The sequence below is a fragment of the Calypte anna genome, chromosome 6, assembly GCF_003957555.1.
Source record: "Calypte anna isolate BGI_N300 chromosome 6, bCalAnn1_v1.p, whole genome shotgun sequence".
Lineage (NCBI taxonomy): Eukaryota > Metazoa > Chordata > Aves > Apodiformes > Trochilidae > Calypte > Calypte anna.
Window position 1 is genome coordinate 5,714,950 of NC_044252.1, and position 144,179 is coordinate 5,859,128.

Here is a 144,179-nt window from a genome sequence, read left to right on the forward strand (position 1 = left end):
AATTTTGTTGCTGCCTAAAAAAAAAAAAGGCATTGTTCCATAGCATTTCAGTATCTACCACTATAGGATTTTGAATTTGATTTTCTAGGTCCTGGATAATGCTGTGACTTGGCAACCTGCTCACAACTGCTTCAGAAGTTCCCATAAGAACAAGCTGTGCAATAGATCCTGTTCTTATTTTCTTTTTTTTTTAAATCATGTGACCATTTTCAAAAGGAAAAGTTCCTGTAGAAGTGTTCAGACACATTTGTTTTACTACAGTTTTTAGTTATGTAGTTAAACCCAGGTTCTTTTACTTGTGATAATGAAATGAAATGCCATCTGCTTCCAAATACTCACACGTGCCCACTTGTAATTTCTAACTAGCTTTATTTTGTATTGTGTCTAAGCACAGTATAGATATTGACTTCATTTTCCTGTAAACTTTGTTTCTACTGAATCTCAGTTCAGGTTACAAGAGCTGCAGCTGAAATTAGGACAAGATTGTGACCTCAGATACTTGGGACTATAACTTGTGATGCTAGCAGGTAAAAACTCAGAGATGAGCCTTAAAATTGGAAATAAAAGAGGGGGAGTGACTTAAAGGTACAGTTTTGTGGTGGTTTTGATGTTTTTTATTAGCAGCTGGGCTCAGATAACGTGCAGAAGTTGAAAGAGCCCTTTGCATTGTTTAAGCTAAAGCTTTCATCTAATGGAAACCCCCATTTTTTCAGGTGGGATGATACAACCTTGAGACTTTTTTCATGATGACTTCCATGAGTATAATAAAGTTGCAAGTGATGTCCTGATCTGACAAAACCAAGTAACTTAAAAATGTATTACAGAATGCCTCATGCTGCTTATGTGATGCTTTCCAAGACCACTTGCTGGCCAGGGCTCATTGGTACTGCTGTGTGTTAGGAGCAGCAGTGATGGAAATCATTGAGCACATGAGTTTGGTTTTGCATGTACAGCTTTAAAAGTGCAGGAGCTGTGCCTGGGCTGTAGTGATGTTGGTTATGCAGCAACATGACAAATGCAGTTTAGGGTTGGCAAAGCTGGTGTTTTATTGCCTTTGCCTCAGCAGTGGTGCAGGGTTGGTGTGAGGAAGAGGGGGGGTTAGTGGGGTCTCTCTCCTCTCAAAAGCTGTAAAGTCATGGCAGCCTCCTTGACCACGTTTGCATTGCTGTGGCTGCAGAGTTGTTCAAGGGTTTCCTTAATCTTGTCCTCTTCTATTTCTTGTCTCAGGTCACCTAAACAGGAGATGAAATGCTGACTTTTAGTGACATGCTGTGGCATAATGGCTCCCAATAGCTGTTGAAAGATAGAAGTTTGGAGTACTTGCTGTTTCAAGTGAGCTGCTTTAAATACATTTCTCAATAGATACCCTTTCAGCTGCTGGAAGTACTGAACATGTTAAGAACTTTCTCTTCCATTTGATTTCCAAGAACTGATTGAATAGAAGCACTTTGAAAATATAATACAGGGCAGTCCCAGCATTTTTTGGCCTATATGGTTTTTTTTTTAACCTTTTATATTGCTAAGACTCTTAAGTGTTACAGTTAGTTTATGAAGTGCTTAGTTTACACAAAAGTCTTACAGAACATATCTGTGTCAATACTCTGTAGTGGCACTGAAAGATGAAACTTCTTATCCCTGTTCCTATATCTGTGTGGCTACAGGAAAAAAAAATACTGTAGTATCTAGCTTCTCTGTCTATATGGGGAGGCTCCAGGATTTGGGAGTCAGCTCTTCTTATGGTGGATCCTTGCCTGAGTGCAAAAGTTATTTTCTGTTTGTGATTCATGTATTAAGAGATGAGAAACCAGCACGAGATCTTTGGACTCTTGTTTTCAGGGTGGTTGTTCTCAGTGTCACACATCCAGTAAGAGTCAGATCTTGCTCAAAACATTTAAAGCCTTCCCTAACTATGAAATGAGAGAAATGGAAATCATCTCCTTCATCTGTTCTACTAAAAGTTACTGTGCAAAGGCAGTATTGCAAAAATTGCTGTTTTCTCAGCTTCTGCTTTACTTAGGGCATAGGCAGAATGAGTGTGTGCCTGTGCAAGATGATACTGTTTCTTTGAACAGAAAAAGGCTGTGACTTATACAGCACCTGAGACTGCCAGATATCTGTATATATATCTAAAGATATCTGTATATATATCTAAAGATACAAGGCTCTAATTTGGTGTTTTAGGACTTGATTATGCCACTGACCCACTGGAATAAAGCCATCGTTTTTTTTTTATTCAACTGATGGATTAATCAACTTCTTTTAAAGGAGCTTCTTGGCTGGGATGTTTAGTCATCCCTAAAAAATGAACCTCTTTAATATCCTTTACTTCTCACTGACTGCAACGTCATTAGTAGCACATTTCAGTAATGCTTGAATTTTCATCAAATGTCCATCCTTTCATCACAGACAAGTGAAAATGAAGTTACCTGAATTAAGAAGACTGCACAAAAGACCCAATGAATTACATTTCACCTCAGGACTTGTATTATCATCTTGTAGAAGTTTGTGTAAGCTTTGAACTAGCTGTGATTCCTTAAAAGATTCTTCAAGGGTATCTGAAAAAAAATAAAATATTTGAACTGTTAACTGAAAAGAATCTAGAAAGTGAACGTGCTTGCTTTTTGAAAATAAACTTCCTGACTGGCTTCATTTGAAGTTTGCTACCCAGGGATTTCTTGGGCACCTTTATTTTGTACTGGAGAATTTCTGTATTATTTTCTGTATAGTGTTTTTTCACTGGCCTCATTCTGGAAGACAAAACTTGTATACTGTAGATGTCTGTGGTGGTTGTCTTTAAATGGAGAGCTGTTTACAAATGTTATCAGTCATACAGGAAAAATCAGAAAAAAAAACCCCAACATTGAATCTCTTTGAACATCACCTCAGGAAAAGTATTTCATCGTTGTGCTTCTCACACTTCATTTGCAGCTTCTGCAAGACCCTTCTATCAATGCTTCTGCTTTATTCTCTCCTGCATTGAAATACATCTGTATTTCATCCATTATTAGTCTTCATTGACCATTCAAGTTTATAATATGTCTCTAATGTCTTAATTTAAACTTTCTCATATTTTCCAATAATCTTCATCACCTTTACTTCACTTGTAGTTTTTTATTTGTGTAGGTTTCCAGCATCATACTGTGCTGGTCAACAGATGATGCCTGTCAAGGCAGCTTGATCACTTGACTCTACCCTGAATGAAAAAATCCTTGGGCAATTCCTGGTGCCTTTTGCTTTTTTGGTCTGGATGACTGACCTCTTATTTCATGCTGAAGAATTAAATCTACACAAGAAAAATTTTTTTTTCTTTTTCTTACATGTTATGTAGAAGTAATAGCATGGCAACATTTCCTAATAATTGAGGATGGTGCACACACAACTGCTTTTAGGAGAAAAATACCTAAATCAATTGCAGATGCTGTTGTCAGGGCATTCAGAGCCTCATTCTGTGTGGCAGCGTGGTTGCTTGTTGTCATGGAAACCAGATGCTTCACTCCTTGTGCCTCCTGGATGGCTTTGACCACTTCCTGTTAAAGTAAAGGCAAAATATCTCTGATGGAAAGCTGACTTCAGAATGAAGTTGAAAGAAGAAAGAAATGAGGCTGTACTTTTCAGTCTTTGAATAGATGGAAATAATTTGCCTGCTGCAGTGCAAACTGATGATATTTGGAGGCTAGAGATAACATTTCTTTTGGCACTGATCACACATGTCTGCCTAGTGCTGGTCAAATTGATTATGGAGTGTCAGTACTTAAAATTATGGATATCCATACCTATAAGATAAAAATAGATGCATTTTTGTCTTAAGAGTTGGATTTTGACCTTATTCCAGCCTTTCATTTCAAGCCTTCAAACTAGCAAAGATAAACTTTAATTATAGAAGCCTGTGCAGGTAGTATCTACTTCTAATCACTGCCTCAAAGCAAAGCATGGTTGGGATGCATGCTTTTAATAACATGATTCCAAGAAACAGAAACCTGCCCTAATATGCCAGCAGATAGAACACCAGGTTCATCCACCACTACGAAGATAACTGGGCTTTAATCTGAGAACTGGCAGGTGGGAGTTATCTTTGCCATTTTAATTTGTCACGTGTAAATAGTATTTATGGATATAGAAGAGCTTTATCTTCTTACCATCTGCTAAGCTTTATTCAAGCAGGGTAAAAGTTGGTGAGTGACAGGAGCCCTGTTGCTTGTTTCTATGCAATATCTGTGGCTGCTTTTCTGGTCCTTGTTGGTACTGAGACTAGAGGGGTTTTCACTGTGAACTTCCATGTATTAATGATAAACCTCTATGTGCTGTTTAACATTAACCCTATAGCTATATGGTCAAACTTCCAAAATACTTGAAGGCCAATGCAGGAACATACCAGACCAGCAGCTCTCCTACCTGGGATCTGTTGTGACTCAGGATGGATGCCAGCAGCCTGTTTGCTTCCCCATGGACACCCGTGTGGTCTGCACCACTGCACCACTGGACCAGTCTGTGGAGCAGCACAGGGTCCTGACCCAAAATTTCAGCTGTGTCAGCTGGAGAGAAAAACAGCATCAAGAGACATTCAAAATCAGGCTTTTCACTCTTTCTGCCACACAAATGAATGTAGAAGTAGTCATGATTGAGCTCAGTATCCTTTCAGAGCTGTAACTAAAGCACAGGGCTTCTGAGGGGTCTTGGAAATCTTTACCTGAGCAATGCAGTCGTGTTAGGGCAACTCTTGGAGGTAAAGAACAAAGTAAGCTGTTCTGCTAGACACTTCCTTTTTAAGAGGCTGCTGAAGCAGGGCTTAAAATGAACAGCTTCATGTCTTTGGAAGCAAATACTCTGCTGCATTTGCTATTTGAGCCTTGCGCAAATGTGGTTGTGAACTCTTTGGAAGCTATTCTGGTTTCAGTGTTCCCAGCAATGGTGATAATTACTCTTGGCAGCATGTGGGACACCAGGACATTGTACAGAATTGCAGCACGTCTGTAATTGCACTTCTTGTCTTTTGAACATGAATTGAAGTCTTGGGCATCAAGAAAACTTTGCACACAGCTTGAAAGAGCCTCTAATTTGTCATCTCTGTTTCAGGAGCACTGTCTCAAGACTTGCTGGAATTACTGATCTCTCTGGTTGGGAGGTGGGACCATCAATGCCAAGTGTACATTCCTTACAGTCTAGGAGCTGTTCCTAGTCATTCAAAACAGTTCCAAGTCTGGAAAAAAGGTAACTTGGGAGGTCCTTCCTCTGTTGGAAGTAAATTCAGAAAGGGAAAAATGCGGGGAGAAGTTTTTGTGCTTTTAAAATAGGGGGAAGTTTGTCTCTTGAAGCTTTGCCAAAGTAAAAACTTGTGGAAGAATCTGTGTTGACACCTGGAACAGAAGGTACAGGTTTGGCTGATGGGGCCTCACTCTGCTTCTGTTTCTTTACCTGTCCCTTGTGTTGATTTGTTTTGAGATAATCTGCAAAGGGTCAAAGAATATCCACCAGAGGGTCAGTGTCAATAAACACCATGGTTGCTCAGGATACTTTGCAGACAGCATAAATCAACCTAAGCACTATTTTTGAGAGGGAGGTGAGGAAGGACAGACACTTCCTTCTTTTTTTATTTGTCCAGTACACTAAGGAACAATCTGTAGGTCAAAATACCACAAGGAATCTGGGTGCTTTAAGCCTGGTTGAACATGTTTGCTTTGAGATGTGTGCCCAGTGAGTATCAAAGTAATGAATTAATAGTAGATAATGCAATTAACTAATGTAGTGTGGGCTTCTTAGTAGGTGTGGATTTGTGAGAGTTTCAGGCTGAGTTAATTAAAGGCAATGTTAGCTCAGGGGTAGACAGAATAGAAAGCAATCAAAGCTGGAAAAATTGTGCTCCTAGATAGGAATGAGTAAACCCTGAATAATCTATGTCTCCTTTTCTTCTCTACACTTTGATAACTATTGTTTCAAATTCAGAAGTTGTGCCAAATTATGTCTTCATAGTAGGGCTAGCAAATAACATTGTTAAACAAAAAGGCAAATTCAATGTTTGATAGTTTAAATCTGTATTATTCTGATTGTCTCAATTCTAAAAGGTAACTGGTGTCTCCCCTGTCACAATTCAGATACAACCAGAGGGGTGACCTTCTTGGGTCTTCCCTCAAAGATTGAGAAGAGGAGGATAGGTTCCTCTACGTCTTGCCATGTCCATTCCCTACTGTGGTGAATATGAGTTAAAGCAGCTTTTTTCCTGGACTGGAGTCAGTACAAGTTGATGAGTACTAGAAGTAATTTTTATATCACACATTCATTTGAAAAAGGATGCAAGTAGCTGCATATCAAAGTGGTGTCTGCAGTGGTGCAAATGAGTGGAGCATAGAACTGTAGGACAATGAGGGTCTTTTTTCCATTTTAACTAATGAATTTGTAACTGGAATTGTTTTGTACCAGCTGTAAGTACCCATTGCAGAATACCTTGATTCTGCTTTTGGCCTATTTCTTGTTAATTCCTGCACCTCACAGTGGTCTGAACTGATCAGTGTTCTGGAGCAGGTGCTCTGGTGTTCCGAAAGAACTGGACCACTTTTATCATAAAAAAAAACAAATCTAAAACCCCAAACTATTTCAACATGAAAAGTAAATTTACTGTTTGAGCCATCTCAGCACAATCGAGATGGGAATATGCATAGTTTGTGTGAGTGGTAGAAGCTAATTTATCCTTCCTCTCTCCACCTCAGCTCCCTTTGATCCTTTTTGTTCTCAAATTTGTCAGCTATATTTTGGCACTGTAAATCCTTAGGCTCACTCTTTTCCTGACTGTTTTCATGCCTTGTTGATTTATCTCTGGTGGAAAACGCCTTCCTTTTAAGCCCTTGCTTTCTCACCAACTACTTGCAGATTCTTCCATGTGGTTTGTTTCTCATCTGCCTCTGAGGCTGACAGGGTCAGTATGGAAGGCTGGCAGCCTCTGGCAGTCATCTCTGTTGGAAGCTTTCCAGATTGAGTGGAATTAGGTTAGCAGGACACTGTGTCTGTGTTCTCCTTGCACATCCTGTGTCTTGCCAGGGCTAAGGGAGGAGGGGAGGTATAGTTACATCAGTAAACATCAGCAATCACCTACCTTGACCATCTGCTAACATCCGTAGTGTTTCAAGAAGTTTAAACTGCACAGGAGGCATCTCTGACCTTACAAGTGTATGGATTCGTTCTGCCACTCCTTCCTCCAGATTTTGAACCTTGATAACAACTAGGAAAACAAAAAACAAACAAAAAAACCAACTAGCCAACCAAAAAAAGACCCCCTAAAACCGGTCAATGTGAAGCTCAGTAACTACACAAGCATATGAAAATACAGATATGACATAGCTGTTGTTCTGAATTTTATGCTCCGTTACACTCAGCAAAAGGTCCAACTTGTTAAGAGTGCTCAGAAATCAAAGGCAAGGTTCTCTGGCCCATTAGGCTCCTTTTAATTTGAGCTAAAACCTTTTTAGGAGTTTCTGTTAATGATATTTTGTTTACTTTTGATCTCAGCCCTGCCTGGAGTGAAGCACATAAGGTAGTAAAACATAGCATTCTTGTTTCTTTTCTTTTTTTATAGTTGTACTAGATTATCCATCCACTTGCCCACAGACAGGAGCAAGCATTTCCTGTGCTTGCTCATCTTAACTGTGTGGCAGAAGTGATTTACATAGCCATATTTCCTGAGAATTAATTTTCTTTCTGTATTTGGGCTCACTGATCCTCTATTCGTGCTTTTCTCTCCTAATTCTTGTGTCTGCTCCAGTTGTTGGCTCAGTAATCCCTGGTGATAATCAGAAGCTTGTCTAGGAGTCTTAAATGCTGCTTAACTGTGCTACCAAAAGCTGCTTCCTCCAGAGGAATTTTCCTCCTCTCTTCTGAATGGCTTTTTCTGAGGGGAAGGAATGACAGGACAGTGAAACTGGGAAGATAACTCTTACACTGCACCCCTCTGTTGGGCAGATAGAGAGCAGACACTGTTAACTAATTTGCTCTTAATGTCTTTGTTTCAGTGGCAGAGAGTGATTCCAGTCACTGAAGCATAATGACTTTTTCCCAATTTTTTAATATAAACCTGTTCTCTTTTCAGGCCATTACTTGAATTAACTGAAGACAACTGCTGTGCCCGTTTGCGAGTGTTGAACCATATTTAATTTCTGTTTTATGATTTATTTGGATTTTCACTCAGTTTTGTTTTGGTTTGTTGTCTTTTCCCAGGTAGCAGACTGTGTAAATTGTTGAAAGTGATAGACTTGGTGTATTTCTGGAAGTGATGTATTAGTGGGATGGAATGTCTTAAAGCTTTCATATCCTGATATATTTTTAAGTTGATGAGGAAAGCACAGTCCATGAATAACATTTGAAGTACTATACATTGCCAACACACTTGGGAAGATCAGTAATAGTTTGCAATAGGAGTTGAACAGAATACATAACCAGAGCAGACTCAATATATTAGGTTGTATTGAGACATTGATGCTTTATAATTCGTAGGTGAGCTTTTAAAAGTACAACTTCAAAGAACTGAAATGATCTTCTGTTGCTATGTATTGCAGGAAGTGACAGAGGGATGAAGTTGTAGGTTGCAACCATGTTTTTCTGGAGTTTTGGATCTGATATTTGCAAGGTCATCTTTATTCTTTGCGTTGTTAAGGAACTCCCAAGGAGTGCATGGGCTTGGCATTGACAAAAGTGGTGTTTGGTGAGGAATAGGTTCTGTTGTATTCTAGATTGTGATCATCTCTGCTTGTTGTCAAGGGAAACAACATCAAAATTGCTATCTTAACAATGAGATTAATTTGTATTCTTGCTGCTTGTAAAAATTAAATCCTATTGTACATACTGCAGGAGTGAAGTCAATAAGAACTAGGCACTGGACACCCCTACATGTACAGGAAAAATTCACCTTGCCATTATAAAAAAGAGTTATATTTTGCCTATGAAATTACTCTCCTAATTTCAGCTGCACAGCTTTCCATGATTTTTTATGATTATCTTTCAATAGCTTTGTGCTGGGTTGTAACTTGATTGAAATACTGCATACTCTTAGCACCAAAAAGCAATTTGCATTGGCCTCTATCTGCTGATGTCAGTGGTGGCAGAAAATCTCTTTACAGAGAAATAAAACATACAGAGAAGCAGCAAGGAACTTAAGGTGTGAAATGTGTCTATTAAAATACTGAATAGACAGACATGTCTGGCTATTATCATCCAGATAGTGTGATAATACTGTGAGCCAAACCAAATAAATTACTTGAGAACTTAACAAAAATAAGTTGAGAGAAACAGGTGATCTTCTGAAGAGTGCTCTCTGCAAGAATGAATGTGTATCAGGCTTTAAAAAGTGGAGGCAGAGTAGCAACTAGTATATTATCCAACCTAACATTCTGTATTCTAGGCCTGTAAAAGCAATGATAATGCAGAAAACTGTTAAACCAAGCATGCTGTCTGGCTTGCACAATAAAGTCACCAGACAACTTCAGTTCTTTTATTTCTAGAAAATCGTGTTGGTGTCGCGTTGCTCTTCCCCAGAGTACCAGACAGCAGTGTAAGGACTCTGTTGCAAGGTGCTGTACTGTGAAGTCTCTAGAAAAACATTTTTGGCCTGAATTGCACTTTAGTATGAAAGCAATGAGGTTGAGATGAGAAGCAGTACAAACTTCTGAAAGAAAGATCACAGTCATAGAATCTTGTGGGTTGGAAGGGACCTTTAAAGGTCATCCAGTCCACCCCCTCCAGTGAGGAGGGACATCTTCAACAAGCTCAGGTTGCTCAGAACCCCATCTAACCTGAAATGTTGGCAGGGATGGGCCATCTACCACCTCTCTGAGCAACCTGTTCCCAGTGTTTCACCACTGTAAAAAATGTCTTCCTTATATCTACCCTCTAAATCTACCCTCTCCTAGTTTAAAACCATTACTCCTATCACAACAGGCCCTGCTAAAAAGTCTGTCCCAATCTTTCTTACACTCCCCCTTTAATTTTTGTAATTTTTAAGTGTGTTACAAAGGCAAAATTTGCAGTGTGTGTTGGCTCTATAGAAGAGGAGCAGATTGATGAAACCCCTACCAGCTGTGATGTGGTGGCTCCACCCAATATACACTCTGTATATTAAACTATAAACCCTGTGCTGCATTTTTATCTTAACTGCTGCAAGCTGTTAATATAACACATTATTATATTTAGATATATAGATGAGAAGATTATATAGATGAGAAGTCCTGATGAATTATTTAAAAATATGTCTCTGCAGGGGGGAAAAAGTTCAATTGCCCCTCAAGGTACACGGGACTGGAATTGATGACTTGAACAGAGCTGAACAGATCTCCATTCATGTGACCTATCTTTGCAAAGACTCAGAGTAAGTTTTCTTCAAACTCTGTACCTGGAATAGCAAGGTTTTGAAGTGCACTGAGTGCAGCTTGTTGAACAGAGACATCTTCACTCTCTGCATGTTTCTGCAAAAGATCCACAAGCTGATGTATGACTCCCAGCTGCACCATTCGTACACAGTTGCCATCTGAAGAAAGAGGGAAAAGCAAGCAGGTGAGAGAGATAAGAAACAACAACAGGTATTAGTTGTGTGAAGTGATAATTCTGGGGGTCATCACCTTCACTTTTTTCATGTTGATAAGATTGAAAGTTTAGTTTTTGCATTGTTTTTTAGTCTCCAACTCCCCAGAGGTAGGTGGACATCAGCCACCTCTGAACTAATGCAAAGACACCATCTAGAAAAGCTTAGCTTGAGAGCCTTCTAGGGTCAGTCTCTGTGAAATTCAAGATCATATATTCTCCAGTTATTTTCTTCCTTGGTAATGCTTTATTTTTGTGGTAGAAAACTGGTGGAAAATTTCCATTCCTCCACAGAATAGCTTTATTCAGTGTTGCTGTTCTGCTGGTTTAAGAAACGATTGTGAGACCGAGGATCTTATCCAGCAGTGGTGAGTCTGATTGCTAGTTTTGTACTGCTGTTACTCCTCGTAGTCAGTCAAACAATTTGTCACTAAAATAACCAGCCCTAGCTTTTTCTTAACTATTTTGAGAAACCCAATTTATGAAATGAGAAGTCAAATTGTGTTCCACTCAGATGAAGCCAGGAAAATGTAAGTCGACCTAGAGATTCCTGGTCCATTTAATGCTGGTGAAAGAGCAGATTTGTACCTTCCAAAGAGGTACCATTTTGCCCAGCATGTGCTCTGCAATATTTTGTCAGTGCATGCTTATATCTCTCACTGAGAATTTGCTCTGCAGAGGTGACAATTATCAATTATCAGAAGGTCCTTAGCTCACCTTTACTGGAAATAAAGAAGTCTTCCTCTGAACAACAAAAGGAAACCCTTTGTAATATGTCCTGCATTCTTGAAGGGAGTGTTTTGAAGATGCCATCTGGCAAGTAGTTGTATTTTATGTTATGCAGTGTATTATACTGCTAGGTAAGCATATCAGTCAACACTGCTTTAATCCTGTGGTGTTCCCAGGGGAATTCTGATTGTTGAGATGTGGCAAAACAAAGCAAAAACCATATAGGAAGACCACATCTTTTGTCTGTTAGACAATTACTTGTGGAAGTATATAGACTTCATACAACTACAGGTTTTTGCCAGAATTAGCTTTATGTGCTGCTTGTGGTACTAACTTCATGCCTCATATGGGCAGACTTCTAATTTTTTTGTGTATGACACTTCAAAATGGCTCTAGTAATTTTAACCCCTTTTGCTGATTTTAATGTCTTTTAATGCCTACTGTTACTTTAATCTTAGCATTTTAGTAAGTAGCATATTTTCCCCCATGTCACTATGTGTTAAATAAGAATTTGTCAAATGTGTTTAAAATGGAAGTAGATATTTTCATGAGAGAATTGTCAGTCTGTTGAAATTCTTCTCATGCAAAAATCTTTCAATACCAAGTCATGCATACATTCTTTAAAGCTGATCTTTTTCCTTGTGGTTCCTCAAATGTTCTCTTGCCCGATCCTAATCTTTGGTGATCAAAGTATGTGGAAAATTTCCCAGTCCTCTTTAGGAGTAGATTCTCTAGGAATAGACCATCTCCTTTGGTCTGAGAAAATTCTACAGGCAAAACCCTTTGATCTTCATATAGACTACCCTTAATTGAACTTCATTTTCCTCCTGCCCCCACCTTTCACACTAAAGAACAGAAGAATATTTTTTTTTTTTCTCTCTTGTAGTAAAGTGCAAATAGGCAGAACCCATTAGTGGTTGTCTTGCTTTGATTGTTGCAGAGCTTCAAATTGGTTCTCTCTCCTATGGATTTTTGCTTGGATAGCAGCAAAACCTTCAATTTAATGGCTCATAGTTAAAGTTTGATAGGAACAGCCACTTTGATAGCTGCAAAAGCTGTCTGTCATCTTTTCAGTGCCTCAGAAATCATTTGATGCTGAAATCAGATGTCCATAGGGGTTTTTTTTTCTCTTAGATTAAAGGCTGTCCATACATCAGTGGTACATACTGGGGCCTGAAAGGGATTATTCACTTTTTAGACAAGAAAAATCTAATGGGGTTCTGGGGGAGATGGAGGGAGAAGAGCAAGTGACAAAGCAAGCCATTCAACTGAATAAATTGAAGACGGCCAGTTTAAAGGCACCAAGGGCATTTCTGTGGCCTCTGTGGAGCTCTGGTTCACAATGGCTGATTCAGGGCAAGGTATAAGACAAGGAAGAAAGGGAGTCGAGAAAGGAAGTGGGGGTGGGGGTGTGGTGATGTGTGTGTGATAGTTTACGTAAAGAAAAAACCCCAAAACAAAGTCTCATCTTCTTTTATGATAGTTAAGCTTATATTAATGCAGGAAGTTGAGCAATGTTTAAAAAGCTCCTTTTTGTTAATTGAGTTTGAACCCAGTACAGCAGCTGTCAGTGAGAAAGGAGAGAACATGGAGGGTATCTTCTTCAGTCTGATTCAGCACAGCATGTCTTCCAGGAGTCTGAGAGTCCCTCTGTTTCTCTCTGCATAGTGTTAAGGCATGTTGGTTTCTATAACAGGAATGTGTGATAGATAAAATGGCTTATCTGTAGAGTTCATCCCTCCTCCCCTCCCCTCTCATGTGTCTGAGTAACCTTCTGTTCCTAAAAGTGACTTAAAACCTAAACCAACATAAAAATAATGCAATTTTAAAGTATATAACAAGTATTTACCATGAAGCATTTCCAGAGTCTCCACTCTAATAGTGTTTGACTTGGGGGGGGAAAAAAATAAAGGTGTGAAAGCTTGCATACCTGATGACCCCATTTTTCACAGTTCTGTCTATCAAACGACTTCAATATCATTAGCACCTGTAACTTAGAGGCATGCAATTCTCCAGTCTGCAGAAAAGCAAGAGATGTTACTGTTTCAGAGAAATGGGGTGTGAGCTGACAGCCACAGGCAGAGCTACTGTGGCTTGGAGTGCTTTGTGTTGGTGTTCTGTGCAGGAGCAGCCACGGTGGTGGATGACTTGAGGCAAGGTATGCAAATGCTTGAAAGGATAATGGCAACATAAGCACTAGGTTCCTGGAAAAAGTGAAAAAGTGTGGTGTCTGAGGATAATCCCCTTAGGATAATGAAACAGGTTGGGAACGTGTCCCTGTGAAGGAAATTAAGGCAGTGATGAAAGCAACAGCAGGTAGGAACTCTCCTCTGCTAAGGGGACTTTCTGACATTATTTCTCAATATATCTGGACTGTCAGTATGCCCTGTTTTACCTCCAAGAAGCAGGGAGACAATGAGATCTGATGCAGCCTTCACAATGCACGTGTCCTCAGCTTGTGAACTGCACTGGAGCCTCAGCAGGATCTCGGACAGTGCTTCTTGCACGCCTGCCTCCACCAGCTGCACTTTCAGAGCATCTGTGGGGATCACAGTAAAAGCACACTAAAGCTCCTTGGGTCTTTGAAGTGCTTCAAACTAGGAAGTTAAATCCTTGAACTTCAGCCAGTCTTTTTCTTTTCAGGTGAAGTAACTGTTTTGGATTTTTTTTGAAATGGTTATTCTGGTAGCAGGATAACACCAAGGCAGATTGAGCAAAGGCACAAAGATCTGCACTGATCTTTGACATTTCTTTTATTATCAGTCTTGAGTTTTCATTTCTTTATAGTCCGTACCAGGCACCTAGATATTTTAGTGGACTCTTCTCAGTGCTTATTACAACACTGCTTAGATAACATGTGTGATATTTAGTTGTAATTTTTAAATAAAAAATAATCTTTCCAATCTGCTTTCCTGTTCCACACTAATTCTCTATGGTGTTTTCCTGCCATTTCAGGAATCCACCAGAATAGAGAGGAATGCTACTCTCCTCCCTCCTTTTCTTTGTTGCTCACCTGTGAAGCTTCAAAGTCTTGCTCAGGCCAGGATTTCATATAGTTTTATGGCAAACTCAAGCTAAGTACCAGTACACTGTCTCCCCTGATTCTCCCAAGCTGAAAAGGAGCCTTACCATTTTCTGCAAGTGCTTGCAGGATCTCAAAGACCATTTCTAACCTCTCATGGTTCCTTGCTCTTCTCAGTTGTTTCACCAGCTGTTCAGCAACTTTGGTCTTGCTGAGAGCTTCCTTGGCTGTATCTGTGTATATGATGAAGTCAGGTTTTTCAATGTTTGATTAAATGTTAAAAAGCATATCTCTGTGTAATCTGAAGGGGTTAGACACTACTTGGTTTCTGAGGGCTTTTTCTGGTTTTTTAGAAGCTTCTGTCCCTCTGGACAGCACTGAAGCAGTAAATCTCTACTCCACACCTTCTTCCCCCTGCCTCTTTCTTTAAAACTGTTTTAATGTAATCTCTGTAGCAGTGATATTAGCTGCCAAAGTAATCCTGGCTTAATTCCACTGACTCTTCTAAATCCATCTGTAGTATGATTTATTTAATTTATCAAATTGGCACAGGCCAGTTTGCTGTGGTAGCATATTTTCTGCTTTGATTGGAATGTTCCAGTCTTTCTGGGATCCTAAATAGCTACAAGGTGTATGTTAACAGAGATCAGATTTTTTTTTTAATTTTTTCTTTTTTTTAAAACTTGCCTTCTCTCTTGCATAGAACACATTTGGATGAAATGTGGTATTAAGTAATATGAGAGATCTAGCAAGGACAGACCTTAGAGGATGATGTGACAGTGTGATACCATACCCCCTTCCCTGCCTGTCCCCCTGCATGCAGGAAGCAGTAGATAAAATTGTAGCCAGACTGTATATAAAGCATTTTAATATATCTTTACTTGGTCTTTTTCCCATCACCACTTACACCTTGTGTAAACCAAGGCAGATGTATTTTTAATCAGTGGAGATGCCTTTGGTTTGGAAATTGTGTAAATGAAAAGGGAAGCTGCTTCACTAAGGTATGTAAACTTAGTTATTACATAGAAATAAATATTAAATAAATAAGTTTTTAATGTGCTGTATCTGAAGTAGGTGACACTGTCAATTTACCACATAAAGTTATGCCCTCTCTCTTTTTTCTGGATCAAAAGCTGCTTATTAATTCTTTTAGCATAGTTCCAGCAACTGGTGGTACCCTAGGAAAGAGTAGTTACTTCTCCAATACAGATACTGTGGCCAGTCCCTGATTAGATAGCAGCATAGTGTTTACAAAGAAAAATCTGAAATAAACATAAGACAAAAAAAAACCCCACCTTCTTCAAATAACCTAATGAAAAACAAACCCCCACAAAAAAAACCCCAAAAATGAAACAAAGAAAAGCCCACAAGCCTGTGAGTGTTCTGCAGGGAAAGATAATTACAGGGTGAAGATATTTTGCTCCAAGACACAAAACCAGTTACTTACCAAGGTCTGCAAGATTGCATAAGGCCAACAGATCAACGTGGATAAGGGGCTCACTCTCTGCATAATCAGTGAGTATTCTGACCAGTGATGTGATGACTCCTACCTTCACCAGCTCTTCCTGAAGATCCCCTGGTAACAGGGAGCATAAAAGTTCAAGGTTATTAAAGAAGGACCCATTAAGCTAGTGAAAAGGGTCCAGCTGAGGTGTTTTGCAGCAAGATAACCTGGGTCTTTCTCACACTGTTGGAATTCCTGCAGCTTTTGTGCTGTGGGTTGAGGCTGCTGTGTGTGAGGGGATGAAATGCAGGTTCAGGACAGACTTTTGCTGAACCTCCTGGTTCTACTTTGACTTGAGGAACGAAGCCATTGTAAAAATATATAAGGGCAGTTGTCTGAGCATCTCTACTGCTAGCACAGCTTCTAAAGTCAGTTCTGAGGGACTGTATGTCTTGCTGTATATCTGAAAATTGAGTGAGGAGCTGACAGCTGGTTTATTTCTCTCAGAAGAATGAGAATTTCAGCCTTATTATTATATGGCTTCTTTTGTTCTGAAGGGTTTGGAGATGGAGGGGGCAGGAAACCCAAGAGAAAGCACAGTCTAATGACAGCTTTGCTTTCAGGGATCAACAGTGCTGAAATATTCTGCATATGGCCTACCCATGCTTTTTGCATGTTAGAATAATGGTTCTTTTTTTGCTTCTTACAAAATAATTCCTTGTAAAACAAGACACTGTACCAATACCTGGGCTGTTATATCACTGAGAGGCAGATTGCTTTAAAATCAATATAGAGGAATCTTCCTCTTCCGTTTTTTTTTTTTTTAGTTGATCAGCACATAGGGATTCTTGGGTGACTTCAAGGTACTTTGGAATTTTTATAGGCCTAGCAAAGTCCTCAGGCAGGTGTAAATTAATGTGACTTAAGGGAAGTGAGCAAAATACAATAAATAAATACAAAAATTATTTTGGTCCTGGCCCTAGTCTACTAACTACAGTTGTCTCCACCCACATGCAGAATTGCTGAGGAAAACACTGAAAATATTCTTTTTTGTAGTTTGCTTTGTAATGAATAAAAGTTTAATATCTAAAATGATCTTAAAAACAGCCCTGTGTTGAGCTAGACTGCAACTTGGATGACACCACGTATGACAGACACCAGAAAGTGTCTAGGTACTAATGTGGCATATGTGTTTGTAATCTAACCAGGGAATCCCCAAAGTTCATTTTTCTACAATGTATTTATTGCTGGTTTAGTATTAGAAATTCTTAAAGCTTGTATCTCATATTCACAAGTCCTACTGTCAAACCTATGCTGAGCCTGTCTTCTGGCAGGAGCAAAGCAGATTTGCAGTAGTGCTGGTGTACCAGCAGGCATGCTGGTGTCCTGACTTTGTGGAAAAATCTGGAGCACAAAGATCTATATGCAAACAGCAGCCCTCAGAGAAGGCTGTTCCTTGCATAGATAAACATCTGGGTATTTTTTAGAGTCTGTTTTTTTTCTGACACACTTTTTAAACAAGTGCTTTGCTTCATGGATGCTGTAATTACTTTGAAAGGAGACAAAACCATTTAGGATTTGAGCCTAAGGCAATGTTGCAAAACTGAGTAAGATAAATATGAGGCTCTGCTAGTGGCAGAGCAGTTCTGACAAATAGGTGTCACCTTGAAGTCAACAATACAGTGAAAAACACAGAGTTTAGGAGGTGTTTGATGTACATTCAGACTGGTGTCTGTGAGCTGTCTCAGCTGCATCTCTGGAGGATGTGTTTGGGTCTCATAAGAAAATGGCCCTACAGCTAGAGAAAAGAGCTGCATCTCTAGAGGATGTGCTTGGGTCTCATAAGAAAATGGCCCCACAGCCAGAGGAAATAGGAATTTCCTAGGAAATAGGATTCTCTCAGGCTGGTACTTACGGTTGTCGTAACAGATGCGGCCAATTGCTCTCCCAGCATGAAGCAACATGTCTTGGTCTGTGCTCTCCAGCAAAGGTACCAAAGTTAAAACCAAGTCTGCTTCAATACATGGTTTCTTCATTTCCTCTGTGTAGGTAAAGGAGAGGGACTATGTGGCTTTTTTGCCATTTTGAAATAAAACAATTGCAAAATGGATTGCCTATAGCTACGAAACAGAACTCAGGAGCTGAGCTCCTGTGCCATAATATGTCCTGTAGTAACACTGGAGTGCAACATACCATTCTTGACTATCTCTGAAAGCACTTGGGCTGCTTTCACTGCACATCGTGGATTGCCCTTCAGGATTTTTGCCAAATTTAGGAAGATCCCACTTTCTCTGAGTAGGCTGAAGGATTTCTGCTCTGTAATGATAAGTGTTAACAATAGGAGTTGCAGCAGTTCTGCAGGGGGTTTGTTCACATCTGCTTTGTTTCCTGGAGATCTGAGTGGGTATCTGTGGAATCCAAGCTTCTGATTTAACAAGGCTCACTCAAAGGCTGCCTAAATCCAAATATATGGGAACTATCATCTGCTTGACTGACAGCAAATGTAGTTCCAGCTGATTATTCTGCTTCATGCTGAATTGAAACACAGGTGCTAAAGCAGAGAGCAAAGCAGTTTTATTTTCTCTGACACTAAGAGGATGCTTGGATAAAGCATCGGAAGTCAGGGATTAAGATTCTGTTCCTGAGGTATGGCTCAGCAATTTGCTTCCTAGGAAGGCACAGTATCTTTTTATTGGACTTGCAATTAGAACAGCCAATTTTTTTAGCTGTTTTTCATCAAAAGTGTCCAGTGTCTTTAAGGCTGTAAATCAGCATCTGCCAGGAGATTCAAATAAATGCAGGTTTATGTCATTTCAGGAGATTGTGCAGAGACTTTAAAGACTTCCTTATAAAGAGACCAGGAACTACTTTTTAAATTCCTGACCTGATAGTGTCACCTCAGTTTAATCCTAGGAATTTGCAGTAAATAAAATACTAAATTTGGAATTTCTCTGCAGCTTCAGGTGTTTTAGCTTTATCTGGTCACAGGCAGATTTGCAAGTCTGCAGACAGAAAGGGAAACAACAAAGCAGGCTGAGGATAATTACAGGTCCAGCAGCAATCATTTCTTGTAATGCAGATTATCACCAAATAGGCCAAAACCTCCAGTGAATGCTTTCAGATTGTGCAAATGGTTAAATAGTGATCAGGAGTGATACTTAGCTGTCTTCAGTAAGAGCCAGGAGAATCCCATTCAGACTTTCAAGGATCTGATCTTCAGCTTCTGTGTCATCTCTGTAGAGCCCAAGGTATTCCAGGTGCTGGCTCAGGGTTTCTAAATGGAATGGCATGGAAATCTGTGGTGAGCCAGTATGGGAAATACTGACTTGCTAATATTTCTTTTCAGTGACAATGTCTGGCCATGAGATCATCATCTGAAGGTTCCAGATCTAAATATGCTCATGAAAGAACTCATTTAATCCAAGAGCACGAGAGGGCAGAGAATCTCAGAGAGCGTACAGCTCTTGTGCAGGTATAAATATGCAGAGATTAATTCTATCTAAAAAAAAATATAGATTAACATTACAACTCTGGAAGAGTTTGAGGTAGGGAGGAGAGAGGAATAATTAGAAAATGAAAATTAAACCTGTCACTTTATCATAAATACCTCTTTATCATAAAGATAATACTTGCAGTTCAGACAGTTTAGCATCTAATCTGATAGTGTGTAGTAGCAGGCACTGAATGAATGCAAGAAAGAAACAGATATGGTAACATGCTTCTCCCTTAGCTTCTGCCAGCCTTGGCCTTTAGGGTCATAACTGGTATTTATACAATGTATTTAATTCATATTGATGGACTTTTGTTCCATAAATTTGTTTAATTACCTATTTAATATAATTCATACTGTTTATCTCCACAGCACACTGACGTTGTTCCACAGTTTCATTGGTGTAAGAGGAAGGTACTTCCCTTTGGTTTGAAATATCTACCAAAAAGCTCAAAGCTAATGGCTTTTGGGTTTCTGTAGTGAGAGAAATGAATGATCCTTCACTATTTACCTTTTCCATGCTTGTCATGATTAGATGGATTTTTATTATATCCCTCCTTTGTAATCCTTCTGCCAATTCATTTAGTATTTACTCTACAGAAGCTTTGATAACTTGCTTTAATCTTTTTCAAGTTAGCTTTTATTCTTTATTTTTTTTTAGGTCAATATCTAGAATTTGAAAATGTTTTCAAGATCTAGGTAGACTGGGATTAAGACAGAGATTGCAATGTTTTGTTGTATATTTGAGAATATGTTTTGTGCAGCTATTCAGAATGATTTGATCTCTTCTGGATGAAGGGAGTTGATTTACACCCCACCATTATTCATAATGAGGACAGCTTTTCCCCACCTATTTCTGCATTTTTCTTCTGCAGACACTGAACCTGATGTGCTTCCTTATTTTAAGTCATACAAACTTATAATTTTTTTTTTTTCAACTTTCTTGTCATTTTTAGTTGTGAGAACTCCAAATAATCTGAAGCCTCTTTATCATTCTGTTGTTTTTAAACTGTTGATGAACATCTTGATGTTGAACCTGTTGAAAGACACAGTCTCCATCAAAAGTAATCTCTAATAATTAGGGCTCTCTTTTGTAAAAGCAGTCTTTATTCTGCCCTTCAGACTTCTGTATTTTTTTTTTTTTTTACTTTTTCTGTATTTTAACTGTATTCACCTTCTTGCCAGCTGCTTAAAAATATCTTTTTAAAAGAGAGAGGTTGAGCATTACTTGTGTCCACAGAAGTCATATAGATTCTCCTTTTTGATCATATCTGTGTTTAGTAATTCTGTGCTTCACTATGCAGAGCTGAGATTTCTGTGCTTTAATTTCCTGTGTTCCTTGCAGCTGGTTTTGTAAATTCATGCTGCTCTTGCTGCTTTCCACTCTCTTAATCCTCTGGTTTATTTAAATGGCATTCTGCATGGCATAGCTAATGCTTTGATGATTCATTTTTATATTCCTTATAAACTCTGGGGAATAACATCCAGTGCTAACAATAGGTTACCATTTATTTTATTGATTTGTTCAAAATTAATCTTCTACTTTTTCAATCTACTTCCTGAAAACAAAAAAGACATAACTGAGGTTCTTCAAATGAATATAAGGAATAATGCTGGAAAGAAATAAAGCCTGATGGTTGAAGTAGTTAACTTAGAGCAGAATATAATGTAAGGTGTTACAAAACTGTAGTAAAATAGTATTCCTACTTTACAAACAAACCTTGAAAAAAGTGAGTCTGAGTTGTGGGTTAGAAATTCTTTAGCCAGGGATTATTAATGTGTCCATTAGTTAATATGAGGTTTTAAAACAAATTACAGTGTATTAACTTAATGCATACAGGAATTTACCTCAGAGGAACCAGAAGTGTATTGAGCTGTTTTGAAGGGAGGGGAAGTAGAACATAACTAAAGGCTGTTATTGACCTTTGAGGAGAAAAATTCTTCAGCTTAAAAAATTAAAAGCAGTTATTTCAGAACAACAGTAATTTTGATTCTGTGCTTTAAGCAAGATGCCTCCTTTAGGAAAATGGCTGGATTCATCAGGTTAATGAGCTGTAATGGGTATTTTTCAGTATTTTTTGTATTTTAAGAGACTGAGGCTGTATGTGTTGATGTCCTTTGGAAAGGAATTTTAATTGAAAGTAGCTGTGTGTCTTGTTGTGACCTCTTCAAGATCATGTGCCTGGCAACAAAAGGCATAAAATTGATAGAAGATCAATGCTTTTAAGAAAAATAGATAGCTTTGGATTTTTATTAATAGGAACAAGCTGAAAACTCTTGAAATGGATACATTACAAGGATTATTGCCTTTGACCTATTTTTAAAAATAAATATTAATCACGGGTTTCCAGTTCTTCTGCCACATTCTGCTGAATATATGATTTTGTATGAGTGAAGTACATGGAGAACTCAGGGTTTTTACCAAAAAAAATTTTAAAATCACCTGAGCTACCTGTCAGTTGATTCAGTTTTGATCTTAATAGGAATGGGCAGAAGTCTATGAGTGCTTATAGAGCAATATAAAATACATTAGAAGCCTGTGAGAATGAATTATCTGCTGAACTCTGACTTCATCCTTACCAAGACATGTGTTGGCATGAAGTAACACATTTAACTTCTACTACTCTGTCCTCTAATTAGAGCAGTAATGATATTTACAACTATATTTCTAATACAGTTGGGAGTATCAAGAAAGATGAAAAGGAGACCAGAGCTCTTAAGTTGGAGGAGGTTGTTTTACAAGTTACAGGGAACAATCTACATTGCTGGTCACTCTTTAGGTTGGTATAGTAATAATTAAAAAGTCCAGATGCTTTATTATTTCTCCAGGGAACAGATCAGTAGAATAACATCCTATGCATGATGACAAAGTCCTTGTAAAATAGCTCTCTGGTTACAGTCTGTAGTGTTGGGAGATTACTACTATAAGCAGCAAAATCGACCAAGTAGCTGACTAATGAGCTATTTTTATGTCTTGCAGAAGGCAGAATTTAACTGTAACAGTATTAAAATACTGAGCCCTTTTTGCAGGGTTTTTACTTATAAAAACTTGATCAATTTAATCAACATGGGACTGATTAATCAATGCACATCGTTTTTCAGCTCTGTGCTTCTGAAGTGCAATTGAAGCAGACACTGTAAGACACCCTGACTTTAGTGGAAAGGCAATAATTATAGCAGCACACACACACAGACTGTGACTAAAATAGGTCAGAAAAAGGTATTTCTGTTGTACAGAAAATTGGGGGTTGTTGACATTTTGTTTCATACCATGCCCAAACAGAACATTGACAGGGTGGAACAAAACAGAACAATTTGTTTCAGGTTTCTTTTTCTGGGAGTTTTTTGTTTGTTTGGGGTTTTTTTGTCGGTGGTTTTTTTTTAGGTTTTTTTAGGTTTTTTTTAGGTTTTTTTAGGTTTTTTTAGGTTTTTTTAGGTGTTTTTAGGTGTTTTTAGGTGTTTTTAGGTGTTTTTAGGTGTTTTTAGGTGTTTTTAGGTGTTTTTAGGTTTTTTTCTCGGCAAACTTGCTGCTTCCCCAGCTGGTGGCTGCCTGGTGGGCTGGCCCATTGCCCAGCTGGCTGGTAGGGAAGCTGGAAAGAAGCCAGCCAGGCAAGGCAGCTGGTCAGGCAGTGGGAAGTGCCCGCCTGCCTGGCTCCTGAGGAGGGTTTTAGCAGAGTAAACATATTCTCAAAGAGTATTTTTTCTTGTTGTTGTTCTCTCGAATCAGCGTTTTTAGCAGAATATTGGTGATCAGCTGTAGTGATTCACTGGAGAAGCAGGGGAAGTGGACTGGGGCTCTGATCTGGAAAGCTCTGATTTTACTTTCTCACTGCAGGGTCTGAATTTAGGAATCTCTGGAGAGTGAAGTACAAAAGGCTTTTTTCCTGAGCTGAAGGGTAGATTATTAATTCAAGCATAAATCTGTGCATAAACTAGTTAATAGAGGCATAGGAACCAGACTCTTGCTGTGGGAGTTTGTTTTTGATCTTCTTAATGAGAGCAGAAATAATAATGCAGAAAACATGCTGTACCATGGAGATTTTGCCTGGTCTCAGCAGTGAGGAAAGAACCATGAGGGGTGAGTTCTTTGGACACCCTTGGACCATTGCTGTGTCAATTCTCAGCACAAGTTTTGACCTACAAGTTCTTCAGGGAGTGAGAAAAAAGAAATCCCCCACAGCTCTGTTTTTCAGTGACTCCATCTTATCTCCATCTTAAAAAGGCAATGCCTTTTCTGATTTCCCTAATTTTATACCCTTACACTTGTGCAGGAGCTGTTTTCTGTATTTCTTCTAGAATAAATATAGCCCTTATCTTGCAACACCAAATGGTAAATTTGGTATATTTTATTACTTTTTGGATCCTGAGCAGTATCAAGTCAGTGTGATCCAATTTGTTTGAGATCTTGAAGCTAATTCTAGTCAAATGCCTCTCCTTGTGTGTATACTTATTACTGCCTCTTTGTTAGTTTCACATACTAAAATTACTCTTCTGCCAGTTTTCTTTAGTATACTTGAGAAGATTCTTCCATCAACTTCTATTCTTGGTGTTGTTATTATTGTTCAGAGATGGAAAGCAAGTTAATTGTGGTAACTGCTTATGAAAAAGATCCCTTTAGCTCTGTGTAATGTCTCCTGTTATAGATGATTAAAGAACAGTAAAACACCCAATCTATCCTTTCTCTGGTATACTTTCTCAATTTGAAGTAATTAACTCCTTGAGGAAAAGGGCTTTGCTTTACTGGATGCTTCATCTTGTTTAGTTGTACTGACATTCATGAAAGTATTTATTTTGAACTTGCTTCCAGAACAGAGACTCCTGTGATGAGTTCCACAAAGTGATTTCTATATTCACTTGACCCCAAACTGTCAATCTCTCAAAGTTTGACATAAACTGTGAGGATTTTACTTTTTTTAATAAATGCAGAATAGCATGCTGTACCTGGTAGTCTGCAGAGTCACAATTTGTCATACAGCACAGACCCTGCTTAAAAATAACATTCCCTTTCTCTTATTTTTCCTTTTTTTGTTCATTTTGCATAAGCATTTGCATGACTGTTTGTGCTTTGAAGTCCATTTAAAGTGTGTGAGCTATATGGAAATAGGGAAACCTATTAAATAATAACAAGGTCCTGGAAAGCTAATCTTTACATTAAGGGTGGAGATTTTAGTTTAAAGTTGGGGAAAAAAAAATCTAGATAAATCTCTTCGGATTGAGAGAGAAAATAGCTCCTGTTTTCTCTCACTGAAATCATCATCTGGCCTTCTCTTGGCTCTGATTTTTCTGAAAATGTACTATGTCACCAGGAAAGGGAACACAAGTCTGTATTTAATGCATACTGTGCAGCCATTGAGAGATAAGAGTCCATGTTTATAAACTGCTGGAGTTCTGTGGGTCAAGAGTAGCTGGAAGGTGTAAAAAGAGTCCTGAAAAACCTAAAATTTCAAGCCATAATCACTGCTGAGTCTGTCTAGCAATATAATAATCAAAAAAACAAGTTGACCTATATTGCATTTCTGTGTCTGCCTGCAAAACCAAGTAGCTGTAGGCCTCTGGTTTCTAACAGTATTTTTTTAATGGTCTTCCACAAAATAACAAAAATAATGCCTGGTCCATGGCAACTCCCATTTAACTCTGTGGTGACAAATGTGCCAACACACTGAGTAGAAGAATTCCTGGTGGTAGCAGCAGAAGTAGTAAGGCTCGAGGTCTCCTTGTCTAGGAATCTGCTGTTTTATTTACTTCATAATGAAACACAAAACTGTTGTAAATTTTAAATGAAATCTAGAAAGTGTGTGTTAAGAGCAAATAAAGCCTGTCAGGTAAAATACAAAAAGCTGCTTCTTTTTACTCTGGTAGCCCTACTAGGGAAGGTAGGAGAAGGGTTCATTTCAATTTGAGAAAAGTTGTTTTAATTTCTCCAGACTGAATTTTTGTGTTCAGTCTCTAGGAAGGCATGCAGCTGCCTTGGGACTGGGCTGACTTATATCCTATCCAATAGAACAGTCTTGTTTTGGTGCATGAAGTAAAGATTTTCCATCTCTTCATAACCCATGGCAAGAAAATTGTCCTATAGATCAGATAAGCTTATCTTCATCTCTATGAAAAGTCACAGCCATGTGAAAAGATGTTTTGTGTCTTTGTCACTACTCTCAAGGATGATGAGGTATAGGAGAAAATCATTACATTAAAAAGAATCTGGGGATAGAGCTTAAAATCAATATCCTAAGGATAACAAAGAATTATAAACATTTCCTCATCTGACTGGTTTTGTTCTTGTCTATCTCAAAAGTGGTTTAGGTTACTCAAGTCTGTTCTGTATATGTGGAGAATTCACAAGAAAAGCAAATTTTAAGGATTCCTTTGAGGTTTTTAATTTTTTCTGCACAAAAGCTATGTGACAGAAAACATCTGTGGACAAAAAATGAGTTCTGCTTTGTGAACACATTTGCCTTATTAAAATTGGAAAAGAGGCAGGAAATACTTCACAACATTTCAGAAAGCTCAAGACAGCATTTTAATTTGCAGTTCCCTTGGTGGATGTTCACTGGAATGTCCTTGTTTTAATTAAGCTGAAGTGAGCTTAAGGCTTGGTACAGTGTGTATGGCAGTGTGGGGCTGAAAGCTCAGATGCTGTTTGGAATGGTACCTGACATTATTCTAAATTAATTAAGCCTGAGCAGTCCTGTAGTTGACAATCCTGTGGACACAGGTAGCCTTTGTATCTTTCTTGCCTGCATCCATCAGCAGTGCTCTTCAAGGAGGAAAGGAGTAGGAATGAATGGCTTGTATAGCTTGTCCTAGAAGTCTGGGCTCGTGCCATTATATGGGAATTGGAATCTTTCCTTCTGCCCACTCTCAGAATCTGAAAATGGTCATATTTTCACTAATATTCTTTTCTACTGGGTCTAGACAACTGCTAAATACTCTCAATGTGTGTGGCTAAATGCATGCATTTTCTAAGAATGCTTTAAAAATAGCTGCTGCCAAGAACTGGAAAATAGAAGAAAGCCCCCTGTGTTGTCCACAAAAGGTAACCTTTGCCTGGTGCTTTTACAGCCTTTCTGGATTGCATTGACCCATCCTGAACTCTTTAGAGCACTGTTCAGTGCCTGTGATCCTATGGGATGCACCTTTGAACATTTGACAATTCAAAAAACCATGAGAATACAGTGGCTTTTTAAGGAGATTTTTACTTTTTAGCCTGAACTGCAGGTTGAGAGGATGATGAAAACAGGAATTTAAGCCCAACTGGCTAGTACTTACATTAATGTTCTCTTTTAATCACAAGGATTCAAGAAAATTTTCTATAATCCATGTCTAATGTTCTCATAGTTGTCATAAATCTGCTAAGATAGCCACAAACACTTTTCTTTGATGTGGTGTGGCTTGCTTTTTTTTTTTCTTTCTTTCTTTCAGTACCTTGGTCAAAAAATGAGGCAAAGTAAAGTTAGAACCACTTAGCAGTAAAGTAGAGAAAGAAAATAGATCCAGACCACCACTGGGTCAGCAGCTGCTTGCCATGGAAGGTTACTGACTCTTGAATTATTAATGCTGGGACACCAACCATTAGACAAAAGAGCACTGCAAGGGGATGGGGAGCAGAAAGCATTAGAGGGAGCTGAGGATGGTGTTGGTAATGTCTACAATATGTGTATCAGCTGGCCATGGACTATTCCTTAATCTCTGAGCCTGCTGGTCACCACCACTCAGCCTTTACTGCAGGGTTTTCTGCCATTTCCTGCTGCTTGGCCTGCAGTCTGTCCAGAGCTCAGCTTTGATGCCAGGCTTTTTTCCTGCCATATTCAAAGGGGAAGAGAAGGGGGGTATCAGGGAACAGATGGGTGGACAGAGTGGTTTGCTTCTGAGCAAATGTTTTACTAACAATATGACTGCCCTGAGTGGTAAAGGGACAGCTTCATTATCTGGCTGACAGATTTAAAAAGAAGAGAGTGCACTGGTGCAGGAAGGGTTGGTTTTCTTTTTTAATTGGTAACATTCATCCTTTGAGAGCCTGTGCATAGTTTTAATTGGGCAAAACAGAAATGAGTTAAGAACTTGAAAATGTAAGCAGTTAAAAGAGATGTGGTAATGTTGCATTATGGGTGGGAATTACATGGTTGAAGCTTAGAGTTTCACAGTGCAGTGACTGAAGTACAAAGCTGCAAGTGCATGAACAAAAGCTTTTTTCTTTGTCAACAGTAAGAGACTCAGCAATGCTACACATGATCAGAAGATACTTGCAGACAACCAGCAGAGAAATTCAGGCTCAGGGGTTGCCCTGTGTTGCTGGTGAGAAAAACATTAATTGATTGTGAAATGGAGATTGATGAAGGGTGAACTCTTTTTTGTTTTACAAATTTATTCTTGGAGAGTTACACCAAAGAGGGAATGCAGGAAAGGATATGTGTATGGGGATAGCAAGAGGCAGGAAGCAGTTCCTACTGCCTGTGGCTGATGCCCTGTGGGGTCAACAGGAAAAATGGCTGCAAAACTCTGACTGAAAATGGATAAGAGAAAAAATACAATTATCCTAGGATGACCTAAAACAGACCAGTGAGATAAGCTGGAAGAAAGCCAATTGTGAGTGCATTCAGGGAGAACATATGTGCTGAAGAGATGACCCATAGCATGAAAAGCTGCTTAATGGCATTCTGCTAAACTTCCTCCTTTTCTGAGGGTAGGAGTAAAACTGACTAGTGTAAAGGAACCAAAATTTTGTTGTAAAGTTGTATGTGCCTTTTTTACATGTGCCTGATAATTTAAACATGATGCTTGGTGCTTAGGGAACAGGAATAAGCTTGACATATGCCAGCAACCTAGAGTAATGTTGAGCCTGAGCTCCCAGACACTCTAATTCCTTACATGAGTGGAATTAGAGGAATAACATGTTTCAGATATTCAGGTGAAGAGGAATACTAGCTTTCAGGTGAAGTCTGACTTCATTTAGAAGTCTGTTGCAGGAATAGCAACAGATGTACTGCTCTCAAAAACAATGAGTAATGCACCTAAAAATTACTTTGTTTCTGCACTAACAACAGCTTGTGTCACATCTTCATTTTTTTCTTTGTAAATGAGGTCGGGAAAGCTGCTGGTTTAAATCAAAGTTCTGCTTAGTTTCAGGAGGTGTTGACTTCACCAAGTGTTGTGAAATGGTAAATTGTCAGAGCTGGCAAAGCTGCCTGCTGACTACAACAATGTGAGCAGATAAGTAATCAGACAAATTGTGGCAGCTGGGTATAATCTGACTGACTTTATTTATGGAAATGAATGAAATCTCTCTGTCTTGCTTCCTCACTGGAGAGCTAGTTTGCTCCATTTGTTATGGGTGATGCTGGTCTCTAAAGGTACCTTTTATCACTGAGCTAATATGGATCTTAAGTAGGTTAACTTTATGTGATGGGATTGCTGTTTCTCACATTCTGTAGTTGCACAGCACAAAATGAATCAAAGGAATCTCTTCCCTTTGGTCATTACATGTGTGTGGTAAGTAGGCCACAGTCTCCGACAAAGAGTGTTCAGCCCAAATTCCCTGACTCCCTAAATTTAGCTGGAGAGCTGTCAGTGGAGGAAAAACCAATTAGACTGCACAGCAGAGAAAACACTAATTTCCTTTGGCTGCCAACTCCTACAAAGAGGTTTTCAGCCAAGTACAAGAACAGCTGTGAAAAAATGAGCCTTTGCTTAGTAAAGCATCAGCCCAGCCCTCGACTCTCCCTGCTAAGCAATCTGCTAGGAGTGTGGGTGGATGTTAGAGACTGTGACAGTGACAATAAAACTAGCAATGTCCACGCCCCAGCATGCATTGTTTTAAGAAAAGATGTTGACAGATATTGGGAGGCAGACTATAGAATGGTGGGCTGGATAGCTAGGAAGATGAGGCATCCCTAACCTCCAACTGCAGAGAGGCAGGAAAGTCTCATCCCTGCCCTGGCAGTGAATTTAAGCTGCTTTTCCAGAGGGATTTGTTGCAAAGCCATCTGGCTGGCTGTGGATGTTTTGGTTGGTGTGTAGGTATTGCTGGAGGATGGCAATGCACAGCTGAAGCCAGAGTGTGTGTCTGCAGTGAAAAGAGCATCACTACCTAGAGTCTTGGGAATAGGAGTGGGATGCACTGGGAAACCCAGACATCTGGCAGGGCTGGCAGAGGAAGGAAGCCCCACCAGGGTCTGCTGGTGTGGGAGCTACATGGCTAGATGGCAAGTAATGAAATTAATGCAGTTGTTGGCTGTTCATGCCTGTACTCCTCCTAAAGAGGCCCAGCAGGAAGGTTCCACAGTCAGGACTAAGACTCCTGAGTTTCTAGGGTTTAATTAATGATTATTGTCTGTGCATGGAAACTCATAGGCCTGAGCATTTGCCATTTCACTTGTGTGTGATAAATGCTGTTTGAGGTGTCCAGTAGATGTAGGAGGCTCTAGTACAAAGCTTTATCAGACTTGAAAGACATTCCTTCCTCCTCTGCTTTTCTAGTACAAAAAACCCCAAAAAACCCAACCCAAACCAAACAAACAAAAAAACCCCCAAAAACCCCCCCCCCAAAACCCCCCAAAACCAAAAAAAAAGTATATTTCTGTAACTGTCCCAGGGACAGAGCTTTTGTCTGCAACTCATCCTCCACCTGCACCTGTCTTGTCCTTGCTAATTACTTGTATGACCCCACTGAAGATCTGGACAAAGCCATTGAGGGAGAAGGATCTTATCTCTGCACTGTTGAGGAAGACAAGGGTGCAGTTTGTGAGGTTCCTAATTAATTTCAGAGGTTTTCAGAGTAAAACAGATGGTAGTGGGGACTTGCATAGTCTGGCAATTTTTTGAGGGCACTGTCTGAAGCTTCTGAAGTGCTCAGTGCTATAGTGTCACTCCTGACATGCATCTGACCTGTTGTATAATGTTATAGGGATGTGAAGATGATTCTTGGAAGATAGTTGTCTGCATAATGCATGTGCTAGGATTATTTTTTTCCTAGTTATGTTTTGCTTTTTTTAATGCAATACTGAAAAAAGGAACATTCTGATGTCTGACACACTTTTAAAATTATAGCCTTACAAGATCTGTCACTGCTTAATGCAAATAATACGTTGTTATATTTTGTTATCTATAGTTTAGAGCTCTGCTCCAAAGCCTGAGTTGCTCAGCAGAATCTGCTTATTGGTACCTTACTTTATCAGTACCTATGAAGTGTTGCTTTTGTGCTTATTCCCAGAGGATCACATTATAAAGCTGTATAGGATGGGCACAGGTGAATTAACACTTCTGAAAATTCCATTTGAGTATTGTTTTGTTTCTTTTGACTTAAATAAGGCACATCTACAAGACCATGTACAGTTGTGCAGTCTAATACATCTGTTCTACTAAAGCCAGCTTACAGATACAATGTTGAGAAATCTTCAGAACAAAATGAGAACAGTTGAAAGCATCCCACACTTTTGTTTAAAGAAGACCCATTCTAAAGAAAAGAATTTTTCAGGCACATAGCTTGAGAAAAAAGGTATAAACAAATTAGTTGGTATTATTTTGAAGTGGTAGGTATTGTACCATTGCAATAATAAATCCTTTCTTATTTTCATTGCTTGCAAATTCACCACAGTTACCTTGAATCAGCAGCTCAGCTGTTGAAGTAGCACATCCCACATTATTTGTGGCATTTACTGAATATGTACCAGAGTCTTCAGGGTATGCTTCTGCAATTAGTAAGCTGTAAAGGTCTCCTTCTTGTAAACTTAAATACCTTGGCCTTGTGCTACCTGTGCTGTATGAATAGGCTTGAGATCTTCTGAGCAAGTGGGTTGGCATTGACTGGATACTGAAGGGGGAAAATGCACCCTGAGTTCTGCAGAGGACCTGCTTGCTTCCAGGACCTCCCAGTAGCTGCTCCCTGCTGCCAGTGTTTAGTAAGAGAGTGATGATAGCAAACAGAACAGTTTGAAAGGGAGCAGGCTTATGCAGGCTGACATCTTGAGAAAGCCCTGGTTGTATTAATGAAATGAATTCAATAAAGCAGTCAGCATCCCTTCAGTCATGTGTTCAGAAATGTAATCATTAGAAATTATCTAGGTCAGTTCTGATTATCAAAACTTTCATCAAACTGGGAGGGGATTTGGAGAAAAGGGAAAAAAGGAAAGATTTAATAAAAGAGAGGAAGAAAGTGGCTGTGAACAAGTGGTAACATTCCTTAGCTTTTGTAAGCTTGTGCATTTTGGTCTCAGTCCTGTGTGACTAGATTTCTTCCTACTGCCTACTTTTTGTGCACATCTAAGTTAAGGAATAATAAAATCCCTTTGGTGGGTTTTTGGGTACTAGATGTTTGATATTAGAATAGTGAAAAGATAGCTTAGCTCATTCCAAGTGTCACTGTGTTTTATTCACTTAGTTTAGCTTTTTAAATGAAGGTGAGGGGAATCCCAAAGCACAGGAACGATGGTTTTAGGTGAATCAAAATAAAAGTTACTTGGATTGTCACAGGGGAAAAAAGTGCTTTTTTTTTTCAGATTGTTAGTGAACTTGTGATGCCTACAAGTGTTCAGAAACAAAGGAAAGATGGAGCCACAGTAATGCTACTGGGTGTGAGCCTTCAATAACTGTTGTTCCTCAAGTGCAAGACCTTTGCTTCAGAAGGAACATCTAGCTGAAATGAGGCTGAAAGAATCATAGAATAGTTAGGGTTAGAAAGGACTTTCAAGGTGTGTGCTCAGTAAGTCTGGTTTAGCCAGAAGCAATACCAAGCTACCTGTCCATCTACATTTTGTGTCCAGCTCTCTGACTGTTAAAAGTGTTAAATTTTGACCTGCAAGCTTACTAGTGTCCCAAAACTACTGAGATGTTTAACTTCACTTGAATAATCATTTAAGTGACTAGGATGGTAATTACTCTAAATGGCTGCTCAGTTGTCACACTCCACTTAGAGACAGATTATTTCACCTTCAAACATGGTGAGTAATACTCAGATTAGCTCCACTGATGTCATGAGGTCTAATTGTGGAGTAAGTTACTGTCATGTGAGGGAAGAGCAGAAGGCTGAACCCTTTGATCCAGTTACCTGCTACCTTTGATCTGGAGAGTGATGGAAATAAAAATCTCAAAGGTGTATTTAAATCCAGTTTGAATGCCCTTCCTTTCACGTGGAAGGGCTTATGATCCAGAGTTACCTGGGCTGAGAGATGGGTGGTAAAGAAGCATATTCAAAGTCTGGACCACTTAAATGCAGCTCCAATCTTTTTGGTAGCACTTGATAAAGTGGAATAAGTATGCAGAGACATGTGTGAGCAGCTGTACTCTCATGTACATTGTACTGTCAGTTGAAAAGGATGAATTCTGGATCCTTTCAAAGTACTGAAATTCATAAGAACTCATAGTTTTCCAGTGCTTTAAATTCATATTTCATTGCCATTCTCATAACTTGCTGGTGTTCTTCAAGAAAACCTTAATTTCTGTGTGACTAAATGTTAAATATGGTTTGAAACAGGACACACAAGAATTTCAGGTTACCTATAGCACTGCAGTTACCATAAACCTAGACTTCTACATTAAATGATCCTAGATTAGATTTTAATTTGTATCACATACGTTTGCAGTTCCTATATGAGACAAAATTAATCACACTAGAGATCATATCTATCTATAGTTAACAAGAGCTTTACTTACCCATAAAAGCTGGAGCTCTCCAGAATGGGGACAATAAAGAATAGCTGATCTGTTCTGTGAGCCTTTGTCCTTTACAGCCAGCAAGCTGTGAATAAAGGAGGATGTTTTATGGTTTCAAACTGATGAGCAGCTGCACAGCACGCTGGTTCTTTTCTCCTTCTGTCTTTTTTCTCTGACCCTGCTCTTCAAATGCATCTAATACTCCATAATTACTTAATCCTCCACGGCTGCTTGTGTTTCCAGTTCTTAGATGTCATTAACAGAAATGGAAACACAGTAATTATCACACTAGGAGAGAACCTTTCAGATATTCAAAATAATTTATATTGAACATTCCTCTGCTGCCATTCAGAAGAGTGATTATTGAATCTAGGAAGGACAGATTTAGAAGACAGACCAGATCCCTCACTGGCATCTAGATACACCAACCAGGCAAAGAAGTTACATCTAAAAGGCAGCCAAACACAGTCAATACCTGAACCTTACCTGGTGGCTGCTTGAGAAAGCCTGACTCAAACTCATTCTGCTTCACACTCAGCTTTCAAGTTTGTGTGGCTGAAACATATGGGAGTGTTGTTTTCTCCTCCATAAAGATAACATCAGAGCTGTCATCTCTGAGTTACTATTTTTAATCTAGATTTTTTTTTTAAATTTTCTCTCTTTTAATTGCTGTTTAAAAAACATGCTGTCTTTCATGCAATAGCTTCAAAAAGGTTTGGGTTTTTTTTGTTTGTTTTTTTTTCCTGTTGCCCTTTCCAACCCACTGTATTGGAGAGCTGGACCTCTAACAAGTAAGAGCCAGTTATAGGATTGCTTATGAAGCAGGTGCTGTGTGTTCTTTGGGATGTATTGCAGCCCTTTAGTGTTGCTGCAGCATGAGTTAAGGAAACCCTGCCTGCCAGTTCATACTATTTAAAGATTGAGCTTTCCAGAGTGTTGCTGTGTGGCACAGTGTTGGTGGGAGTAGCAGTGGGCTCCAACTCTGGAGCCTTCTAAAACTTCTCTGCACTGTGGAGCTATAATTGCTGTGGTGATTATAATGCTGGAGGGAGCTTAAATTTCTGACTCGTAGAGATAAAACGTGATCTGATAATGAGTTTGGAGCCTGAGGATCCTATTAAGGAGGTTGGGATATTTTACTGACTCTTGCTAGATAATTAAAAAGCTGGTCCCTCTGGCTGAGCTTATAGAGAGGGAGGGCAAGCTGAATGCTTTCTGGAATTTTTTTTTTTTTTTTTCAGTTCTAATGGCATGTTCTGCCAAGTTGCAAATGAATTAGAAAATAGAAGTCCTAAAAGATTGCTCCATTGTATCTTATAATGGGGAAAATTGCTTATGCCTCCATCAATTGCTCTCATTGTCACATTCAGAAAAAAAATGTGTTCTACAGATACTGCAGAATTATAGCATGCATGTTTGAGTGTTCAAAAGGGGCTCAGACCAGCCACAGATTAAGCTGCATGTCACAAAATGGTGAGAGAATCCTGCCAGCTCAGGGCTTGCCAAAATGAATTGGTTCTTGACTTCTTTTGGGTGTCAAAGATGCTGCTGAATGAGATGAGAGTGCAGCCCAAGTCTCACGCAGGAATTCCCCTGTGCTGTCAGCATGGGCAGAGCTTGTGACACTTAGGAAATGCAATAGCATTTTGTGGGCAGATATGGCAAACTCAGAGGCCCCAAAAGAGGCTTAGTACAAAATACAGAGGGGATGAGTAGATGTTATTCCTGCACTATTAGGTGTGCCAGAAGCATTTGATCTCCACAGGGGCCAGTTCCACATATTTTTTTTTTAAATCCATGGGAATTTTTTCCCCAGGGTCACTGGAGCAGGCACATGGGCATGTAGAAAATTGTAATAATGAAAACAAAATTAACAGCTTTCCTTTGTAAGAGATTGAAGGAACAAAGCAAACAAAATGAGGTATACAGTAAATGGGTGAAGGCAAGTAAGGAATCACATCAGATGAATTCATCTTCACTTTCATTCATCATCTTGCTTCAGTGAATACTAATGGAAAAGCAGAGGTGGATAATGCTGCACAAAGCACTGACAAGAAGCCAGATACTGAAGTCCTGTGCCAAATGAGCTGTGGTTTTTATATGCAAACGAATCACTTAAAAGGATTATGGCAAAATAAGACAGTATGGGAATCCAAACTTGGAGAACAACACTGTCAATGCTAAATTCTCTTTCTGCTTGGATATAATTCTCTTTCTCTACAAACCTGCTGTAAGAGGTACTGCAGGCAGTTCTTACCAACATCAGCTGCTGATGGTGCCAAGTGCTGTGCAAATGCAGAGTCAGAAATTTCTGCTCTGGGAAAATTTACAACCAAGCTGAAAAACCAGAAGGTACCAGTAACCTGGTGGGGGGTCAGTGGGAAGTGGTGGTGAGAGGACCCAGAGAAGTTCCTTGGGTGCGGAAGGCCCAAGCTCTGCTCTGGTGAAGCATTAGCTTGGTCCTGCTGAAAGGGACAATGTGCTCAGGTCTGAGACTGACCTTGTGCCTGCACAACTTCTGAAATGAAGGTTTGTCACTTGGCACTCTGCCAAGGGGAACTGGGGTGTTTATGCCTCCTTCTAGGCACATTCCAAAGCTGGCAGACATGGAGAAACTATTTTCTGTGCAGATGCCAACGAGAGAGCTTTCAGCAAAAGAAATTATCTAGAAAATGGAGGAGAGTTTCTTTCTTAGCTGCTGGATTGCTTTAATCTAATATTTTGCTTTGTGATGTATCTCTCATCTGAAGGTTTAATCTACTGCTTTATTTTTTTACAAGTTGGAAATGTGATTTTTTATTTTTTTTTTTAAATCACATCTCCAAATAAACTGGCCTCTTTTCAGAAAAAAATAGGACAGTGGATATCTCTGTTGATCTGAGCAATTAAGTACCACAAAAATACTTTAGGGGAAAGGACTTCACACTAGGAAACATTCAGTACTTTCTTCTAGGGTGTCATTTTAATTCTCTGTCTTTAAATGCTGGTTGAAAGGATATTCTAGTTTGGTTCGTGGCTCTGGTGGATGCTGTTATTTTAGGAAAATCAGATGATTTTTTAGAAAAGGAACTATCATCAGCTTCCTTGCTCAGCATGAAATTTTTGTAACTTTGATGAAAATAAACCTAACAGAACAGAAGGGAAAGCAGAGGAGCTGGAGGAGTGGGTGAGAATGTCAGAGGGTAGTGCTAGGCCCTGTGGTCGTGCTTCAGCAAACTTTTTTGGAGAAAGAATTGGACACAAGCTGATATACAACATCTCATCAAGATCCCCAGTGTGTCCTGTTCTTCTCAGAGGGACATCCACACAGGCAAGGAGTGGTGCACAACATCCCTGTGGGCCTGTAGGTCTTGTAGGTGATGTGGAAGATTTATTACTCTGCAATTAAGATTACTCTGATGGGGGAGTCTATATGAGCAAATACCATTGCTGGTCTTAGAGGTGCACTTTGTGTCATGAAAATTAATATTCTTAATAATAAGATTAAATAATAATAACAAAAAACCACAGTTACCACACATCTGTCCAAGATTTCCTGGAAAGCAGTTCACATCTCTGCTGTGTCCTGGAGTTCCTGCATGTTCTCCTGGGCACTTTGGAAGTGAACTGAGTGTGTTTGTCTTGCATTTCTTGATGTTTTACAGGTCTAACTCCAGTATCTGGAGCCCTCTGGTTGTAAAGTACCTGCTGGAGACCAAACACTGCTCCTTAAATACACTCAAATTGGGAGTTCTGGTTATTTGGTCAGGGTTCTATTGACATGTGCCTAAGGGTCATGTTCTCAAATTAAATACAGTATTTCTTATGGCTAAAAGGACTTCTCAGTGAGAGTATGGATTGCTGCAGTCACCCCTACTTCTTTTTATGCAGTCATTACCAATATGACCTGAATGAATTGAAATCTGTGATATGGGAGACCAGAATGAAACTCCCCCTTTTCTTAAAGGCAGTTGAAAAATACCAGTCATATCCATCCTGATTTGTAGAAGATACTTCTGGATGGCAGGACATGGCTAACAGGAATAGATGTGAGAGTTTGTGATCCAGGCTGCATTTAAGTGAAGATTGAGGTTGGTGGTAAAGATGTAATGCTCTAGTTTCTTTTTGAGTCACTTTTTTAAGGCTCACATACTCATGTTTCTCAGAATTGTCAAAACATGATTTGTAGCTATGTTTGGTGCTGCAGCAGTGTCAGTGAAGAAATTCAGATTAGCTCCAACTCACAAGCACTCTGTGCTAGAGAGTAGCTCTAGCCCACCCATACTGGATTTGGATCTATTTTCCTTCCCTACCATAACATTTTAAGGAGTGGGGTTGGAACAGAATGGTTGCTGGGGTTTCAATCCAGGAGGTTGTTCACACTTCTGAGTTTTACTTCTGAAAAAAAACCCCAAACCTGAGTTTTGTCCTTCTGTTATAGTGGACCAGCACAAGCCCTTCCTGTGATTATTTTTTTTATTGTATATGTTTGTTTTATTATTGTATATGTTTATTTTATTATTGTATTTGTTTATTTGGAAACCTGGTGTGTTGTTTATGGGCCAGCAGTGGAAGTCCTCAGGCTGCTTTGAAGGCTCTTGTGTAGACTTGCAGACATGGGGCTGGTTCAGACCTGCTGGGTGAAAAGATGAATTTCTTTGCAGTTTCTAGCTAAAGGGGTTAGCAGGGTTAATACTTTTTCTTCTCCCTGGAATACTGAGGTCTTACTAATTAGGCAGCAAATAAACTGACTTCTAGTGAATTAGAGATCTGTGAATTAAGGTAGTAAAACCCATTCAATCTTAATGTGCATGCTCCTGAACTCTGCTCCGTGGGGCAAGAACCCCCTGGATCTGTGTAACCACAGAACAAGTATAATTACCAACTACAACTCCTAAGTACAACTTTCTTTACCTAGGAATCCTTTGTTATCATGAACACAGGTCTGATTTCCATTCCTTGATTATCTGACTGTAATGTACATCATAGATGAAATCCTAGTTGTCACTGGTTGACTGTGAGAGTTTCTTCATATAAAAAAGGAAAGAAGAAATAAAAAAGAAGAAAAAAGATAAAAGAAAAAAAAAAAAGAGAGAGAGAGAGAGAAAAGGGATAATAACTTTTCTATAGGTTCTCAGGCTTTGTTAAGGCTGGGAGACATCATGTCCTTCCATATAACTAACTCCCTTTTAAATCTTGTCCCTCAGGACTTTGGTCAAGAAACTTAATTTAATGAACTTTCTAATTCCATTTCACGGATGAGGGAATGGTTAAAAGAATCTAAGTGATGATCTGGAGGGCAACTGAGCAAACCCCTTGTTTAGGAGAACTGCTGTGCCACTCGGCATTTGCAAAATATTCTATGTTTTGTGTGTACCAGACAGATTTTAAATTACCTATAGATTTTTCATTCTTCCCATCTGGTTCAGTAAAAAGATCATTTACCTTGTAACATGTTACAGTAGCAGCTGGCTATACATTGCCAGCTTACTTTCAGAAAAGCTTTTTAAGGTTCTGACATTTCATTTTTTTCTACATTGAGAACATTTTGGCTTCATTTTGATGTTTCCACGACCAGAGCTGTACTGGGGTATCATCTCTGGAACCAAAACCTTGAGATTTCAACTAGAAGACAGTGCATGCACATCCATCTAGGCTGGTAAAGCTGTTTTGGGGAGTGGGCAAATGTACCCCTCTGTTCTGCCTGCTGTCTGCTGAGAGTAGGTTTTAAATGAGAATTGGTCCCAGTACCTCAAATACCTCAATACTGGGGCCAGTGCAATGGGAATGTCTCACTTTCTTTTTTAAACATAATCCCCAACCACCCTTTCTTAATGACATATTTACTGATAAGTCTCTCAAAAGTTTAGGCTTTCACTAGCTCCTTTTTGTCAAAACCGTTCTGATAATCTCTAATTATTTCCATCCATGTGTAACAGCATATACTGCACAAAAGGAAAACCAGATCCTGCTTTCTACACTTTTTGTTTGCTCAAGGAAAAGTTTTAAAAACAGGAATTAGAGTAATTTGCTTGTACTTATCTCTGTCAGGCTCATAGAACTCCTATATTTGACTCCAGAATTCAACACTCTTACAACTAATACTTGTGAAATATTAAATATCTTCTATGCCACTTTTTAATTACCCATTTTTATGTAATTCCTGCTGCTCTTTCTTTTCAGTTTAGAATGGATGTCAGAGGAAACTCTTCATCACTGAGATTAATTTTTTTTTGTGTCAATTATTTTCTTACATCCTCTGATTATTTGATGGTTTGCTTCCTATAATTTTCATTAATAGCTGGGTTGGCTTTTAAAATCAGTTCTCCATCACTTGCACAAGCTGAGGCTCAGGAGAAAAATTTAAAGCCCAGTGGATAAATTCTGCCTTGAGGTGCTCTATTCCCAGCTGTTTGCCTCATGAGATCAAGGGAATGAAGCAGGTGGGTCCTACAGCTCAGCTAAATGCAAACTGACCAGAGGCCTTGCTTAGGGATGTTGGAGGATCATTCCAGTTGACCCTGGGAGGTATTATAAAATTACTTGGAAACTAAAATTTTGCATTGTCGATCACATATTATTTTAAAAAAAGAAAAGATGTGAAATGATTGAGGCTACCTGAACCTCTAACTTTGTCAGGCATAGAAGAAACTATAAGATGTATTGTAAATCCACAAATAAGATAAGCTACTGATACACGTGGTGAACTTAGAAGTCAGAGGGAGGATGTGTGGCCCCATTTATGATGCTCAGAACTGTTGTATTCTTTTGAGGTTGTTGTGTATTTTCTTGGTCTCATTCTACTTCAGTGATAACATATCCTTAGACATAAAAAATCTTAGTGTTATGGTTTTTTTGTTAAGAGCAGAGTTGCATGTGTAATCAGCAGTAGAAACCTAAAATGCAGAACCTTAAAAGAAAGTAGAAAATGAACAAAAAGCCTGAAGAACTGCACTGCATGGCACTGTTGGAAATGAATGAGGGGGTGACACTCATGACTGAGGTTATGACAAGAGAAGAGAGAATGAGCAACAGAGCTTTTCTTGCTTCATAAGCCCACCAGAAGGCATTGATGGGGGCACATCCCTATTGTGAAACTTGGACCTGTCCTGATTTTGCAGCTGGCTTTGAAGAGTGCATTTTCTGTCAGGTGAATTGAATGCAGACATGAATGCTCAAGCTGCTAAGGCTTGTATTGTGAAATGTGAAAATGAGTCAGCAGGCTTAATCCAGGTTTTGTGATTTGAAATTGTGAAGATGATTAGAGTGAGAAAAACCCAAACCAAGTAAGTCTCAACAGTGTCCTTTGCTGTTCTTTGTCCCATAGTATGTGACAGGAGTGGGGAAGGTCTTAAAAACGCTATGTAATAAAAGGAAAGGATTTTCAGAATACTTAGCTTCTGCTTTTTAAACCTTATGAGCAGCACCTCAGTCTCAAGACAGAGAAAATGCTGAATATGATCTCCAGCAGGAAGTCTTGTGGCAAAGGTTTTGCTGCAAGTGAAGCTGAGAATTACAGGGTTTTAAAGAACAATGTGATTCCAAAAGTGTTTGTGGATTTTACTACCTGACCCTTGAAAACAAGGACAAGTCTTGCTTCTAATGTTGAGTGAAATATTAAACCAAAACAAACCCACAAAGAAACCCCCGAACAACACAAAAAAACAACAACAAAATATCAAAACAAAGAAACCCCACAAAACAAACAAACAAAACCACTAGACAGAAAACTCAAAGCAGAAATACTCAGATGTTTGTTGATGCAGTTCAGAGTCCCACAGTCAAGAGAAATCTTACATAGTGTGTGTGCAGAATATGCTCTGCTTTTTGTAAATCTGTAGGAATTTATGGCAGACAAAGATGACAAGAAGTGGCTTACATGGGCAAAGTGCTATGCCCTGAAAGAAAATCACTTGCATGATGCCACTAAAACAAGATATTTTGTATATGAAGCTGATGAGTCGTTTAAATGATAAGAATTTTTCCTATCGATGGCTTTCAATTACACAGGTAATCAATTTAGCTGCCATAATGCATTGGCTAATATAATGTGAAGCTAATATGATGTGACTGCATTATGTATAATGCAGCTAAATTGTACCAGGGAGTATATTAAAGAAAATTAGCTCTCACATGATTTATTTTGATACACTTATGGTTAGATGGAAAAAGGTGAACTTACTGAGCATCACCATGAGTTAATATGTATCTGAGAGAAGAACTCGCATAATTTAGAGCATGATATCTCTTGGGTAACTGATTGTAATGAATTTTATTGAAAATGTACCAAATGCTGGAATAATTTTGTGTAGCAATTAGGTCATGGAATCCAAAGGTCTCTCAGGCTTTGCAGGTACACCAAGCGGATAATTCATGTAGAGGAGGCTGTTGAATTCCTGCTTGAAGATAAGGATCCTGTCATTTTGGGGACAGTTGGGCGATGGAAAGGTGTGTGCTGAGGGGCAGGGGAAGAAGATCAGACTATACCAGTATTTTTTAGGTAGCTGGCTGTACTGGGAGCTTTGTCCCAGGTTAACGATTGTAAAGGTCAGATAGAGGTAAATCAATTAAAAGAAAAAGTGTGTAGAGTCTTAAAAAAAAGTTAGCACTAGAGCTGAGAGGCAGCCAGTTCTGCTTTGAGGAGTCATGTATGGCCTCCCTCAGCTATAGAGACTTCTGCTGAGAAGCAGATGGACTGAGGTATTTTGTACTTAAACAGCACAAAGCTGAACTGCAGCGTGAGCACCTGCTGCTCTTAGAACAGTGAGGTACAACATCAGGATCTGGCATGGGCAAGGAAGTGTAAATAGGAGAGCTGGGGCAGTTCAGGAAGCTGAACATGAGCCAGCAGTGTGCCCAGGTAGCCAAGAAGGCCAATGGCATCCTGGCCTGGACCAGGAACAGGGTGGCCAGCAGGTCCAGGGAAGGGATTCTGCCCCTGTACTCAGCTCTGGTGAGGCCACAGCTTGAGTCCTGTGTCCAGTTCTGGGCCCCTCAGCTCAGGAAGGAGATTGAGGTGCTGGAGCAGGTCCAGAGAAGAGCAAGGAGGCTGTGAAGGGATCCAGCACAAGTCCTGTGAGGAAGGGCTGAGGGAGCTGGGGGTGTTCAGTCTGGAGAAGAGGAGGCTCAGGGGAGACCTCATCACTCTCTACAACTCCCTGAAAGGAGGTTGGAGCCAGGGGGAAGTTGGGCTCTTCTCCCAGGTTAGACAAGAGGGCACTGTCTCAAGTTGTGCCAGGGGAGGTTTAGGTTGGATATTAGGAAAAAATTCTTTAGAGAGGGTGATCAGACATTGGAATGGGCTGCCCAGGGAGGTGGTGGATTCTCCATCCCTGGAGGTTTTTAAGAAGAGACTGGATGTGGCACTCAGTGCCATGGGCTGGTAACCACAGTGGTAGTGGATCAAGGGTTGGACTTGATGATCTCAGATGTCCTTTCCAACCCCAATGATTCTGTATGTCCTTTTGAACCAAGACATTCCTTGGAGACTGTTGTCAGTGGGTCCTTTATTTATATGTTTATTTTTTGTTAGGGCCGGACACCTAGTGAGCTGTAATTGCTTCCTAAGTAGGGTCTGCTTCTTGCCAGCCAGGTACACCCCATTGCAGCTGAGGGGCTGACCTGAAGAGCTTGATTACTGATTTGTAAACATGATACACACCAGCTGAATTAGACATTGCACTCTGAGTACCAAGACCTCCACGAGTTAACTGCAGTGTGTGTTTTGCCTTCTTTTTCTGGCTCTTGTCTGTCAACTGTTCCTCTACACTTACACTTACTATTCCTCAGCTTACAGGGCAGTAGTTGCTGCTTGCAAGCCCATGTACCATGTCTTCTCAGGTGAACTCTTTCAAGGAAGCTTGACTTTATTTTTTGGGTCGCTCTACTGGCTTTCACTCTGGATTATTTTAATGGTGGATGCTTCCTTCTGCAATAAAAAATTGCAATGGCACTTGCCAGCTGGTTGTATCTTGCTATTGGGAGTGTATTATTAGCAATAAACATCAAGTATGTAATGTTCTAGCTTGGGTTGCATCCATGTCTGTTACTATACAGGTATTAAAATAACTCTAAACTTAAAGTTGACAAACTTGTATTAACCTCAGACCTTTGTAATGTAGGTCAGAATTGCAAATGTCTACTATTAACTTGAAAAATTGGAGTGCTGCCCTTTCCACCCAGCTTCAGGTCTCTGATAAGTTGTGCTGAACTCTGAAGACATTACAGGCTCCAGTGAAATTATGTGTACAGCAGCAGCAGCACAGGACATGAAGGGACAGACCTGCAGTAGTCTGGCCGGGGAGCATTGCCATGCCACCAGGCACAAAGAATCACTGATGCAACTGCTTTTGAAGGGCAGGGAGTGCTACAAAGTGCAGAATTAACCTTGGAAAAGGGGAATAATGACAGATTGCTCTATTGTCTGTAGCCCTGGACTTCAAATGCTACCTTTGTCTGGGCTAGTGCCTTTTTTTTTTTCTTTCCCTCTGGTCACTGCTGTCTATTTTCTGTAGGGGGCTGAGAAGTAATGGATTTGAACTTTGAAAAAACAAAACAAAAAGCAACTGAACTATCTGATGAGATTCTTGCTGCTGTAAATCATCATTGCACCATTAAGTTCCCAAATTAGCATAACTTCACTTACAGCTATGTGACTGGTAGTAGACAGCTTTTCTGATTAATTGGTTTGTATTTCTGCTGCTTTTAATTTCTTAAATATGAGGTTTTTAATACATTTCATCCCTATTTTGCTGTGCAGACCCCAAGTTTTTTCTTAATTTTTAAAGTTCTGGCAGCTCTTTGTCAAAATACCTGCCTTGAACCAAACAAAGACAACAAACAGGGAAAGACAATCCATGCTCCAGAACACTTCTTCACAGTCTGATTTACTGATACAAGCTCCAGATGGAAAAGGAACATCCAGAAAAAACATACCCTAATTCTTGCCCTGTGTGATATTTAGTAATGGAATAGCAGCTTCAGGGAAATGATCATTCTGATCCAACTGCAGGCTGTAGGGTTGAGGAGCTCGTTTTAGCCCTTAGAGGGAGCCACAGACTTGGCTATGGAAACAGAGGAAGAACGGGAAGGTTTTGTTACAGCTGTGAAAGAGGAGGTGGGGAATGGAGGGGATGGTTCTCAATTGTTTCTGGGTTTTTTCTTGGATTTAATTGTCAGCAACGTGCTAATCAGACACTGGGCTGGTTTGTTGTGATGAGTGCCCTAATGTATTTGTTTTTCTAGTGACAGATTTGTAGGGTTTAGGCGGCCTTCAAACAAATGCTAATTTTACCTTTTCCCTTTCAAGTTGTCAGCTCCCTCCTGTACCATTCAGTTACATATTCCACTGTTCTCCTTTTGATGCTGACACAGCAGGACTTGAAAAATTCAAATACTCAACACTGCTCCCTCTTAGAAAGTGAAAAATATTTTTAAAAGTGCAAACCACAACAAATTGATTAGTGCTGTGGAGTTCACAGTCTGGAAAACATGATTGACATATTTTCTGTTTATTGGGGGTTTTTTTCTTGGCTATATCCCTTACTGTAAGGAGAGAGATGCCTTATCCTCCTCTCTTTCCCTGTAATATGTAGGTTATAGCAGAGAATTTTTATGTAAATGATATGGCTAAAGTAGGTTATATGGCTGAGCTGTAAAATCCAAATGAAAATGCTGCTCTGCTGGCTCAGCATTCATCTGCCAGTAGCTGCTCAGTTCAGGGAATGGAGGATACACATCCTCAGTGGAAAATAGATGAGGAGATTTACAAGCATTGGCCAATTAACCACTTATCCTTTTCTTAAAAATGGAATTAAAATGTTTTGCTCTGCCTTTTCCTCTCCCTACCACCCCTTTCCCCAGCAGATGAATTCTAGTGGCAGTGACTGAGGACAGCTTAGCCAGAAGTATGCTATACCACAGACAGGACAGAGTATGTCTACTCCTAGAAGATATCATTAAAAATTAAAGAAAACTCCAGACTTAAATTTTAAACAGCTCTGAGCTCCTTGCAGAGACTGATACTAAATAGAGCATCAAGCTGTGAGAGTTATTGTAAGGTAATGACTGTCAACAAAGACCAGCATTAATAGTAATCTTTTATTTTGTGTTTAGGCTGTTGAGCTGTAATGTATTTCTATAATGATTTTATAGTTTGGATTATTGAACTAGGGATAACCAAGAAGAAAGAGTAATGGAGAGGTCATTGTCCTACTGAACTATTCAAAATGCTTCCCAGAAGGCTGGGAAGATGATGAGTGGCCACAACCAGGAAGCAACCACCCCTGCTTCATATTTCTGTGCCCTTCTGAGTCAATAGTTCATTTGTATCTTTATCAGGTTTGGGAAAGAAAAGGAAGGGAGAATTTTTATTTTGTAATAGGAAGTTTTACTTTGTGTTTTGTCTGAGTTATCTCTGGTTCCTCAGCTTCTGTCTTTGGGCTGGATGGAACTGGAAAGCTCATCCATCAAAAATATGAGCTAATGAGATGCAGATTTTTAAAGTAGTTTTGGTGTTTCATCAAGGGTGCTTTTGGACTTTGGATCTTATAGATTTTCCAATTTTTTTTTAAAATCAGAAAAGTGCATGATAATTTCTTTGTAAAAACAGTCTACTTTTAAAGACTGCTAAAGGTCAGATGTGAGGAGGACTTAAGCATCTAAAATGATGCTTTCCACAGGAAGGCAAGCAGTGTAGAAAGATTTTTTTACACAAATATTGTTTTTAAAAACAAAGATTGCTTCATTCTGGATAAACAATCATAGCTTGTCAGGAAGGCTCTCACTTGTGGACCAACAGCTGAGGAAACTGGCTTCTGAAGAAGCCTCAGGAAGGAAGAAAAGGCAAGAAAACAAGTGGAGATGCTTGGAAATAAACTGGACTGGAAAAAAAAGAATGAGGGGGAGAATTTTCTGACAGTCCATCATTCCCATGGTGGTTATTTAAGGTTGGATTTGATCTTACAGATCTTTTCCAACCCGAATAATTCTGTTATTCTGTAAGAAGGGAGCAGATGACTACATGTTGTATAGTCAGTTTTTTTATTCCTTGCACTGTGTGTTTGAGCTCATTCTGCTTGTATCAGAAGGGTTATCTAATTCTTTTCTAGTAGGTTCTAAAGAGTATTTTTGCAGAGGTGAGAAATAAGATTCTGAAAGGATTTATATCAGAATATCAGATGCAGAAGAGATTGGAGGTACTGGCATAGTTGTTACTGGTTGCACTTCATTATCTGAGCTATTTATTGCTCCTTAACACTTCTAGTCTGGTGATGGTGGAAGATGGACCTGGTGTCAAACTCTTTCAATCCTACAAGGTGCAGAGCATAGATGGGTTGGGTGCTGCCAGCACCCGATGAAGGAGGTTTAGCTCCTGGTGAAGGCAAGAGGATAAGCCTAGGTTGGTCCTAATACCTCATTTGCCCCAATGTATTCAAAGCTTACTTCTGAGAACACCATCATCCCTCATTAGTCTTCTCAGAAGTGGAACAGCAGAGGGTTTCTCAGGCATGTCTAATATTTACTTATAATAATATTTTGCTTATATTTTACTTATAATAATATTTACTAATATTTACTAATATTTGCTGAGGTTTTCTATAACATTGGGATTTGCATCTAGGTAACCCTCTCTCTCCTTCCATTCAGTCCATTCATAAATTATCAAATCAGATGTTAATTAGCAAGGGAAAGGAGACACTTGATGAAAACACTTGATTCTTCCAATTGGTCCTCTTGGATTTTCTACTTTGATAAAATCCTCTTGGATTTTATAAGAAATAAGTCTTAAAGCAAACTGAGCTACCAGTGAGAGCAAAGGGAAAGAGCTGATGAAAAACTGCCACCCATGTGAGAGTTTGATGCTCTGAGGCAGTGTATTTTTATCTTGGACAAGAAATTAATGGCAGTCTTTATAATGCATTTTTCTACTTCTGTTGGATGTTGGCTTCTGTCAGAGAGACTATTTCTTTATCTTCCTTATTTCCCTTTTGCAATTTTTTTATTTTGGGGTTGCTACTATCCAAAGAAAAGCTATGACAGATAAAGTTAATCAGATCCCATTGCTGTGATTAGATGGTCACACATCCACTTGTGATTTTTTTTTTAAAGTTTTCCACACAGATTAAGTTCCCATCATCACTTGGTTACCATTCTCAAATCTTTTTAGTCAATAATCTTCAATAGGTTGTGAGTGAAGTATTTGTTTCTTCTCCTTGCTCTTACTAATTTGTTGTGTAATTGCTCTTAGAACATCACCAGTAGTTACCTAAAAATTTGTTTGTGTGCTGTCTGGTGTTTTGTATCTCCATCCAGAGCTACTTCTGCAGCTAAATGCAGTTCAGAAATGGTTGTTCTTATTGTGCTTAAATGCACATAATCCTTGATGTAGAGTTTGTTCTTTGCACTGTGGTAGTGTTTGTTCAGGATTTGATTTCTGTTCTGTGAAGTCAAGTAAAATAAAATAAGAAAGATGATAAATGGGTACAACAGCAAAACTGCTTGTCCTGAAGCCTTTGCAAAGGCAAATCTTTTTCATTTAGTGCCAAAATGTTGAGCCACATCTCTCATGTAATTGAATAAAAGAAGAGAAACAAAGGCCAACCCCTCCAGGCTCTCCCCTTCTATACCTGACCAAGTAAAATAGAAGAAAGAAGCAGTTACAAAGTCCCTCTTACCTTAGGTTTTTTCCCTGCCTAACTGTATTTTTAATAAAATGAAGGCATTTAATTTTAGGATGCAATATGTGTGCATAGGGGAGTTCTGAACTGCAGAGTAGCATCTATATAAACCACACTCTGTAAAGCCCAAACATGATGAGTTTGAAATTCTGTTTCAGGTGAAGGCATTATTCAAGAATAATCTTTGAAGTCATGCTTCTAGGTGATAGTCTTCTCTTGAAGTCTAGTTCAGATCAGATGTGTTGTCTGCCTAAATTAAGATGATAGTATTTTGCTTACCCCAAAAAATGTTACCTGAATGGATGCAGTAAGAGTGTATGTTTTTGAATTTGAGGATCATGGAAATCTTAAGAGCTTGACAGATACCTATCTATAAAGCAGGTTTCTTTAGAGGAAATGGACATCTGCTTTTGCTCTCCTGAAAATCTGTGTAAATATCATGCAGTGGGATGGGGCTCAGCCTAAAAATGTGCTCTGTGTTTTGTTATGACTCCAGGTGGGCCTCATCTTCTTTCTCTTCAGATGTCCCCACAAACATCTACCACCTCCCAGAAGAGCTGTGCCTCTGCCCCATGAAAGGTGGCTCCAGAATCTGGAGAGTTTGTTTTTTGGTGCATTGTGGTTTGGATTTGTTTCGTTTTGTTTTGGTGGTTTTTTTGTTTTGGTTTTGTTTTGGGTTTTTGTTTGGTTTGGTTTTGGGTTTAAACATAATTGAGTTGCTTCTTGTCCTGGTATTAAAATGAGTACTTTACTGATTTTGGTAAATAGTGAAAAGCCAGAATTTGCTGGAACATTGTAACTTTCTCCAGTCACAAGGCAGAAAGTGAATTAACAGCAGGTCTTGCATAGTCTGCAGTGAGCTGCTGAGAACTTATTCTGGTTTAATTAATATTAATTTACTATTTGTAAAGTGATAACAAGGTTCTTGTGGCTTTTGTTACATCTGCTTTTAATTTTAAAGGCATTTTAATCAGTTTGCTGTATGATGCTATTTGTCAACACCAGGTAAATAGGACCTCTACTATGACCTACCCTGTTGAGACTGGTTGCCAGGCTGGACTGGGAAATAATATGCAGACTTGTTTCCCCTCTCTTATCAGAAGAGATCAGTTCCCAAAGTGACATGGATAGTGTTGGTTTAGGTGATACCTTTAGCCATGACATCACTTTACACCCCAGGCAACACTTACACCCCTGGGAGTCTATTGCTCCTGAAGGGAAGCAGTTGAGTGGAAAGTCTGATGCTTTCTCTACCTTAAATTTCCTCCTGCCACAGCTGAAGGGTTCAATCAAGCATCCTCTATTTTCACTGGCTTGCAGTCAGGAGAACTGAAGTGATTTCTTTTATTTTTTTTTCTTTCTCCTGGCCTTTTAGGTTTTTTTTTCTCACCCTTGTTTGTTCCTCCCCCTTCCTTTCACTTGACACCTGTCCCTACCTTTGGAGGAAGAGATAAACAGACAACTCCATCCCTCTGAGAGACGAGGAGCAGAATATGATTTCATGAAGAGAGCCAGAGGAAGAATCAAACCTCTGCTGGGCAGGCAGGCGTGGGAGAGCTCCTTTGCTGCAGGTTGCTTTCTGGAGTGCTCTTGGTGGGGTTTTGTCACTGTAGTGAGTAAAATTGGCAGCAGGTTTATCTCCTTTTGGTGGTGGCTTGTTTTTTTTTTTTGTTTCATTTTGTTTTTTGGGGTTTTTTTGAGCCATGCTGCAGCAGATTTTGCGTGATATGTATATTGATCCTGAGCTCCTGGCAGAGCTGAACGAAGAGCAAAAGCAGATCTTATTCTACAAAATGAGAGAGGAGCAGCTGAGGCGCTGGAAGGAGAGGGAAGAAAAAGCACGAATGGAGGAGGCCGTGCTGAGAAAGACAGCGAGGTGCAAGCAGAGTAAGATTTGTGACCTCCTTATGTACTTATGAAAGTTGGGGATGATGGTGGGCATGCAGCTGGCTAGGGTGCAGCACGCATCTAAGAGATTACCAGGGTACCAGCTGTCCCCCTGGGCAAAAAGCCAGTCTGGGATGACAAAAGTACCATGTTCCTGCTCATTGTCTCTCAAGGCTGGTTTTTTTCTCCAGGCTAAATACTTCAGTGTGGGAGTAAAGGGAATAATTTTCAAGTGCCTCTTTCAGTCAGGAGTTACTGCTCCTGTTCTCTCAGTGGTAATAGGTGTAGCATGACCAAGCATCACCTCCATTCCTAAGGCTTTTTTCTACACTTACAATCTCCACTCTTGCCCCTCAATCAGGCAAAAGACAGTCTTGGCTGTACTGTTGAGGTTTCTTGACTTGGTATTAAAACAGGAGATAAGTTCATTAATTTGAGCTTTTTATGAAGAGCCGGTGGTGAATAAGATGTGATGTCAGAACAGCCATACTTCCTGAGGCTAAATTTCCAACTGTATTAGTAAAAACTCAAGAAAAAGTAAAGCCTTAAGAAATAATAGCATGTAAACAAAAAAGCAAACAACTGAACGAAAAAGCAACCCAAAACCCAAACCAAAACCCATAAAACAACAAACAGAACAGAAGAATGACAGGAATGTTTGTTCCTGTAGGAGGCAGGTAAACTATGGAGCTCCTTCCACAGGCTCTTAAAGGTGCTAAATGTGTGTGGTGACTTAAAAAGCAAATAAGCAAAGTCATGGAAGAAAATGTCAAACAGAACGTCTCCAAATGTCATTTCCAAGTGTCTGGTCTTAGGTGCAAGGGATTTGGAATAGACAGAAATACTTATTTACTTGCTCTCTTCTCTGAACAAGTGGCTTCCAACTCTTCCCTGGTTCACAAGATGAAGCTGTTAGTCTGATGCAAGATAGAAAACATTTTCATCTTGAAAATGTAGTTGCAAAGATTTCTTGCTCAGCTAGGAAATGTCACAGAGATGTGTTGGATGCTTTTCTCCCTGTGAAATGCCAAAGATCTTACCCTATCTTTTGAATCTATTGAAACTGGAAGATTCATGATTTCTAATAGTTTTGGGTAGCCGATTTTCAGAAAGTGCTGTAATAGCTACGTGACTCCTTGACTCAGTGTTTTAAAGTGTTGCTCATCTTTACACATACATGGTAGAAATCTTTGCTTGGAGCACTTCAATACAGATTATTGGATTCAGCTGTCTGGCTTCTTAAAATGTCTAGAGCCTCTGGACCCTACAAAGTACCCATTAGATGGTTAACAATTCAGTGATTGAAAGATGTTTCAGAGCAAAACTAGTTTCTAAGAGTCACTTGAAGCAAAGGCCTTTATGAAATTGCTCTAGAATAAATTGCAATTGTAGTCTTGAAATAAAAGGGGAATGTTCAGAACACCCTAATCAGCCATAACAGGAGTCTGGGATGTCCCCTCACAGATGGCAAGGTGGACACTGGAAAACCTCATTCTGTTTAATTCCTATTTTCTTCATCTTAATATTCTTACTGTTAATGGTGCTCTCCTAAGAGGGCTGGTGTCAAAACACAGCACTTGTCTTACACATCACAAAAACTTTGGCATTTTGATTGATGGGTAGCTGAGAAAAAAATCAAAAATGCAGTTCAGTTCCACATACCAAAACATCATATCAGGGAGAGAGTCTGTATTACCCTCATTCTTTGAAGAAAACACATGCAGAAAAATCTAACTGCAAAAATATTTATGTGATGATTTGTCACAGTGTTGACACCTGAATTTCCATATATAAATTATACATTAAACCTGTTCAGCTTTCTACTACAGGAGATCATTTTCTGGGTAATTAATTTTCAGATTTATAAAGAGTAAGAGAATGAAGAACAGTGCAATAACCCATAGATTATATTTGCTCTGAGCAAAGTATTCACAAATACACAGGGAGTTAAATTTCCCAGTAGCTCATTTCCATTTTGCCTTCTTAAATTGCCAATTTAAAGTATTGCTCAGGCTTGACTTTTGCCCACTGTTAGAAATTTTCTACTTCCTTCAGAACTGTACTAAAGAAATGATCATACCATTTTTTATAGGAAAAAACAACGTTGGACTTTGCAAGTCAAGCATTTGGTTCCTCTTAGAAAATATTTTGCCTTCTATGAACTGATGCAGGACCAGACTTGCAAAAGAAAACTTCTATAGTTCAGGCAAGGCTGTTGTTAGTTGTACAACTACTTGTAACTGATATCCACTGTATCATAAGTTCCAGAATATGTTAGCAAATTATTTTATAGTGGAGCTAGTTTCTTGGGTATGGGGTTGTTTGGTTTTATTCCTTTTTTACAAAGGAAAAAATCAACCTGAAATTATGGGTGTAAGATAGGAATTACTGTGCAATATATTTGCCTTTATGACACAAAGAATCAGAGATGACTGCAATAATCCTCTCCTGTCTTTAAATATGTGATTTTTTTTTCCCTAAAAAGCATTTGGCAGCAATATTTTTTAGAACTTGAAGCTGAATAGTTTTCAGTTTCCATTGATGGATAAGTGAGTTTTTAAACATTCTCCCCTGCTATGCAGTGTAGAATGTGGAATATTTTTATTCCTGTTAAAAATTAGTGGCTATCAGGAAATTGTGAGCTACCATAGTAACGTTTTTTATTTCTTTGAAACTGAGGGATTTGAACAGCTTCACCTGGAAGGTTTTGGTTTTGACTCTCTACAGCATGACACAGCTTTTCTGTTTGTGCTGTTTTGCTGTAGCCAAGAGTTATGCTTTATAGAGATGTGTAGCTTGACAAGTGGTATAAAACCCAGATGAGACTCTAATGTTGTTCCAAATCTCTGAAATTTTCCACCTGACAGAAGAAACATGTATTTTGCTTGTAATCTGACATAACGTGTGTATAAAATCTTTTCCTCATAGTTTGAAAACTTTGCCCCACATCTTTAGGATGGGTTGGGGTAAGATAGAACAAAAGGAATTAATGACAGTGGGCACTTCTCTGATGAAAAATGTTCCAACAAGTGTTTAGGCTTCGTCTGGAGTCCCATATCCCAATCAGTACAACTCACCATCAGTTCAAAATACAGGTGAGCCCAGCAGAATAGCAAAAGAGGTGGAGATTCTGAAGCAGAGCAGTGGTTATGAATCCAATTTTGATTTTCTACAGCAACCTGGGGATGAAGGGTTCTTGTGCAAGGTTTAGATGTGGGGGCTTACAGGAAGCCCAAATTCAGAGCTGGGAAGGAAAAAACGTGGTGTATGTAGGTCAGATTGGCATTCTCCTAGAGTTAAAATCATCAGCAGGTTCAGAGAATTCTTGTCAGCATAATTAATAACAATAATAAGAATTTTTTTGAAAGTAACTAGACAAGTCTCCAAATCTACAGTGATTTTTAGAGAAACACCACTGAATGCAGATTGACCATAAATACCCTATTCAGTACTATGCAATTTGCTGCTTAGGAAACAAAAAAAAAGTGCAAACTATAAATTAATGTGTAAGTTGTCAAGACTGCTTTGCAAGACAAATGGTGCAACAGTCTATGGATAATTAATCTCATTCTTGATTTCTAAAGAAAATAATATTACCTCCAGTAAATGATACATTGTGCCTACTTTTCCATTTGGATTGTTTGGTTTCTTGTGTCTCAAGAAAAGGTTAAAAATGAAATTTGTATGGGTATGAGTTGATGTTAAAGAAATTATTTCACTTCAGGGGTGGATAAAATGCTTTCAGATTATCCAGCAGTTTAAGTATTCTTCCTCTTTTCAAAACACAGATCGATGTCTAAAAGGGAATAATATATAACCATCACTTCAGAATGAAATATTCCCCATATTCTTGCTGTTTGTACCTCACCTAAAAATTCTATCTAGTAGAATTCAAGCATCATTTGGGTCCTCCCAAAACTGCAGCTGTTTTGTGAATTTATTCAAGGAGAAAAAAGTATTTTGTAGCTTTAATGAAATAATGACTGCTGGATTGTACTGAAATAGCTTCACACGTGAGCTGAATTCTTGGAGGTCTGTCTGTGGTTCCTTTACAAATTACTCCTAGGCAGGTCTTTAAGGAACATATTTTCCTTGTAATAAAACAGGTTGTCTTTTCTCCCTACGCTAAACTCACTAAGAGAAGCCTCCTCAAAATTTCAAGATCCTTTTGGGATTTTCTGAGAGCTGACTGACAGGCAGCTTTGCCATTTGCAAAGAAACATTTATTTGATTAGGCAGAAGCCCTTTAACTGGGATGGCTGAATTGGGAGTAAGCAAAGGACCCTGCCAATTTGGATTTTGACTCTGATGCAGTATCCAGAGCTGTCAGCATACACAAAATGAGAACTCAAAAAACCACTGAGCATTAGGGAGCTGAAGGAAAGCCATGTGGGAGTGAAGACTGGACTTATTCTGACATTTATTCATTTTGAGCAGCAGCTTATGAAGTTCATAGAGGAGCTATTTGTAAACACTCTTGTTTACCTGTCCTTAGCAAAGGTAGCTGGAAGAAAATTGGGTAGGCTTAGAAACTTAGGTAAGGCTAGAAAATAATTTCCTCATTTAAATGGCACTTGTGTTAGAAAAAACATAAGAGAATAAATGAACCTGTTTGGAGGGAAACATCTGAAATATAAAAGTGGATGGCTGGAGGATACATCAGTGTCAGATGTGAAGGCCACTGAGTGGGTGTGGGTGTCAGTGTGTGCATCAGGGTGTATGTGCACTGACATTTCCTCTGTTTCTGCAATCAGAAATATATTCCTCATTTATACTAAGGCTCCTACAGACTTAAAAATGCTTAGCTACATCTTCTACAGAGATGTGCTCCTGGCAGTGTTTGTTGTCTCTTCTCTGTATCGTTGGATATGAGTGTGAGCAGAGACATCAAAACTGAGTATTTCTGAAATTTCTGTCTGCGTGTGAAGTCTTGAATTCTGTAGATCCCTGTCTTTTGTTTCCAGTTCAGATACCACTGAAAAAACAACAGAACATTATGAAGATTGTTCGAATTATTTTTATTTGTTGTCATTGGAAAATTTTAATGTAACATTCACAAGATGTGTAGCAGCTTGGGGTATAACCCAGTTTGTCCTGTACACCTTGGGGCCAGAACTCAGCTGCTCAGAGCTCATCCTCAGTGTGGCTGTGTACTGAGGGATGGTTAAACAGAGGTTTCTCAACTCTCTGTTCACATCTCCAAACCTAGGGCTAGAAGGAGACCCCCAGCTTCCATATGACCTAAATACATATAACAGATGGAACAAATCCAGAGGGAATTCTCTGCCCTCCTAGGATTAACAGTCAGTCTGTGCTTTTTAGTTTCACATCCTGCTGTGGAGCTGACTTCTTTGTGGTGCAGAAAAGTAAGAGCAGAATATTGCTGTCTCCCTGGTCCATATTTCACTGGAAGTTGGTCTTGCAGGGCTGTTATCCTCAGCACTCCTGTTGTCTGAAGCATCTGGCATCAGCTGCTTTCTGTGAGAGGCCACTGGGTTAATTTATTTAGCCTCTGTCACAGAGAACATGCCTGGGTTTCTCTGCAGCATTGTGTTCCTCAGCTTGTCTGGGCACAGTGGTGTTAAGATGGGATTTCTTGGACATATATTATCTTGGTCTGAAAATTATACGAGCCTGTGAGTGTCTGCAACCTCATGAATACTTCATATGGCTAGAAAGCAGTCCTGTGGCTGAGAGGAAAATGGGATTTGCCCTAGTAAATACAGTATTTCCTTGGTGATTTTGCCTCTTTTTAGCATGAATGACCAACATTCAAGGACAGAGGCACTAGGTTTTGACAGCAAGATTTGGAAGATGCAGGGAAAGTCAATGCATTGAAGTCAGCAGTGGCTTTGGCTGAACACCAGTGCTTGTTCAATAACCTTTAAGTCCACTCACGTGCTGTGGTCCTAGAAGAATCTCACTCTAGCTGTATAATCTTCCCTGCTTTTGTGGTCTCATGTGCCTGATTAAAGGAGTCTGTGCAAACCTGCCATGTTGGGTTAAGTGTGGGAGTCTGGTACAGAAAGTGATGCAGAGTTCTCAGTTTATTCTTTTGTGCTATGACAGAGACCCACTGCCCTTCTGCTCTGAGCCTCCAGAAGACCAAGAAGTAGACAAACAGTCTCGATTTTGTTTGTTCTTCAACAGTGGCAAAACCTGGTTGCTTTCTGATAGCTCTGTGTGACAAACCAAGCCCTGTACGTAGCTTTTAGTCTTTACAGGAGCCAATTGGCATCAGGAATCCAAAATTATATTTCTGTGTGCTTGACTCTTTTTATAATGAAGGAAAAACACATGCATAATAGTGATGTGAATTATTTTTTCAACCTTTGACTTTGATCTGATGTGTTTCTTCATTTTTATACTGTTTACAGTGAAAGAATCACTAAAAAGAACAGACAGGAGACTACCTTTAGACTGTTAGAACAATATCCTTACGTAAGAGTTCTGAATGCCCACTTTCATCTGAAATTAAAAAAAAAAAATTACAAATTTATGGTGTGTAACAGGATGCCTTGGCCAGGGACCCAAGAAATTATGTGGGACATGCTAGACAGAGACCACACAAATGCTACTTTATTTTTGTACTTCTTTTTCTTTTTTTCCTTCTTTTTATCCAATATGCAAGCCTATCACATACATATACTGCATATATCCATAGCATGTGATAATGCAACCATTTACCTTGAAGTGTTACGTAAAGTTCTTGGCTATGTTTGTTAATTACCACAGTCTTAGTTGAGTAACTGTTTCTTCCATTAATGTTTGGTCTCTTGCAGTGACTCTTCCTTTATTTGTTCCTTTAGATATATGCCCCTGCAGGGGTATATTGCAGCATAATTATTTCCATGGTAACAGCCTGTACTTCCATAAAGAGAAGACAGAGTTTGTTATATGATCAGGAAGCAGCTGGAGATCCAGGAAAGCTGGTTTTTCAGCAATGCTGTGATCCTGCAGCCTTTATTGATGCATTCGTGTAAATCATCCAAATTTCTTCCTCCCTCTGCAAATCCTCCTTTGGATAGAAAGACACACAGCACTTGTACTGAGATTGGAGGGTGAATGAACTGAACTTGTGGGGAGGGTGGTTGAGAAGGTCAAAATTTTCTCCAATTTTCTTGTTGTTTTAAGAACTGAGGTGACTGGGTTTTTTAATGTACTCTTGGAAGAGAAGGATTCGTGGTCCTTTGACTCTTAGCAGGGCAGAACACAATAAGTTACAGCAGAACTTCACTTTATTGTAAGGTTATGGTATTTTCATTATTTTCATAATCACTCATTACAATCTAATTATTCTATGTGTATTTTAATGGTTTTACAGTAGTTAATGTTTGGAAAAGTGTGTTTCATCCTCTGAACAGCCTCTCAGAAAGAGTCACAGTCATTTCCGAGGTTTTCTCCTTAAGGAGAAGTGAAATTACGTGTGTGTGTGTGTGTGTGTGTATTTCTCTGCATAAAAAAGAAACATGATTAAAGAAAATAGTTGTAGTGGGTAAACTCCAGGAACTGAGAACAGTCCAAAGCTCATATTCTCCTTTTCATTCTAATCAATGTGCTTCTAACACATCCTCCAGCTAATGAAATTCTGAATGGAACCTCACGTATCCTGCAGACTATCAAAATTCAAGCTTCTGCTTTAAAAAAGCTGTAAAAGCTGTTTGCTTGGGAAGCCAGATGTAAAATCTCATGTATAACACAGTGTGGTATACTTTGGTCTAAGCATATATCTAAACTCCAAAAGAATTAAAAAAAAAAAAAAAAGCCAACCCTTCAAATAAATCCACCAAACTCCAGAGGTTACAGTTCATGTTCAAATGACGAAAGCAAATCAGGCTGACCAGCTTGATGCCAGCAGTGAATGCTTATGCCACCTCCTCTGAATGCAGAATAAATTTTAGGAGCCTTTTGCTAGTAGAGAGAGAGAATAGAGAAGGAATATTTTCTTGACAGAGAGAGAGATAAAGACCATTTCTATCATTACAAAGCATTACAGTGTGTGAGAAAGGGAGAGTCAATAGCTATTGCTGAGATCTGTGGCTTCCAAGCAGAAGTACAATAGGAAGCCCAGCCTCAGCAAACAGGGCTGTTCATGGAAGCAGCAGCTTCCTTTGGGAAAGTTTCAGCAGATTTTGAATGCCATTCCATGTCTCTGAGATTATAAAGCTATGATCTTCTAATTTTCTGAATGTACACGTGATGTAGCCTGTAATATTCCCTTTGCTAGGAAGGCAGCCAGGGTTACTGCCACTCAGTCTCACTGTGCTGGGCTAAGCAGGCAGACAGCACAGCTCAGTGACAGCACAGCTGGGAGACTTGACACCAAATCAGGCCTCTAATGGTCCTTGGAGTAGTTCCCTTGTAAAGACAAAAGATGGATCACAAATGAGAATCATTGGGGGTGCTGGGACTGTCACAGCATTGACCAACAAGCTTGGAGGCAGGCAGCTGACTCCAGCAGTATTCCATTTGCTCTGATTACTGTTACTTTTAAAGAGGTTTTAATTATAAATGTGTGAAAATGAGGCCATGTGTAACCCAAGCCCACAAACTAACAACCCAAACCCCCCATATCCATAAAAGCCCTAAATCCAGTCTGTGGTTTTGCTCCTCTGTCCTGGTTAGCAGAGGCAGTGTAAGGCCCAATTCTCCTTTGTGTAACTTCTGTTTGCCTTAAGCCTTGGTTACAATGGGGAACTCTAAGCTGCCTGGAATTAAAGCCTGATTTAACCTGAGCATTGCATGCAGCCAGGATTCCTACTCCCATGCCAGGATTCCCACTCCCATGCACCTTCAGGTGATGTTTTTCTCTCCTTCTGAAGGTGCCTGGCAGAGCTCTGATTTTCTGGCAGGGTTCAGCCTTGGCAGCAGTGATACCCTGTCTGTAACAGGGACATCCCAAGGGTGGCACAAAGGCCAAGAGCAGCTTGTGGTGCCACAGCCCATGGGTCCACTCCAGGACTGTGTGTGTATGAGATTCCCAGTGCTGCTGGTAGAGACTAAGAATTCTTATAGGTGAGAGCCTTGAGTATACCATTGGTCTCTAGGGCATTGGTTTATATTTTCATTGCTGTTACAGAATTTGCTGCCTAAATGCACACAAATAGAAAACATGATTTGGTCTTATTTTTGATTGCGTGTACTTATACCTGGAAATCTGGTTCAGGCTATAGGTCTTAAAAAGTGTTTCCCTTTGATCCTTTTGTGCTGCAACATTTGAAATGCCTGATTTTGCATTTGTCTGGAAGTAAGAAGCAATATTCAGAAAGCAATTTACTTGTGTCAAAGCAATATAGATCCAGGTTTAGGGAAACTTCATGGGAGACACTAATTCATGGAGGAGCTACAGGTGAAAAGAACTGCAGGAATTTGTGTTGCCTCCTTTTGATGCTACAGCTGTTTTAGACCCAAAAAACCCCGAACAGCCCAATGCTATAGAATACTATAGCTGATAATTTGTCTTAAGATCAGAGATGAAAAAGACCCAGTAATTATTCAGTACATTTTCCTGATAAGACAGTGAGTTTTTTTCTCAAATATTTTTATTTCTACTGTCCAATGCAGACTAGTTTTGACATCACTACTTCCTACTAGTGATTATTTGCAGCCTGCCAGTCTCCCTTGGAAAAGAAAAGTACTTCTGTGGTCAAGGAGCAAGACTGAGACTCAAAAGATTTAATTTTTATTTCCTGTATTGGGAATCTGCATGAAGATTTGCATTAGAAACTCTGCAGTAGGCTTTGTCACTGGACAAACGTGAGGTTCCCTTGCTTCTTTCTCACTTAGATTTCAAATTTATGTAGTCAGCACCTGTCTCTTCCTTGTAGATTTGGTTGAATTTTTCTTTTTTTTTTTTTTTTAAAATTTCTTCTTCTATTTAGTTTGGAAATAATGTGTTAGACCTTATTTTGCAGAAATATATAATAGTTGAGTGGGAATGTAAAGGAGAAATTAGTATAATAAGCTCTCAGTAGTGGTAATTCTTTGCTTGTACTTATTTCTTAAAAATGACAAGGAAAATAATTTTCTGTAGTTTCAGCTCAGATCTTGCAATTGGTTCTATTTTTTAAAATGTTCTTAACCCAGAAGAGCTGAGTTCTTAACCCAGAAGAGCTGACAGTGACCACTGGGAACTTGATTCTGCAGGTTGCAAAGACTGGGAGTTCCATTTCCACTGTGCCAGGTTTTCTCCCTGAGCTGCTTGTTTCTTTTCCTCATTTTTTTCACTCATTTTTGCTAGGAAGCTACCATGTTTTATGATCAGATTGTACCTTGAAGCCCATCTTCAACTTGATGGGAGTGTGAGTTTAAGGGTAGATTTTCACAGGAGTAATTTTTGGAAGTGAAATAGAAAGAGTGGTTGGATGTGAAAAAGGTCTCTTCTTGTTCTGAAGGAAAACCTGAATAAAGGCATATGTGTTCAAGTTGAAATGCTTGAAAACTGCACACGTGGAGGTCTGTCTGGTTTAGCTGAAGCTTAAAATTGCCAGATATCTTTTTTCTGGTATCTGTTATCTTTCAGCTTGAGCTATGGATGTGTATGCTGTAGTATAGTGTACTGTGGGATACAGTTATCTGTGCTGAACCAACAATATTTTATACTGATGTTTTCAGAAGAGTTTATGCATCTACTGCCTATAGCTTTAGAAAAGAGAGCCACTGTTTTAAAAGGAAGAAAGAGAACAATTTTTCAATACATGGCTACAAATCAACTATGTCTTAAGAGGCTGGGAAGTAGTAGCTAAGCTGTGCCTTTGAGAAACATGTTAATAACTTTTTGGCAAATAAAACCTGGAAAGAAGCAAAGATAAAAATTGTCTGCTTACCTCAAAAGGTTTTTTTTTTAGTTCTCTTTCCATCTGGTAAGCTCATAAATGAACAGAAGTAGTGTAGCTGTGTTGGAGCAGTAAAAGCATTTTGTATCTACCAGTTATGATACAAATTAATTAACATGAGGCATTTTGTTTGCAATGTTTCCCTTAAAATACTAAATAAAGGGAAACAGCAAAGATGTCCAGATTCCACTCAGGAAAGAGAACCATAGAACCATAGAATGGTTTTGGTTGGAAGGGACCTTAAAGATCATCTAGTTCCAGCCCCCTGCATGCACATGGGCACATGGGCCAGTTTTAACACAGAAGGCTATAGGGAAATAATTTCCTACTTCTCAAGATACTTTACCATAAAATATAGCAGGGGAAAACTTCACAGGCAGGTACTGATACGGCCAGTCAGTTCTCAGCAAACAGTTTTCAAACGCTTTATCCAAAACCAACAAAAACCCAACCTAAATGTGCTGAGAGAAACAGAGAAATGTACAGAATAGGAACCACAATAATGTGAGTTCACATTTAGACCTGGAGAGATAATCTGATAGACTGAAAGAACAAATGCTTTTGAGGGTTATTGAAGGAAAACATTATTAACTTTAAATTTCCACACCTCCCCCTTCAGGTCAGTACGGTTAGACTGGCACTGGGAATTGGTATAAATCACATTTTCAAATTTGATATAGAATATTAACTTTCCAGGAGAGACCTGATACCTTTGTTCCCTGCAGTGGGTGCAGTCAACACCCGGGAGCTGTCAGCAGCCTCGCTTCATTCCCCCCCTCCAGTTTTAACTCTTCAGCCTAGGATGCCAAAAACTTTATTGACTGTGCATCTGGAAACTTAATCTGGTTAAATGGATACTGTCCTAGCACAGAGCAACAGGTAGTTGAAAGGGAGAGAATAATACACACATAAAGTTCATATGAAGGCAGAAGGGAAAGACCAAACCACACGGAGTTAGGCAGCGTACGTGGCAGTGAAAAGGTGTTCAGCTGGGATCTGATCCAGTGCCATTTGTAGTCAGCAGGAATCCTATAGCTGATTCTTGGACATGGAGGTTCACCAAGTGTATTTTTTTGTAAAGAGCACTCAAGCTTTTTCTTGGTGTTTTTCAAAACACTGTCAACACAGAAACTGGAGGTTTTTGCATGTGTCTTCCGTGAAAAATGAGCCAGAAATGAAGCTTAATCCCTTTCATTTGCCTACCTAAACAGAAAAGGGTTGAGTGGTATCCTCTTGAGCATGCAGGCTTGCTGAAACTCTTCCTCCCTTGCTGAGAGCAAGAAATTCCAGGATATTTTTGCAGAGGTTCTGATGAAGTTTCTGTATGCTCAACACTCTCTGTATGCTGAAGCATTGCTAGTTGTATAATGTCACTGATTATTGTTGTCACTCTTTTTCCATTCTCTTCATTCATCCTTGGCTGAATGAAGAAAGAAACATACTTAAAGCAATTAAAAATGGATCATAATAGCTAAATTCAAATAAATGCATATGAGAATTAATACTGCCTTATTTCTGTGAGACAGTGAGTCTTTAAAGATTGTGTGGCCTGGAGTGTACAGACTGCTTTTCCCCAGCATGGCAGACTGGTCATATCTGAAGATTTCATCCAACTTTTTAGAAATGTTTTATCCTGAATGGTAAATTGCAAGCTGAGTGTTCCTAAATTTCATATTTCTTATCTTTTCATCTATGTTGGCATTAAAATTTCAGCCAGTATTTATGTTTTTGGTTTTGTCCTTGGTGGTTGTTGTAGGTAATGGCAAACACGTGCAGTGGCTCCGTGGGAAGGATGGTGAGGTCTGGGTCTGGGTTATGGGAGAAGCCCCAGGTGACAAGCCCTATGAACAGATATCAGAGGAGCTCATAGCAGAGAGAGCCAGGCAACAAGCACAGAAGGAAGCAGAAGAGCTATGGTGAGGATTTAAGAATCTGAATTCAGGGTCCACTTGGCATAATGGGAGACATGGCTTTGTAGAAAGGCTGCAGGTAATGGTGGGTAAAACTGGTGAGTATGTTTGTCAACATTTGCATTCACTTGTTTCAGCAGTTTTTCAGCATGTGAAAAAACCTATTCTGTGTTTTATGGCATACTGAGAAACAAAAACCTCTTTCACACGCACACACAAAAAAAAAGCAAAGCAAACATTTTTCATCTGGGGAATTTTGCTAAGCCCATTGAGCAGCTTTTTACATAAATAAAAATCTCTTTTTGAGAGGATTAAATTAGAAATGTTTGTGGTATCACACACCTATGCTCACAGTGGGGATATGGTACATAAAGTCCATTTTGAACTTGGTTTTACTTGCATCTTGCTTGTGTTAATACTTATTCCAGCAGTTTGGAAACTGATTACACAAAGTGCCATGCTGGTGTTTCCAGCTCTGGGGGAAGATTCCAAAATGGTTTTATGCTTTATAGTGTTGGAAAGTAGGCCACCTGCCTCCTGTGCTTCCTTTTGTAGTGCATCTCTGAAAAGGGAGAGTTTAAATGTCATATTATTCTATATTGTTCATTTTCATATGAGATTCCTCTTGCTTATAGAGATTGCATATTTAAGAAGAGATTAAAAGCTTTACCCTGTGCTCTGTATTCCTTTTACATTGTCAGTACTAGTAAACAATCTAGTGGTAAACATTTGGCAAACATTTGCCTGATCTTTGAGAGACAGTAAATTCCCAATCATGCTTTGCTGGATTGTCAGAAAAATAGATTATTTTTTTTTTCAGCTATGGAAGGAAAAAGGCTATCATTCAAAGACAGCCACGTGCTTCTCTAATGTAGAAGGTGCTATTTTAATTAGTCATTTGTCAAAAATTGAAAATGTCTGTTTTCTGAATAGTTTCCTGAAATCTGTGGTAGGTCTCTTCTTAAAAACATTTCAGTTCTTTCCTTGTATATTTCCATGAGGTCACATGCTAATTATTTTTTGCAACCAGTGAGCAAGTATTGATCCTCAATTTAAAAACATAATCAGTGTCTTAAGTTTTTTTTTTTTTAATTCTTTTTTGAAGGAGGCAAAAAGAGGCTGAAATTACGAAGAAATTCCGGGATGCTATGGCTCAAGAAAAAGCCAGAATAGTGGCAGAAAAATGGAAAATAGAAACAGAAGATCGGAAAGCTGCCAAACTGGAGGAGGAGAAAATTCAGGAGGAGCTGAAGGTCTGCATAGAATAATTTAACTTTTTAAATTGTGTTTTTATAGAAAATCAAAGTTCCTTTGACCTTCAGTGCATGCTTATTAATGAGCATTAAAACCCAGAGTTGTAATTTTTTATCCTGGAATATACAAGTAGCTACGTGGTATTCAGCAGAACAGCTGGGTGAGTGATGTGAAAAAATAACAAATCTCATTCAAAAGTGTCAGGAGAATCAAAGTGCTTATTCAGCTCCCACATTATCAGAACTGTGCAGTCAGCTGTGCTGAGTGCATCATACTGGGCAAGAGAATTTGCAATTGTGAACTTGTCTCATTTTAAGTTAGTTTGTGTGAACATATTTTGTGTATTTTGGATGAGTTGTTCGCATATTTAACTTGAAAATTCTTTCTCTACTTTCTTTTTAATAATGAGGGCTGCAACCTTCTCCTACTCAACATATGGAAAAGTCCAGCTGGATTTTCTAGAAATTCATTAGCCTGATTTTTATACTTCATTGTGAATTTTCTGTGAGTTTAGTTATAGTATTTTATTGTTTGTTTAAATAATTTTTTCATATACTCCTATTAAAAATAACAATTTGAAAATTAAAAGGAAAAGAAGGCCTTTGCCTCCCCTTCTCACTATTTTATAAAGATAAAAACATGTTCAAAAATCAGAACAAAATATTCAAACAATGAAAAAAAAAGCAAACAAAAGGTCCATTGTGCAGAGAAATTATCACAGTCTTCTAAGTATGGGATGTGCACTCTGAGACTGCACATGATTGGTGAGGCTGAGTTTCCAGAGAGAAAACCTGTAGCAAAATATTCCTAGGAAATCTGCATCCAGTAACTCCTGTCTCCATGCCTCCCCCTTGCTGAGAACTTGCTGAGTCATTTTCCCCTGCCTGGGATGGTTCCTCTGTGATGGGAGGGATGCTGAAAAACTCCACGTTTAGTTTATGTGGTTTGGCAAACTCGAATCAGCAAGTTCCTTGTCATTCTGTAAACTCTGGGACTGGGGTTTGAAGGTGGTGGTTATGTAGCACAATGCAGGGGTGGTTCCTGTAGCCTCCTCCTCACCAAGTTGCTGATTTATCTTTGCAGGATTAATTTAAATTCACAGGAGAGAACAGGACATTGGGAATTTGGTGTCAATGAGTACTGCAACTATACCTTTCAAGTGCCTTTATTAATGTATGAATAATGAGCAGAGCAACTAATTAAATGCTCTTTCCTCTGCTTTTTGGGAAGCAAAGCCCTCTTGAACACAGGCTGATGTAGGCCTGTTCACTTATGGGTGATTTACAGATGGGGTTGATGGCCACAAGCTCACTGTTGGTCTTCTGTTTCAAAGAGAGGTCTTCAAAAAGCAACTTGTGAGACGTTTAGTGGCCAGCAGTCATAGTTTTCTATTAAGGGAAATGAGTCCTTCAGTTGTTGATACAATTTAAAAGGAATGACACAAAATTCAGCTGATTTTCATATTGTTGGAAGGGTTAATGTCACAGTGTTCCCACTGTTTTTTAGGAAGGGAGCAGGTATCCTCCATCCAGCTGTGTGTCTGGTAGGAGCAGGAATTGCACTGCTGCAAGTGGGATGAGAGTTTAAATTCCAAATTTAAACTCTACTTTAAATTTCAAATGCCAACATTTGGCCAGGATTTCTTAAGCCCTAGTCATAAATTTGCCAACATCTTCATTTTATCAGTGAAGATCTTCTCAACCCTTTCCCTCCCTGTGGCTTCCTTTAAGTCAAACAATTGAAGAGAGTATTTGAAAAAAAAATAAAAATAAATGGATCAAATTTTTTAAGACAGACCAGGCACAAATTAACTCTTTGGCTTAAAAAATGAGCTTGGAAGCAAGATGTTATGCAGTAGTTATTTTTAAAATGCCCCTTTATTGAGTTTGCTCCTGGCATTTGCTGTATTAATACAACAACATTGTCTAATTACTATTCTAGCCCTGAATCTTCAATATGTGTATAATTTGAGATCTGTTAGAAGGGACTTGGAGTTACATAGTTCTACCAGGAGAGATCCAAATGCAGGACTGATCCCTGGTACTGTCACATCATCCCTTTGTTACTCAGGAAAGCAGCTTGTCTATTACTTGGTCTTGAAAGAGCAGATCTTTCTTCTAGTGATATACAGCTACTTAAAAACAGTAAAAGCTTTTCAAAAAGAAGTGAATCTCACAAAGTAATATGGGAGAGTTGTTAACTTCTCTGGCCACGGGGTCATTTAAACTCACTTGGCTTTCCTTCTTCCCATTTTACTCTTTATAACTACTCTTGTGCAGTGGAAGAAGTATGTGAAATATTTACAAGCTGAATGAGTGGAAAGGTACCTAGAGAGTAAAAGAGACAACTTATGTATGTTTCAGGCATCTATCTCCATGCACCAAAAGAAAAAAAAAAAAAAAAAAAAAAGTGACTAGAACTAAGGTGTTGGGGTAAAAAATGAATTAATGAGTCTACTCCTGTATGATTGCAATCATTGAAATCAAGAAGAAATGTACCTTCCATGAATGATTCATGGTGTGGAATGAGATGCAGATCAGTTAGCAAGCCCACTTTAACAGGTTTAAAATATTTAACACATTGGTAATCATCCTTCTGTGATGATGACCAGACCTTGTTTAAAGCAGTCTCCAAACTGGGTTGTGAAAAGCTTTGTCTCTGCTAATGCTTCATTCTCTTGAAGCATTTTGACTTGGGAGATAAAAACTCTGTCCTTTCTGCTGATGTCTTTAATTTCTAACCATACTGTATCACAAACACTCCTTTTTAAAACAACCTATCATGGGTCTGTAGGGCTGTCTGCACTAGATAAATGATATCTCACATATCAAAGTGAATGATGATCCCTGTTTCCTTCTCCCACACTATTAGAGAAGTATTGCTTTCCTTGGTGTCTCAGAAGCAGAGATGCCTTTAATTTATTATGCCAGAATATAAATGTTGACTGCTCTATTTCTGCAGTTTAAGGACAGCTATTCTTTTATGCACCTATTGCAAAGGGCAAGTAAGAGAGCCAATTACTATCATTAATCTCTTCACTAATTCACAAAGGCTATGAGATCACAGGCATAATTTTCTACTGTTATCAGTTGCTGTCATTAAGAGTATTGAGCAATTGTGCAGAGCTAGGGCAATTTAAAGGTATGAATGTCAGCCAGCCAGGGGTGGGTGGAATCCTTCAGCTATGTTTAGAAATAATAGTGAGATACTGATCCAGGAGTTTCTATGTTCTGGCTGTTTCTGTTCTCATCAAAGACAACAGGTTTAGATTCAACCCTCAGAGAAGAAAAGAATAATTAGTCCTTCCATTCTGAACATCCCTGATAAGGACACTTTATCCTTAACTGAAAGAACACACTTCACTTCTGTCGACTTGGTTGGGCTTTCAAAACATCTGAATGCTTTACTGTGCCCCAAAATGCTGTGGATCTGATTCTTCTGACACTTGCTGCCAGGTGTAGAGATCAGGAACACAGTTAAATGCCACCATCACCACCTGCAGCTCTGTGGGCTTCTTCAGACACAGCAGAGCACATTCTGTCCTGATCTGAAACAAATTCTTGTCTCCAAGTAAACATTGAGCATTTGAGTGGGTCTGTTACCTCAAAGTGCAGATAAGTTGTACGTTCAGCTCTGTGCTTTGCTGTGTCAAGAAAACACTGAACTCTTATTCTGCTCACTTATTAGAATACAGGAATATGACAATAGCTTCTTGCTGGGGTTGGGCACTCAGTTCATTCTGAAAATGCCCCAGTTGGCTCCATTCAGTCACAACAATAATTCAGTAATGCTTAATATGGTGTGACCACAGCTCAGAAATTTGTCCTTTCTTTGCAGTTGTCTCTCTCAGTGTTGGAAGTGAGACAGCTGTTAGTTTCTGCTGGGAGTTAGGTCTTCAGGGTTTTCTATCCTACTTGGGAGGAACTGTGATACTAATTTTAAAGAAACATCTTTTCCTCAGCAGCATCAGTAATAATGCTGATCCACTCCTAAAAACTAGCAAAGCTCTGAAATTTTCTGGGGGTAAATGGGAAAATCTGTGCTGCTAATGGGAATAGTTTACATATCAGGAATACAAGCTGTAAAGAGTCCCTAAGATCCAGACACAAATTTTTAGTGGATTGTCCCTGGATTTCTGGCAACTTACCCAAGCTGCCCCAGCACATGCAGTAAATCTCAGATCTCTCACAATTAGAAATTGTCCTAAACTTTTTTTTCCATCTCATTTAAAAGGGGGAATTTGTGAACAAGGGTGTGTTATTATCTCCTTATAAGAGCCATGTGTGAATAGCATGCCCTGGAGCATATCCATGGCTGACACATAGCAGCTACTACTGCATAAAGCATGACTGCATTTCTTATGCTTATCTCTGTGCAAATGCATGCACAGTGAAGTGAGGAGAGGTTCCTTTGGAGAAACTGGTAGCAGAGAGAAAAATGATGTCTCTGCAAACCCTTCCCTTTTCCAGGTGAATTTTCTCAGGAAAAGGTTAGGAAGGAGCTGGACTTATCCTCTGCTAATACTCACAGCTCTGTTGGAAACTGTCAGGTGGGTCTGTGGAGAATACTGATCCCTGAATTCATCCTGCTGTGTCAGCCTTGCTGAGAACAGGCTGTCCAGGAGCCAGGTCCCCAGGATTGCCACCTTCCCCCCCCTTTCTTCAGAGCAGGGAGTCCTAAGGGCTCAGATCTGAGGAGGAGCTGTGCTCTCAGCTCTGTGGCAGGTAGCTTCAATGCCTGGTTCAGGGGTCTCAAGAGATTCAGAGCAGCTGTAATGCAGCTGAGCAGCTCACAAGGCTGCCAAAGACACTCTGCCAGCCTGAAGCACTGAGGGAATCCCAGGCATCCTTTGCTTTGGAGAGAAATGCTGTAAAAAATATGTCTTGTGAGTTCTGCCCTGAGCAGGATGGCAATTGTTCAGCTGCCCTGCATCCCACCAGGCTCCCCAGGGACACCCCAAGAGCCATGGCAGCCAGCTTGGTTTTCCATAGTAAAAAAATTAAATTGCTGCATTTTGGCTCTGATCTTCTGATCTCTTCTGCTCTCACCTGCATTGGACTGAAACACTACAAGCCTACCATAGCTAATATTAAATATTATTTAGATGTGGCTATAGGAAGTCTATCAAACATTGTGAGGCACACATTTACTATAACAAGTCTTGTGGTAAATGCAGAACAGCCAGAGGCTGGATAAGATCATTTTGCATGTTCAAACTCTCCAGTGGAGTTAAAGCTGGAGAGGAATACTGCTGTCTGTTGAGTTGCCAGGGGGATTTGTTGCAGCAGGTTGCTGGGTTTTGGCAATTTGCAACTACATACTGAATTCTAACATTCCTAATTATTCTGGAAGAGCTGTGAGGATCACAGCACACAGTATAACCTCTCTCAGCTGTGGGGCAGAAGGTGATGTTTATAGATCTTAATGTTTTTATAGATCTTAATGTAATATGATGTTTATAGCTCTTCACTTCGTGCTTTGATGTGCAGGACTGGGGGAAGCAGGTAAACCTGTTGCTCTTTTCTCCCACTGCAGTAAATGTGAAAAGATCAATTGTTCTTCATTTAAAATAAAAACACGTATTTTTACTTATACTTAGATAAAGGATGAATTTTCTTTTCTGTGTCATACTAAGTAGAACTGTTTCTCCTCACACGCCTTGAAGGAGCTGCAGAATATACTTGCACGTGCATCCATGTGCTTATATGAGTAAACACAATTTAAAATTTGTTTCCTTTAAAAAGGAAAATAGTATGGAAAAGTTTTGTGAATTCAGAATCAAGTGCCACCATTGAGGTTTTTGTCATCATTGTTTCTCCTTCGACTTAAATCTCCTTCTCACATACATAAAAAAGGTAGAATTTTCCTAGAAGGCATTGCTGTGTTCCATTAAGAATTCAAACTTTACCAGAACTCTGATTTATTGGTTTTATTTATTATTTTTTTTTTAGACACTTTCATCCCTTTATTAAAAATACTTTGACAATTTAAAAAAACAAACAAACAACAACAAGCTTCTGACAAAGCTCTTTTGTGATTCAGGGAAACTGCTGTGAGATTTTTATTTCTTTTTTTTCCCCATGTTAAGTTTGTGTTGTGGTTTGAGGTATTGAATAGAAAACATTTTGATAACCCAGGGCTAGCCCTGTGTCTGTCCATCTTCCTGAAAGATAACCAAGATGTATTGGATTTTTTTAGGTAGTGAATCTAAGTGCATAAATATTTTCTGCTTAAGAATAAAGAATAGCTGATTGCCTGCTTTTTTCCAAGTAGAGAATGAGGCCATTTACTAGCAACTGAAATATGGAATCCCTCATCCTATTGGGGGTATATAAAGAGATAATTTATTTAAAATTATTATTATTATTATGAAGAAGTCAGTGCTTTGAAATCAGTGCTTCCTAAAAGCATTGACTTTTCAAAACTAATGAGCTGTCCACTCAACTAATCTTTTTAGGACTCCAGAGATACCAGTTGGAAGATGATGTTAGAAATACTCAAAGTTACTGGCATTACAATATAAAAAATTGATTGAAGAACAGTACTGGGCTTTATTTCTCAGAAATAATAAGAGCAGCCTAATTTATTGTTATTCATGGGTATTATGGAACTGTTTTTCTCTGAACAAGTGCAGGCCTTTTGATTTGCTGTATCATCAAGAAGACAGATCCTCTGCTGGTATAAACTGGTGGAGCTTTACTCTGCTAAATGGAGAAATGTTCATTTATACTAATTAGGGAAATGAAAGAGTGGTTCAATTCTTTCTAGAAGTGGAGATTTCCATTTGTTCTGTTTTCACACTGAAGATGGTGTTGCTTGTCAGTGCTGAATTGCTTCCTTCTTTTTAGTCATTTTGAATTGTCACTGGCCAAAAGCATTTAGAGCCATGTCAGTTGGCTGACTACTCAATATTTTAAAAATCTCTTTCATATTTGTAATTCTTATTAAAATAGACCATGGATTGCTTTGGTCATCCTGTGAATCCTTTTTTTGTTTTGTTTTATTAACATGCCTTTCCACAAAGTTCACACTGCAGAGATATGATAATAAAAGGAAGATCTGATTCCCCTTTGAGAGCAGGAGCAATCCCATCTGAACATAATTTTCAGACTTTATAGCATATCATGTCTGAAGTAGAAACAAATTACCAGTACAAAGTCTGTAGCTAAACATTTGCTCAAATGTCTCAGCTGATTGATAGAGTGTGTTGGTGCATCAAAGAAAATTGTTTTCCCAGTTTAAAGTAATCATGGGGTTTCTTTGTTTGTTTTTAATTTTTCCTGTGCTCAGCTAGGGCTGGTACCATTGCAGTGAAACATTAAAACCCCAACAAAAGAGAGCAAAGTTAGGAAAATGCAAAGATTCCAAGAAATCCCACTTCTCAGCTTTAATAAACAAATGTTATTTAAGACAGACAGAAGGATCTCCCCTAGAGCCTCCTCATATAAAATGAAGAATTTCACCAGATTTTATTGAACAGGATGTCAGTTGCTTCACCCTGGAAATCTGACAGGATTAACATTTTGCAACAAGTCACAATCTGCTCTGGGCTTCCCTTACCTTTAGGTTAGTTTTGGTAACTACGTTGATTTTACTAACTAGGGTGATTTTACTCAGTGGCTTATAACAAAATTATTATCCATAAATTTGTTACCCAAAGTGGGGTATAGTGATGGTTCCATTATATAATTAAATAAAAACATTGTCTTATTAAGAATTTGAATTATTTGACTAATAATATAAATAACTTTTAGGATAGTGATTTGTCCAAGGTAGCATTGCTGCTCTCTGGGAGGGAGCAACTGAAGCTGTATCCTAACTTTTGGCACATTATTCCTCTTTAGTCACCTCTGGTTTACTTCATTTCGCCTAGAAAAGAGAAGAAGAGGAAAGACAAAGGGGTGAAGAACAAATAAGGCAGCAGGAAGAAATCAGAGCAAAAGAATTGTACTTGAGCCTCAAGCAAGCTCAGCAGCACAATCAGCACAGTGATGATGACCAGGAGTGGGAAGAACAGTGTGAGTAAACTTACCTTCACAGGATTAATGTATTTCTTAAAACAAATAAAAGGAAATAAAATGTTGCTGAAAGCCTCTTCTACCTAGAACAATGCAAAATGTTGTATTATTTTGCAGGAAATTACCAGCTTGACCTTACAAACAGAAGTTACTGTGAGTTTAACATTTCCCACTTTCTGAATAAGAATCTGGGTCAATGCATTATAAATAATTTTTTGTGTACAATGACTGAAGTGATTATTTTTTTGTCTAATGTAATTAATTAACAATTTTGGCTTAGTGTAACAATTCTGGACACAGTTAGCTCAGCAGCATGTCCTCAGCTATTTCTGAAAAGGTAAAATCTGTCTAAATCTGTATTTTAATTGCTTCCATATGGTGATGGGGTTAAGCTATTATACCAGCACTGAATATCTTAATTTCAAGAATTTGCAGTAAATAATACTTAGATTTTTGCCCTGAAAAAAATCTTTATGATAATGATCTCACTCTGTGGAGGTGTTCTTTCTTTAGCTACCCTGAAATTCTTATTAGTATCATTCTTGTGATTAATTTAAAAATACTTTACTGGTTTTTAAAAGACTGCAAGGACCATAACAAATATATTATTATATATACATAAATATATAGGTACATATATACATATGATAAGTAAAGGTCCATGCAAATAAGACTTAATAGGTTATTTTAAATAAAATCTATGCCTACTCCATGTGGTGTCTATTGTATTTGAAAGCAGGACATTTGCTTGTAGTAAGAACTCTGCATTTTTGTTGAGAGAAGAATATTTTATATTTACCATATTTAAGCTAATTTGATTACAGAAAAAGGAAATGTAACTGTTGGGAACTTTTAGCTCCCATGGGTTTACTTTACTAATTATATGTAACAAAAAGTTTAATCGAGTATGCTTTTATTAAGTATGGAGTTTTGGGGAGCTCAGAGTCAATTTGTGTTGCATGAAATACCTCATGAAGTAGGAAAAAATAGTACTGTAGTGTTACTTATTTCCTGACAGAAGTAAAAGAAATGTTTCAATATATGCAATGAGTTTATTTTATGGTTTTAGTCATCAGTTCAGGAGTTCCTGGAGACTAATTACTGAAGTCCTATTACCTGGGATTGATGTGATAGTGAATCATTCTCTACAACACTAATTAAATATGTATAAGATACACTGGTACAATTTTCCAAGCTCATAGGAGGCTGTGCTCATTTTTGATCGATAAAACCTCTGGATATTACACTGTCAGTAAAGAGAAGGTAATTATTTCCTGGAGAATTATGTAAATCCAGGTGTATGTGTTTATTCGGGAAGGAAATCTGTAGCCTTCTCTATTTTGGGTGTTGAAGAACAAAATGAGTTGGAGTAAAAATGGCCCTTTCATTTTGTAGAAAATGAGGCATTATTAATAGGCATCAGCTGGCAGCCTAGCATACAGCATGGTATTGTGTAGTTTAGGAGTTCTTTGATGGTAGATAAGGAAAGAAAATGCATTGGCAACCATGTTATTAAAAAAAAAAGTAAATCCAGCTTATCTTCAGACTGAAATTGTCAATAAAACAAAATACTACGAGCACTACTAAACCAGCAATCCTTTTCTTACTGTGTATGAAAGAGGTAACTGAGGTTTCTAATTTTTGTCTCAGTTTTCTCAAGGCGTGCTGGTTGTGAGAGTCAGAGAGCAGAAATGCAACAGAGGAGATATGGAAAAAGGCAAAGAGGAAGGGAACAAGCTACAAAAGATTTTGACCATGATTTCTGTACTGGCATTCTTGGTCTGTCAAAACACTTCTGACTGCTACTCTGACGGATATACTCTACCAATCTACCACCAGTATTTTTTCTTTTATAAACTTTGGAGTATTCTGTATGTGCTGAAGGAACACTGTCACCTCCAGTTTGTATGCCTCAGTGCCTACAGATCTGTTTACCTGTGCCCAAAAGGGTGACTGATTGCAGCTCAGGTAATTTCAGACTAGGTAGGCTGGGCACCAAAAGTACTGCTGGCATGGCAAGACAAAAGCTGAGCACCTTCTGGCTGCTGGTACCACAGCTGGGTTTTGCAGCCTGCCATAAATTCTATGCTGCCAGAGTTTATGCTCTTATCAGTAACTGATTTAGCATGGAAGTATCTGCAAACTAATGACCAGAATGTGTCACATCCTTGTTCTCTTCCACCTCTCTCAGCATCTCAATTTATCCCAGTTTGTTTGAGGGTTTAGAACCGGGTTCCATTAGCAAATGGCTGTGACAACTTAAGATGTGAAGATGCAATGTTTAGTGCCTTACTGCAACAAGTTCTTGCTTGGTTTAGACTATGCCATCAGACCTTGCACTGAGCCTCCTGAGGAATGTTCATATCTTCCCTTTCCTTAACTTTGCTGCAGAAGCTGGAACCTCCAGCAGACTGGCAGTGACAAATATTTGGAAGTGGGAACATCTGAAGCTGCTATGGGATGAAGTTGCTACAAAATATTCACACAGATTCACCAGATTTTTCACCTTTTATTTCAGCTTCAGATTTTTTTTTCTTTTTAGGGCAATCCTTTCATTTTTTGTCTAAATATTCCTTTGGGACTCTGCGAGGCAATTTAGCCCAGCTAGGTAAAACTATCCACCTGCCATCTTTTCTAACCAAACAAGCAATAAATAAATGCATGAATGCTTGACAGAATTAGAAGCAAGTGTAAAAGTAACATCTTTTGTCTCCTTCCCCCTGCAATGGAAACCAGATTGCCCATGAGGAACAAGACATTTTGTGTCTTACCCCCTTGAAGTCAGCCCTTGGTATTCCACTGGAGGGCTGGGGCAGTCAGTACTGAAGAGGAACAGCAGTGCTGGAGCACCCAGTGTGAGAGCAAATGTAGCAATGAGATTGATGACACTGCTAATTTATTTAGTAGGTGGAATTTAGAATGTGATGAGGATTCATCTCTCCTCATCATGCTATCCCTCAGCTGTTTATTGTCAAGGTAATGAGTGAAGAGTTGCTAATGTTAGTTCCTCTTGTTTGGTTTGCTTCTGTTGTTTGCCTGATTGTTCAGTCAAAGCCCACAGAACAGCCATGTTAATTGAAAGACATTATTTTCATGCTTTTTAAGACACGAAATGAGAAATGTAACTTGAGGAATCAGTACTAAAAGGAAAAAGTTATGTTGTAAGAGCAATTAGACATTTTGATTTCATAGAGTAGTTGTAAGTTTGGATATTTTAGAGGGCAGTTGTGGGTTAATATGTGGAGCCAAGTATATTGGCTGGCAAAGGAGATGATGAATAGTAGAAAAGACTTATTCAAAGACTCTACTTTGGTACTTATCTTCCACAGAAATTCAAGTTGAATGAATGCACTGGCAGAAGCATTTGATAAAATGCTTAATTTTAAAGTAAGTAGTCTCCAGCTCAGCTATGCATTAACTAAGCAAGTGCTCAACCTTAAGTATGTGCTCACTAAACTTCAGTACATCTCAGAGTTTGTTGTTGAATGGGGATGGAATTATTCACATGCTTTCAAATAAGAAGATTGCTGAACTGGAGCCATATTGCAGAGTATTTGTAGGAAGTTATTTTCCAGTTAGGAAAGGGAAAAACATTGTGTGCTTTGTGCACTCACAAAATTTGAAGACTGTATTTTATCTCTTAAGATGTTATTTTGAATTGCTCATAAACAAGCTTCCAAGGATTATAAACAAGGGTAAAGCTGAAACAAAATAATTAAAAAATAAGAATGCGTATTCATAGCCCTTTTTTCCCCCCTGCTTTTGCATAGCTCTAAATACAGCTCTTTTTTTCTTCCCTGCTTTTGCATAGCTCTGATTACAGCTCTGACTATATAATATCTGACTATAGCTCTGACTTACAGCTCTTCAAAAGTACAAAATACATTTTACAAAATGGAGAGTTGTCAGTCTTTCATATATCATGTGGTCAAATTCAGCTGCAGCACAGCATGGCTTAATCCTCATCTGTATCAAAGCTTTCTATTAGAACTTTGCCAGGGCTGCTCAAAGAGATTTCTCACTCCTAAGTGCAAATAGAAAAGGTAATCTTGCATTTTCACTCAAAAGACAACCTAGTTTAGCACAGAGGAATAAGATTCTTGTAAACTGTTGAAGAAAAATGAGGCAAATTCAGACCAAGACCTATAGGATCCTGAGAGTTATTGCATACAAAGGCTTTGTGGCTGCTTTGCTATTTGAGGATGATCACTGCAGGCCATGTAGACTTGTCCAAGCTGACTTAAAACTATTTCTAGCAACTATAACAGTATAATCATGACAGCACAGGCTTCAGGGTTGATGTTTTTACCAGTTTTCCTGAGGGTTTGGCCAGCTCTACTGCAACTCAAATCATTTTGGCACCTGACATATTTCTATGGTACTTCAGATATTTCTACACCAGTTATGGTATCAGGGCAGAAGTGTGCTTTATGTTACAAGCACTGAAGGAGGATGTACTAGTTGTGTTACTATCACCAACATCTAAAGAGAAAACTGGTGGTGGAGATGGACTGACAGAACCTGTCAGAAACTGTAGATTTCCTGTGATTTTGAGTAATCAATCTAATTCCTCATGCCCCACTCTTGTCAGTCCTGGCATTATTCTGTAATATAGAAGGAAGATGAAGAAAATATAATATTTTTTTTTTTTTTAGTGATTCTTGGTGCTAGATATGTGGACCTATGTGATGATTCAGAGATTTTAAGGATGGAAGACATTTAAATATCTAATCTCTCTACTGAAAATATTGACTCTGAAATATAATGCTTTGCACAGTGATGATGCCAGAAGTACATTTACTGTAAAGGACAGAGAGTCTAGAAAAGTAATCTGTTCCTACTTAAGACAGTACTAGAAGTCCTGACTACATTTGCTTTTTTGCTGTGCAAAAAGCCTATGATGTCTCCTGATATACAAGTAAGCTGAATTTCTGGATTCTTTGATCTTAAAATGTTTGTACTAGACTTGATCCAGACATAAAGTTCTTATTTCCAGTGAGATGGTTCAGAGTCAGAGACATATGAATATTCACTAAACTCTATTGTAAGAAAAACCTGTTATGGAAATATGTCCAGATTTACCTTCAGACTTAGAGTGACTTTCTCAAGATGGATAAATTTGCTGGATGTCTTGGTATGGGAAGAACAATTTGTGTGGCACACATCAGATTGGATATTAGGAAGAATTTCTCCACCAAAAGAGTGGGGAAGTGTTGGAACAGATTTCCCAGAGAGGTGGTGGAGTCACCATCCCTTGGGGTGTTCAAAAAATGGGAGATGCTTTAGTGGTTATGGTGGTGTAGGACTTCTGATTGGACTTGATCTGAAAGGTCCTTTGCAGCCTTGATGATTCCATGATTCTGTCTTTTCTGGAATGTAGTGGAAATCATTTCTGTTGATTCCTGACTGGATGAATCTGTATCCACAATGTTATTTCCAGTCACCAAAGCCAGTTACTGATGCCAATGACTTTGATTATTTACTTGACACAAAGTTCCTTGACCAGTCAGTTTTAAAAGAAACTTGGGAAAGCACAGCAACAGAGATCCACAGTAGAAGCTGTACTGGACAACTGCTAAAAATAGAGGAAGGGAAGGACAGAGAGAGGTTTCTGGGAATAAATATAAGGAATGGGATAGGGAGAAAATTAGAACTCCAGTAATGAGAGAAAAAAAAATTAAGTGACCCTGTGTGCTCCTATGGTCAGTTATACAATTATTCAGGTACCTCAGTTGGGAAATGTCAATAAAAAAATCTTTATAATGTGGAAGAGATGCCTATATATATATATGTATGTGTGTATATAAATTATATATATGTTTTTAGACATCTGTGGCATTCAGCCTTCCCTGTTACAACAGATATTCAGACACAGATACACATGCATGGTTACATACATATATGTAAACACATCCAAATGTATGTATAGATGGGGAAGGCTGCATGTCATACATACATTCAGAAAGTTTTATGAATGTTGGTATTTGACAGTTGCAAATATGCTATTGCTCCCCTTTTTTTTTGTGTTAAGAAATATTAAAAATCCATCATTTGGGAAAATATAAGGCAGGTCATGAGGTTTTGATGGTATAGATTTATTAGCCAGCAAAAATGTAGTAGGAATATCTGTCAAAAGGAGTAGGGCATGAAGATATCTGCCTTTTTCATTACCAGGCAGCCTGTACAGCAGTAGAAAAGAATCCTAGAAAGCTCCAAGCAGTTTGCACTCCATCTGTACACTGTGATTGTGACAAACTATGACTGGTTTCTAAAATCCTACCAAGCTGCATCTTTTTTGTTGTGTCTCATGTTGTTTCAAACACAAAATCTACATTTAAAACAGACATTACTGAGTGGCTTTAGAAAGGATAAATCACAGAAGTTTTGTAATGAATAAACTTGAGCCACTGAAGTGGCATCTTTAGATGACATTATCTATCCTTAAAAATAATCTGTTCTTAGAAATAATGACCTGCAAGATAAATAGTAAAACCTGTTACTCATTTTTCTGTGCTGTACAGATTTTTTTTTACTGTGTTTATGGGAAACACAGTAGAGAGAGAACAGGTCCCATGTTTAGTTTGGAGAAGAAGAGGCTGAGGGGAGACTTTATTGCTCTCTACAACTACCTGAAAGGAGGTTGTAGGGAGGTTGGTGTTGGTCTCATCTCTCAAGTAAATAACAATAGGACTAGAGGACATGTCCTGAAGCTGCAACAGGGCAGGTTTGGACTAGATATCAGGAAGAATTTCTAGACTGAGAGTATTCAGGTTCTGGAACAGGCTGCCCAGGGAGGTGGTGGAGTCACTGTCCCTGGAGGTATTTAAACATCATGTAGATGAGGCACTTCAGGGCATGCTTTAGTGGGTCATTTTTTGTTTTGCTTTGGGGGTTTTTTTTTGTTTGTTTTCTTTTTAGTTTGGTGGGGGTTTTTTTGTTTTGTTTTGGTTTTTTGTGTTTTTTTGGTTGATGGCTTGACATGGTGATCTTAGAGATCTTTTCCAACCCTGGCAGTTCTGTGATTCTGTGAAACTACAGGGTATGTATTTAAGTAAAACTGTTATCCTGCCAGTTGTACACATATGAATCATCTATGAGTCATTTATTATCCTTTTCTGATGAGCTTTTAGTCCTGTATATCTTTCTATCAATGATAATAATAATAGCAACAACAACAAGAATAATAATGTCTTTTCTCTTTCCCTCTTTTGGCCAGAGGAATTTGTTTTGTTTCATTCTGCTTTCACCACTTGTATTCCTTTTCATGATTTGAACAAATCCATTTTTATACTTCTGCTTGCTTTAAATCAGGAGTGTAAACTAGAGGCATGCAAACAGCCTAATGAAATGCAGCTGTCTGTATTGTATCCTGGATCCCTAGTCACAGATACAGTCACAATGGAACAAGGAATAGTGTGCACACATTATAAATTAGGTATGATCTAAGCCAGGATAGTTATGGCAGGGTTGGTAATTGCTACTAGAGGCTATAGTCTGCCTCTTTAGTATTTCCTTCACTGGGTGTTGAAGGTTTGTTTTGCACTGTAATAATTTGCCTGCCAGAAGTTATTTGTGTCTCGAAAAAAAACCCAAAAAAGACAACCATCAAAATGGAGCTTGAGGCACCAGAAAAGAGCTGATAGATGATGAATATTTACACTGTAATTCTTGGTGAATTTGAGTTATACCATTTTGAAGACAGCTTTGTTAGTACATTACTATTAAAATGAAGCTTTAGAGAAAGATGCCTGGCCTGCAATGGCTGGAGTAGAAGTCTTATTTCAGGTTATGGAAAGCTGTGACTCTCTGCTCAGTGCCATTGGTAGGTGTGTATTAAATCTTCCAGTAGAGGCTTCCATTATTCATATGCAATTTAGAGACTCAAGTGTGAGACAACCCAATCCATAGCATCAGCGTGCCCTTTCCCATGGTAATTAATGTCTCTATTTTTACTGAGACCATTTTTAGACTGCAAGTTTCAAGTTGGACACCTCTGTTATTTTTAGTACTGTAACAAAGACAGCATGTGCCTTTCAGAAAGAAAGCAACATTCATAAAATAAAGTGCAAACTACATATTAGCTTTTATAATACGAAATTCTGGGAGTAGCTCCTGCAATTTGAGTTATAGTTGTAGGTTGTACACAGTTGCAAAGAATTCTGTTAAACACAGATTTCATTTGAAACAATAGTTCTTGAAACATAAAACTTGGGGCACTGCCAGTGGAAAAGATGTCTTTTTACAGCCAAAAGTAAGTGTCAGGTGGAATCACAGTATGTAGAGGATCTGTTTATTGCCAGTAGAGATCAGATCAGTGGTAGCTCAAGCCTGGCATGCTGCTTCCTAGGGGTGACCCAGTATCTGAAGCATCAGGGAAATCATCCCACCAGCCATCTCTTGGATAGTGTGTGGGAATTCAAATGCTCTTAAGATCAGGTCATGGAAGGAATAAAGATAGTAAGTGTTCCATAAGGAAAGGGGCACATGGCTGTTTATAACTAAAATCTCCTCTCCCCACCTTTCCCATTCCTTCCCCCCAGTGCGCCGCTCCAAAGCTGCGGATGAGGAGAGGAGCCACAAAGCCCGCCGGGCCCGGGATGAATACCGACGGCAATCCTTGCGTGCCATCCAGAAGGGAAGAGTGGCTGGCCTGAGTAATTTTTTCCAGGGGACGAGCCTGAGTAAAGATCAGGAGATGAAACTGAACAATAGTGCAAGTCCTTTGCTGTCTGTCCCAGCAGCAGCCAGGTTGGTTTGTACTTGAGTGCCTTTGAAACAATTTTCTATTAAATCGTTCTCCAGTCTCTATCATGTCAACAAGCTCCTCTTCAAGTTGCTGGAAATTCTCAGAGTCTTGCTTTTGCACTATCATAGAATCATAGAATTGGCTGGGTTGGAAAGGACCTCAGAGATCATCAAATCCAACCCTTGAACCACTGCTGCAGTTACTAGACTATGGCACTAAGTGCCACATCCAGTCTCTTTTTAAATATCTCCAGGGACGGAGAATCCACTACTTCCCTGGGCAGCCCATTCCAATGTCTGATCACCCTCTCCATAAAGAAATTCTTTCTAATATCCAACCTAAACCTCCCCTGGCACAACTTAAGACACTGTCCTCTTGTCTTGTTGAAAGTTGTCAGGCAAAAGAGCCCAACACCCCCCTGGCTCCAGCCTCTTTTCAGGGAGTTGTAGAGAGCGATGAGGTCTCCCCTGAGCCGCCTCTTCTCCCGGCTGAGCAGACCAGAGAAGGAATGTTTTAAAAAAATTAAATAGTTTGTGTAAACTAAGTGCCATTTATTATCCCACAGAGAGAGATGGGCCCTTCAAAAGTCAGTATTCGATTGGTATGCAAGCTTCCATATGGAGGAGTCAAACGGGCAAATTCTTATACAAGTCTTAAGCCTCAGGCCTAAAACTGCCTGCTGCTTAGCAGCTCTTTGAAACACTTTATAGAGAACTGTCATACTCTGAAATTTCAGGAGGCTTAAGGATTTTTCTTAGGCAAAATCAAGTGTAAGGATTTTTCTTAGGCAAAATAAATATCTTTGGTGTTTTTAATCTTTCATCTTACTATTTTGGAAGCTCTACGAATTTCAGAATAGGTGATAGAAAATCAAATAGTCACTCTACTCTTTTCTTCAAAAGTCCCAGTTTGAGGAGGAATCAGGATCGTACTCTCAGAGAGAAGCAGGATCATTAAAGTTACCATCAAAACAGTCATCAAAGGAATTCTCTCATTAGTTTTCCAAATTATTTGGAGTCTTGTTCAAATCAAAGTAGTAAAAACAGTAGTAAGAGTGGCAGATTTTGAAAAGGATACTGTAGCTTTGACCTGAAATTCTGAGCTCCTGAGGGGAGATGACTTACTATACAATTTGGTGGTGCTAGATAGGATCTTTTTTTTTTTTTTTAAATGGCCTGAAAAAAAGCTGGAAAATTTATAAAAAGGGGTTTATATTTATATTGTTCCTTGCTCTCATGCACTGCTAATTCTCTGTCTGATTCCTTTCTGTGATTCCACACTTTCAATGCAGTAATGTCTGGGAGCGTCCTTCCAGACCCTTCTCCCGAGACGTCATCATCCGCTGGTTCAAAGAAGAGCAGATCCCAAGACGTGCTGGCTTTGAGAGGAACACCAACAGGATTGCTCAATGGTTTCATGGTAAGACACTGATATAATAGATCAGTGACACTGATATATTTTAAGACACTGACCTCTGATATAATAGAGCTTTAACCATACACTCAGGTAATAAATTGTGGTGGTGTTCATCCCAAAAAGGAACCTCTCCTGACGTTGTGAAGCCCAGTGCCTCCTAAAACAAGGGGGCTGACCTCTAAATGTTTCCCCAGCTATAGCTAGGACCAATGTTTTATGATTGTTCATGTTATTTACCCGTGATAAAAAAGGGTTCTCTCTGATGGATAGTGAGTATAAGAGGATTTTTTTTTTATTGTTGTTGATGTGAGAGCTTTTACACTGCCTTCCAGGGGCCTTGAAAGATGCATCCAAAAAATGTCTATATGCAAATCTTGCCATCTAAACCATCCTGTGATTGGAGAACATCTGCAGTGGAATCAGAGAATTTGTTTCAGATCATAAAAACAAACAAACAAACAAACAAAATGATAAGTTTTCAGTTGCAGTGTACCTGTTACCTTGGCCAAATTGGCAAGACAACTCTGGGTCTCTAATTTATGCAAGTAAATGAAAGGGAAGCCTGATAGCAAGAAGGAGTTACAGAATATCAAAATGTGTTTTGAACAATTGTCTGGGAAAGATTAAAAAAAGACTTCTGAGATGATGGATTTAGAAGTAACTGGGTCTTACTTTCTTTATCTAAAAAGGCAGCCTTCACTGTTCTCTCTTCTGCCAGCCTGTTCTCAGAAAGAGCAAGCTGACACAGTTGTGCTCAGCAGTTTTAGCACCTGTAGACTCTGTGGCCTGTGACTGCTGCAGGTACACACTCAAGTCAACACAGGCTGATAGTTATTGCCAGCTGGCTGATTTTGTGTCATACAAGTAATGCCACAGTCATTTAGTATTAATCATCATTCCTAATCTCTGTGGATTTCTCCAAAACCATTGTTACAGGTAAGTGTTACCTTTGCAGGGAGTCTTGGCAGGACAAACAGATACAGAACAAGTCTGGACATCAAATTAGACATCTCATCATGGAACCCTATGTTGGAAAATGGATTGCAACACACCCTTAGGCCTGAGTGGGAAGGATTGTGCTGCTGTCACCTTTGGTGTCCCTGTTTTGTGGTCAGACAGAGCACATTAGTTTCCAAGGCTGCTTAGTTGTGTGCTTTTCATCACTGCTGAATTCAGACAGAAAGATGAATGATATTCATATCACAGTGGTTACAGAGGATGAATGAGAGCCCTCTGCTTATTATATAAAGAGGTTGCTAGACACTGAATGAGACAGGTCTGGCTACAAAGTCATTTTCAAAATCATTTCCAAAATAATTTGAAAGACTGATGGTAGGATCACTCTGGTTTTGCACCATGGCCTTTAAATAGTAATATTACTGTAATTGTGCTTTCATTTGAAATAATTATAAAACAGTAATGCCTTTAATCTACACAGATGTTTTACTGGGGCACTAGACATACCACTTTGACTTTGCTAGCTTACATATAATCTCTATAGGAGTGGATTTGTACGTACTAGATCCACGATCATCTGTTGACTTGCTGTGAGATGGAACACTCTCTCTTATATTTCCATAGCATATTCATATCAAACACCTACTGAATGTTCTGATAATTTTTTTCAAATATAGTACAGGATTTGGAGTTAGGTGTTTAGATACTATGGTAGATTCTGGTACTTGATTATGGATGTCTCAAGTCAGACTCATAAAACAAAATTCAAATGTTCATCAGCTCTAATTTGTTTCTTGGCTTCTTCCTTAAGAAATGAGAGATGTTCTGCTGTTTTCTGGAAATAAGATGATCCTTCATATTCTAAGTCATTCCACTTGGGTCATAATGATTGTTTCAGTCTGTCAGTTCTTTTGAAGGCTTTGGAATTGTTTTTCTAGTGCCACTACAGTTATAAAGTGTTTACACAGACAGGTTATTAGCAAACAAAATAAATATTTTATACTCATGGCTTCCCTTGGAAGGGAGCAAAGTATCAAAGTGAAGTAATGTGAGCTGTAACGTGCTGCAAGGAGAAAGGAAGCACAAGAGAACAGCAGGGAAATAGTAGAATGAGGCAAGTGAATAATTAATGTAAATAGGCTAATTGCTTATGTGAAATGAACATCTTGCTCTTTTACAATACATTGTCCTTCTTGACTGCTTTTTAACTGGAAGCTGTATTCTAAAGATTGGGCATGTTCTAAAGATAGAAGGCAGCAGTTTTTCTGAACAGATATTGCAGACAATAAAAATGAGAGATAATAAAGAGCACGTGACCACAAAGGGGAAACGAGTTTGATGAAGCATCATGGATCCATGTTCATGGGTTCATGCCCAAAGATTTTAAAAAAAACCAAAACAACAACAAATCTTTTAAAGTTCTTTTGTCCCAGACAATTCTTTGCATTTGTGAGGCATATGCACCAGCAGTTTCATAGAGTTAACTTCCAGGTGAATTTACTAATCTATTATTTAAAAAATAATTTGCTATTGAAAATGAAATTTCTTTACATTTGCAAAACTGGCCCCTTAATTTAAAACACTAAGATTTTCTTCTCTGTGTGCTACTGTTGGATCATAACATAGTGAGAAATTATAATCTCAATTAGTAAGCTGTCATGGTACCTTGATGTATTTGCCTGTAATTTTGCATTACAGTTCTGTCTCCTAATTAAACTGGACTGTGTGTGAGTACCTTTCTCTGTTACTGCAGCTCCTTCAGCAGGATTTCTGTATCACATTACACAGAATGAAAAGGAGAGGTGTTCCTGAATGCAAAGTTCTGCTGTTACTGTTTGGAAATGAAGAGTAATTTTTAAAAACAAGTGTTATTTGGAAGAAATCATATATGAAAGCTTAAAACTGACCCATTTTAAAGAGAGTAAAGAATGTTGGGGTCAAATACAAAGCCCTCACATCTACAAAGGTTGTTCCTGCTAAGAGTGAAAGAAATTACAAAATCACAGAATTGTCACAATTGGAAAATATCTCTAAGATCACAGAGTCTAATGGTCAACCAAGAGAAAACTACCATGCCCACCAGAGCATGTCCTGAAGTGTTCCATTTATACCATTTTTTAATACCTTTTACATATGTTGTAGTCTGTTCCATACATGCTGCATCATGCTTTTTCCTTTCAGTGCCAGCTGTATATGTATTAATTGGTTAATTTATCCATGTACAAGGTGCATTTAGGTTAGGTGGTCAGTTGCTACCAGCACAAGACATTCAGCTCATATTGTGTATCTTTAAATGTTGTATCTGGATGTTTCCTGATCACCCCCTCTAGTCCACTCCCACTCCCACTAGGGTGTCTAATGGACATCCTAGCACTGATTTCCTGTGTGGTACTTTTTAAGGTTTGTAAGAATTGCTGATATTCTACTTACTGTAAGTCTATATCTGTTTATCAGCCATGCCTCCAACTCTTGTTCTTTTGCCTGCATAATTAGAACAACATGCTTTCTGTTTTACAGGCTTTACAGTTCATATTTTTTCAGCTTATGTTAGACTAAGTTATTTTCATTCTTTTATATGCATTATTTTCTTAAAGCAAAGAAAATACTTGCATACCCACAGTCAGAAAACTTTTACTGGTTTCTCAGCACATGTCCACCTCACTGGTCCTTCTGTCTGGCTACTTAAAGCACTGAAACTGCAGTCCTATTGATCCAGCCTCAAGGTAAAGTCTGCAAGTTATTAATTCAACAGCTCCTTTGAATTAATGCTTTTTTCCTGCTAAAGAAACACAACTCCCTCAAACAGGGTATCAGCAGGGATGGTGTGTAGTCATATAGGAGGAAAAGGCAAGTGACTGCACAAAATTATGTTGCTGGTTTAGCTAAATTCCAGTTCACCCAGTTAGGAGCAGATTGTGACACTTAAATTGCTTTCACCACAGGAGACAAACAGCAGGAGATGAGATGAAAACAAAGGGAAGAAATTTCTGGGACTTCATAGGCAACTCACCTGTATCTGCAACTTCACCATGTCTGATGCTAGCATGGAGGCAAACTGAGGTGGGGTGTGGGAAACAAATTTGGCCTTTCTCTTCAAAAGTTAAGGGAATGGTAACTCATTTCCTTCCTTTTTGGATTTCAGAGGGGTCAGTTCTTCCTTCTTCTCTTGGCCTTTTAGTGAATGGGACCATGAAATCACACACTCAGGCATCTCTTTTGAGAGGTAAAACTCCAGAAGAGCTATGGAGATAAGTACACATGAGCATTGGCTCTAACTGGATCATTCTCTAACTGGATCTACCAGTCCAACACTGGCACCTGTAATATAATACACAGTAATTCTTAATTTCCATAATGGAGGACACAGATCTAAATTATTTATAAACCTGTGGAGCATTCTGCCAGTTCTGCAATCTCTGCTTCACACAATTAAACACAGCCTAGGTTTTCCATGGGTGCATGTGGTGTAAATTCATTCCAGAATGCTTGAGAAGAAGAACCCTTTGTACTTGAAATAAGATGCAACTATTTATAGCTATTTCAGCCCAAGATTCAAGAAAGGAATTGTTCATTTGTCATGGGTCAGAGCTCCCTTTCCTATTTTCTTTCTTAACTGTGTGAGTGTTGACAGGGTGGGGAGCAAAGCTTTGAGAGCTAAGATGGTGCTAGCAACAAATGGTTCTGCACACTTGCTCTCTGTGTCCATATCCTCTTCTCTTGTAAACTGGAATAATTCCATTGATGAAATTTAGCACAAATGAAGGACTTTTGACTCTAGACTTTATATTAGAAATTAAGTTAAAAAATTCTGCTTGCTTCCACTTGTAACCTCAGATAAGTTGGTTCCTGAGTTAATCTAGAGAACAAGTCTCACAAGGAGCAGGTGAGGAATCTGGGGTTGCTTAATGTGTAGAAAAGGAGGCTTAAGGGAAACCTTCTCAGCCTTTACAACTACCTGAAAGGACGATGTATTAAGGTGCGGGTTGGTCTCTTCTCCCAAGTAACAAGTGATAAGACAAGAGGAAATGGCCTTAAGTTGCCCCAGGGGAGACTTAGATTGGATATTAGGAAAAAATTCTTCACTGAAAGGGTTGTCAATCACTGGAACAGGCTGCTCAGGGACAGAAGTTGTGTCACCATCACTGGAGGTATTAAAAAGACATGTAGATGTAGTGCTTAGGGACATACTTTAGTGGTGAAGTGTTAGGTTAATGGTTGGATTTGATTTTAAAGGTCTTCTACAACCTAAAAATATACATAATTAAAGCTGTTTCTGTTTACTAGTAGTAGCTTAAAGCTCCTAATTCAGATTATTCTGCTGAGAGTTTGAGCATAGCTGCTATTTCACCTTAATTCCAGTGCTGGTAGGAAATAAGAGTATTTAGTGGCTTTACTGAGAACTGGGACAAACCCCAGAGGATGTCTGGAACTGGATCAGTGTAAGAGCAGCATGTTGTTGTTATGCTACTGCTTGTTAGGCAGGAAGTTTTTCCTATCCCAAAGTTACTCTCATTTGACTTTCAACAATGCTTCAGTGTCTGGTTCACTTTATTGAGTGATTAAAGGTAACTTTTCCCCCTGAGGAACAGTAAATCAATATGCAAGAATGTTGCAAACAGCAGCTGTAATTAAAAGCACTGCAATTAACAAAGTTAGCTTAAAATTCCCCAATATAGCCAAGTGTGAGAGAAGAAAAATTAATTATCAATATTATCCCTAGATTTATTTTTCTTTGAGCTGGATAAAGAAGTATAGTTTCTGAAGGGCCTACAGAAAATGCCACAATCAAACTGCTTTGTAGAAATCTGTCTGGAACTGCTATTTTCATTTGAATATGGTAAAATACTCCAGATATCACAAGATTGAAATTTGTATCCCTCCTAGCAATAACAGTTCTAATGATTACTTGATTAAAAAAACCTATAGAAAGACTGCTTCTAATCTCAGTAATGTCACCTGGAAGATTCTCACAAATGTTAATAGATTTCAGATTTGACTGATAATGTACTCCAGAAATGCATTCATCCTTAAGCCTCACACAACTGGAATATATCTGAGGCAATAAGATTTTCCTTCACCCATGAAAAAAGCATGAACAGCAAAGAAGACAGTAAATTTATCTGCTGTAACATCAGCTGTAAAATATGAAATCCAGGGCTCAATGTTAACTGTGGCTCTTATTTTTCTCCCTCTACTAAGTGAGCCCTGCTTTACTGTTACAGCTGTCATTTAGGTTTATGGAAACACATCTTGACAGCTTCTTCAGCAGCTATGAGATTACAGTCTTCTAGGTAAGCTTTATGTGCTTTTGAAGACCATCATGGGCACATGCATGTACTTGTATGCATGTAAAATTTTCCTACTTTTTGAATCTATTAATTTAATTATAAAAAGAGAGAAGGTTTGTTTGGTTATTTTTGAGTGTGGCAATTTTTTTTTGTTAATAACCAAGGGAGGTGGTTATTATTTAAAACCAATCTGAGAGTGCATTCAACTGCCTTTCTTCTAATTCACAATCAAAACTGTTATCAGTAAAGCCTCCTGAAAAGCTTTTATATCTTACACTCATAAATTGTTTTGGTGATTGCAGAGCAATTTGTGCTGTGTAAATGCCATTATCAGCTGATACCTACACAGTGTATCCATGACATCATGTCAAACTGGCTATAAACTATGGGCCAAATTTTGTAACAATAGTCTAGGTTCTTCCTGAAATTAATAGTTATATTCTGGGAGCATAAAGCAATCCTCAGCCATCTCATGAAATAGAAGGAAACAGCACAGGAAGAGAGAAGCTGGATCTTACTGCACCCTAGTGATGCCATTCTGGTCCTTATCAACCTGAATAAGCCTTGGATGCCTTCCTGAGGTGATGATAATTGACCCCATAATCAAAAAGTCATTTCTTGTTCCTTATGGAGGTGGAGGTTGAAATAGAGGTTTAATAAGTCTTGCTGGATGCAATGAAGAATCAAACTCTAGCTTCTCTATACTCAGATAAAGAGCAAATTAAAAGAGCAGAGGTTCTTCAGTAGTCATCAGTATCAATATAAAAAGACCAGTGGAAAACATTAGCAACTCTAGCCAATTAGTAGCTTGTCAGAGGCTGTAATGTGATACTTTGTTTGCTACCATGTCACACAATTAACTTCTAGACATTTCAGTGTCCATTCATTGGGCAAAGGCTCTTACAGTGAGACCACAAAATTAATGAAGTTGTATTCATAATTCATACCCAGTGTACTGAATGAGAAATCAATACTAGCCTAAAATAAAGCCATTTAAACTAACAATATGCCAGGAAGACTCTGAACATCTCTAATGCTCAAAAGCATGATCACCTCTTTGTTGGTATCCACTAGAATTACAAAACTTTCCCAGACAGCTGTCCATTTTGAATGACACTATTCAGGGTGTTTGTTCAGAGAACTTTGACTTTTGCATAAAACTTACTAAGCATGGCTATGGAGAGATTTTCTCTTCAGTTTATGTGCAAGCAGATTTTGAGTATCTACTAGAGCTTTCTAATAGATAAAATCTGATTTCTCTGCTTCACAGTAATAACTGTGAAACTTGGTTGTTTTAAATAGAGATCCAAATTAATTTCCTTTATGGAAAGTAATTTAAGTGTGTAGTTAATATTATTTCTGCTGCACAGATGCATCATAGAGAAAACTGGATCCACAGAAGTATCAGTGACATCTGCAAATTCTATTGTCTTCCTTTTTATACCACTAGCATGATCACTGTCCTTCAATGATCTTAAAATGTGCTTGTATTCAGTACATCTCATTTATTTTTAAGTTCTCTTCTCTATAGGATTAGGGTATATTTCCTGTTTGCCTGAAGCTGTAATCTGTATTTGTGATTGCACCCAATTAAAATATGTCAGCCCTCTCAAAGGCAGTAAGTTCAGTTTCAAAGTCCCAATTTGAAGTGCTGAGCTTCACCAAAATTGGGAAAAACTGAGGTATGTATTGAAGATATTCTTAAACATACTTTGGTTTTGTAATGAAGAAATTACACTTCTTTCTTATGAGACATATGGCTGAGCTTTGTGGCAGTGTGGAGAAGGAAAGAATGCCTGCTTTTTTTTTTCTGCCTTTTTTTCTCCCCCTAGGGATGAGCTTGGAAAAATGTCACTGCTGATTTTCTCTAAGTTTTAACCATTAAAAATTGGAAGCTTTTTATAATTTACCTCATGGCTTGGGGTGCTTGTTTTCCCTTCTGGATGTTTTATGTGGTTCTTGGAAATGTTCTGATAAATGTAGGAGTAGCTATAAAATGTAGACAGGGCTGCTTTACTTCTGTTTGTCTTTTTATAATCAATCAATGCATCATGCAGCCTCCTGTTCAATTAGCTCCTGATTTAATGGTCTTTTTGTTCATTTTCCTGCTTCTCACTTGGCTTCATTACATTTTCTGTAGCTTCTTATTAGCTAAATAATTTGCTCCATTTCTTCATTTAGTAACCTCAGTGGCTGTTCCATAGATATTTCCAGCTATGGCCATGGTGGCACAGGAAAACTGCAAATGGGACTTCATGTTGGTGTCTAACTTAAGCCTTTTGATAGGAAATCATAGGTATTGCAATTTCCAGTAATTTATTACTATTATTTTTAGAAAGGTTTTTGGCAGCTTCCATCCCTATCCAGTGTGTGAGGGCAAAGGTCTGATTTTTAAATTTCTCTGTATTTCATGCACTCAATTACATGATGGAAAAATGGGTATAATGGGTTGAAAATCCACCCTAGAATAAATGACTGAACAGTGTACAAGGCAAAACCAAATCAGCCCCAAGCTGTTCTGCCAGAGATCATGTTGGTTTCTTCTATCATTTATTCAGCATAATGTCATAGTCATAGCACAGACACTTGAGAATTTCCTGAGCACTGATTAAATCCTTTTTTTCTATAGAATATTTATGATAGAGTACATAAATGGTGTGGTTACCACAGTGGGCACTTTTAAAGAATGTCCCTTATGGCTCTCTGCTCTATACATCCTTAAGTATGGCCACGTGTTTAGAAGGGGGGCTGGTTCCACAAAGGATCCATGTTTGCCTTTGCAAACATAAATATTTGTTTGACTAAACATCCATATATTCCCACTTTGAAGACATTAAAAATTATTTACCTTTCAGGATTGTTCAGACTGTAAGTGAAACCATATATAATTAGGTTTAGTATCTGGTGGTTTTCTTATGTCAAAATTACTTGAGGACAGAAAGAAGCACGTTAGTATCTAAGAAAAATCAATATATTAAAATGTGTAGTGCAGAAGCAGAACATCATGCTAAAATACTGTATATTTTTTAGCATTTAATTGTTTAAGAAGTGCTTATGGAAATGTTTTGTTGAAGTATTCCATGCTCGAGTACATAATGCTTATTTTGGAGCCATTAAGAGAAGTTTGCTGCTCTAAAAGTTTGCGTAGTTTATCCTTCAAGATGCAAGTTCTTTGGTTGTCTTTTGTGTTTAGCACCTGTTGATTTGCAAGTACCAGGATTTCTTCTGGCTTTCCAAATAAAAAAATTGTGGTGGTTAAACACAGACATCTTCTTGAGTGAAGGGAGAAGGGGCAAGCTGATAAAAGTGCAGTTTGTGGCAATACTATTAAGAACCATTTGAAGAAAGACAAAAACAGTAAAATACAATGTTAGAAATTCTACTATGCAACTTGATTAGTCTGGTCATAATTTCTGCCATCTTCATGCAGAGAAAAATGAGGAAAAGACATTATTTTCACTGAGATAAGAACCCACTGTTAACAAAGAGGTACAAATGGTTTTGGTTACGAGTTGTTTTCATACTTAAAGCTATGAACTGAAGCCTGACTTTGGTTTGTTTTATGCATGTTTCTGAATGTACTGAGAAACACTCAGTACTCAGTATTGAGTATTCAATCCCCTTAATCAATCTGATTTAGGGTATCTTGGATTTATGCTTAGTGTTGATTTTTTTTTGCTGCGAGTGGTGGTTTTCTGTGATGCTCCTGTCCTGGTCCAGAAATACCATGAAAATACATGAAACAATTTTGTCAGTTTTGAAACAAAACCCTTTCCTTTTGAATGGGAAACTTTTGCTACTGAATTTATATGGGTGATCAATTAGAATTATTTTTCTGCTAAAGAAATTTTACATCTGTCAGGCTTATGATGATGATTATTTTATGGTGATGTTTATTTTTCATCTGTTCCATCGGCTGTAATTGTAAAATCAGATTCTAGAAGGAAAACTTAAACTGACTAAAAATTAAGCTGGCTTCTGAAGCAGTAAGCCTGCTGTCATTTGTAAACACTATTTTTGCTATAAGTAATGGAAATAGGACTGAAGTATGATTCTGTAAAGTCTCACAGGACTCTCTTTCACTAATTGAATGATGAGACACGTTTTTCCCAAAGCAAGCTCTGAGACTGGCAGTAGTTTTAACACTTGCAATTTTTCACACTTGTCTTCAACTTGCAGGAAGTGGGAAATGGCAACATTTACACAACTAAGTGAGCAGGTGTGAAGTTCCAAATGCAGCTTGCTTGGCAAATTAGAGAACTTGCACTCACTTCTGATTCTAATGCCTTCAGCAATCAAAGTGTCCAGTGAATGATGACTTTGAACTGCTAACAGTTTCTGCTTTTATATATATATATTTATATTCTTTTTTAAAGGGGTGTGTGATTTAAGGAAGAATTTCCTTCATCTCACAAACTTTTTTTTAGTTTCTGTGTCTTCAGAGCTGTACCTCCCAACTCTCCTTCAGCAACAACCCATCAGTCAGTAATGGGCTCTTTGAATCCCAGCCCAGGCTATTTAGTAGGAATGCTATTCCATGCACTATCCTTGTCTTTGGTCCAAGTGGACCTGGAGTGTCATCTGGCAGTGTTGCCTTAGGATGGGTTGGACAGAGCCAAGGAAGGCTACAAAGAGACTGCCTTTAACTGATTTTTCTACCTTCCCCTTTTACAGAATCTAAAGGAAATGAAGAGCTCACTGAGGGCTTTATTTTGTTTTGTGCAGTTGATTTGATAAAAGATCAGTCTTTCATTTTTTTTCATGTCCATGCTGCCCTCAAAAGTATTTAGGAGGAACAAGGACTTAGGACAAATGGAATTATAAGAACTGGATCTCAGGAGAACTTTTGTTCTTTCTCCATCTCCTCCCACACATCAGCTTTCTCATCTGTTTCCTTGATTTAGATCTTATTTGCATATTAGAAGATTTTCTCTCTCATTTTCAAATGTAGCAATATTTGAGATTTTAAATGAAAAGTAACAAGGTGTGTAATGTAAATAAGTGAAATGTTTAAGAAGTGCTTCCTAATGATGTTCACCAGTTAGAATTTCCCTTTCTTTTCCCACTATTGCTTGTCAAGAACCAAGACTGAACGAATGCAAATCATTTGTCTGCCTCTAGAAAGGATGGTGAATACTGGCCCCTCACCTTCTGGAACAATGCCACACTTTTCAGTTTTCACAAAAAACACAATCTTGGTGACTGCTGGAGCAGAATAGATGTGTTTCATTTTGCTGGACCAGGATTGAGTGTATTTCAGCTTCTTTGCTCTGTGGTGTTTTAGTACCACACTACTGCACTATTTCTTACCCTGTCAGGCTGCTCTAATGAGGTATTTCTGTGTGCTTTTGCAATTAAACAAATATTAATGTTTCGGAACATTCAGTAATGCCTTGAGATGTACTCTGTGTGTGTCACATCAGGCACGTGTCACTATACAGATAGTTTGTATAGTTTGCTATCTCACATGTAAGAGAAATAAAAATTCAATCCCAACTGTACCATAAGGAGGTGAATATATCCTACAGTAATATTTGCTACACAGTTTCCTCTTTGGATTTGTGTACTGTTATTTTCTCAAAGCATGTTTGTTTCTTATTTGCAGTTTGAAGACCTCCTCATGAATTTGCTATTTTTCATGCTATTTCTATTTGCAGGAAATGTCAAATCTCTGTAACAGTTTCTACGTTGTTTATATAGGCCTGGAAGTATTTACTGTTTGGTCTTTTCAATGTTTTTACTTTATTTTTTGTAAGAAAACAGTACTTTCTTATTTTCCAGCCATCCTATCAGCAAAGAAACAAATATAATTTACAAGAATATTTTTACTGTTGATGTAAGGCATCATATTTAGGTGCTTGGAACCTCCCTGTTATTGATCTTCCACTGACTTTACTGGAATGTAGAGATTTCCAACTTCAGTTGGGGAAAACAATACAAAATTAAATATTTCTCTCAATTTGCTCATCACACCTGCTAAACCACACAGAGCACATGTAGTTTGATAAGCCACTGAAAATGGAGTGGTTGACTATTCCATTTTTTTTTTTAATGAGCTTCTTTCAGAAGCTGTTCAGATGAGAAGAGAAAACTCACAAAACTTAAGGGATAATACCAGAGGTTTAATGCAAGGATTAATGCTGGTCAGAAAAGCCCATCTCTAAGGGAAAAATCAAGCAGCATAAATAGGAGATACAAGGTTAAAGGTCTCTGCACTACCTTTTCTCCTCTGGTACGTGACAATAATGGAGAGTTTGAAACCTCTGGTTTTGACCTGGCTAATGCATTCTACAGGGTGATCTGAAAGGAAGGAAAGAAAGAAACCAACACTATGCTTTGAGGAGACATTAACATAAAAATTTATAGCTTTATTATGCCAGTGGTGTATTCAGGCAAGTAATGCAAACGCCCATCTTTTATGTGCCACGCTGCTTGTTAGAGAATGGGGTGTAAATATTTTGACAGTGACTGCGAAGGGTTTTTACAGTATTTCTTAGTTTGGATATAGAATGAACTCTAAAAGAGACAATTAAGGCATAAATTTTCTGCAGCATGCATAGGAAATGAATTGTGAGCCACGCTGGCAACAGTGAATGTAGCACATCTGATTTTCTGCAAACCTGAAAGAGAATACCCATTATAATTGCATTACTCATTTAGAGAGAATTTTCATTGATTCCCAAAGGAGTAAGGCACCCATTTTCTTCAGAATTGCAGTAGGTTTTTAATTGCTCTAAGCCATCTCAGCCTTAGGGAATTAAGAAAGATTCTGAGATTTGAGTTTTCTTTATTCTATGGTTTAATTTATCCTGACAGAACAGAGTCATGAATCCACATTATTAAAAAAAAAACAAAAAACCCCCAACAAAACTGGCTTTTGTATTATTACATATGAAACTTTTCCTTGGTGAACTTCTCCTGAGCTTAGGGAAAAGCTAGTTATTGTAGGAGAAAGAAAGGTTGTAAATGTGCATTTTACTTGTTTCTAAATGATATCTAAATACATCACAGCTTTGCCACCCATTCTAGTTTCATGAAGACAGGAAGGTTTTAGTTTATTTACTCATATTTTAGGTTGTTGGTTTGGTTTTTTTTTTGTGACCTATTGCACATTTTTTCTCCATTACCATCACAGAGGCCTATGTGCCCTTACGTAGTAACATTTATGGTTACTGTGCTATTTACTAGGACTGAAATCAGATGGCCAGCATACAGCAGTGAATAAAATATCTGCATTCCCACCAGCTGTAAGTAAGGAAATATTTCAAAGCAATTCAGCACCCATTGGCTCTTGGGCTCTTGCCATGACACTTGTGGCCAGGTTTTGAAAAAAAGCAACACAGTCATTGTGGGGTTTGTTTTGCTTTGCTTTTTATTTGTTTGTTTGTTGATTTGTTTTGGTTTTAATTAAAACCAACCAAGCAAAACAAAACAAACCCACCCAAACCAGCCATTTATTTTGATGCCCTAGATGGGAACAGAACTCTTGAAGATCTAATCCCATGTGAGTTTGTCCTGCATGAACAGCAGATGGTGAATAGCTTCCACAGCTTTGTTTCTATTACCAGTCATCTTTGATTTACTCCCTTGCTTTGCTTTTCAGCCTTTATTGCTTCTATTCTGAAACAGAGGCAGAGATATGGTTATCTCTCAGCCGTAGCTTTTCTCACACCACATGGCTGATCTCTTCTTCCACCATTTGTTTTGGTGCACTATTCAAACAAGTATTGTGACTAAAAGGGGTGGGAAGGTTGAAGCTTTTTTGTGGAGTGGCAAACTGTAAGGTCCTAGTGCTGCAAATGTTTGTGCATGTGTGTAACTGTGCATGTGTGTAATTGTGCATGTGTGTAACTGCATGTGTGTAACTGTGCATGTGTGTAACTGTGCATGTATGTAATTGTGCATGTGTGTAACTGTGCATGTGTGTAATTGTGCATGCTGCCCCTGCTGTAAATGCTGGAGAAATGACAAGGTATGACCTAGGTATGTGTGTTTGGCTATTTCAGTTGCAGATCAGTCTATAAGCTGCCATAACCAGTAACAGTGTTCTTTAAATTGTCCGTGGCATAAGTAGTCTCAAGTATAATATAAAGAATTCATTCTAGACATCAGAGTTTTGTAGATTGTGTCCTTCCCAATCAACAACTGTAAGTACATTCAGTCACCTGAAGGGTCCACATATAAACTTACACCCATGGGAGAGAATAAAAAAAAAAAAGAGAGAAAACTATTGCTGTGGGTGATGTAGAAATTGTTTTTCCTTGAGAGCATCAACTAAAGGTGCTCCAGTTCTTACACTGCAGGGAAGCAATCATTTCATCTTCCCTGCTTTTATGCTTTTGATCTTTCTGAGTGGTTTAAGGCTCTGGATTTCTCACCTTCTCCTAGACCTAGTTGCCAGTATTACACATTCAAACATTTGTTTCAGCCCTTTGCTGTCCCACCCTATTACAGGATCTAAGAAAGGTCAGATTTACTCTAAGCCTTTGTTCCCCAACTTCAGTTTTCATCTTTGCTTGTGGTTTTGTTTCCTGTGTAGATCTTTCTTTGTTTGGGGCTCCAAAGGCCACGACTCCAAAGTCTGCTCTCCGTTAGGTTCATAGATCAGTTTTCTTGTAAGCTGTTTTTGCACTCCCTGGCAGTGGTTTATTTTAGTCCTATTTTAGAGCACAGGCTGTCAGCTCCTCCTAAACCATCCTGGCTGCACTTGGATTAATCCCTTGTGAAGTTTTGTTTACTTTTCTGGTAATTTCTTTCAAAGCTAATTGCCCTCATTCATATTTTGGCCCCAAGTGGGATGGTCTTTTCTTCCAGCTTAGATGATTTTTTCCTATTCTCATTGAAAGTATGTAGGAAGAAAAAAATTATCATGTATATTCCTCTCCTCAAAAGAGAATTTTCTGCTATGATTAAAAATACCCAAAACACTAAAATTTGTTCAATACAAATATCTTTTTAGGCTTTCACAGTGGTTTGTTCTGAAACTTGTTCACCATTTTTGCCCAGTGAGGTGTCATCCAGCTTTTGACTCTGAAATTATGACCCACAGAAAATTAATTTGGAAATTTAAAAAAAAAATAAAATATATATTTTCTTTATTTCCTTTTGGGAAACATTTTATTCCAAATGGTATAACTATAGTGACATGTCTGTCTATCTCAGTTTTTCAGTTTGAAAAAATATGAGGGATTGGCTGGTGCTTAGCAAACTGATCCCTCTAACTATTGTGCCATTTTATTACTCTTTCAAATTACCAGATAGATCTGGTTGTATAATTGGACAAACATGGTCCTTTACATTATTCAGGTGTTATCTGCTAATTCCTCATAATTCCTTGTGTTTGCTCGTTTATTTATTATTTACACTTGCTCTGGGTATAATGTGTCTCTATGACCTCTAATGTGAATTATTCCTGTAACAGTTGCCAGGAATATTTGTATTCAGATGGGCTTTGCTCTCATTCAATTGAAAACAAGAGAAAGGTATCGGCTTCTCTGTGGTTGGGATCCTGCTCCTCATTTTGATTGGTGGCCTAAATCATGCCCTTCCCTAGTTAGATGTCTTAAGTTGTATAAACAGGATGAATCCCTCTCCTCTCCATTGGGTACCTGTGAATATTGGTAATTGTTCAACAAATCAATTTTGCATGAAATAGAAAGCTTTTCATAATGGTCATGAAAGCCCATTTGGCATGAATGCTCTGGTTAATATTTATTCATGCCTCTATTTGTGATGCTTTTGCTCTGTGAGTACAACCTCATGCACTCGTGTTTGAGATCAAGCTAATGAAAAAATATGAAAAGAGAAAACACCAGCTAAGCAAATAGCTTTTGTTGAAGATGGGTAAATGTGTGGTGCTGGGCTGTGTTTGTACCTCCTGTCCCTCTAATCCCTTCACCTCTTGGCATCTATAAAAGCACATAGGCATATTAAATGTGTTGATCATTAAAGGCCAAATTATCTTTCTATATTTACATTGTTATTACACCTGGTACATTACACCACAGGTAGATTACAACAGTGGGCACTAAGTAACTTTATATAATCACAAAAGTAATTTTAAACTTCTAGAATAAAATCTTCCCTTGATGATGAAGTTTATCAGCTTTTCTAGTTTGGATTAATGTTTTTTATGGTATTCTCTTAGTAAATATTTCTGTGTCTCAATCTCTTGAGTTCACTCAAGGATGTATGTAGAATAATGCTGAGCAAAGAGTGGGAAGCTGGATTCTCATTGCATAATCTTTCAGAATGTCATTTTTTGCTATTGAGTCTGCTGTAAACTTGGAAGGCAGCATCAAGATTTCATAGCTGTGCCCACTGAATTTATAATGGGCTCTTCTGTTTCCTTGTGAGCTTAATGTATTCTAAACGTTAGGAAGTTTTTTTCTCTTTTTGGAAGATTGGTGGCAATAAAAAGAACATAATTACAACAGAAGTGTTAAGACTTGCCTATCATCTGTAAGTTGTCATTTCAGGCACTCTATTTAAAATTGAAGCTGTTAATTAGGAACATGTCAGTTGATGATGAATGTCCTGTGATTTGAAATAGCAGTCTTCCAAAATGTCACCCTCTTGCTAAGAATCCAAAATCTTAATGTGTCTGAGCATTGCAAAACTAGAATGTTTGAAGGGAACACGTGGCCTCGTGTAATGTGATAGATGCAAGCAGTTAATTCTGGGGGCAGGGGGCTAAAACTCAAGCCAGTTGGCAGGGTTTCCATGATTTCAAAAGGAGTTATTTACACCTTTGCTCCTCTCTCAGTCAAAACTCTGCTGCTCTTTTACAGGTTGCTACGGACAGCAGCACTTTGTATACACTGAGAGAAAATATTTGGCATGGCAGGTAGAAGATGTGAGTTTCAGTGGTTTGGCAAACTGCTGCCAAAGCACAAGAGTGTATTATGAGTCACATTATGGGTTAAAATTATGATACTGGTGATTGCTTGATTAATTGTGAGGGATTTATTTAAATGCCTGATTTACAAACTTGTGCTTATGTGAAAGGATTTCTGCTTTTGACACAGTGTTGCTTTACATCAAGTGAAGATGTTGCCTTTTTTCTTTCTTTAAGAGATTAGCAACAATTAGAGAGGAAAATTATCTTTCAAAGCATGAGTGGTTTCTTTTCCAGATAATGTTTCCAATTAATCTCCTAACTAGCACAAATTAGAGCATCAGTGATTCTAAACCTCTTACCAGAGCCTTGGGAAACAAAAGTTTCTTGACTTCAGTTCAAACAATTTTAAATGTTTGTGTAGGGGGTTCACAGATGTTGTTTATTTCTCTACAGCCGTCTCAGGAGTGAGCAGTGCCACACTTTTCTAGTTGTCTTGAGAACAGTATCATGTTTTTTCACAGGGTGGAGGGAGACAGCCATTTCTGCAACCACCACCCACTGAAGAACTCAACCAGTGAAAAATAAAATTACTGGGAAGCAGAGGGAGGAGGTGATGGGGAGAGATGGTTTCTCATGAGCTGTTAACAGAATCAGGAGGAAAAAAGGGCAGAAATCAGCTGGCTGATAAATTATTACATCATCTATAGCAGAAGGGAGAATTCAACCAATCAACCAACCAAACTTGTCTGGGAGTGACATAGTTTTTCCCATCTACTCAGTGTAAAAAGCACCCTAAACAGAAATAAAGTCTGGCAAAGAACATGACATCAAATGGAAGCCTGCAGTGTTTCAGGTCTATTGGTGGGAGCTGAGAGCAGGTGAACAGATTGTTCAGCATTGATGCATTGATGCCCAATTGATGCTAAGTAGATTTTGTATGATCTGCCTCATAGTAATGGTCATTCAGACCCTAGAAGTATCCCAAGGATAATGTTCACTATATAATACACAACTCTTTTTTAAAAACCCTTTATTTTTATGGATTCTACATTATCTAGGCCACCTAATTCCTTAGCAGGGCTGCATAGCAGTTCTGACACTGCTTCAAGAAGGGGGAGTTGTAGCAGCACCCAGTTCCTACCCCAAAAGTCATCATCCTGTTTTCAATCTAGAACTGCAGTATAAATATTGATTATTTAACTTAATACAGTATTTGCTGGTGGTGGAACTGTTTATCCTTTTCTGTTTCATTAAATGCTCTGAGTTTGTTGGTGTGGCTCATCTACATGTACTTATTTCTAGCAGTAATTATTACTTATTTCTGCCTGGAAGTAGGCATCATAATCACTAATAAAACCTTTTATTGGGTATTTAAATACAGACAGGCCCAACTTTTTATGCATTGGTGATCTTTTGGCTGTGGTTATTTTGAGACTTTTCAGTACTTGGACTCTGTGAAACTTTCTCTAGGACATGTATAGCATTCTGCAGTGAAAACCTGTATTGGTTTGAGAAAGTTTAGCTTCACAGAGAGTAACTTTGGAACATAAACATATTTGTGTACATATCTACAACATTTGTGCCATGCTCACATCCAGAATAGCTGATTTCAGCATCTGTTCCTGATTAAAGAAAGGATCTGGTATTTCACAGATAGGTGACATGAACTTACGGTCCTCTAGGCTTACCACGCAAATTGGAACCAGTTTTTTTCTAGGAGGATGGTAAGACCTGGTTCAGTGCTGGGTGTAATTCTGATCATACCTTTTATGTGGTCAGAATTATCTGTTATACCCTGTTTGCAAGCAGAAGTACCAGCAGCTTTGGTGTTTTATCCTAAGATCAGAAGGAAAAGAGAGGTATGAAGATATTTCTAACAGAGAAGAACAAAATGGGCGAGGTCTTGGAAGCTTGCTTTCTCTGAAAATCTGTATTTACTGTCCTTCTTTTGCCCTGACAAGTAAGTTTGTCATACAGCAAAGGAATGAATCCACCTATAAAACAATTTCTTGGTGACCAGGATATAAAAGAGTTTGTTACCCATTTGATATTGTCTGGAGTTTGTTCAGAGAGGTAAGTTGGCTCATAAAGAAAATGACCACGGGATGGGATGCAAGAAGCCAGAGCTAAATTTGTCTTCTCTTGTCCTGGAACAAGGTGAATAACTCATCATTGCTCATTATGAATTGTAAAGACTACCTCACTTCTGATCAACAAATACAATATTCAGTATTTTCTTTGTGCTGGTTCTCTGTTAAGTTCATGGCTACAGTTTTCAACTAGAGGAGCCTAATACTCTGATATTAAGCCTAAAATGCCCCAGAAGGAAAGAACTCTGATCTTTGTTTCTTGTTTTCCTCTGACAATGTTCCCTAGAAATGCAAGCCTGTGAATAAGTAATCGAACATACCCTTTCTGTTAGCAGCTCTTTAGTTGCAGGATTTTATTCTATTTCTCTGTGCTTCAGTTTATCTATGGATGGATGTATTTACAAAAGCAGACAAATTATTTTTGTCCTGCCACTTGTTTTATGTTCCTTCTTTAGGACCTACAAAACAGTTGCAAGGTAACGCAGTCAGAAGTACTGCAAAACAATTGCTAATACCAGCAATGTCTTGCAAATCCAAACTGCACTGCCAAGCCAAGGTATTCTGCTAAATGATCCCTTGTACAGAATTTGCTGGTCTGACGGGCCAGTTGCATTTACACACTTCCTTTGAAAAGCATTAAGGATGGGGAAAAGCAGTTCTTAATCAGATAACTAAAAATCATATCCTACCAGACTCCATCAAAACTCTTAGAGTTATCCTTCAGAAGCAAATAGCATAAATATTGTTGCCATAGCTCCAATTCCTCCTGCAAGCTTTCCAGTCTGGAAAAGTTATGCCATTTTTATTTCACTTCTGCTCTCTATTTGCTGCAGCTGATTTATTCAGACAGGCCTGTTATCTTCCTAACCTTAGGGTTTTTTTTTTTTTTCTTGCCAGGTATTATCAGCCGTCAGGAGGCAGAGGAGTTGTTGATGAATAAATCTGAAGGGACATTCCTGGTACGAGTCAGTGAGAAAATCTGGGGCTATGCTTTGTCTTATCGCCAGCAAACTGGGTTCAAACACTTCCTGGTTGATGCTTCCGGGGATTTCTACAGCTTCCTGGGGGTAGATCCAAACCGCCACGCAACCCTGACAGACCTGATTGATTTTCACAAGGTAACATGCTAGTTAGAGATCAATAGCTGAGTGGAATGGATGAATAATTTAAAGAGGAGCCGTGTAATTTGAAACTAAGACTGGAAAGTAGAAGTAACCATAGTGGGGAAAGGAATATACATGTGTGTTCTACAGGAAGGCTGGCTGGAACATTTAGAGTTTGTGTCTTTTGTTGCAGTTGATCAGAAGCGTTTTTGCCTTCTTTCAAGTGCTTCAGCCTTTCTGTCCACTTCTAAGCAGATTATTAAGCAATGTGTGCTCTCCTGGGCTAAAAATGGACTATTAAGGGCTGGCAGAACTAACACTTTTTGCAAAATTGGATTTGAAACACTAGAGAAAGGTCTTTCACTGAAGTTTCAGCATTTTTCAACCTTTGATGTGGGAGCTGTAAAGTACAATAGTGAAGGAGTGGGGCCCTGCAGTATGCAAGGGAACATGGAGGAATTCTCTTTTAGGGATGTGCTTAAGGGTCATTCCTTATGCAAAATAATCTCAAAAGAGTAAATTACTACTGATCTTTGACTTTAGATGGCTTTGCTTCTAACTTCTGTTTGTTGTTGCTTCTGATAGGTACTGTAGGTTGTTATTTTCATCTTGCATCTCTCTCCACCTTTCATCTGTTCTAATAATGCTTTCATCTTGGCCACTCTTACAAATCCTTTATCCTTTCTTTTTTAGTTCCCTTTCCTTTTCTTATCCTTTCCTTACTCTTGTTTCAAAGCAATTCTACTAATTTTTTGCTCCTCCTTTTCTTCACACCTTTTAAGTTTATCAGTATTCAATCTCACAGGCAGATATTAATTTTCTTCTAATTTCCCTTCTCTTTTAAGTGTTTCTTTTATTTTGCATCATTTGCAACATCTCTTTGCATACTTGTTATTCTAGCTGTAACCCTTACATTTAAATTGCTGTTAGCAGTATAGTAGAATTCTATTTTGGATTTTATCAATTTAACAAAAAGCAGGTGAGTTTCTTAGAATTTACCACTTGAAGGAACAGCTATTATAATGATATCCTTAATTAAAAACAGCATAGATGTTCACTTACTAAATAGGATGTTTAAGTCCCACCCCACAAATAGATCAAGAAAAATCCCAAACTCATTCAGATTCAGTGAAAATTATTCATTTGTTCTGAAAGATTTTGGTTGGCTTCCTGTTCTTCACCTTCTTTCTCCCATCTTAGTTACTGGCATGTATGCACAGAGAGGTGGCATTATTTTAAGACCAAATAAAAAGACAAATGAGGTTTGCCTTAGTGTCCTCTCATGGATCATCTCTGATACTATATTCTCACATGTGAGGATAGCAGATGTCACATTTAGCCAAAAAAAAAAAAACCTCCTGCCCTAAGTTGATGAAATTTTCTCTCAATGGCTACCTTGGCAGTCAACCCCTCTCACACTCTTCTTTCTCTATGCCAGTTTTTATTGCTGAGGATGACATTATATGCTACAAAATATCTTTTTGGCCACTCTGAGTCAACCAAAATAAAACCAAACTACCCTTATTTTTCATCTTGGCAATCAATTGTTGGCATGACAGCCTTGGCAGAGGGTATTTAATTAATGAGAATAGGTGCTATGCCCTAGCAAGGGTAACACCTTTGACCTCTCTGTGATCACTCAGAAAGCTGTTCCTGTTGTGTGTGAGCACTCAGTGTGTTGCTCTTGCTCAGTCTGCCTTGGGAAGGTTCTTTCATCCCACTAAGGACTGGTGTATGTCTGTTAAATTAACCCCTGAGAACATCCTTGGTAGAAAAACATCTCTGGCTGTTTTTCTTAAGTATCATAGCAACTGAAAGGTAGTACAAATCACAGCCTCTTTTAAATGCTGTTTGATTTCACTGATGCTAGCACAAGGTACTGCTGGCATAAGAGATAAAGCACAAGGGAAATGAGGAGCTGATAGGATCCTTTTGCTTGTCTGTACATATTTTATCAAGCATTTATTCATAACTGATCATCTTTTACAGATGGTCCTTATTGCTATCAGTTGCTTTTCTTGGAAGACAGGGAAAGGCTTGGAAATCTGTGAGTGATATTTTAATTTGATTTATCTTTCTAGGAAGAAATCATCACATCCTCAGGTGGGGAGCTACTACTGGAGCCATGTGGACAGCAGAAGAATCCACCAGACTACAGCCCTTTATTTGAATAACTGACTGACAGGAATGCATTCTGGAAAGCTGTAGGAATAGATAGCTACAAAAATAAAAACTCAGAAGTAATTAATAAACTTCCAAAGCCACTGGTCTTGTGGCCAAAATGTATGCTCTTTAGAAGGCCCAAAATACTTGTTTTGCATCTTAAATATCATTCATTGTTCATATTGCTAATATTTTAAAGGTGAGAAATTGCTGGCTAATTGCAATGAGGACTGTTCCCAGGAATTCTGTGAGGGTTGTGGCCAATTGCACTGAACACTGAGTTCCTATCTTAACTTCCTAATGTCTGAGATTGAAAATGCAAAATGCAGCAAGAACTATGGCTGGGAATTATTCATGGAGTGTTGCATGAAGTACCTATATGGGTGAACATAGTCTTTTTTTAAAGCAAGGTTCATCAGTTTCTGTTGACACCCTCACTATGCACTGATGCACTTCTAATAACAAGAGCAGCAGTCTTAAAACATTCTTCTGCAGTTTGTGATTGCTTAAGTAGTGAGGTGTAGCTGGAAACTTGCCATTGTGCTTTTTAATTCAGACCTACAAAATTTACCACAGCAGAGACAAAATAAGGTAATTGACATTTTATTTAGTTTCATGCAGCCTTGGAAAGAATTTTACTCCTGAATAGGAAGTGGTTAATTTATTCTAAACTAATTATTCTTATGAAGCAGTATTTTTTGCAGCAAGAACAACAACTCTCACTGGCCTTGTCATGTTTTCTGCTTTCTGCTGTGCAGAATACGTGCTGCAGATTCCTAGTTTTACTTTGCTACAGGAGTAGACATTTTCCTCAGCTGAGCTATGTGTGAAGGTGGAGGTGGTTTGGGAATTTTGTTAAAATGTGCAAGTCACTAGGGGCTGGATGCTCAAAATGGGACACAGCTCTGCAATCCTGAACATAGTAACACTTATGTAAGCCTCTAGTAGGATCAATAGTCACCATAGTACAAGCCTAGTATGTGTGATCTGGGATCAGAATACACCTGGTACAGGCACACAGGGACATTGGACCCAGCTACTCACTATGATTCAAATATGGACTCAGGAAAATAATCACAAAATTGGTGTTTTTCCAACAGAACATTCATGAAGTGCAGTCTGTCTTCTCCAGAGAGCCCCAGTATCTACCAGCTGCTTCCTCTGGGAAACCAGCACTGCCCTTGCTCCCACTGCATGGCAGGAACCACCAAGCCTCAAGTAATTCCCAGCTGAACACGTCCCATTACAGAACAATTGGACTCCTACTTCAGAGGAGAAGGGGAAGGGACCTGTTAAAGATTTAGGTATGTCTAAACATAGCTCTGAGGTCAGAAAGCAGCAGGACTGGGGGTCTAAAGGTGGCACTGAGTAATTAAAATGTTATTTCTACACCTGGACATTTTCACTGATCTCCTTTAAATGCAGCCTTCTCTTCAGACAAGGTGCTAGGCATGCTAGAAGACATGCAATTTCCAACTCTTTTGGAAGATTACTCAAGCCCACTGTACACTTTGAGATTGTTCATAAGCAGAATATTGAAAAACTTGCTCCATGAAGAATGAATGTCCAGAGACTGATAATACAGCTATTGATTTCAAGTGACACGCTTCCCAGCAACTGCTTGCATTTTGTTAAGCTGGTCAGAGGGCATGGAAATATTGGCTCTTTTGCTAATATGTCCTCTTGTGATGTAATCAGCATCCTGACAGCAGCATCATTTTCATCCCAGAGCACGCTTCCTACTTTTAATTTTCTAAATTTTCCTGTCTAAATTCCATCCATTTCTCATTCTAGGTTTTACCTAGCTTTAAAATAAATCCCTTTTAAGTTCCCCTACAAATGAAATTACATGGAAAACTGCAATTTCATCTGAGTTTTATAATGCTAATAAATGTCAGACTTCTCAAGTAAAGGAGTTGCCTTTTTTTTTTTTTTAATTTTATTTTTTTTTATTTCCATAGACCTACAGAAACAGTGACAAATAGCCACCCAATTCATAGTTACCAGGAAATAAAAAGTCAGCAATACATAACCAGAAGCAGCAGCAATAAAATACAGTGTAACTCTACATAAATTTTAAAGGAAACAAAAGGATATCATAACAAGCAGAAATTGAGAAGCTTTTCTCAGTAGAGATGTGCAGCTGATGCTTGTACATTGGAGGGGTGTGGGCGAAGTGCAAGCATGGAGAAGTTCTCAAACCTAAGAAATGCTTCTTTTATAGCCTTCCAGAAAATAAAGGGGCTATGAGAAGGGAACCAGTTAGTGGGAAGAATAGAAGGGAATGGCATCCTGTCCAGAGAAGGGCATCAGAGCTCATGAAGGGCCTGGAGCACAAGTGCTGTGAGGAGTGGCTGAGGGAGCTGGGGGTGTTTGGTCTGGAGAAGAGGAGGCTGAGAGGAGACCTTGGAGCTCTCTTCAGCCACCTCAAGGGAGGTTGGAGCGAGGAGAGAAACAGCCTCTGCTCCTTAGTGACCTGTGACAGGACCAGGGAAAATTGATGGAAACTGTGCCAGGGGAGGTTTAGGCTGGATGTAAGAAAAATTTTTTCACTGAGAGAGTTGTTAGGCACTGGAATGGCCCAGGACAGTGGTGGAGTCACCATCCCTGGAGGCATTTAACAGGTTTTTGGACCTGATCTTAAGGACATGGTTTGGTAGTTGACTGTGGTGTTGGTCAAAAGTTGGACTGGATGATCTTGGAGGTCTCTTCCAACCTAAACATTCTGTGTTTCTGTGAAGCAGTAAACATGGAAAATAAAGAAAATAAGAAAAGGAAAAATGTGCTTATCCCATTGTTTCAAAAGCATTTTTGTTTTTTGCAACTCTGCAAGGAAGACTGGGCACTGCTACCTCCCTTCCACTCTGCAAGTCTTCAAGTCTTGCTTTCTGATCTGTTTTTCTAGTGGTGGTTGTTGTTGAGTCTGAAGAGGTGCATATTACAGGTTTTCATTGCAAGAATTCCTGTTAGTATTTCCTGTCAATGAGACCACTGGGAATACACTGACACACCTATTATGGTAATTCTCTTTCATAAAGAAAAATGCTATGGCATTAAGGAAAACTCTTAAATGGTTTAAAATACTTGCAACTTTTCTTCATAGCTGTTTCACAGCGATAAAATATGGCACACAAAGTCCCAATCTTGTTTGCACATATCTTTGAAATAGCAGCACTTGAGGATTTGTTCTTTTTTCTTCCTGGATCCACAGATGCATCTGTGCTTTATAATTTTGTTTTAATCAGGTATTGTGCATAGACATCTCCAGTTTAATACAGCCCTCTCCTCTAACAGAGAACAAAAACCAAGCAAAGAAATCAACAGCAATCATGGAAGAGATTTTCAAGGTCATTTGTGATGTAGATGCTAGTCTACTGCCTCTTATAATTACTGTAATTAAATAATTATGTAGTATGAGTAATTACATATTAGTTTTAGAAAAGAATAATCCAGAGCAACTATTAAGTACTATATCCCTATTGTGTTGAACAGCTACTGAATAGAAGATTAATCCCGCCTGAAGAAAGAGATATCTAAATATTTTGGTTATAACAGAGATTGTATTCAGACTTAGTAGAAACTGCTTCCAAAGACCAAATTCAGAGTGAGAATTTCCACTGGATTCCAGTGACTTTGAATAAAATAAATTAATATCTCTATTAATATAGTAATAATATAATAATATAATAATATAACAATAAATAAATTGATATCTCTATTAATATAGACCTGAGTATACAGCACTAATGTAGTTACACTACATTTACTTCAGTCTGAATTCTGCCCTTTACACAATCCCACACAGCAAACATGGTCTCAGGTGAAATGTGGTAGCTAACCCTGGGAGAAATTTTACTCTTCCTTTGGATGAATAAATTCTTTTGCATAATTTATATGTTGGGGTTTATTTTTCTTTTCTCTTTTAGTATGCCCTTGTTTTAAGATTCTGTTCTCCTGTCCCAAGAGGGTTTTAGTGACCTCTCTGAAGTAATAATGTGTGCCTGCCTGGGCTGTCAATTGCAGGATGTGTTTGCACTTGACCAGACATTTGATTTGTGTTTTCTGAGATGTATCTTCCAGTTACACACCATCTGATGATAATGATGCGTAATTAATTTTAATAGCTGAGCCTTGCCATGCAAGTGCTGTGTGAAGCCTTCTCTTCAAATATTTGTTTACTGCAAGTGATTAGTCCTGTAGCTTCTATATTTACATTATGATCTGTAACTAATGCAAATTTTCTACTAGGCTAGAGCCTTCTGTGAGCTTGGTTTCTTCTCTTCTGGAATTTCTTCCAGTATTTTTAAATGAAGGTAACATCATTTTGTGGTATCTATGTAAAGTGTCAATAAGTAATTTTTCTTATGGAGGAGAAATAACTTCAAAAGAGATTGGACATTTAGCTCGGTCCTAATTGTGTTCATTTGATCCATATGCAAAGTAAATCCTTGGCATGTTTATTTCTACTTTAAAGTTTAGCTGTCATTTCTCCCTTGTTCTCAGCTTTAATGACAACTGTATGCAGAAGGTCATATGTTCACAAGCAGCAGAGAGAAAAGAGAGGCATTAGGATTGTCTTATTCCATGTAATTTTACATAGAACTGCAGGCAAACTCCTGAATAAAGTATTTCCTGAGATGAAGTGTTTTTCTTGCTTAGCATTCAGAGAATGCAGACTGAGACCCATTGTCTCTACTTTTCCCTTACACACCAACACCAGGAACGTGTTCATACTGGGATGAGTAACATTGCACTGCCCCAGGAATGGCATAGGAGTGTTGATCAAGAAGATGGTCAAGGCTTATTTTGTATGTAGATGTGTAGAGCTAAGAGTGATTGAAAATACCTGTTTGGTACAAGTTTTCTTTTAATGATATGATTGCCATTAATGCATGTGAAGACACTGCCAGTCTTAATGCACTTCCTATTCCACAAATATGGAGAACATAGATTGCCTAAAAGGAAATGCTTGTCTTACTTACTAACAAGAGTTAATATGCATTCTTGTGTGATATTTGGGGGCAGACAATTCTAAAATGCTATGCAATACCAGCAGGATATGTGAATGTAGAAACTAAACATTGGTTACCACATAAAGCATAATGAACATCTCAATGCTTTCCTAGCACTGACTTAGAAAGAGCATAGAATAAAGCCAATCAATGCTACACTCCTCTCCTGGAGGAAATAACTCTCAGTGTTGTAAACAAGCAAATGTCTTACCATTCAAGAGTTTAACCTTAATAATGGACTTAAGTATTACATCCAGTCATTTCAGAGAGCTGTACACTGAACCCTGCTCTCCAATTAGTGAGACAGCCCGTTGCACTTGTGTTTGTTCCTGGTTGTCAAACTTGTCTTGCTTTTATGACAGCCAGATACTAATGAGAAATGTGGTTTTTGCAAGTCATTCAAATCCAACTTTCTGGAAGATGTGCTAAGCTATATGCTTCAATATAATTTTTACCATTAATATTTTCTCTCGGGGAAAGCCAGAAGAAAAAAACATAAAATCTTAAGAGATGTCTAAATGCATGCAGCTCTGGTCTGACTGCTAGACAGTACTTTGTAGGCATCTGTGTGCTGTATCCCCAACATTTGTTTATTCTGAATTTCACTATGCTACGTGCTACTTTGGAACCTATCTACAGTTTTTTATAACATAATAGTAATGAGCTGTGCATGTGAGCAAACTGTGCTATGAGATCAGGGTGTTCAACCACTTCCAGTGCTGGGTGTCCATAACCACCACTGGAGTTCATCTGGCAATCCTTAGTTGCTAAATATGAGAATTCTTTATAAGGACTGTCTGTCAGAATCACTTTTCACTTCCCTCAGAAAGAGATGGAGCTACACTAAATCTTCCATTGACACCTTTTAATGGAGAAAGTTCTGTTTTCAAAATGCAAAGCTTTGTGAAATAGTTTCAGTTTTTTCAAGTGAGAAAGATCAGAAGTATCTAAAGGCATTTTTAATTGTAGGAAATCTGAGAAGTATGCACAAATTTAACTTTAAAAAAATTTTTTTCAGTCCTAAAAGTAAATGTGCTCCATTAGGCTCCAAAGGCAATACAGATATGCAATGGTTTTGACATTTCATTAGGTATCCATTCTCTCCCTTAATGCTGGTTTCCTTTTAAGGGAGAATGGATCACCCAGGGAACAGTTACTCAAAATGTCAGGCCCATTAAGTATCTGATTTGACTACAGTAATAAATTCATGAAGATTTAAATAAGACACCAGATAATGTTTTCTCCAGGAAAAAAATCAAACTAGCAAGGTGAGCGAGTTCAGAAAAAAGAACTGATGTATATTGTTCACAGTTATGAGTATTTTGTGTTACATGCTTGGATCCATACAGAATGATTTCCATTTATACACTAATAAAAAGTGTAGGCACTGAAAAATAATTAATTCAAATGGAATAATAAGTAGCATAATGGAAATTAGGTCTGCTATTCCAGTTTCTGTGAAAAAGGCTCATTCTATCAACACTATGATAATGCAAAGGATGAAGCCTATTCATGAACTTTTGCAGTAAAAAGGATGTAATTTTCCAAGTCATCATTGTGACTAATCACAATAGAAATCTCTTTCTGGATGAAGGTCTCCGATTAAGAAATACAAAGTTCTGACTACACATTCAAACACCAAATGGAAACATTTGTAATGCACCAGCTGCATGCAAATGAGACATATCCCACAGAATAACATTGTTGTACAGCAAAAATTAATAGTTTGGGCTCCAGTTGTTCATCTTCAGCTGGACTATAAATGTTGACTTCATCCAGAGAGCCAGGTCAGTGTGGTACCAGCCTCTCTGTCCAAGACCACTGATTATTTGAGGAGATGTGGGGTCAGGGGAGAGTGTGAGAACTAAAAATTTTATTTCCATTACAGGAAAAGCCCTCTTCCCCTTCCCCAGCCCAAATGTGAGTCAGTTTGCAAAGGAAAAAGGAGGTTTGGTGAAAGTGTTGCAGATACCTTTTGCCTCTTGGTCAGCAGACATTTAGAGAATTTGTTGAAGTCAATAAGAAGTAAGTGGGCAATAAGGATTTCACAGCCAGGTCATTTTTTATTCAGTCTGTTCTACAGTACCACACATACAGTCCTGAAGTGCTAACCCATCTGTTCTAGGAAGTTGTTCAAATTCCAATTGGCTGAAAATGTCCTGTCTGCCAAGGAGACACTCAAGGTAATTTGAAAAGGTTTGGATGCTTTTACTTTGGGCCACAGTGTGCAGATAAATTAAGAGGCATCAGGGCTTTTTTTTTTTTTTCTTTTTTTTTTTTCCCCTCCTCCCCTAGACTTATTAATAATGAACCAGATTCACAACAGCCAAGGAGAAACCTGCCTGCTGGCTGATATTCTATTTGGAATACTGTGTCTGCACCTGCCCACGGTGCTAAAATTCATTTTGAGTTACACTTTAGTAATTGATGATCAGTTGCCATATCCCTTTATAAAGCTTTTTAATCAATGTCTTTGGTGGTTCATTTTGTATCAGCAGCAAATCAATGAAATTTTAATGGAACAGAGTGCTCAACTCGAGACTGAATTAATGTTGCTTTATCTGTTTCAATATCAAGTGAGGTTTTCAAAGTCTAGAAAGATAAGTTTTCAGGTTTTTTTTTTTCTTTGATAACTTTTTCTCTGCATGATGGTGGTATCATTGTGATCAGCTATAGTAAAAATTGAATACATTAATGAACTTAATTTAACATTAGCAACATGCTGTGAGAGACACTGGGAAAATGCAGGGTGTGAAGCTGATGGCTGTATCCTTGTAAAAGTCAGATCCACAGAGATGTAGCAGGGAACACATTAACTCCTACAATACTATCTGGGAAGTCAGGGAGGACCTGAAATGGTTTAAAAATCTCCAAGGTAATGCAGTAATTAACCACGCACAGGGAGGTACAACAAAGTAATGAATTGAGGTCCCTTCTCTAAGACTGCAGGAGGAGCTGACATTGACAGAATGATACCAGAGCACTGCAGGAACGGTATCAACCACTGTACACACCTGAGAGCAGGCTGTGAGGTACAGATGTCTTCTCTGTGAACTCAGCAGAGAAGGATTGCTGGGTCTTCCAGTGCACGAATCCCCCCGGTCTGTTTCTAGCACCAATTACGATGCTTAAGGATCTTGAACAGCTACACCAGCTCTTTATGTTGTCCAAGAGCCATCTGTACAGAAAAGCAATTAAACTATTTTATGCCATTGTAGAAATGATTTCTTTGCAGTCCTTTAAGCCACGTGAACTAATTATGTGGTATTTCACGTTATTTTTCAGTACTGCAGATGAATAAAAAAAGCATGCAACCAAAATAAAATAAAATAGAAAAAAAATCAGCTCGAGCTTAAGTAGACGAGGAGGAAAGATAAACCTTTTCCTGACACCTGAGCTCAGGGCTAGTGCTGCAGGTCTCATCCGATTTCACGCCCAGCTGGAGCAGCCTCTCCGTGCTGTCACCGGGCGCAGCGGGCAGCGCCGGGCGGCGCTCCTGACAAAGGCATCAACGGAGGGACCACCGCAGTCGCAATGCAGTTGCCCAGCACAGGCTCTGAGCTGGGGAACACGGTGGCTGAAAGCACGGCCCAGCCTGCGGCGGGGGAAGGAGGAAGGGAGGCAGTGGTTCCAGAGAGCTCCTGGCAGTCAAAGCCTTCCCACAGACCGCGGCTGCCAGCAGCGGGGTACCCGCCCCGCCTAACGGCCGCGCCCGCGCGCCCCGCTTAACTGCCGCGACTCAACGGCCGCGCTCGCGAGGGGCTGGCAGCTGCCTCAGGTGTCTGTCTGTCTGTCTCTCTGTCTCTCGCTGTCTCTCTGTCTTGTCTTTCTCTGTCTCTCTCTCTCTCTCTCTTCTTCTCTCTTTTTCTCTGTCTCTCAGCGGCGGCGGCAGGCGGTCTTGGCAGGTGCGTTTGGGAAAGGGCGTTTCTATTCCGGTCTTCCCCGAAGTGAGGCTCGCTTCACGCTTCGAGTCTGGCGATGCTGAGCGCTTCTAAACACAAGGAACCCTTCGCAAGTGACAGATAAACTGGTTTAAGTGTTAAAGAAATAACACCTCAGCCACATTGGATGCAGTTCATTAAATTGATCCAAATTTACCTGAACTGACAGGGATTTGCTGCCTGGTTTTGCCTTTATCACCAGTTTTAACAGACTTCACACTCTTTCCTCTCCTGTTCCCCTGGCTCCATTCTCTGAAAACGGCAGCGGGATGGAGGAAATGTTCCCTTAGCCCACAGTCTTGTCACCTGTGTTGGGATGAGAGGCCCTGAGGTATCTCTGGGGTGGCTGGAGGAGCTGGAATTCACAGCAGCTGTGGAGGAGGACATGGGATGGAGCTGCCGTGGCATTGTTTGCTCATGAAGTGCTCCAAAGTGGAAGCTTGGAGTTTGAGGGGTTAATCCTGCAGCTTTAGACAATGAAACTTTCAATAGCAGTGTTCAGCTGCTAAAAGCTGCCTATTTACTGAGTCCTACCCAAACCAGGGCACAAAATGAAATAAAAACTTTCCCCCATAGCAGATAATTTACACATTGATAAGATAAAAAATGTCAGTGCATGGCATGCAGGGGGGAACTCCAAAATATCCTGGTTTATGAACTTTCCATCTGATGAAGAGGACTTAGTTGTGCTACTTGTGGCTGGGCGATAGAAATGGGAAGACCATGAGGAAGAAAGCTGCCATATTGTGTTCAAAGACAATGGGAAGGAGCCCTCTTCAACGTTATACCTGATGGAGGCAGACTGGTAGGTAAGATGCATTTTTTTGGATTATTTTTTCACTCAGATTCCCAGAATTGTCATGGCAATGGTGCTGGAATGCAGGAAAGGTATTGGCTGATTTTTGAAATACAGAAACCCACAGTGATTAGTGTTCCCCTCAGGAACTTTACCTCAGGTGTTCACTGGCCAGATCTGTTAACCAAGACTAAAGCTTGAGTATGCTTTAGAAAGAATCTAAAGGAAAAAAATTGCCCAACATGTTTATATCTATGTGAATCACTAACAGAAACTAAAATATTAGTTCAGGATCGAGGAAATTTACAGAAATATAAATGTTTTCCAATGTTCCCAATGGGTGTTGCATCAAGCCTTGAATGCAAAAGAAGGTAAATGTGCTTTCTGACCTTCACAGTCACAGCTGATGACATGTGAAGAACACACATGATCAGGGCAGCTTGTGTTTCCCTTAATGGAACTGTTTTTATTCAACAAAGTGTATCAGTCTCTAAAAGTGTAAATTTAAATCTTATCACTAACACCTTTCTCCATAGCACCAAACACACAATTTCAAATACAGGAGAGGGAAAACTCTTTGAAGACAGAATTGTGAACATAAGAAATGTCGAAATTAGAACTGTTGTGGTGGAGAAAGTTCAAACAGCAATGGACTGGCAAACAGCTATGTTCTGGTTGATTTGTTGTGCTTTGATATGGTCTATAAACTTTCAAAAACTGGGACTATTTAATACATGCTAAAATAATGCTGGGTAATGTAATCTAATAAAGCTTTTGCATAATAAGAAACATTGCAAATAGGAGAATACAATGGTGCCTGGTTTTCCCAATCAAATTGCTGGTTTGATTTCTTTTTCCAAAGTAATCTCAATACGTGTCTTTTCACTACAGAAGAACAAACTAGAGAACCTCTAAATGAAGTCAACATTTTCTTAAATAGTTCAGGGAAATGTTTATGCTTATTTATTATTTTGTGTGTATTTTCCATGGTAATTTGATTTTCAACAAACTTAGGGGTCAAACAGGGAAAATATGATAGTGTAATTTTAGTTGATTAGAAGCAGCAGGTAACCAATGAATAATCTGCCCTCAGTCTCCACAGCACAAGGTGAGTTAAAGACGCTGAATGACTTCAATGAAACGAAGCTGCTTTTAATTTAGAATGGAAGAAATACAGAATCATTAAATAATTTTGGGTTTTAAGGGGGCAATTTGAGGTCATGTTTGTACTAAAATTTATAGGATGTTTTCCTCTGGACTTGTGTGGAGTTTTTCCTCAAGTTTCTCTAATTCTTCAGTATCTGGAAATTTTTGTTTTTCCTTCGTCATCCTACCCTATGGCAGACCATTCATTGGTCTAACCAATGCATTTTGAGATCTATCCTGCATGGTTTTGAATTTCTTTCAGTTTGTCATTCCTGGAGCTCATCTTTCAGTAAAGATTTTGCCATACGGTTTTGGCTGCCTTTTAAATTTTTTTTTTTAATTTTAGATTACAGAAGAGATGCTGGGATTCATTATGTTTGAATGTGGGCATAAGTTCTACTCAAAAAGGCTGAAAACTATTTTACAGAAGTCAAATAAGAATTCTTGCCCATGTTTAATTTCTGCAGTATTAAAGTTCTTAATTTGAATGTAGCAGAGCTATAGAGGTATTTTCATTGTTGAGTTGTTTTGTTGTTGATTATTTTAAAAACCTGTTTGATGAAATAGCAGGGGACTTGTTGAAGGCTTTGTTTTAGCCTAAGCTGATGGAGTTTCTTCTTTAAGTATTATAATTTACATTGATTGCTGTTGTTGCAAGTCTGATAAATCTCTGTTGTTGAGTCGCAGCTATTGATATGACTGAGAAAGTGTCTGGGAGGTGTATTAAAAAACAAACAAACAAACAAAAAGCAAGTAAACCAGCAGCCCAGTTGTCCATTTCTAACCAAAGAATGTAAGGAAACAATTTGTAACTTCTGACAGCAGGAAAATGAATAAATATTGCAATAGGTACCTGTCTACCCAGTGAATTTATATTAGCATCTGAGTGATGTCCTGTCTCAGGAAGGCTGATAGACCAATGTTATTAACTTCCTTGGCAATAATCTCTTCTCTCAGGCTACAAACTTGTGGTGTGAAATTGACATCTGTTGATTTTTTTTTTTTTTGTATTATTTTACTTCCTAAAGAAATATGTGTATTATTACATTATACTATGTTTAAAAAAAAAAAAGAAAAAAGCAAAGGATCCTATTTGCACTTCCAGATTCACATTTTGGCACCACAAGAGTGGCCAAGCTTTAAAAAATCTCAGATATAACCTTATATGTACAATAGATGTTCAACACATTGGAAAAGTTATGATTCAGTATAGATGCAAAATAATAAAATTGGTGGCTAGGTAGAAGCACAGAAAATACTGTCATCTCTTGTCAATCTATTTAGACATACAGTGTGAGAGTCTCTCATCACTGGTAATCTGAAGGCTACAAAAGTAGTCAGTGGATCATGTTTTCTCCCTCATCCTTTTTTCTTTGACAACCGTTCCAGAACACTTATTGTAGAAAAACTGTATTTTTAATTGTAGAAAAAGTAGCGAAATAAAACTCAGGTAAACAATTTAGTTAAACAAAGGAAAACCATTTTTGGCAAACCATATTCATTCTGGTTTTACACATAACATTACCAGAACTCTTTTGAGGTTTAAAAAATCTCAGTGCTTCTAGTCTCCCCTAGGCTCCCCTAAATTCCTGATTCATACTAGTTTTGAACAAAGTTCTATAATCTCTGTTACTGCCTTCTGATCCAAAACTGCTGGAAATCCATGCAAGTCTACTTTTATATCAGTTTTATTGTCTGATACAAGACGGTATGTGAAGAATGGGAAATCTCAAAAGAAGACCTTTCTAGGAATAAGGTTGATAGACTCAAATGATTTGAATTCCATTAAATAATTTTGCATGAGTGTCTGCACTCTCGTGCTTCATATAAAAACATAGGAACTTTTTGAGAACACAATCTCTAATGAAATGTCCTTTTAATCTGTTCTGTTACTTTGGATGATAAGTCTTTTCATAACTCTTCAGAATACATCAAAATGTCATGATTTGCTAAACGCCTACTTTTTTCCCTCTGGATCTCAGCTTAAGAAATGAAACCTGTATAGTAGGAAATAATTTTGGAATACAGAGCAACTTCTCAAAATGTCAGTGGTAAACAGTGAGTAAATCCCTCATTATCAATAAAATGGCACTGATATTCAGTAAAAAGCCATTTGTAATGCTTTCAAATTGATATCCTCACAAACCTTTTATCTTGTAGCAAACCCACCAGCATTGATGAACATAGTTCAATGCAGGAGAGCTCATTGGTTTTCTTTGCATGCCTAATGAACTTGACAGAGGTTTAGAAACTTCAACTTAATGGTGTTTTCAATGAAACCATTTAAAGATGTTTTTAATTCCCCATCTTTTGTCACTCTAATAGATATAAAATCCTGTAGTATGTGTTCAGATATCATTAATATTCTGGAGGAAAGTCTGTTACTGTTTTTGAAGCTGCTTTGTTTTGGCTACTAACTTGAACATTATCAAATTAATCTTGTTGAGTTTTAGTCCTTGACTTGTCTTTAGTTACCTTATTCATTTACACATTCCTCAAAAGCATTCTGTTTTGTGTGAAGTGGAAAACCACCTCTCTGGCGTTACTTGTGTGAAAGTGTAACTCAGTAGTCCCTAAGCTACTGTTTCTTCAGCATGAGTCAATTTTAAAATTCCCATTTAAAATTCTAACAGGAGTTAGATCCATATATAATGCAGAGAAAGAGAACACATCAGTGGGAAATATAGTATGACAATTTTATGCAGTCAGAGAAATGTGGCAATGTAAAGACAAAATATGGCAGCATAGTGGTAGTGTGGGATTGAAGAGTGCAAGCCTGTTTAACTGCAGTACTGAGCTTTCAACACATTAGGATTCATCTTGGTTCTGTAGACTTCTGGGCTGAGAGGATGAGTTTGACTCTATGTTTTTGACTCAGCTGCTGAGATTTCTAACTGGCAATTAGGTTGCTGTTTACTGGTAATCCCATTAATGCAAGACAGCTTATTTTACATTCACTCCTATAACTCAACAGCCAAAACTGAGCTGACTTTGAATAAATGATTCACAAGGGCAAGTCCATGTATCTGATTGAAAGCCAGTCAATAATTTCTGATGTATTAGAATATTATTATAATTGAAAAAATAGAAAAAGTTGATCAAGAAATAAGTGGATCTTTAATTTTTTTTCCCCAAACAATAAAAATGTTCTTGTAAAATTTCTCTGCTACGCCTTAGATATTTTTGCTCTCACATTTTAAAATCAAAATTGGCTAGATTTGACTTCCAGAAATGATCTAGTCTGAGTAAAACAGACACAAATGTGTGTCAGAGTCATTCTCAAATACCTGACCATTTTAAAATCAGAGTAAAAAGTAGCAGTTTCAAATGTTTACATTCTGTTTTGTAGGATACTACTCACTCATGACAGAAGTTAGTAGACCTCTAGCTGACTTCACTAAAGTTTGGACTGTTTGCCTGTCTTTTCTTTGTCAAACGTGGTTCCTGAAAGTATTTTGTGATTCTTTATGTAGTTTCTTCTTCCTTCTAAACTGCCAATCATGGTCCATAATGGAGGAGTCAGAAATGCTGACAGTTAGTGGATTGCATAGCTTAACCTTAAAGCACTTTCTGCTGGGAGTACAGATTAGATTGCAGTTGTATGCCTCGTTTAACACTTGAGAAGATCTTAAAACAGGTAGGGCTGCATTTACTTGAATAACACCATCCAAAAGGGAGAGAGAGTGTGCAAGCTCCAGAGGTTAATGTAGACACACTTCAAGATATGGAAAGCAGACCTTTAAGATGTAAAATTCGGACTCGTAAGGTTTGGTAATCATCACAACAGCTCCTCTAAGTTAAAAGCAAGTAAACACATGTCAAACTTTTTACCTAGTCTGTGCCTTGGGTGTTATGACTCTAAAGAACAAAATCTTCAGCTTCAATTCACTCCCTGCATGGGAATCTAAGATGGTTTTCTTCTCTTGACATTCTCTAGTCCTGTTTTCTAACCAGAGGAAAATTCATCCCTATTCAGAAGACTGGCACACAGCCAACACAGATCTTTACTGTTTGGAAGCTCCTGAGTGGCTGTGCAGGGGGAGATGGTATTACTGGGAAAACTGTCATGGTGCCTTGCCATGAAAACTGTGTTTCTGAAACCTGTAGATCAAGGCAGCTGAATGTGGGCTGGAGACAGAATTGGAAAGTGCATTTTTAACATGATGGGCTGCATTCCAGGGAAGGTCCACCACAGCAATAAGTTAATGGTGGAACAACTTAAAGCCAAACACTAAGTACTTAAGTGGAAAATGTTTTTTCTGCTGAGAGTTTCTTTTAATGTTACACAAACAGTACACTGAGTTTGTGAAAAGGTATGCACTGCCTAAGAAAGAGCAAGGTAATTAAAACCCCGTAAAACTGATGTAAAGAGAAGAGCTTTGAAATGCTGACTCCCTCAGAAGTTCAGCATATCTTGTTTCTTCTTTCCTTATAATCTTTTTTTTTTAAAGTGTATCAATATACTACTTGATTTCAACTTGCATAGTACAACAGCATTGTACTCAACTCAGTTATGACATTTCTTACAAGCTTTATACTTTTTAAAAAAAAAACATTTTTGAGTATGTTAGTATTTATTCCAATATTCAAGAGGTTTAGTTACTAGGACAAGCCTGCTGAATTGGGATTGTCCTGCTTACACAACCCCAATACTTTGACTAGTTGCTAAATCTTTTAAAACAGTATTTTATTGAACTAGGCTGCCAGATCAGTGTTTTCCAGTTTGGTTTTGGTACGATAAGAGATGTCTGAGTGACTGTAGCTTCCCCTTGTAACAGGCTTATTTTTGTAAAATACATATATTAGAATAGAGCCTTTCTTAAAAGATAGGGAACACCCTGCTGCCATATTCTGCCGAGATTCAACAAGGGTGCATAATTCATCACAAATCTATAATGAAAGTAGTTTTGACAGGCATGGAGTCAAGTCGATTACATTCTGGTTTTGTCTGGACATTCAAAGTTAAACCCGTCTCAGTGTTTAGCACTCTGAGCCAACTTAGCACACACTAAAATTGGAACAGGCATAATATTCTCTTTAGCTAGTGTGTCAGTGGTCCTGCAAAAGGCCTGAGTACTTGAATGTCTTGAATTCACTTTCTCATCACCCTTCCACTTGGGAGACAAGCAGATAACACGGTCTTTTAAAATAAATATTTTAATACTATTTTGTGCTTTGTCTTCTATGCCTTTGAAATTAAAGCCAGAGAACGAGACAAAAAGTGACTTGTTTTGTAAAAACAACAGCCATTTATGAACTAGGATAATTATATGTTCTTCCAAGAAATACAACAGACAGGGCTGATTATCTTGGCAGACAGCATTTTACAATTCTTGTATTTGTCTCTAGGTATACATTTAAAGGACAGTCTTGGTTGGCAACATACTACAGCCCAACTTTTACAAATGTCATGAGTGGTTTTGTATTGTCTTGTTTTGTCAGCTAGAGCCATTTTGTAAGGTTTTATGTTTGCTATTGCTTTGTCTAAAAATCCCTTTTGAAGGAACTCAGGCAAAAAATTGAGGCATCCAAAATCATTAGTAATTTTTGAACAATCTTTCTTCCTTTGTTAGTTGATAAAATGCTTCTCAACAGTTCTTGTTTAGAGCTTCTAGGGGAAATCAAGGGCCTGGAATATGGTTCTCAACAGTAATGCTCAATTGATGGTCTCCAAACAATTCTCAATACATTTTATATATGCTAAATATAGTATACAAATGAAAGCTGTGAGCCAGTCTAATTGAGAGCCTCCTATCTGGCCCATCACAATCTTTTGAGAAGATATGGGCTGTGTTTCCAAAACACTAAATGCTGCGTCTCATCCAACGACATTTAGAGATTGGTTGGTTGTGCAGAAACAAAAAGGAGAAGAATTCTAAGAAATACATTGGCTCTTTTTGGCTGACTCGCCCTCCAATGGATGTGGAACAATTGGATGAAAACAGTTGCCAGAGCCCTGCTGCTCAGGTGAAAGGGATGATGAGTGTCCTTATGCTCCATCAGTCCATTGGCATCTCTATTGGCTGATAAAAATTTAGGACCTTTCTTCATTCTCTCTCGCCTTTAATGAGAATGTATGGGAAAATTCAGTGCCAGGTAAAAAGCTTCACAAACTGAAAGGAAGTGGGAAGAAAATCAATCCCTCCTGACAAGTCCCTAGGCTGTAATTCATCTAGGAGCCATGCTAAAATTCTTGTCCCTTTTTCATGATTTGCTGCTATTTCTGCTTCTACATTATCAAAGTAGTCCTTTCAACTGTGTAAGCTTTTGAGGACTCTGGGCAAGTGTTATTAGGGAACCTATTTTTGTCATGAAGAATATGTTGGACTAAAAATAGGGGGTTTGTTTTGATAGCTCAAATTCATTTCAATATTTGAATGTTACATTAAAAACTTGAAAGAGAGATTACCCAGTGTCCCAATTGTGATGACCATTGAAAATAGTCAGCTCCATGATTACCATGGAGGGCTGGCTTAAAACAAGAACTTGAATTTCACTCTCCTACATCAGGCTGCTGCTTAATAATTAGGGGGCTTTTGAGTATCTTTGATATAAGCTTTTCTGTGCCTACTTTAATTTTCTTCTGTATTCAGAGAAGCAGAATTTGTGTAATCAACTTCATCTTCCTAATATACGGTGTAGTCTGGTTGTGCTACCAATACTGGATGAAGACGTCAGAACTAGATTTGTTTTTTGGTGATTGTGTGTGAGGTTGTGTTTATTCCTGGTTTATTCTCCTATCAGGCCTTCTCTTCAAGTCACCAACTTAAGTAGAGTCAGTTGAATTAACTGTATCCTTGTACACCAGCTGAGGATTTCTCCCATGGATTTTCACCCCTTGGTTTATGTGGGAATAAAGCTTTAACATTAAAAGGGGGAAAAAGCCTTTTAAACATGAAAATAATTAATGAACATTAAGTAGCAGTTAAAACACACTTAAAAGTGGATAATCATGCCTTTCAGTAGTAGTTCAGTTATAACATGTTATTTTTCTTTCAGAATTCTCAATCAGTAGAACTGAATTAAGAAAGTAAAGCAAGATAATAATAGCCTAGTGCTTTAGGTGTAAATACTGATTTACACATCAAGGGCTCCATTTTGGCTTTTAATACTAAGCACACAATGTTTTGAGGATTTAATATGTTTTCCCAAGCCTGTGTTTTTCAACTTAAGCATTCCAAAGCCGATTCTACTCTCCCAATACGTGGTCCTTCATTACGCTGCTAACTTTCAGAAAATCTTTCCAATGTTTCAGAAATTCTTTAATAGAATAAATGTTTACAGCTACAATAACTGGTTCTTCTAGCCCCTAGGGGTTCGTGTATCTGATAGCTAAAGAGCAAACATTTTTTTATGTACTGAAAAAGAAGAACAACACATTCAAGCTGTGATACATTTTATTGCCTGAGACTTCAACATGTTCATTAGGCCTTGAAATTAAAATTTGTAAAACTGAACGTGCTTCTACAAAGGGTTGTGTGGATAGATGCAAGAGCATAGTTGTACTGAAGACAACATTTTTTCTTTTTTTTTTTTAAAGTAACATTGGAACTTACAAGCCACAGATGTTTAATTTTTAGCTGAAGTCAAAAGCTGCTATTCCCTGAAACATTACCATGGCTTTAGGGAAAGTAGATCAATATGATCATTAATTTCCACATTTTCACTAGAGGACTCTCTTCATGCTGGAGATGTGGGATAGAAAGCATTATGTGCATTCTTTATAGTTCCTAGTAGAAGCTGTAAGAAGACAATTTTACAGGATGACTTATTTCTTCCTCATCACAATATGGAGAATAAGAGCTGAAAAGGTCTCCTTTAGTCTTCTGCAGTATATGTCTTTATTGACCAAAGTCTCAGGAGTCTGTGTGTTGATTTCAGCCATTTACTAGCATTGCATTTTAGAGGCTGATTTGAAGGCCTAACACTGTAAAAGGACTTAAAAATTTCTTCATGCTATTATTGTAATGGCTGTTATTCTTAGGAGATTTTTAAATATTCATTTATTTTTCATAACTATGAATCTAGTTGTCCCTAAGTGGAAAGGTGGAAAGTAGTGCCAAGGTTATTTGATGCTTCTAGCAAAATTTGTGGTTTTTTGAAAGAAAAAAAACAACCAAAAAACAGATTTTTAACTATTCTACGCATTTGGTAAGTATTTGGGATAAAGAAGAAAAAGAAAGGAGCATCCAAGAAGACTGCATCACGTGAAAGCACTAGAACAAAGCTGTACTTTACCTAGAAGGATACCTTCAGGAGCTCAGCACATTTTTCTTATGTACTAAATTCATTATAAGTGTTAAGTTCCTAGGAAGTTCTCAGTGCCATGCATCTACTGATACTTGAAATAGTTAACAGTGGTACCTGGGTATTTGCATTCTCATATTCATCAAGAAAATGCCAAAAAGCAGCTATTATGTGGTTCATACTACTGCAGCACAGTTGTCATAGAGAGAGCTTCATGTTGCTTCTGATGGGACTGGAACATGACTGGAGTAATCAAGTGATTTTTCTCTATTTCACCTGGCTCTAATACCCATGGTTAAGGGTCAAGACCCTTACTCAGTTCTCTAGGAATATAATTTCATGCTGCCCTGATCCCATCCATAGACGACTCTTCCAGTCTCTTGTCTACTGTTAGCACCCAGCAAAATGAGGAGATTTTGTGCATTTTAGGTAATCACTCTTGAACTTCAGTAAACACCTTGCAAACATAGAGAAAAAATAGTCTAAATAGCAGTTAGACAATACTGTTTATTTTAGCAGCTCAACAAGAACAAAGTTACAATCTTGAAGATACAGCAAATGTTAACAAATTACTATTTTCAATATAAGACAAAAGCCCCAAACCTTCACAGTAGTTCGATATAAGAGTAAGAAAAAAATACCTTCCTAAAGAAGTTTGGGAAACTGATGATGGTCAGTACTGAGATCAGGGCTGGGGAAACTTGAAACAGAAGTTCCACGTGCAAAGTCAACAGTAGCTTTCAAGAAGAAACCTTGTATTGTAGGAGATGTCCCTCATATATTGCAGTGTTTTCTCACATTCAGTTATCTGGATGGGAATCCATTTTGTAATGTTAATTTTTAATCATTGCATCTTTTGATATATGCATATATTGATATATTGCTTGTTTTAGTTCCTTTCTTCCATAATTTCTGGCTTGGTATGCCATGGCATAACACTAGTAGGGCAAATGTCTCCTTCACACAGTGCCAAGGCAAAAGTTGTATTACAAAGATGCTGAGCAATGACTCCTGTTTGCATATTTGTGCAGATTACAGGTCTGTCAAAAGAGCAGGTCACATAGCTTTGGAAACAGTGGCAGCAGTGTTTAACAGTGGATTATAATGCAGGTATGTTGACCAATGTGTGCAGGGGGAATGCTGTGTGTTGAACGTATGTGAAGTTTCTAGTGCGTGCATGTTCCTGATTAGGTTCCTCAAGAAACCTTGATCTGGAGAGACATCAACTAAGAAGTGGGTTATTAGTGTTCTGTCCCCTTACTGTGAGTGGGTAAGCAGAAGCAGCAAGTGTTCATGACTACATAGCCTGCTGCTCTTATCCTGACTCATCTCTGAACTAGTATCTAACTCTCTTAACTAGTATTGTTCATGCCTCTTTTCTAGCACACAGTATCTAAGCTCTGGAGACATATCCTTCTTAATGAGTTAGGCTGAGAACATTCTAGCTTTTCTCCATCAAATATTAATTTCATTTATTCACCACAGTTTAAAAATCTATATTCTAGTCTAATATTATTTAGGGCATTTGGCTGTGAGGGAGTCTCGCAGCATTTGTGGTGATGGGACAAAAATGATTGTAAAATTATTGATAAAATTTAGAGCAAACCCAGTCCTTACAGAAGCCAATTAAAAAATTCCCCAAAACAGCAGTAAGGCCAGAGCTGGGGGTCTTTAGATTAATATTTTTAAAAAATACGAGTTATCTATATTGTGTATATATGTATAATGTGGGTTATATATGTATATATGAATTTTAAAATCATATTGAGTTTCATAACAAGGGTAAATATGTCAGTTAAAATCCTGAGAACAGATCAAACAACATTTCTTGTTCTCTATTGAAGTTCTACAGGGAAACCTCTCATTTGAATGCTCTTATTACCAAACAAAATGGATATTCTCAATGTCTTCAAATGTCTGTTCACTTTTCTTTGCACAAAGTGACTTTGCTGATCAATGGATATTAGTGTGTGTGTTCTTTTCAGCTCTGAGAATAGGAGATGATGGAGAATTTTAGTGAGTTTTCTTTCTGTAAAGAGTTTTGAGTTGGATCTGGATTTTTTGGGTGAAGAGTATCTGAGTTGACATGTATACCAAAAAGAGCTGGATTTGCTGTTGTTTGGAGAGGATTCATAGTTTTGGTCTCTTCACCCATTATTATTTAAATATCCCAGTGCTTTGTTGTTGCCCATGAGGTTGCCACCTGATCAGAAACAGCTCATAGGGAAATGTTATAGGTGGATATTTAAAAAGGCTGCATGTGGAAGCAAGTTAACTTTTTAGCCATGGTTTGTATAATTTTGACCTGAAGTGGGATAAAATGAAGGACAAGAGGTCAAAATAATATTTAGGGAACAATTAGGTTGAGCCAAAGTCAAGAAGCAGGATTAGCCATCCCTGGATAGGTAGTAGAGCCAGCTTTCTGAAAAGCAGGCATAGGATTTTGTCAGAAGGTGCATTTTTCCCTTATCCAACTGCTGTGCGTAAGACTTCAGGTGATGAAATTGAACTGGAATCTAATTTAGTAAGCTTAGCCTTTGTTTGGGTTGTAATCAAAAGTTTGATTCCTCTGGCAAAATCCTCTCATTCTATGGCTTGGTTCTATTTCTAAAGTTGGAATAATGCTAACAGGTATAAGCACACAGTGTGAAAGGACAAGGAAACTGATGCTGAGTTCCTCTCTGGGTGCTCACCTGGGCAGGGTCCTTCTGGATGTTTGTACACAGCTGTTCTGTGTTAGAACATTCATCTGAATTTCAAGGCATTATTGTTATATAAATAGCACTGGCACGGCTTTATTATGTTTTTTTTCTTTGTTCTCTTGGAAATCTAAATAAGTTCTTCATAAAAACAGATACTTCCATGCCTGTTTTCATCAGGCTGCTGACCAACACAGAGAGCTAAATTTCTGTAGGGAGAAGCTTTTTAGTCCTTTTGCCAGAACTATCCAGAGGCAGGAACAAGTTATCTTGAAAAATGATTGAGACTTTTCTTTGCAATATTTCACATAAATTCCTAGCAACAGAAAAATCTTTCCAAAACCAAAAGGCTTAAAAAATGCACTCTGCCATTGTTTTGGCAACGAGGCCTGAAGTTTAAATGAAGCTGAACTCAAACAAATTCATATTATACTGTTTAGAATTAGAAGGAAAAACATAGTCCTGAACAGAAGAAATGACTGAGGAATTATTTATGTGATTTTTCTGTTTGAGACATTGGCCCTCATTGCTTTGGATATGATTCCCTTTTTTCTCTTCATTTCTGGCTGAAAAATACTATGTAACTCTAAAGGTCTTATGAACTGAATAAAAAAAAACAAATTTAGGTACACTGATGAGGTCACAGTTCCATTGCCTTAGGTATGCAACTGACTTACAGAAGAATCCTAAACAGCCTAAATAAAAATAATACTGACTTGAAACATAAGCCAGAATTTATTTTTTTCTAGATTGGACAGGTAACTTCAGATGTCAGGTAACTTCAATGCATGCCACTCCACTGATACGATGTATTAGATCTAAGGGAAAATTATATTCTTTGGGTTCTGCCTTCACCTCTGCACCAGACATTTACAGGGTATAGAATTCATTGGTTTGCTCTGGCTGCCTCTGGTGTGGAGCTGAATAGACAGATTGGTTTATTAGTTAGGATAATATCTTATAGAAAGAAATGATTGGCTACCTGTCTAGTTGGTCACTTCAGGATGTATTACATCTTCACTTGTACATGCACATTTGCATGAGTAAAACTGAAGTCAGCCCACACTGTCACCCTGTGATAATTATGAGAAAATCTCCTCATCATATGAAACTAAAGGGGAAATTATATTTTGACAGAATTTTCATCATGATAGAATTGGTACAGATTGAAACGTGTCTGGGAAAATTTAGTGCATGCACCTGACAAACAGATTCATCTTGCTGGAAAATAGAATTGTATTTGCTTGCATATGGTGAAAGCAATCGGACTGATGGTGAAATGGGACCTTTTTCTCCTTTAGCAGAATTTGCTTGTAGAACAGGATATTTTCTATGGCATACTAGAGATAATGAATTTCAGAATGCTTATGAAAATAGTTCTGCATGTCACACTTGAAAGCTTTCACACATTGTGTGTTTGTCCTGAAACTTCATGTCACAGGTACACAAATGAAAGAAATTGGAAGATGAGGATAATTCTGTGAAGGTCAGTGTTCTCCTTTAGAAATTATATAAACAGTTAACACAGCTGGCATCTTCTTTTTCAGAGTGCAATTAACTCTTCATCATAGGCAAAGAAAGAAAAATTGTTTTTTTTTCCAGGAAATTGTTGGTAGGTGAAGGGGTGCTCATGGCTCGTGAACCCTCCTATAGATAAATTACTTGGGAACTTGTAAGCATCATCGATGTACATGACTGCCACTTAAGAACTCAAATATTTATGGGAAAGAGCCACTTTTTTTATCTGAATGGTATAGTAAACAATATCAATCTAAAAGCACCATGGTGGGGGAGGGGAACAAGTATTTTTGGTGAAGGAATTTTTGGAGCTCAACATTTGAAAGCAAAAAAACCCCACAGAAATGCCTTTACTAGAAAGTTTGATGTAGTGTTCTGCTTTTATTTATTCAGTGATAATGGACAATAGAAAATTCAGATAAAACCAAATCAGGTGTATCAAAGCACCTGTGGCTTCTTTATTTTTGTAATTTGGCGATCATTTAAAATTATGGAAAATTTCTTGCTTATTTTTTTTTTTTTTACTACATTAATTTTCAAATATGTGGGTAAAGGTGTCTTGTCTCTCCTTGTTGTACTTCTAGAGGCTGTGTTCTGCAGGCTGCTAGAGCTGCACTGGATTTTTCTCTTCAGAACATACCAGGATTCATTTCCACAATTTAGAAACTGTGAAACAGCTCACCCTGTCTGTAGTCTTGTCCATCTTGCTTATGGTTCCATTACTTTGAAAGATCTGTGCTTTTTGGGTTGTGGGTTTTGATGTTTTTGTTTGGTTTTGTTTTTTTTTTTCCCCTCTTGCTTTACTCTGAACCATGAGAAGATGTTGGAGGGAAGGAAAATCAAAATTTATGTATGTTCTTTAGGTTCCTGAATTACCCCTCTGTTCCAGGGCAATATATATCAAGGATAACGCCAAGAATATGCATGTAAGGACATCAGTGTGTAAGTCCTACAAACAGTAGTCCCTGTCCTCTGGAGATATGCAAGATTTCTGATGGTTGGACTCCTTTCAGGTGCTTGAAAACATCATTCCCTGTTACTGTTTGTCCACAGAACCATGGTGAAGAAAGTCCAATCCCAAAGAGGATTTGGATCTTAAGCTCAGTCTTTGCCCTTTCCTGGGGCACAACCTTGCCTTTAAGAATTGTGTTCTGAGGTTTAACGGGAAGGCTGTGTTCACTGGTGTAGAAGCTGAGCAGGGTTGACATAGATAGAGATCTCTTGAGGTGATAACATGAGCATTCACTTACAGAAGATATGTAGTGTCTTCAGTGTTATGAGCTTGACAGGGGAAGCTACGTTTTATGTCTGTTTATCTTTTCCTTACCTTCATGTGCACTGTGGTTGTATCTCTGAAATAACTTCCCTGAGCTGTAACAAAGGAAAAGAGCATGCACTTCTTGAGCTGCTAGCATTTTCCTCTGTGGGATGACAAAATCCTTACTCAGCTAAGAAATTACACTATATTAAGAACAAATAAAGTTTGAATTGAAGATAGATCCTTTAAAACACTGTTGCAACACGAGGAAGAGACAGGTGGGTGTCACCTTCTAAATCCACAGCTCAGTTGTGCCTCAGCTGGGACTGACTTTCTGTAGAACTGCCAGACAGACGTTGTCCTTGTTGTGTGTGACCACCTCTAAAAGAGGATGAAACCGGGCCACGGACTGTGAAAAAGCAGAACTGTGACAAGATCCGATCACGAGCGGTGCAGACGGTGTAAAACGAGACGTACTTTCTGTTGGAGGCACAAATGCCTTGAACTTTTTCTCAGCAGGTGGCACTATTGAGCTGACCGTGTAGCAGAGCTGCTTCTCCCCCCGCTCCCCTATCCCCTCCGCTGTTGATTTTTTTGCTTTGTTTTCTTTCCCTTAAATTAGTTTATTCTAATGTCATACTGGTGCATTCTACACGTGTCTCAGATTGCAAGTCGTGACAGTGTTGTACCACTTGTATTGCTGAGGGCAGCAAAAATAATTGTACAAGAGCAAGGTTTCTCACATTGTTTGTGCTGGAAGTCCATTTCTTTCTGCTACCAGAATTTAAACTATTCTGATTCCGAGTAGAGCATATTTGTATTATATTTTAATCACTAATTCTGTTCCTTAGTTGAAAGAAGTTACATGCATCTAACATGTATATGTACATGGCACACATATGGAACACATAATGGCACAGCAGAGTTATCAACAGACTTGAAGATGTCCTCTAAGCATCTTGCTTAAATACATTGCAAAATACATCCTACATGGTCCTTATTAACGTTGGCCTCAGCTTCATAAATAGTTGCTTGCCAAGCAACTTATTGCTAACACTTTGTGTCCTTGTGCAGAACTAGTAATGAGTAAAATGCTAGGAACATTGTGGTTTCTGTAGTTACATTTTTTAATTTCCTTTTGCCTGTCAAACCAGTTTCCAATGGCTAAATGCTCACATTTCACCCCTGCCCATCCATGAGCTGTGAGATCTAAGGGTTGTCACTGATGTAAAACTGAACATTATGAAGGTCTAATTTACTAAAGTCTAACTTAGTGAACTATTTGTGATCTGCTCTTGTGTGGTCACTGTCTGAATTGGCTTCTTCTATTTAAAAAGATGTAAGCTAATTCACATCTGTGTACTTTTTGAGCTTGAAAAGAGCAGGGGCCAGTGGCAGATGATGACTAAGAAGAATCAGAAATAACAATGAAGAATGAATACTCCTGCAAGCAATTCCTCAGTATAATTTGTAGGCAATATTCTACATTGAGAGTGAAGAGAAGAAAGAGAGAAGACAGTCACTTAAAAAGGCTCACAACTGGAATATTAGTAATCTTAGCAGGTAAAGAATAACATTCTTCCTGCATCCTCATTTATGTGCATAACATGTCTCAGTAAACTATAGGTTCCACAAGGCAATTAAATGTGTCTTGTGTTCAGCATTTCCACCCAAGGGTTACTTCTACTGTTTTTTATGTAGATCACATCTACTCTGGAGTAAACTGTGTCCCTGACACAGTACAGGGCAGGTGTGAATGCATTACTGTGTATCTATTGTGTAGTCTTGTTTGTTATTTTGCACACTTTTTTTTTTTCCCCTGCAAATGCAGCCTACATTCCTATATAGAGTTGTGTGATGCAACAAAACGTTGCATAATATATGTTCAGTTTTGCTTGACTTTGTATGAGCAAGTAAGAAGTGAAAAGTGACTAAGAGATGTGGTACATGCAGTTTTGATTGTGGACTCTCCTTAGGTACTTGGAAAAACATGGCTGTTGTCACGCTATATCAAAATTGTATTATGGAGAGCTGGAACAGCACTGCTTTTAGCAAGGATCTTGAGATTTTGTTCAGAAACCATCCACTGACCTATCAGTGGATGTAACTGACCTTAATTAGATAGTAACTGACCTATCAGTTGCTGCCTAGATTTCTCACTTCATGAAGAAGAGGTTTTACTTAGTTACTCATCTCTTCTGTGACACTAGGAGCTTTTTGGGCAGGTATTCCATCTAACAGGAGATTCAAAAGATACAGGTATCTTAGTAGATGCTTCAGCAACATCTGGGTGATTGCTTCAGCAACTGAGAGATGCTACTGGAATATCAGAACATACCCTTTCCTAAGGCTAGTAAGATTTAACCAAACTGCAGAAACGGTGCCCAGAGATATGAAACATGACATGTTTCAAGGATCTGTCTCCAGACCTTTGTTGCTCAAAGGACATGTGAAGCCTCTAGACAGAATTGTTTTCTAACACAGCATAGAATAACATCACCACTCTCCCAATGCACAGCTGTGTATCTTGTACCCTGTGGAGTTTAGTCTCTGCTCTGGAGAATTGCTTACATGACATTGCCATCTGGATGCGTACAAATTATTTTGTTTTTTGTTTTATAAAAACATTAGCGTGGCTGCTGAGGGGAGGTCATTCAGGGTGTCTTTATCTACATGTACATAAACACATGTTCCCTGCCTAGACAAGCTTAGAAAATATTGCTTCAAGGACACAAGAGTTGTTTCTTGACTGATGCTAGAGGTATATATAGAATGTAGTAGTTTGTCTACTTTGTTCTACTAGTGAAGACTATCATTGCAGCAAGCCTCTTCTAATTGCCTATTAACTGTTGACAACTACATCTGCTCTATGGTAAGATCAGTGTGCTGGACATGAGATGAAAACATCTCAAACTGTACATTTTGGTCATCCTGTGATCTTGTCCCATGCTGACCTTCCAACTGCAAGACATCCTCCTCATAAGCATAGTGCTTGATTTATTGCAATAGCCTGTCAGTCAGGGTTCCAGTAAAGCAGCTGCTTCTCCAGAGTTCAGGGACATATTTGCTTTCTGGTTTTGAACAATCCTAAATAGAACATAACCCTTTTCTTTATACTGGCTGCTTGTAAACTAGCAGACAAACTAGTATAGCAGGTATAAGGAAGGGGTCTGACTGACAAAGATTTAGTCTGCCAGAACAACCAAGTTGTTTCCTTGTGGTAAAATAGTAAAGGGGCTATAGGACTTGCTGCTTGCAAATAGGATTAATTTAGTATCGTTGCAGTTTATTTTTTCATGACCACATAAGTTGTTCAGTCTCAAAGGATGTGTCCACACCAGGCCCTACTTGTTGTACTGTCAGACACCTAAAAAACTTGGAAGAAAGTTGAAAAATTCAAAGGCAACACCTTATTTACGTATTCAGCAGCTCAGTGAAGAATGCTCTGTTGATCATAGCGCAGCGGTTGCAAAACCATTTTATTTTAAAACAGCAGGTAAGATGATGTGGAAATAACTCTGATACATACTTACAGCCAGGCTGACCCTGCTACTGGAGAAGTGGAAAAGTAGCAGATCTGGGCAGTGAGTAGAATCAATATGACTGGCTGGGAAGTTTCATAAAGAGGTGTTCTTAGAATAAGTGCTCTTAGAAAAAGAGAGAATAAAGAAGGGTATTTCTCAGGTTGCTGTCAAGCTTCAGTCATTTTAACCTTTAACACCAACTCAGCAGCACTGTGCACAAAGTGTATTTCCTCACTGATTACCCTGGTTCGTAGTACTTGATTGTTGAGGTCTACTTAAACATTAAATCATTCCACCTTGACCTCAGATTAAGGTTTAAATTTTTGAAAATTTGACACCAACATGTGACAGATTATGAAATGGAGCTAACCTACACTTTTAGGGGACACTAAATAAGAGAGAGGATGGATTAGGAAGACCCATGTGACCTTTTGGAGGCAGGAATACTGAAATCTTGCTATTCTAATTTTGTCAAAAGCATACAGAATGAGACAAATACAAAAAGATAGCTGGTGTTTCTTCATATCTTACAGAGTAATTTTTAAGGTGATTTCAACAGGCTATATCAATCTAAGAAGTGCTGGTGTTGTCTGTTAAATAAATCACTATCACTGGAAGATCCAAAATTCACTCTTACTCTGTCTCCAAGTGAGACAATGACACTGTTGCCTCAGAAGAAGGTAGTGAGCAAATATGGGTGCTGCTACAATATGGTACTCATTTTTTTCCTTGTTGTGCAGGGAGATAAAATAAGCTCTTCAAGCTGTTTTCTTCACCTGTGTGAGTTCCTCTTTTTACTGGCACAGCTTTTCTGCTCAGTGCAACACAATTCCCAGTTAACTTTGTAGAAACCCACTAAGTTCTGTTTCGGCCAGAGACTATGAGAGAGAGAAAAAAAAAAAAAATGTCTGAGCAAAGGTTTAAGTCGGTAGATTTACTTTTGGCAGCCTTGTGACAGGGCATTTCCTTCATACCTGCCTTCCTCCTCCTCTCCTCTTTCTATGGCTTATTAATGTGTTGTTGACTTGTACAAGATATGGCTACTAAGAGATTTTTATGGTGTTAATGTAATGTTTATGAGTAATTACTAAAGGATATTAAGAGCTCTCAACTTCTGTTTTTGGATTAGTAGTTCGCTAAACTACATTGATTTATTTTGTTATTATTTGATCAGTTTGTTAGGTGTGGTTGGTGAATATTAACTCATATGAATACTATTTTCCCTGAAAAAGGTGAGATTGTATAGGAAATGTAGTTGTCAGAGTGGATAGACAAAAATGAGCTTTCAGGAGAGATCTATTGAGAGAGGTTTAGGGAGGCCTTGGCTGTTTACAGTGAAGATTGGTGAGAAGGGAAGGACTTTCATCTCTTTTGCCACAGGTAAGAGGGATACTGAAATGCTGTGTGAAGTTCCAATACTCATGTTCTTCAAAAGACTGCTAAAAATCTTCTGACAGTGCACAAAGAAACAAAGCCTTTGTGTACATGAATTGGAGATTATTATTTATAGAGAGACACAAAAGAGGTCAGCTCAATTAGTTGACCACCAGGGAAGACAGAGATGGCAATCCTTACAATGTTTTATTTTAAAAAGAAAAATGCACTTTATAAGAATGGGTTATTTAGTGGAGAATGACTTAATGAAATAGGATGTCAGAAAACTGAAGCCTGAATTAAAATAAAATTATTCTAAAATGCAACTTTCTAAATTTAAGATTATATTTTGCAGTCCCTGATCCTATATATTAATTACTAACTCAGAACAAAGGGATATTCATTATATTCACCTTAGTAAGAGAGAGGGGTATGCAAGAAGATATATCAGGGTTTTTGTATAATTCATTCTTTGCATATTTGTAGGTGCTTGACATGGGGCATCTACAGTTTCAATGAGTTAATTTTATAGTTAACTTTTTAAATGTAATTGAGATAGTAGTACTTTTCCATCTGACTTTAATAAGCAGTGACTTTGCATAGATGTTCTAATTTCAGCCTAGACTGCAATTCAATAAACTTAAAATACTGGTGTGTTGAGATCCTGAGGGAATGATTCCTGGCTTGTTTGTCTATGGACACAGAAGCAAGTTTCCTGGGTCTAAAGCAGAGGTCAATGCAGGACAACCCTTTTCAGTGTGAAGACAGTATGGGATGATCAGACCCTGGTATGACACCAAACAGGAAAATGGGAAGAACAAGAATGCACCCTTATTTGCATTTGAACACAATAGAATAATTCTGTTTACATGACTATTTTCTCCAGTGACTATGAACAGTGCATAATAAATCAATAAAATATATCCAGGAAGTCTTACTTTTCTATAATTCTGCAATAATGTGTTCTGCACACTGTGGTTGCTTTCTACTATGTTCATTTCACTTGGAAGACATTGAACATATTTTCACTCTGTACTGTGTTTCCTAGGTTGCACAGCAGACAATACTTTAAAAAGACTGGGGGTTAGGGCAGGGAAGAAGAGTAAAACAGAAAAACATCTAAATATGTTTCTCACCAAGAGTAAAGCAGTAACAATGTGAACTCTAGTTAGGGCTTCTTATGATGATGTCTTTCCTGTTCTTTCTGTGAATTCTAGACCAGCATGAAAACTGGAAGCTTAACTACAGTGCTTTACCTCAGAGATGCTCATAGGCAGTGGAGCGTGCCAGACTTTATTGGAATTTGAAACTGCAGTCAGTGGCATTTTCTGCCATTCTGATGCTCATCCTATTCAAACAATAAATTTACTGTCTAATCACAAGTTGCCTTGTCAATGTAAACAGAGTAATGCAGGGCTTCAGTGCATAAGATAATCCAACAAGAATGACAGCCAATAAAATTACTCTTGTGTTTGCTTTTTCATTATGACAGAAGCCTTTGAGCTTTCAGAATTAGTGGCTTAGATTCTCTGGAGTTTCCTGGGTGTCCGTGTCCATATCCAAATTATACATGGCAATCAGAAAGGTGGTAAACTACCATTTTCTAAGGCTAAGTAGTGGACTCGGACATTGATGGAAAGCAAAATAAAATATTGTTATCACCCTGTAATTGCTTCATCAGAGTCAACAGGTCTCATTCTTTGCTCTCTTTCACTCTGGATGGTTGTGTGTGAAGTCTCTGAATTACAGAGTTTGTGGTCCATGACCCAGTGAGTATTCTCTGACCACCAGTGCCCATTGTAACAGTTTGTATTATCTTGGCACACATATAAGCAGAAACAGATCAAGAGCCTTGGAGAATCAGGCTGGTGGTGTTTCTTGAAGTCATTACCAATCTTTAATTTTGTGCATTATGCAGCCTCAGGGATACAGTCAGGATAATGGCATTTTAACATAACATCAATATTTTGACATGAAAACCTTACAAGGACACTAATACAAAATTAAATCAGAAGTGTTACAAGAAATTCATGTACCACATGCAGAGAGGCTCAGTCCTGGAGGCCACTTGCCTTTCTCTTATGCACAGTGTTCCTTTTGAATGGCTGTCCATGAGTAGAATTTTACTGGATTAATTAATAAAGTGCGTGACTGATGATTTATACTGATATTTAGGAGGAATAGTAAACAGGATAAGTAAGAATTAATTCTGCTGAGAAGAATATTTGAAAGTTTGCAGTCCTCAAACATGCTATCTGTAAATGTTGAATAAAGTGGCCTAGCATTCTGGACACTTGAATCTATAGTAATCTCGAAGTCTTTTCAGTTAACTGAGAATTAGGAACTTGACATAGTTTTCCTATTTCAGACACATTATTGCCAAGTAATGTGACTTGAATCACTTAGTCTTGCATGGTATTTCTGTATTACAGATATTTGTATTTCAGCAGAAGGAGCTAAGTCCTATGGAATAGTAAGGACTAGAAATATTTTTTTTTACATATTTTGTGCAATTGACTTTTTTTTTTTTTTTTAAATGTATTTCCCAAATATGTGCATTTATGGAGATTCATCTGTACCCTGTCTTGAGGGCACATATCCCCTGGCAGAACACTATGCAGAAGTAGCTATAAGAAGTGCTGAAAAAGCTACCAAGTCAGAACAGCTGACACTGCACAAGGTATTGGACTAAGAACTATTAGACTTACAGAACCAAGGTTCTCTGTGGTTACATTTCAAGCATAACACATTTAGGGAGCTTCTACTTCCACTGTATTTTCTACATGTGTCCTGAGATGATCTTTCATATTTCTTCTCTGCAGTAACTTACCAAGTAAAAGGTCTGACTTTCTGTAAGTGGCAAATGTAAGGAACGATGACAAAGTATGGTTCATATACAGGCAAAGCCTCAACTAAAGCCTCATCTCATAAGATGAGAACATCTTATGTGTGATAACCAAGCCTAGGCTTGGTCTGAACACTTCAGTGTTGGAGTAATTGACTATATGGAATTTCAACAATTTTTCCACCCTAAAGAGGGCTAATACTTGGCCTATTTACTATTGCAATGCTTAGAACATTTCTTATTCAAGATTCTTGAAGACCTTGTATTGATGAAACTGGCTATGCTGTCTGTACCTTGGCTGCAAAGCTGATACAGATAAATTATGTTCATATGAATTTTAATGATGACTGAAGCTATTATCACTTTTAACATTTTTTACAGTGAAAATTAAAGGAGAACTGTGAAAAATCATATTTTCTACAAGCTGATATCTGGCTTATTGCATGCAGTATAGTTCTACCATAAGAATTGTTGCTGGGAAAGCAGACTCCTTCATAAAGTCTGCTATTCTAGATGACCTTTGTTTCCTCTAATCAACTGTGGCTTCTCCTTAGATTAAAAGGAAAGATATTTTGCAAGAGTCAGGATTTATTTTAAATTTTTAATTTCTCGACTCATTTGTGGGACAAAATTCTTGCACAAAGGTGTTGTAGACCTAACAATCTACTGGCACAAGTGTGAAATGCAGAATTGTTTTCATAACAGATAATGTTGAGTGGCAGCTGAAGTGATTTATAAAAAACACATAAGTGTTAAGCTCCTCCAGTAGAATCACTATAACAGGATCCAGTTAAATTGTCTACTTGACATATTACCTATTTCCGTTTTCTGTTGTGGTTTTTATTCATCTAATAATACCATCAATTACATGGGTAAAAAAACTACCCCGAGTATGTGTGGGAAGTCTGCTTCTCAAAAGTTCCTGTTTGATTTGCTGTCATTGATCCAGCTTTAGGATATTCAATACAGAAGAAGCAACAAAACCATGCAGTATTTCATAGTCTGGAATGAGTGACATTACAGAAGTCTGGCTTCTCCTTGCTAGCCACTGCTTAGGTTTTCTGTCACTGGCTGTTACATTCACAGATTTAGACCTGCAAAGCATAAGTCTTCTCCCATACTCTAGTTGCTCAAGAGTTAAAATAATTCCTTTAACTAATTACAGAATATTAAAGTATCTCACTTTAAATACAGTGCACCTAAAAATCCCGTCAGTACCATAATGCATTGACTACCTGCCAGCATTTCTTTGTAATGCAGCACATAATGTCCAATATTGTCAAATTTTAATGCCCCTTTCAAATATTTTTGCCCTTTTTATTGCAGCAAGGAGGGATGTGCTTTGAAGGCTCATCCCTTTTCTGAGCAGGTAAGGATGGAAGACCAGACTTTAAATGGGATGATAACTCCTTTTAATTATTAATAGATTATTTGTGTGGAAAGGACGGTGGTGTCACTGTTAAAAAGCCATGGCACAGCTTCCCATCCTGCTCACACTAAAAAAAGGTAAGATGCTTGCAAATAGAGCCAGTTGGCTAAATGATTTAAAGATTTGGGATCTCACCATTGTTTAGCATTCAGGAATGTACAAGCTGCTTTATTGAGTGAGGGTAATCTTGAAGACCCATCGCCATCAGTAATACTTTTTGCTTTAACTCAGTGATACACAAAATCCAGGAGTGAGAGGCTAAACTGAAAACCAACCAACCAACTGAAGAAAACACACCCAAAACTCCATCAAGGTGCAGGAAAATAAGAACACCAGGACATCTGATATAATTTCAAGAGTTAGTGATGTATTTTCACCTATCTAGATGCTGTCTGGTAATCCCTCACTTACTGGTGAAAATCAGCTTGAAGTACTTAATTACCAGAAGATCAGATGACCATTTTTTTATGGAATCATTGTGGTAATTTCAATAATAGCAAACTCTTCAGGTATTAAAGTAAATATCATGCATAGTTCCACTGCAGCTATTTTATAACCTCTCACAAATCCCAAATATCTACCTCTCTAGCATTAAAAAGTCTCCACTAGGGATTTTTTTCATCTTTAAGAAGGGCAAAGACTCTATTAAGTGTACCTCAAAAAGGCCATGAACACCTGTATTTAATTCATGTAGTATAATTAGAAGAAAATATTTATTTATACCAGATAGCCGTGAAATTATTTGATCATTTGCTGCTAATGCATGAACAATGATCAGTACCCTGTATCATCAGGGTTTCACATTATGAAAAGAAAAACCTGAAAGAATCCCACTCTGCTTTATGTTTTTCATTTTCAAAACCACTAAGTAGGCACGGGGAGACTGGACAGAACCAGGCACTTCTGTCTGCCATGCCAAGCAAAGAAGGCACTAAAGAAAGTCATGTTGTGTTAGGTCTGTACAGTATATTCCTTCAACAACAAGGAGTCATGCCCTTACTGTTTATTTTTCAGTTTCCTCACAAAATGCTGAGTCCACATGTAGCACTTGTATGAAATCAAACAGCAGTTCAGTCTATTCCATCATAGCTTCAGCAAGCTTTAAAAATAATTTTACTTGAAAAGAAAGCATTTTATTGAGGAAGGAGAGAAAGAGTGGTACATTTGTGTGTGAGAAAAACTGAGCAAAAAACCCTAGGCTTTGTGAGACATTTAAAACTTCTCATTAAAATCTGAAAAAAACATCCAGTGCTCTGTGGCATGGCTGTGGGTGTTTGTCAGGCAACAAATGTCAGAACCTTATAGAACTGGCCTGGATTTGATCAGTTACTTTTTAAATAGCTGGGTGTTCATATGAGAGCTTCTTTTCTTGGGAAGGAATAGTGAAAACAGAAAATTTCTTTTAGCCTTTCATGACTGGTTATGAGAAAGATCTTCTTATCATTTGTATTTTTTTTTTCCCATGAAGGAAAACAGGTGTTTAGGGCTGATCCTACTGTTTTTTCTGTCTCTGTTCTTTTGGAGATGCATTAATTTCACTGGATGTGGATTTTGTTCCTATTTGTTCAGCCTTTGTTTTCCAAGGTATACACATACGAAGCTTGCTTTCTATCCCACCTCAGCCTCCTAATATCCCTTTATAAATTAATTTAGCTGAAAATAAAAGTAGTACTTTGTGCTGCTGTAGGCTGACTTCTGGCAAACAATGAGGAGTTATTTTCAGGTTACTTGTAAAGATATCCTGTCTGGAGAGTTCAATTATCTGTTGTATCTTTGTATTGTCTTCAAATAGCTGGTTCTGTGGGTAGTTTATTTCTGTTGTTCCTTCCCACTGAATAAGCATCTCCCTCATGAATAGATGTTAGATTCAGGGTTTACAGACTGCTTTTCTTCACAGCACATTGTGGAGCTTCTGCCTGTGTGATTTTCCTGGAGTAAAGTGCTTGCTGTGACATACCTGGGTTACTAGGCTAGTGGAGCATTCTCTTTCTTGATATATAGGAGTGTGTGTGAAGTAGCTAAGAGCTGAGGTGGCTGTGAGTGGCTGTAACTCTGGAGTGCTGAAATGAGATGTTGGGGTGTAGGGGAGGGAAGAATGAAATTAATGCTTGAAACTGCTTGACTAATAAGCAGCTCAGTTTATAAGGCTGATACGTGACCCTCCACTTTCTGTCAGACATGAGTGAATAGAAACCATTTCAGTCTCATAAAGGAGATAGGTTTCTATTGTCCTCAATAAATCTGGGGCTCCTGTGTTGTTAATTTATGTTTATAGTGTAAATATGCATGCATACATATACACACACATATAATTATGTGTATATATCTTAAATGTTTGCCCATAATAAATGAAATCCTCTGAAATATTGGGACTATGCTCAATGATTGGCAACTTCTGATGATAAAGCTGTTTATGATATTCTAAATGAAATTCTCTGATCTCCCAAAACACTATAAATGAAAATTTCTTGTGTCTATCTCAGTTGACACATTTTTCCCATCTTAAAAGCCCAGTATCATAGCATTAGGAATAAAGGCTTATACAATATAAAATAAATGGCCATGACAGTAAAAAAAAATTAAAATCTTTCATATGAGAGATGAATATATATGCCAAGTCTTCAGCTTTTAGCATTGCTCACATACCTGCTAACAAACCCATGCAAAATAAGGACCAGTTCTGTGTCAGTGACTGTAAATTTAACTCACCCAGTCAACAGTGGGGTTTTTTTCTGACATATATTTAGTACTTTGTTTAGTAGCAATAGCAGTATGTAGAGGAGCATGAGTTGCATACTGTAACAAAAACTAAGGTATAAAAAGGTAACAAGCATAGCTTCCATGTTATTTAGAGTACTGAGCATTTCAGAAATTAATTGTCTGTGAAATGTTCAAAGGGTTGACTTGAGATCTGTAAAGCTGGAGAGAAAAAAGAATTCCAATTCTTCCCTCAATTCCTGCTCTTTCATCTCACACTTCAATCTTTAATTCATTCATGTAATTAAAAATGAATTATCATTACTAAAACCTAGTTTAATTTAACTAGATAAAACTCTGGACTCACACGATTTAAAATATATTTACTTCGAAATGAGAAATCTATAATTCCATACTGGGACACCAGCAGGTAGTCTGCTTTTTTCTGTGGCATAGTTTATTTGGAAATACCTTTCCTATTTTAAAATTATTTTTACCATAAGAGAACTCAGATAAAACTTCTTACTGTGTTCTGCTATCCCCCAGCAGTGGGAAAATGCAGACCAATACAAAAGCATTACTAGTCATTTGTGTATTTATTTTTCATGTTCAAAAGTGGAGGTGTGGAGGAGGCAGAAGTACTTCAACTCCTTATCTAGAATCAGCTCTATCTTATTTATTGGTGATCAAGAGAAGCAAAATGGAATTTGTAATGATCATGTAATTACTCTACTTAAGAAAAAATGGATTTCAGAGAATGAAAAACAGTTGCAGTACAGACACCAACGCGGTCTTTAAATATCCATGTGAAAATCAAGGCTGTGTGTGTTTGTTTTTCACTATTGTTATGTTAGGTTCCATATTTTTCTCCCACTGCTCCTTTTTATCAGGAGCCTTTTATCCATTCTCATGACTCAGTTTTGAGATTTTGGAAACTGTGCATCAGATAATCCAAAGCATTAGAAGATCAAAAATGCTCTTGAAATGAGCTTCAGAAAATACTGCTTTGTGTTTGCATGGCTGTAAATTTCACTCTTTTTTATGTAACTGAACTTCTGTTTGTAGAGAAGCATATTTCCCAGTTCAACTGTCCTAGCCTGTGCAGTAATCCCTTTCTCTCTTGAACAGATGCCACACAGCTTTCATTTCATATGATATCAATGACTTTCCCTTTGATGTACAAAAAATATGCTGAACTTATTTTATGACACCCCTGAGTCAGGTGTTTTAACTCAAGGCACAAGAGAACAAAAGTTTTCCTAGGTACTCACCATTCCCCTTGCTGAAACATGGACTGAAAATGTGGGTTTATCAACCATCTAAATGGTAAGAAATTATATTTATATATGCAGTTAGTATATAGCCTTTGCACTGCTTCCCTGTGTCTTACATTCCTGATGGCTTTTTCAGGTCTCATTCTGAAAATGCCATAGACTGTATCTTTCAGTGAGGATGTAATACAGAACAAACCAGACTTGTTAGGATTGTGAGATTAAATTTGTTGAACTGCACTTTCCGTTTCCAGAACATGGCTTTCTATTCTGCTTAAGGTGTTTTCCTGTTTTATTTGGTTTAGTTTTTTGCTTTGCTTCATTATCTTTGAACCTGGGATAAAATTTCTTGTGTAGTAATCAACATACTTCCTTAAGTAAGACATGAGTGGCAAGTATGGACCTACATTTTACTTTCAGGGAAATACCTTCCTGTATCCCCTTCAGTTAAATCTCCACTATTAAAGCTTCACAGGAAAGAAAGAAGTTTGTAACTCTAGTTTATGTTTATTCATGTTCTACCACTTACTCTGGTGGGCAGAAAATTCCTCTCAGAATCCTGTTTTCAAGTCAGACAAACTGAATTTTAAACAAGCCCTTTTACTAAACATGTCAGTAGCAGAATATGGGTAGCAGCTGTTAGCAAATATGATTATTCCTATCAGTGGCATAAACAGAACCACTGTAACTTCTGTTATTTTGGTACAGTAATTCTGGAGTCTTGACTGTAGGTTCTAAGGAGAGTGCTTGGATGTACAAGGAAAGCTATGTTTGGGTTGAGGAACTGCAGATAGTATAACACTGGTTAATCTACAGGATAATGCTTGTTGAGTTACTATTGATTTTATAGGGTTTTTTTTTATAATTATAGCACAATAATTAAAATGTGCATTCTAAACAATTATCATCAGTTGTCATGATGTGACTGCCTGAGAGAAAAGTGCCATTGGAAACACAAAACATCCACATTGAAGAAAAATGCAGAAAAAAGTCTTGTGTGTTAATAGTACAGTGTCTGTGAAAAGTGAGAATTGTGTTTACTCATTTATTTAGAAAGAGCAGATGGTCTGTGTTTATTTACAAGTCCTCTCGTGCCTTAAGTGTATCAAACTCCATTGGAATAGCCTTTGTTGCAAATTAATTCTCATCTACTTACAACTATTTCAGACACTTGGAAAAGTGGTGACAAAAATGCTTCTTACCAAACCCAAATTGCAAGGGAATACTTTCGAGTCAGTCCTTTTGCAGCACCAAGACAGTACAAGGTTTTGCTTACAAAAAGTCCCAAGTACACCATGGTGGTTGTCTCCCAACCTGAACCCAGGCTGTACACACCAGTCTGCTTCCTGGTCCTGGTTTCAGGAGAGGACTGGTTTGCTGGTGACAGCTTCTGGCAGTAAAAATGTCTGCTGTGAGAAAATCTGGTAGCTTGTAATTCAGTTTATTACTCTTCTAAGAAAACAGAAAAAACGTTGCAAGATGTGGCATAAATGCAAAAGCAAAAGCAACTCTTTGACTCCTCTACCACACTATCAAAGTGGAATAGTGGTGTGGCACTGTTCTGGGACTGGGTAGTATAATCCCTGCCTCTGGAGAAAACAAATTTGGGGCCCTAATACTTCTTTCTGGATGCAGCTGTGCACTTTGTGCTTTTCTTTTCTATTTTTTTTTTCCTGCCATCTGACCATTGTGCATTTTGAAAGGGGTGTCCATCATGTCCTCTGTGCATTTGTGGATGAGATATTACAGTGGGTTACTTTGAAGCTTGCCTTGCTTCATGGTCTAGAGGTGCCAAATGAACCAAAACTGGCCTGTCATGTATCACCCAATGTTCTAATTAAGCCATAAAGGAAACTGTTAGTTTTGTTATTTGCCTGCCTTTTAAAAACCCTTTCTCTGGGAGGGGCCATGAATTTTCTATTTAGAACAGTTGAGGGAATGCAAAAGATTTTTTTCCCCTAAGCAGTTCCACTGTACTAGTATTTGTGTGGGAATAATTTAGATTTAATCATAGTAAATTTTACCTATACAGCTATAAGCAGTGTGGCAGCTGATTACAAAAGTACTTAAGTATTTGTCACTGAAGGAGCATAATGTGGAGGAAAACTCTTAACCTAGCAAGACAAAATTAAATAAGACAGCAGGAGGAAAATCAAACTCCTTCCCCCCAAAAAACCTCTTTCACTTTTCCAATAATTTATTCTTTCACTTTCTTTACCCATTTCTTCCCCAAGCACTGTCAAAAAGCTAGCTAGAAAACAGTTTGTTTTTTTTTTTCCAGAAACATAATTGAAAAAGACATCTCATTTGCAGATGAATTATGCAACTGAATACATTAGTGTATAGCAGCCAAATCATAGAATGGGTTGGGT

At 38.3% G+C, this 144,179-nt stretch overlaps 2 protein-coding genes across 2 annotated transcripts; one reads left to right on the plus strand and one right to left on the minus strand.

The window, feature by feature from the left end:
- Nucleotides 1-1,098: 1,098 nt before the first annotated feature.
- Nucleotides 1,099-17,788, minus strand: LOC103531467 (rap1 GTPase-GDP dissociation stimulator 1). Its single transcript, XM_030453415.1, has 10 exons — nucleotides 17,668-17,788; nucleotides 15,756-15,884; nucleotides 14,416-14,541; nucleotides 13,682-13,825; nucleotides 10,370-10,504; nucleotides 7,085-7,210; nucleotides 4,393-4,532; nucleotides 3,401-3,527; nucleotides 2,427-2,555; nucleotides 1,099-1,232 (listed from the first exon to the last, which is right to left on the minus strand). Exons 1-10 carry the CDS (start codon nucleotides 17,786-17,788, stop codon nucleotides 1,099-1,101), a joined length of 1,311 nt encoding a protein of 436 aa, XP_030309275.1.
- Nucleotides 17,789-49,246: 31,458 nt separating this feature from the next.
- Nucleotides 49,247-104,061, plus strand: SH2D4B (SH2 domain containing 4B). Its single transcript, XM_030453476.1, has 8 exons — nucleotides 49,247-49,430; nucleotides 62,022-62,181; nucleotides 63,281-63,428; nucleotides 71,303-71,447; nucleotides 79,988-80,195; nucleotides 81,485-81,612; nucleotides 101,682-101,902; nucleotides 103,969-104,061. Exons 1-8 carry the CDS (start codon nucleotides 49,247-49,249, stop codon nucleotides 104,059-104,061), a joined length of 1,287 nt encoding a protein of 428 aa, XP_030309336.1.
- Nucleotides 104,062-144,179: the final 40,118 nt, after the last annotated feature.

Excerpts from the sequence above, each read along its gene's own strand:
- LOC103531467 (XM_030453415.1), bottom strand. The coding sequence starts at position 17,788 with ATGAAGAAACCATGTATTGAAGCAGACTTGGTTTTAACTTTGGTACCT. Across the intron at positions 14,542-15,755 it reads ATGCAATCTTGCAGACCTTG|ATACAGCCAAGGAAGCTCTC; the intron begins GTAAGTAACTGG and ends TCATATACACAG. Across the intron at positions 10,505-13,681 it reads TGTCTCCCTGCTTCTTGGAG|ATGGCAACTGTGTACGAATG; the intron begins GTAAAACAGGGC and ends CTCTTTCTTCAG.
- SH2D4B (XM_030453476.1), top strand. The coding sequence starts at position 49,247 with ATGCTGCAGCAGATTTTGCGTGATATGTATATTGATCCTGAGCTCCTG. Across the intron at positions 49,431-62,021 it reads GACAGCGAGGTGCAAGCAGA|GTAATGGCAAACACGTGCAG; the intron begins GTAAGATTTGTG and ends TGGTTGTTGTAG. Across the intron at positions 63,429-71,302 it reads AAATTCAGGAGGAGCTGAAG|AAAAGAGAAGAAGAGGAAAG; the intron begins GTCTGCATAGAA and ends CATTTCGCCTAG.